The sequence below is a fragment of the Saccoglossus kowalevskii genome, chromosome 2, assembly GCF_978046115.1.
Source record: "Saccoglossus kowalevskii chromosome 2, keSacKowa6.1, whole genome shotgun sequence".
In the NCBI taxonomy this organism is placed as follows: Eukaryota; Metazoa; Hemichordata; class Enteropneusta; family Harrimaniidae; genus Saccoglossus; species Saccoglossus kowalevskii.
In genome coordinates, this window is record NC_140642.1 from 12,965,509 (window position 1) to 13,109,687 (window position 144,179).

The 144,179-nt window shown below is 34.8% G+C and overlaps 6 protein-coding genes and 3 long non-coding RNA genes across 9 annotated transcripts in view; 5 read left to right on the forward strand and 4 right to left on the reverse strand.

The window, feature by feature from the left end:
- Positions 1 to 872, forward strand: part of LOC102801078 (gamma-aminobutyric acid type B receptor subunit 2-like) — an 18,723-nt gene extending 17,851 nt beyond the window's left edge. Inside the window, exons 18-19 of the mRNA XM_085504777.1 lie at positions 48 to 179; positions 651 to 872. Coding sequence (XP_085360903.1) covers positions 48 to 179; positions 651 to 872 — 354 coding nt within the window. The remainder of the gene's footprint in view (positions 1 to 47; positions 180 to 650) is intronic.
- An 8,703-nt stretch (positions 873 to 9,575) lies between these two features.
- LOC102810399 (gamma-aminobutyric acid type B receptor subunit 2-like) lies at positions 9,576 to 40,681 on the forward strand. The gene is made up of 19 exons (XM_085504779.1): positions 9,576 to 9,785; positions 10,941 to 11,078; positions 29,532 to 29,702; positions 32,165 to 32,266; positions 32,387 to 32,452; positions 32,786 to 32,983; positions 33,244 to 33,507; positions 33,935 to 33,995; positions 34,107 to 34,293; positions 34,449 to 34,639; positions 34,933 to 35,010; positions 35,444 to 35,609; positions 35,741 to 35,873; positions 36,075 to 36,182; positions 36,269 to 36,391; positions 36,768 to 36,914; positions 38,711 to 38,899; positions 39,735 to 39,863; positions 40,460 to 40,681. Exons 1-19 carry the CDS (start codon positions 9,576 to 9,578, stop codon positions 40,679 to 40,681), a joined length of 2,883 nt encoding a protein of 960 aa, XP_085360905.1.
- LOC146748122 (uncharacterized) lies at positions 24,218 to 26,409 on the reverse strand. Its single transcript, XM_085506375.1, has 2 exons — positions 25,900 to 26,409; positions 24,218 to 24,442 (listed from the first exon to the last, which is right to left on the reverse strand). Exons 1-2 carry the CDS (start codon positions 26,407 to 26,409, stop codon positions 24,236 to 24,238), a joined length of 717 nt encoding a protein of 238 aa, XP_085362501.1. The 3' UTR covers positions 24,218 to 24,235.
- A 2,577-nt stretch (positions 40,682 to 43,258) lies between the features above and the next one.
- On the reverse strand, positions 43,259 to 46,690 carry LOC100374943 (signal recognition particle 14 kDa protein-like). The gene is made up of 5 exons (XM_002739175.3): positions 46,602 to 46,690; positions 46,416 to 46,488; positions 44,648 to 44,763; positions 44,123 to 44,155; positions 43,259 to 43,640 (listed from the first exon to the last, which is right to left on the reverse strand). The coding sequence occupies exons 1-5, from the start codon at positions 46,623 to 46,625 to the stop codon at positions 43,545 to 43,547; spliced, it is 342 nt and encodes a 113-aa protein (XP_002739221.1). The 5' UTR covers positions 46,626 to 46,690; the 3' UTR covers positions 43,259 to 43,544.
- Positions 46,691 to 46,791: 101 nt separating this feature from the next.
- Positions 46,792 to 79,100, forward strand: LOC100375688 (SUMO-activating enzyme subunit 1-like). The gene is made up of 7 exons (XM_085491596.1): positions 46,792 to 46,977; positions 60,895 to 61,066; positions 61,170 to 61,426; positions 74,862 to 75,052; positions 77,097 to 77,241; positions 78,627 to 78,696; positions 78,818 to 79,100. Exons 1-7 carry the CDS (start codon positions 46,886 to 46,888, stop codon positions 78,908 to 78,910), a joined length of 1,020 nt encoding a protein of 339 aa, XP_085347722.1. The 5' UTR covers positions 46,792 to 46,885; the 3' UTR covers positions 78,911 to 79,100.
- A 7,454-nt stretch (positions 79,101 to 86,554) lies between these two features.
- Positions 86,555 to 89,276, forward strand: LOC144360294 (uncharacterized). The gene is made up of 2 exons (XR_014931218.1): positions 86,555 to 86,622; positions 88,913 to 89,276. It is a non-coding gene; the product is annotated as an uncharacterized LOC144360294 (long non-coding RNA).
- Positions 89,277 to 108,156: 18,880 nt separating this feature from the next.
- On the forward strand, positions 108,157 to 110,916 carry LOC102808729 (uncharacterized). Its single transcript, XR_438500.3, has 2 exons — positions 108,157 to 108,377; positions 110,348 to 110,916. It is a non-coding gene; the product is annotated as an uncharacterized LOC102808729 (long non-coding RNA).
- A 20,449-nt stretch (positions 110,917 to 131,365) lies between these two features.
- Positions 131,366 to 139,711, reverse strand: LOC146748123 (uncharacterized). The gene is made up of 5 exons (XM_085491609.1): positions 138,107 to 139,711; positions 137,723 to 137,773; positions 137,204 to 137,352; positions 136,797 to 136,904; positions 131,366 to 134,317 (listed from the first exon to the last, which is right to left on the reverse strand). The coding sequence occupies exons 1-4, from the start codon at positions 138,315 to 138,317 to the stop codon at positions 136,824 to 136,826; spliced, it is 492 nt and encodes a 163-aa protein (XP_085347735.1). The 5' UTR covers positions 138,318 to 139,711; the 3' UTR covers positions 131,366 to 134,317; positions 136,797 to 136,823.
- A 1,810-nt stretch (positions 139,712 to 141,521) lies between these two features.
- Positions 141,522 to 144,179, reverse strand: part of LOC146748124 (uncharacterized) — a 5,576-nt gene continuing 2,918 nt past the window's right edge. Inside the window, exon 3 of the long non-coding RNA XR_014931219.1 lies at positions 141,522 to 141,762. This is a non-coding gene — a long non-coding RNA (uncharacterized LOC146748124). The remainder of the gene's footprint in view (positions 141,763 to 144,179) is intronic.

A 144,179-nucleotide genomic window follows, 5' to 3' on the forward strand; every position in this document is an offset into this window, starting at 1 on the left:
CCGGGTTCTGGAAAATATGCTATAGCTTTCAATTCACAAATATTTAGATAGTGTCCGTGACGAAATATCCAGAGGGGCAGCCAGTGATGACGATACAATTGCAGACTCAAGGAGGAACCTTACATAGCCAATCCATGCGTGACGACGAAAATGCAAAACTACAAAAGAAGCTAAAAGAGGTGGGAAAATAAATAATCTTCACTTATTAGTCGAGCCTCTAACAATAACGCATTTCTGTGTCGTATATTTGTCTACGACCAATTTACATCTCAGACCAACTCTTGAAAGATGGAAACGCATATTGAAAAAGTGAATCGATTTTGAGAAGGAACATGGAATACTCAATCTCTCTCGTTTTGCTGCAAACCACACATTATTCATTATTTGAACATAGTTACGTAATTACTAGATACAGATATTGCGTTTTTTCTGTAAAATAAATAACTATATTCATCATTTGAACATAATTACATTACTAGATACAAATAACTCTTGTTGTTCATTGCTGTATGAAAATACCAACTTAAGACAACCTTTCTTTAAAATTAAATATTACGTTTCAGTTTTGTATATGATGGAAAACCTAATCCCAATCTATGCTTGCTCACCACTCCGGCAACTTTGACAATATTCATTTACGTTTCCCTTAGGTCGAGGCCGAGTTAACGGAGATGAAAAAGATTCAAGGAGATGTAGCTGGCGGTGTGAAATTAAACGCTGCCAGTGGCTGTGGGTTTTGGTGTGGCGCACTGATGTGTGGATGCTGTTCACCAATCTTCAACAAAACGCTCGACGATATTTACACAAAAAGACATACGTACGTAAATAACGCAGTGACCGACGAGAAGAATGAACGTGTTGAATCACTCTGAATATGAAACGAGGATGCTGAAGCTAGCAAGTCAGATTGTTGATATGTTCCTAATTATTCACCATGCATGAGTCTTGATTTCATTATATAAGGTTATTACGATGATACCTCAATGTCACAGTCAGCTGGCGCACACGTGATAATAAAATAAATACGATATTTACTGGGGTATTTGAAACCGAAATTGCCATCTGACTGTAAGGCCGTCGCTGATTGGCTGTTGAGCTGGAATGACAATTTTTGGTTTCAAAAACCCCAGGAAATTGTTCTTCGTGTAATTAGGTGTTCGTATTTTAGGGATTTTTCCCGCACAATAACGACGAATTCGACCGAATTTTGTTATCGGTTGACTTAATATAACTCCAACGGATCGCATTTTTGTGAAAGATTGGTATTTTTATCCTGATTCGTAGGAATCTGAAAAACGCGTTTCACAACTTGTCTCTTATTTAGTTTCACGCTGCATTCAAGATGGCGGCCCCCATATAGTAAATATCGTATTTATTTTATTATCACGTGTGCGCCAACTGACTGTGGATGCGACAGCGTACTGTCTGAGTGCATATTTTGAGGAATATTCGTAATAACCTTATTATTATACATCTTTTCTTACCAAAGATAGATCATGGGGAATGCGGAAATCTAAAAAGTTTAGAACAGAATCAGCGAACTTCTTTGTATGAAGTCCGGTCAAACCCTCGTGGCAGCCATGTTTGTTTTTATTATTAGAGGACGCTTGCGCGCGTAATCACCCATATTTGGAATTCGCATTTCCTAATATGGTAGGATGAAAATACCCCGTAAAATACCGCAAAATTACGGCACGCTGTAACTTATGGCGTTACGGTAACAGATGTATAATAATATTTATTACTTTCTATGATTATTTTAAGTGTTTTTCTTATAAACAAACGATACGCACCGAAATGGATGGCTTTGTGGTTTTTGCAAATGGCTGTGGTTTCCAAATTTTGACAGAGGTCAATAAACGATTAGTTTGTAAAAAAGTACTTAATATAAAAATATTAATATCCACCAAACTTGCACATAATTTCGAAAAAATAAAAATTGATTAATATTATTTTTTGACGGAGCATATGCTCGCAGCCTGAAATTCTGGTATTTATCTAGATCATATCATTCGGAAAATAAATATGTACCCTATACATATATTATACCATCTTGATTGACGAGTTAATCCCAGTTTCTCATCAGTAGAAGTTTTAATCGACTGAGTATTATCGAATGCGCACCTTGTATATATATATAATACTCAATATATATATATATAGCTGTTTGTTCTTTGTTTAATTTTAATGATTTTAATAGGTAGTAAATCTCACGAAATTCAAAGATATATAAATCGGTAATGTGAACTAATTTAATAACATTCGGAATGGATGTCCAGAAATGATGCTGTCGTTCTGTTATATAAAGTATCATAAATGCTTCTTATCATGACAAATAAAGGTAACATTTGTACTTTAAAACCATTTATATTTTTATATATGTATTTTCAATTTTCAATTTATTTGTTTTGTTCGCAGTCTTCACCTTGTCCTGTTTAGCTTAATATGAACAGGACAATCACATGTCATTTGAGCAAATTAGTATAACTTATATATCAGAGGTAGGTCAAAGGTCGGTCAATGTTCATTTGTAGATTCTTACACCGTGACAGATGAGTAATGTCAGTAACTCATACTTTGTACTGAATTGTGTCGTAAAATAATTGCAAACAGCAACAGCATCTTGTAGTAAGGAGTTTTGGAACACTTTTAATATGATGTGCTCGTCACAGCAGTGAAACCATAGGACTTCGTCGAACACGTTCAACTGCAAGTTCTGCTTACAAGACATTGACATTCGCCGTATGATACTAGTCAGTAACACTACGTTAGGGTTACACATTTCATGCATATTTTGAGCTTATTATTGTGTATATTTTGGAGTGCACTTCATTTATTTAATTCATCAAATTATTATATAACTGCTGTAATTTTGTACTGCTTTGCCGTCATTCTACTGACGTGTTTTGCCCAATTAGGCTGGTCAGACGCTGGAAATTTGGCAATATTTAATGATTGGAACAGCGTCAGTTTAAACGATTCACTCGTACATTGTTTACACTTGGATGTAAGCTCCATGTTACTGTACGGACTCTAACTCGTTGAGAATTGATTAACACGCACAGGGTTCTAGTCCGACTTGTATTCCTGCTGGGATTTGAGCCTTAGTAAACCGTTAACTGCTAGTATATGATTGCGTCTGTTGTATGTTCACACTGACTATACCGGGGTCACCACTTATTGCTTGTTGGTTGTATACAAATATACAAGTCACAATTAATGCTAAAAAGTAGCAGTGGGGAAAAGAACCCACAACACTAGGGCAGTCTTGTTTGGTAGCCACACTTGATCCCGCCTGGTGGCATACATATCAGACTCCTAGATTCATCATGACGCGGGCACCAAATAAGCTGTCAACAAAAATAGTTGCATTTTCTGATTACATTTAAATTATAAATTGTCCGATGTCAATGAATGTGCTTCAATTTCTTTCTAGTTTTGTTTATTTTATGAATTGTGATGTAATCTGTGTCATGCTTTGTATATATAGTTTAAACAGTAACATTTGCTTATATGTTTTAGCACCCTGTGTGCTACTTCTATATGTTAAGAGGTTAAATAAAGTGATTCCTTGTGTTGACCCGCATTAATAAGTTCGTGATTGACAGGTACCCAGTGTACGGATACAAACAGGATAACATCACATATTTAAGGAACTGTTTTCAGTGTCGTCTCTAGATGGCGATAGTTCGATAATTCATTATCTGCTTCTCACAATGTCGCAACATCGACGTCACAGGCGATCATCAGTAGTAGAGCCTGTTGACAATTAAACAATCGTAATCGTAACTTGTCGAGCGGGCCACTTATGCAATTCAATGGCAAATCCATCATATTGGTATTTTGACAAGCCTGAATATTGAGATAAAAAACGAAATGTTAGCACATTCTGGTCATGTGTCTTCTCCATAGAAAAATGAATATTTTCAGGCATTAGTTAGCAGTTAACGTGATAGGTATTTGTGGTAAATGCCTATCACGTTGTGGTGAATGCATATCACGTTATAGAAATGTCTATCACGTTGTGGTGAATGCGCATCACGTTGTGGTGAATGCCTATCACGTTTTGGTGACTGCATATCACGTTATAGAAATGCCTTCCACGTTGTGGCGAATGCCTATCATATAATGGAAATGAGTAGGATAAGACAGTCATGGCTTACCGTAGTGGCGCATATGTTCCGCTGCTGCTGAAACTCGCGTCGTGGCACGATGTTGTGCTTAGTTGGTTTTATAGGTCATAACATCATCTGACAAAAGTGAGATTTATATATATTTTGAAATATAATCCCGGTTATATGAACAATTTATTAGAATCCACATGTATGTACGATACACAACGAGGAATGTGTAAATGTGTAATACCCTTTGATGCATTTAGTAATAATATATGTTTATCTGACCGACCGACCGACCGATGTAGTCTTTTTGTTCGAGCTCCCGCTTACAAGTATTTACATAGAACATAACTCGTCTCAGGTAATGCAAAATACTTTGTTGAGCAGAAAATGTTACATTTGTTAGACCTGTTCAACAAATTATAGGTAATTCTCCGGGAAAACTCCGACAAACCTCAACGTTGAATCGATTTTAAGCAACAATCATTCTGTAGAATAAATATTTAGCATCACACGAGGTGATACTTGTACAATTATTGCACAGATTTATTCAGGAGACTTCAACAGTTAATTGTACTGTATGTACATACTCTGCGTTGCGTGACGTTTGCATTATGCTGAAATAGACTTTGCCCACTTCCAACATAAATCACAGTATGTATATATAGATTTATACCACTTTAACAAATGAAGGGAACGTGTTTGCATAGATTACGATAAGACCATAATCTTGAACATTCTGAACAATAACAGATGAAGTACGTCGGATTTGAAATAAATAGATTACGGATATATATTTTACACGTCTACACCTGCGTCTCGTGAAATAAAAAACGCGATAACTTAAGTTCACTTTCACACTCTGAGTTCTGTAACGAATCGCAACATAAATTAAAACGCTTTCGACCAGATGATAATGCCATGCAATCATCGATGTCTAAAAAAACGTGATATTATACTAATAATAATTATTACACAACTACTTCCGGATTCAACACCATGGAAACCGCAATAAAAGCAGCCGTATCTGACAGACTGTGCAACTCGCCGATACACACTGATACAATTGCGCAGGGATAGACATATATAGTTTGATATTAATAATAAATATTCAAGGAAAACAAATATCTAGAGCATTTGGTTTATCGGTATAATAGTAGTCACACATTGGATTAATTGGCATATATACTAAAATATGAAATTTAAAAGACAACACATGCAGCAAGCGTGGATCCCATCTGGACTCTGAGGTAATCTGAACAATATGTAATCATCGACGCACATAATAATATAATAATAACAGGATAAATTATTTCACGCAATTAGTTGGTAATAGTTCATTGTATATGATTTATTCACAATAAGAAACACGTAAGCAATTAATTAGTTCTTGAGGGTTCAATTATCAGAAATAAAATATATTTCCATTATTGTAATTAGTTGCAAAGAAGTGCCTAATTGCAAACGCTGCTGTATGACCATGGCCAGTCCAAAGATCTAACAACAGAGTTATCAAAAACGTCAACAACTATTTTTAGTTATCAAAGAGGGGCTTCAGCAATAATACGGCTCCTTGAATTAGAAATCGTTATAAATACATGGGGCGTCTTACCAATTAGCTTAAATTGTGATTTCATTTTGTCAGGGTATCAGCATTACGACGGGAACAATATATTTATGTATTCGTATGAAGAAGAGTTTCGACAGAAAATAGGAAAACAAAATAAAAAAGTAACAGAAGCCAGATCTTTCAATTCCACATATTCCGATATATTCCATTAACAATCCTAAATTTAGATTATGTTCCAATGGTATATCCAGCTGAATTTAATTCTGAATTTTGAAGGTCTGCGTTCTACTGGACTGTGTGACAAAGAGGATGTACAGTAATATACCACTCTTTTCTTCTTATGTGGTATTATACATTTCCTGGTCTATTCGTCATGCTATACCATGCAGTACATTATGCAGAATTGTTTAAATTGACATTGTCATTTTTTCCTACAAGAGTTTTCTAGACAACGTACATTCAAAAGTTTTTTTTTGCAGATACGATGAGCTTGTGGTTAAATACGATTACACAGATGGACTCAGATACATCAATGTCATTTATATGATGCAGAACTTAGGTGTTATTACAGAGACCATTTGATTATGACTCCGAATATTAAATTGCGATTTTTGAATGTCTGATATAGACATATACCAATGTCAGTACGTATACATAAACTATACAACGAACAACTCACAAGTCGTGCTACACTTTGAGACAGCGCCTGTTTATAGGCCGTCGCATTTGCTTACGTGTTGCCTTCGTGTGCATGCGATGTGTTTAGTATAATTTCAAGAACCGGCCGTTCGCTCACCAAAATAAAATTACGACGCTGTTGGCTTCAGTGGTTGTTATCAGTCGTTCATATGCTGGTTGGTATAAATGTAAACATATGCCGTCACAGTGCGACTGCCGATATATCTTCCGAATATTGATTATTTGATTAAACAATTTATTTGACTGTTCTGCTTTGCACTCCATCCATTGTGTGCATGATATGTCACTAGCTCAAACTCAATGCCTGTTGTTAATGCGTGTTAATGGAAGTGCGCATATGTATACCATATACGTAAAATATTATGCTTCAAATAAATAGTCCCTAATCCTCTCGTGAATTAATGTTTGTTAGGGGGGGATTCAGCCCTCAGATCGGCGGATAAGTATGGATTTAGTGAAATACAAAGAAAGCCTATTCATATTCAAATTGAAATACAATCTTTTTTTAACATGACATGTTCTCACTTAAAAGTTTAAAAGTCGATCAATAATTCCATTGCGATAGAATTATTCATACATATGGTCCATATTGAATTATAGTTTTTTAAACATTCAAATTGATTGACATATCGGTTATACATTTGCTAGTGTATTATTCGCGTATGTATACATATAATTATAGTTAAAATAAACGACGACACTTCAGCTCTATTGAACAAGGAAAATTATACCTTGTGCGTGTGGTCGCTTGGACAGTATACGAACACTAAACATTAGTTAACGGTCAAATCTTTATCTGACCACCTCTCTTCCAACGTCCATGAAAATGACAATGTTCATATACCGACAGAGTACAACTAATATTTAGAAAACACACGTTATGGACGATCGATAATTGCAGGATAATTTGTTATTTTAGGAAATGCAATTATATTTCCGCATACAATAATAATTTATAAACAACCCCGCTTTCCCGCAAGTCTTTCAAATTGTCAGCATCTTCTGATATACTGAACAAAAACAGAGAAAGTCGACATTTCTTATTGATGTGTAAATTTATATTTTATTTCTGGAAATATTGTATACAAATTAAAGCACATGTGAGCAGCCGTATTGTCGTATCGTATAAGAACCTTGCGAAATTGACCTGTGAGTGTAACGCAAATTAGTTCTGACTTGCTGCAGAAATATCCTGTAATTCATTTAACTGTTATGGTGCTTCTGGCTGTACCTATATACTTTGCCAAGTTGAATCGAGTCGGGTTCCCAGGAACCAATGTGATTAATATGAATATTTGATAAAGTAAATGCTGAAATATTGTAATACCCGCTTTTACATATACATGCACATGCATCCAAACAGTCAACATATTGAAATTGTTACGACACTTAAAATCGATATATTAAACAGACAAACATATATCTGATACGTGCACAATACAATAGTGTAAATATGGCGTAAGGGTGCTCCAGTCGCGTTAATTGGCGATCATTATACACATGCGTAATAGGTAGTTATTACGAAAATGAGTCGCATACCCTCGGGATGTTTAATATCAAGTGACTTAGTAACTAAATCTACAATAAATGAAGACGCTGTAGACATTATCTTAATTAGACAAATAGTTGATTCATCGATGTGTCAACTAACAACTTTCTCTATTTTTTGTAATATTAATATTATGGCATGAACATGAAATTAAAAATCACACTAGCGAAACTGTAAACTTATGAAAATTATTTTGAATTCGTTTTGTGTTGTGTTCATATTTCTAATATCCACGTAATCTTTAAGAAAAGTGATTAAATGCACCCGCAATTGGCGTTTAGAGAATGATATGAAGTTTCGTTTGCCTTTAAATATTTATATTTAACATCGACCTTACATATTAGTAAATTCTAGAAGCGGCAATTTGGAGCGTTTTTTAATGATTTCTAAGTTATGTAAGCTGTTTCTTTAAAATCTGAAGGTGTGCAACTTAACTGACGACATATTTTTAATCATCATCTACAAAAAATACTTTTGAACATTTTCAGGCAATTATCATTATTTATGATTAATCATTTAAATTATTTTTATTGTTAAAAAATAACCCATTTTTATACAATATCATCTATAAAAAGTTAGCAGACATATTTAATGAAGAAACAAACAAACCGTGAACATCTTGCGCTCCTCCCAAAATCAGTTTGTAAATATAAAGATTATTCCTCCATAGTCTAATACATGGGTGACTTAATGGTAATTTAGCGCTTTCTATACGCTGTCTATATGGTATCCTCGTTCAAAGACATATATTAAATGTTTTAACCAGGGATGTTCAGATTACGTCCTAAAGTCTCACCCATATAATATATACCGTATGGTACGAAGAGAGAAATCTTATTATATTTAGCAACTAGCTGGAACGTGAATATTTGTTTAAAAAAAACAAAAAAACATTTGGAGGTGCTTGTAACATTCAAAAATGTTAACCCAGTATATATTCATTGGCTCAAAACTACACAGATATAGTAAATATAGTAAATAACGCAGTTCATAACACTTCACGTTGCTTTACTGAATTACCCGTTGTGGATAACTATGAAACACAATGGTATCTGTATTAGCGTCCACTTAATATATGGGACTGACGTAAAATACGGCTAATAGATTTGTTTGGAGGACACTGACTTCCGTTGATGGTTTGCATTATGACTCTGACGCTGCTGTCTTATTTTATAATTTGTTCACTCCGAAGTGTTTGAGATAGGAAATACTTGAATGGTAATTGAAATGAAACACGATCTGAGTGTTTTGATTATCACCATGCAAGTTAGGTCCGGATATACATAGAACTGCAGGAATCATCTTAGCACATCGTTGTTTATAGAACTACTCTTAAACAAAACCGGTTTCCTTGCCGACTATTGTTGACAACGACTTCAGCCTAGTAGCCATTGGATAATAGACGAAAGTACAGATTAGTTTATCACCATGGTAACCATATTCTGTTGAAGAACCATCTTAGTAATTGGTTATTTTGAAGATAATATCCAATGTATGATTAACATATTGTTCTTCTCCAAATACGTCATTAAATGAGCTTTATAAGAGGGGGAGAGAGTATTTTGTTCGCACCAGACAAACATCTAATGTCATGGATTGTATATTTTGCGCCGCGTATATATATCTGACGTTCACATACATGGCATATTGCCAAACTACAACCTATCAGCCTTTGCATCTCAGTCAACACAACAAAACCGAAATCCACATTAGCACATTTTTCTCATTGGGCGGTAATTGGGATGGAAGCGGTATTCTCCCTGCAGTAGAAATGGCATTCGAACACATCAACGCCAAGGAAGACGTCCTGGCCGACTATCATCTAGAAATGGTGTGGAACGATACAAGGGTATGTAGTTATACTTTCCGTGATTACATTTACATTTGTTTGAATTCTACGCACACACAGAAGTGGCATGAATTGCCATCTCGATGTCAACGACCACACTTAGCAGTAGACTTGATGAACGGTAGTAAGGTTTAAGTATCAATTATACACCAACATAACTAGGGGATTTCACGAGAACGATTGAACTATATACACGATATATACTTATGTAGGGAAGGCGAAATTCTTCAGTCACATTTAAGCATGTATATTTGTTCAGAAGAAGTATTGTTTAACGTAGTAAGAAGGGAGAAATATTTTTTTCACGCATGAAAACATTTATTTAAACTTAGATGAATCACTATACCCAATTAAAAAAATCGGATTTCCTTAGTTTACTACTAAAATATGGCTTACATGAAAAGTATAAATGATTGTTTATTGTTTCTGATCAGATGTACTTGAAATTATAGCTTGTTTGTGAAAAGTCAGAGAATACTGTTAAACAGGAATGTGTAACAATGGTTGATTGGATATAAAAGCATAACAAGTCATTCATATTTATTATAGCTGCTACATTTTTTTATGTATTTTCTTAATTTTGAAAAAAATCAGAGGAACCCCGACAAATCTGCTACGTTGGAGCCACATGTTTCAATTTTCACCGACGATGCACAAGGCAACGTGAAGGTGTCTGGATTTCAAAATACAATGTTTTGTCGCGGAATAATGGTTCGTCAAAGATGGAAAATAATGGTGAATTACTGGACTGGAAAACACACCTCGTTCAAAAAACACGTTCATAAAACAGTCGGTACACATACACATACACATTCACATTGAGATAGCAATACTGTTCAGTCGGAAATACTGCAGTGTTTTTTGGTAATCGTAAGTTTAGTCATTTTAAGGTCCGACAATTAGTCCGTCACGTAAACAAATGAATACCTAGTATTTTCAAATGTGCTCCTCCAGATTTTCATTATATAGTAAATGAAAGTTTTGAAATGTCACCCTTTACGCTACCTTAAATAGTCTTTTTTTAAATAACATCACTATCGACATTATTTCCCTACTGTTGTACACTATGCAAATCACGCGTTAGTGCGGTGCATAAAATCTCCTTAAAATTTTGCTCTATTGATAGTTGTAAAAATGTGTCTATGGTTGTTTTAGTGTGACGCAGGATTGGCGACAAGGGTATTTTTTGATCAGCTGTATCACACGCCGCAGAAACTCATGATATTAGGTCCGCCTTGTTCCACTGGATGCCAGGCTGTGGCCGAGACGGCGGTGCACTGGAACCTCGTAACGGTAAGCAATCTGCTGAGAGGATAATTGTTTATCGTCCGATGCAGCACTTAAAAACCCGTTCAATATGGAGAACAATTAGGGTTTATATTTATACATCGACGATATTTCATATGTAATAATAGAAATGAACACATTAGTGATTCATGATGGGATTTCACGAGAGAGCACCTGTACCACACATCATATGAGATGTTTCAATCGTCATGTTATTACACGGATCCATACATTGAGTAGAAATCTTTATAGAAACACAGTCATTACTCGTGTTATTATTAACCACAGTAATTGGAAGACACGCTTGACAAACTGGTACCATTCTATGGTGTGTCATTAGGGCCAAAATTGAAAAACGCCAATAAATAAAAGAATAAATCAAAGAATAGATAAATAAATAAAAGAATAAATAAAAGAATAGATAAATAAATAAAAGAATAAATCAAAGAATAAAACAATAAATAAAAAAATTAATTGAAAATTAGAACAAGAAATAAAAGATTAAATTGAAGAATAGAACGATAAATTAAAAAATAGAAGAATAAATAAAATAATAAAACAAAAAATAAAAGAATAGAAAAATAAATAAAACAATAAACGAAAGAATAGAAAATTAAATGAATAAATAAAAGAATAGAAAAATAGAATCAGCTTATTTAAATAAGTGTTTTAAAAAACCTGTTTAAAAGTAAACCGCCGTTGCGCCGCAACGGAGGGAAAAATTAAACCGCTGTTGCGCCGCAACGGAGCTAAAAATTTAACCGCCGTTGCGCCGCAACGGAGCTAAAAATTTAACCGCCGTTGCGCCGCAACGGAGCTAAAAATTTAACCGCCGTTGCGCCGCAACGGAGCTAAAACTTTGACCCAAACTTTAACCCCAAAGTCACAACGCGCTTGGAAAACAAGATGTCGAAGGAAAGTCATCACCAACAGGGAGGTGCTGATCATCGTCGATCTCGTTTGGTAACTGCGACTGAAACACTTCACCGAGCCGCTGCTGACGTGGCGAAATTATTGGCCGAAGACCAGACAAGTCGTCGCAATGAACCAAGTCATTCACAGTTACAAATATCCCCGCCAATATTGTCGGCGCCTTCGGGCTCCCGCGACGCGAGCAGTTCGTTGACAAAATCGACACACGACTTTTCTAGTAAAGAAGTCATTGGTGAATTATTCCCTAGTTTAAGGGATCAACGTTCTGGAAAAGGTCGCTCAAAACCTAAAAGCAAGTTTATTGCTCTCTTGACGCCCCCAAACACATGGACACATAAGTTTTGTGTTCTGGCATTGAAAGACGCCAAATTTGTTCCAAGCACTGCGGATAAGGAACAATTGAAACTTGCTGGTTTAGGCGAGAAGAAAATTGTTTTTCAAAACAAAAGCGGCGATCACGAGTATCTCATGAATACATTATATTCTGAATTTCCAAAGCTAAGACATGCTATGGGATTCACAATTTGGCGCACGTGTGGCCGAAATAGCAAAACGCTTGTTGAACTCAAGCCGCCTATATATGGATATTCGCTGAAGTTTCTCAGAAAGGACTCTATACTAGGATCTGCTGTTGCCTATGTGAAGCCATTACAAAAAAATCTGTTATTGGAACCAGAAATGACGACAAGATCATTAAGCTCAGACGTAAGTGTTCTTGTCTGCTTTGTATTTATTTATTTATTTATTTGTTTATAAATTTATTTATTTAGTACATCATGCAAAAATTTAAAGTTCATATTTTTGGCTATTCTAGATTAATTAAGGTAGAAATCTACTCATAACTGAAAATATGCAGAATTTATTCATTTTGCAAAATTGTACTCCTTGTCAATCGAAGTATAATGGCATAAAAAAGTTGGGTGTCACCAACTGTATTTTAATGAATGGCAGCCATTTTGTTAGTTTTGTAATGCTTCTACTATTGGTTCCTAGATATTATGACATATTATGAAATATCTCAAATTCTAAGCTGTATGGTGACAGAGTGAATATATATATATGTATATATATATATATTTGATGCCTGGTGGGATACATTTTGCTATCTTGAATTATGTTCTATGAAATTTCCCTAAAAATATTAGGTCAATTTTCTCAAAATACAGGTAGTGTAATATACACAAACATTTTACCATGTTAACTTTACCTTAGGTAAAGCACATTTCACATTAATTGGTACTCAGCAAATTTAAGACATACCACAGTACTGTATATATGTTATTTTGCTTGGTGACATTAACTCATATTATTATACATCTGTCACCCTAATGCCATAAGTTAGTGTGTCGTAATTTTGCAGTATTTTACAGTGTATTTTCATCCTACCAAATATGGAATGATTATGCCCGTAAACGTCCTCTAATAATAAAAACAAACATGGCTGCAATCATGGTTTGACCGGACTCCACACAAAGAAGTTCACTGATTCTGTACTAAACTTTTCGGCATTGTATCTTTGAGAGGAAAAGATGTATAATAAAAAGGTTATTACTAGGATACCGCAAAGTATGCACTCAGACTGTACACCCTAGCATTGACCTCCGGTACGCATCGGTCAATACTTTTTGGTATCCTCTTAATAACCTCATATTAATGACAACTGAAAGTTTATTTTGAAAACATCCGTAGGAATAGTCATATTTCTGCCTATTTTGAGAACCAACAGCGACTGTAATTTTTTGCAAATGCATGTCCACTAAATTTAAATTTGTCCACTAAAATTAATTAACATCATGCCCAATTAGCATAAATTTGTAATTGTAATTTGTAAGGAATGTTCCATGAAAGCATGATTTATTTGTTGTTTTGATGCTTGTAGATGGTCATGTGATAAAAAGGTTGTCACTTGATATCACTTATTCATAGAGCTGGTTAATAATAATGGCATCATGGGTTATTTATTCACCTCATCTTTGGTTCATGAATAATACTAGCTCATGGCATTACTCATATCAATCAGCTCTATATACAAGTGATATAAGGTAATAAATAACCTTGTATTGTTTTTTTATCATAGTTAATTTCAGGAAAACAGACCCCACAAGTTACATGCATTCACTGTAATGCATCTGTTGACATAGATTGCTTTAGTGATCATTACAAACATTGTAATAAAGAGACTGACTCCAGTGATAACACCAGTGATGAAGGGATAACTGATGAAGAATGTAGCAATGAATCAAAAAAATCCAAGGTGGAACATCTAGCTGTAGATTTTACAAGTAGCCGATTAGAGAATCAGGTAAGTTTGTGTGTGACACCCCCATGGTGTACTGTTAAAAATAAAGTATGCTATTGCAAAGTTTATTTATCTCTCTGTAGTGATATACAGTGATAGGAATATTTATAAAAATTTGTGATTACTGATTATCAGCGTTATTTCAAATTGAAATATTAAATATTGAATACTAGTAGCCCAAAATAAAGCACTTTTTGATTAAATTATGTTGAACTAACTTATTTGTTAGAACTTGTGGCAATGTTACAATATTATCCGATCAATTTAATTATTAGTCATTATGATTTATAAAAATTTGTGTATTTATAAAACATTTAATTTTATTTATAAAATGTTTAATTTTATTAATTTGTCATGAACCTCGTTCATGCCTTTATGGAATTTACTGTACAGTATTGCAAGAGATAAAAAAATATTGAATGCATTAAACAATGAAACTCTGGAATTAACAGGACATAGCAATAAGAAAGACACTAGATTTTAAATATATTTTGTTACATTAGATATGTAGTTGTCACATCATGATTGTAATTTGATTTTAAATTACATTTTAGTTCAATGCTAAAGTTGATGTGTTGATGAGTGTCTTCAATGGAACTAAAAATAAGGAAGAAATTCTAAGATGCATGTCTTTCTGCAATGGTAACTCAGAAAAAGCATATGATATTCTGTCTGAACATGAAAACGGTAAGAAATTGTGTCATATTTGTTTTGTTGTGTGTTCCAAAAATCAAAAAGCTGAATTTTTCTATTTCTAGAACTATTGTATGTAATTTGTATGAAGACATTTTAAACTTGTTTGCAGGAGAGGGATGTCTTTGTGTCCTTGAGTGCTTACGGTTTGGGTTCTGTCTGTTTGTCTGTCCGTTGCATTATCTTCAAAGTTCATGAACCGATTTTCCCTAAACTTGGTACATATGGTATATACATGATGGTGTACAAATGACCCAAATTTTTGCCTCTGTTCTGATACATTATGGCTGAACAATGGCCATTAATTGACCCCAAAATAGCCTAAAAACCTCATTTTATATGTGTAGAGTATTATTTCTACATTGTGCTGGCCAATTCTGTTCAAACTTAGAATATGGATAAACCTGTTTTTCAGATTTTTTAAAATTTGTTAGTGAAAAGAAAATTTATTTTGGTTCATTTTTGCAGCAACTTGGGAATACATTAGACATATCACACATATTGAATTGTCTGGCAGTCCAAGTCATTAGTTCAGTGTAGAACTGGTACATGTATGCACTTGATCAAAAATGAGCTGACATTTTATTTGTCATATATTTAATTACAAGAACAGAGGATTCTGTGACATTCTCAATAGCTTACCAAAAATTGCTATAAAAATTAAATTTTTATGGAAAATATTAATATATGCCATGTCTGTAATGAAATGAAAGAGAAGGTTCTAGAGTACACTTGTTTACATTTTGTGTCCATTTTCCACTATGGGTAATGTTGTCACAGCAGATCATGGGCAATTGCTGGTCAGTGAGCAAACTTATTGTATAATCTTGGTGCTGTTCAGTGTTGGCTAGGTTTAGTGCATATAATTTTGGAGATTTTGGTAAAAATGTTTCTACAAAATCTGCATTAACTTAATATGTCAGGAATGTCATTCAAAAATCTTATTACAACCTAGCAACCTATATCCACCTAAAATATAGCCATTGTTCATAAGGAACATGTTTCTTTTTTATTGCAACTCTCCCAAATCTGATACATGTACTTAGAGCATGGTTAGTAACCGTGCTTAGAGCGAGTGCATAAATCATTTTTGTACCCTTTCACAATATTTTTATCAGTATTGAATGTTGATCATATTCCCTTCCTCCTTCTGATATGTTAAATAGATGGACTTTGATATTAATTGTGCCTAGATTGTATCTATTTTTATTCTTTGTAGGATATTTTTCTTCTTTCAATCATAATCATGTTTAGGCTACAACTCTTCAGTATTTGCTCATTCAGATTAAAGTGAGGACTATGCTTCCATAACTTGTAATTTGACTTTTCTCTATGTGATTGTACAATCATAACAATGTGTTCCTAATCTGTGTTTATTGAGGTATTTTGAGGCTAGAAATGGTGACTTTGACAAAACCTCTTTTTACCCTGAAACTGTGTCATTCAATTAATATATGAATATTATATTGTGGCAATTAATGGTGCACTTTTTAAAGTTGTTTGTTCTAATTGTATTAACTCACTCACATTCACTCAACTAAAGGATGATGATGTTTTATGATGAATATGCACTCTATTTCAGGTGCATCACTATCAAATGTGTCAAGTCAGAATGTTTACACTTCTATAGTTGAACCAGCTGCCAGTGACAGTGATGTTGGTCATTGTAGCTTTCAAAGTGATCCGTTTGAACCTGTTGTATCTACTGAGACAGCAGCCAGTGACATGGCCAGTGACTTGTATAGTATTGTACTTCCAAATCAATTGCAAACTGCAGTAAATACATGTACTGAAACAGCAGCCAATATCAATAGCATGTATACTACTAGCTTTTCAAGTCAACAGCAAACTGCAGTATATACAAATACTGGAGCAGCAACCAGTGCCAGCAACATTTATGCAAGTTGTCCAAGTCAGCCACAATCTGCAGTTACTGCAACAGCAACCAGTACCAGCAACATTTATACAAGTTGTCCAAGTCAGCCACAATCTGCAGTTACTGCGGCAGCAACCAGTGCCAGCAACATTTATACAAGTTTTCCATGTCAGTCACAATCTGCAGTTATTGAGACAGCAGCTAGTGCCAGCAACATGTATACTACTACCTGCTTACCAAGTCAGTCACAATCTGCAGTTATTGAGACAGCAGCTAGTGCCAGCAACATGTATACTACTACCTGCTTACCATGTCAGTCACAATCTGCAGTTATTGAGACAGCAACCAGTGCCAGAAACATGTATACTACTACCTGCTTACCAAGTCAACAGCAAACTGCAGTACCTACAAATACTGGCACAGCCTCCGTTACCAGGATAACTGATTTGACTCAACTAATTGATGCAACTAAGGAAATGGAAATACAAGAAAAACTGCAAATATTTAGGGAACAGCTTCTATTTTATGATGCTAGACCACACCGACTGTATGTGGAGCGTACACATTTATTAGAAAATAACATATCATTCTTCAAGCGCATTGACTTCTCAATATTGCGGCCTATATGTGTGATATTCGAAGAAGAAGATGCTGTGGATGCTGGGGGTCCTCTGAGAGAAAATTTCTCTCTGTTTTTTGAAGAAATAGTTTCAGCAAAACTAGATATGTTCATCAGAACACCAACTGGTTATTTACTTCCAACGAACAACAAAAGGTGTATCTATGGTGGACTGTTTGAAATTGTTGGTATAGCAGTTGCAGCGGCAGCAATGAATGATGTGCCATCCATGCTTCCATTACATCCGGCTATAGTGAGTAAAATGTGTAATGAAGATCCAAGTAGTATGATGAAGTTTCTCTGCATTGAAGACGTGCCTGACACTTATGCTCAGCAATTTATTAAGAAGGTAAGATATGTATCTCACACAATCATAAAGTTCCCACATTAAAATCTGCCAACCTAAACACAGTGTCAAGTGTGGACCGTATATAAACACTAGTCACCAAGTATGTCATTGTGTATTTCACTACATGGTCTATGAATCAACTAGTGCTGCCTCATTGTTTCAATTGCTTCTTTTTCATTCAGCATCATTTATAGAGATCTTTTTATTAGATTAAATGCATGTACCAATTTGTGCAGCATGCACTACAGTCATATTGTCCCTGCAAAACAATGTTGTTCTTTTCCAATAAATTCTGGAGTTTCTAAAATTTTGCCAAAACTGGTTACCCACATTATCAAGTGAGTTTAACTTATATCATGACAATCTTGAAAAATGAACAAAATATTGTGACAAAGATTGCAATGAACATGAACTAGATGACTGGTGATACCTTCAGCCATTGAGGCAAATATACCTTGCACAGTTAAAGTGCTGGTTTGAACTTTCTATATCTAATTAACTAACATGGACGTTGAACTTGTTAGGCATACTTTGACCGATTTAAAAAAAAAATGTCTTTTCTCATTTGGTATAAACTGTTATCATGCTGAAATAATCCAAATATTTACAAATTACATTTTTATAGTTGACACAGTCACTAAAACTGACTGGGGACTATTTCATTGAAAATGACTTGTTAACTTGTTATACTAATATCCTAAATAATTTATTAGAGAGTGAATCAGTTGATTATGTAATGTAATTGTATGTAATGTAATTGTAAAATAAACTTGTTTGCAGATAATCTTGAATACATGCTACTACACTCTTCATAAAAGTACAGCTGCACATATAAATCACAAGCATTACAACATGTATATTGAACTTATTCCTTTCTGACAGTCCAAGAAAGGCAAACTATTTTTGGGCTTGTCCAACAAAACTTTGTTTATTCTGCTTATTTACAGATGTTGGAATATGTCTCGAATGATGATCTAACTGAATTGTTGAATGATGAAACCCAACCAACACATTACGTTGATATGTGTGGATGGGATAATACTTGTATAATCACAGTAAGTTGTATTTATTTATTTATTTATTTATTTATTTATTTATTTATTTATTTATTTATTTATTTATTTATTTATTTATTTATTTATTTATTTGTTTGTTTGTTTGTTTGTTTGTTTGTTTGTTTGTTAGTTTGTTAATAGCAGTAGCAAATCACCCACCCAATTGTTGCTGCCACATTGTTATGAAGTCCAACTCACAATTAAATGATTTTTTAGTCCCTGTTCGGACACAGACCGAAAACGGGGACTTATGGTCTATGTGTTCATGCGTGCGTCCTGACCTATATCTTAGAAATGCCTGGGCCGATTACATTCAAACTTCACACATACATCATACATAATATTATACTTATGCACATCAATTTGTTTCATGATCTGATTCAAGATGGCTGAATGGCAACCTTTTTTGTGCTGAAAAATCATCAGAATCTAGCATTTAGGGAAGGATTTTGTTCAAACTTGGTACATATGTTGGACATTATAAGACCTTGATGCATGTCATTTTATTTTTCAAATCGAATTCAAAATGAATGACTGGTGGCCATTTTGTTTTAATGAATGCTGTTCTAGAGCCGTATTTCTGACTTGCTTTGACTGATTATGTTCAAATTTTATATATTCATTATACATCATGTTATAAATATACAGATGTATTCAAAATGGCTAACAACTAGCCATTTTGTTTTAATTAATGCTGTTCCAAAACAATATCTCCCAATATGGACAAGTACTTGTTTAACGATCAGAAACAAGATGAATGAATGTCAATCATTTTAATGTTAAAAAATCATCATAATTAGCTTTTGGATCCATATCTCTGACATATTTATGTTCCAACTATATCACTATAAACAAAATTAAGTTTGATAACTAATGGGGACTGTGCCATGCATGGCTTGTGTTTCTCTAAAATACATCCCTCTACCTTCTAGAATCAAAAAGGGAGCTTATTTCATGGTAATGTCTGTCTGTGTGTGTGTGTGTGTGTGTATGTATGTATGTGTGTAGGTATGCATGCATGTCTGTCTGTGCATGAAATATGTTCAACTGATCTATCTTGAACTAAAATGACTTGGATGAATGAGTGGATGAGTCTCAACTTTCATTAGTGTCAGTTGCCACTTGCAGTGTAAAAGCATATGCTAGAAACTATATACCGGTAGTTTTGACAGTTTTAACCTATGGAAGGAGTTATGATTTAAAGCATTGAAAGTATCAGTAACTATCACCCTTTTTTTCAGCTTTCAAACCGTCATGAATTGGCCTCGTACATCATTGAGTATTCCATTATTGGGCAGAGAGAAGAGGCTATTAAGCATATTTCCAAAGGTCTCTCCAAAAATGGCTTTTTATGTTGTTGCAAAAGGTCATGTATTATGAGTGTAATAAGCGTAAGTAATGTTACCTCAAAGAAGCTGTATGATGCCACCAGAACTCAGATTAACAATATGAAGAGTGAACATTCATCAGATATAAACAGTGATGCCTATCGGACTGTTCTATATGTAGATAGGCTTCTGAGTGAAATAGGTGAGTGAATGCATGTAGGTATAGATAGGTAAAATGTTGCCAGCAAATTGCACTTAATTATATAAGCCATTGCTACCTATAAATTTATGAATTTACCAAGCTATATATGCTAGTCTGCTCACACAAATGCATTTCTGTTGGCAATACTACGGTACAAACAAACATAACTAGGATTTATGTAAATGCATTTGTTAAATGAAAATAATGTTGAAAACTAAATAAATACTGCACCCATGGGAGAGCAGTATTGATTGTAGTTGCATTCATGCACAGTTCCTTAGCATAGACTAATTCGTCAGAAGTCTTTGTTGAGACAACATGCATGAATGTTTAACCAGTGCTATAAACCAGTAAGTACAAGCTAAATCTGACCTGTTTTTAAGACCCGGTCTGCACTCATAGCATTGGCTAACAAAGTATTCACAATTTGTATTCAATGTCCAAAAGGTTTGCAATTCATTTTGGTATGCCATATCCGACATGACAATCAACATGAGCACATACATGGATATTGTTCAAAAAAAGGAAATAACTGACAATGAGACTTTACTACTTCATCCTATTTGATATTGTTTTATTACTGTATACCTTCTTGGTACTGTACTATATAATCATAGTTAAAGGGACTAAAAATTTGTATATTCTTAAGTTTTGGCGTACCTTTGGTTACTTTGAATCTGGAATCTATTCTAGCAATAATACATTTGACAAATTTCAGATGCCCCTACTGACAACCTGTAACATTCATATGTAATTAAAAGTTTAGTTTGAAATAATAATTCCACTTCCTAATCAATATATGTTATTATACTTCTCACTCACAGTATCAAATTTATTTGTTTACAGATGACCAAGATGCAATTGATTTGGTCTGGTTTGTAACAGGGACACCAACAATTATGCAAAGCAGACCATCTGTAATGGAAATAACTATTAATAATTCAAGAACAGAAACATCACCAATCGCAAATACTTGTAATGCCACCTTACTTATGCCATCAACATATTTGAGATATGAAGACTTTAAATATAACATACTTGAACGTGTTCAGCTAGGATTGGGACATTTTGGTATGGCTTAATACATTGCCTGCTGAAAGCCACCACAGATAGCTGTAGTAGCAGTATTTTTCATTAAACTTCAAATGTTGGAGTACAACTAAATATATCTGCTTAGAAGAACTTCAGCCTAACTGAAAATGTTTAACATTGATTCTCATACACAGTATCATGTATCAACATATTTTGTGGTCTGTGTGTGGTGCATGCAGTAAGTTTATTCTGTACTCAAACATTTGTAAGTTTATACATGGACACACGAATGAGCTTATAATATAGATACAGTATAGCAACATTCTGAGGAGAGTTTGGAGCTTTTTCAAATTTGTATCTGTTTGTTTAGTTCTGTTGTTGACTACATGAAGCTATATTCATATTGGTGATCTGTCACTCTGTCATCTGTCCAACGGTCTGTTTGATGTTTTTTATAAAAACTTATACTCTTATGAACCATAGCTTGTAATGGTCTCAAATTTGCTGTTGATTGAGTATGTGCACATTATTTCACGGTTCATATTAGAAACTCTTATATGCTATGTATTGTCAAATGTTATGAATTAATCATTCCGTTCTACTGCCATGGTTGATCACCTTGCTTCACTTCATTTATGAATTGCAACACATTTTGCATAAGAAATGTTTTCCACAATATGTGTATATTATTGATGCATTTTCTTCTAGGTTGAAAAGAAAACTTTTAATCCCCAACTGGGCATGATTATATGTTTGATTCCATTTGTCAGTCTTTTATTTCTTATGTTGTATTTCTTTAGAGTTTTATAGACCAATTATTCAAAACTTGGTAACAGCTGTCTGAGATGGCTGACAATTTTATCTTTTTTTGTGCATAATTCTGCTTATATCTCAAATTCACATAGTCCATTTAGAGCCAAATTTGGTACACAGACATTTGCGTTCTAGCACATCACCAAGAATTGACCCTGTTCAGTCAAACTTGACACACAGAATACATCCTGGAATAGACTTCATTTGTTGACTCGTTTCAAGATTGCTGAATAGTGGACATTTCACTTCCAACAAATTACAAAAACATTGAACATTTTTGTCATCCCAGAACTTTATAGTTGGGAAATTTTGTTTGTAATCTTCTGACGTGTCAAGTAGTATGTGTACTGTAACACGTGTTAAAGCTGAATGTACAGTATCTTCAAGATATCCACATCAGATGTCTTGCACAATAGTCAAACATTAAGCAGTTCCATGCACAGTATTAAGTTCAGATATGATTTTAGGTCTAGTTACTCAAAATTGAGAGAATTTTAACAAAGTTTTGCCAACATTACAACTTTGAATTGCTTTTCATTATAATTGATTCAGTTGACAGTGTAGAACTGGAATTCGCACTTGTTCAAAACATAGAAGAGAGCTGGTTTTGATTTGTTTATTGCAAATCACAAGTCTTTAATTGTTCCTAATTATCTTGTTCATAATTTAATTGTTACTAATTGTTCTTAATTTAATGTTTTCATGATTTGATGTTCATCAGGGATAAGTTGGTATAAATACCAGTTATTACACTGATTTTAGTCAAAATATTTACAGGTTATGCCCATTTGTGCAGTGTACAGTTGATTTTAAAAACAGTGAGCAGTATCAAACAAGTTGTCCAAGTAGTAGGGGTGAAGGGTACTCTCCTGAATTTGAGGTATGCTCCGCAACAAGTTGATTGGCCATTGGGGCATTTTGATTATAAAAATAGCTTTGTGCTTTGTTGCTGCAAAATCATTGAAAAATCTCAAATTTATCCGGATGCATCTACAGTCGTTTCAGTTGGAGTATACATGTACCTCCCTCCTTGTTGTTTATTTTCTCCATAAAATATTATATAAAGTAAAAATCTGACCAGTGTTGTTGTAAACAGTTTATTATACAGACGGCAGGCTAATGAAACAATGTGAAACAACAGTTGTGAACCTGTTTTCAAGATATGAATATCTTTGATTAGTCTGGCATGTTCACACTGTTTACAGCAATTGAATGTTGCAAAGGTTTACAGTAATATGAACATTTAAAGTCATTGGCGCATAGTTATTGCAGTTTTAGCTCATGTCACAGTACCATCAAGTGACCTACATATTTACTATATTTTTATACATGGCAAAGACACATTAAAGTTGTGATAATCACTGTACATAATGACCTAATTCAGGAACATATTCTCTGTTGTGTTTAAATTTACATGTTTATAATGTACAATTTGTAACTTTATTAGTTTTTTTATCATAAGTGTTGATAATAAACAAAGGAGTTGTTACACACATGTTCAGTTTAAATACAAATTTGTCAAATCATAGTCTGGCATTTAATATACCAATGAACAACAATACTGTTTTCAGAAAAGAGCTTCTCTGTTTTAGGGACATCAACTGGTGAAGCATTCATTCTGACTAAAATCTAAATCAGCAACTTAAATTTCATTGATTCTTCAAGAATGAGTTTGTATAAAGTTACTGCTCGAAAATACTTAGTGAAAATGAGTTAATAATTAGATAAATTAGGTTTTGTCACTGCATTGGTCTGTGATAAATTACCCCAAATTATATGTATAAAATATTGGAAAACATGTTCTACATGTGTCCGTGCACTGAACAGCACTGCTGATTATGTACTTGTCAAATTGAGACTTAATATAGTAACATCGTATAACCTAGAAAGTACTTAAATGGCTATACAAATTAATTACTTTATTTAGCACATTACAATTAAATCATGGAACACGCAGACACAGTCTAAAATTCATTAATTGTCTGCAATGCCATTTGATACAGATCTGTTCCAAAAACATTACTTTGCTGCAATGGGTCTATTCGTGCCTCCAACAGACGAATCTGTGCTGAGGTAATATCACATTCAATTGTTGGTACATCAACATTTGGAATATCATCATCAGCTGGAGTAGGACCTTCCCAGTCTATTCCATAAGATGATAACTCTGTCTGCAAAATGAAATTTAAACAACATAAATTGTGACTTTCACACAATTCAGAGACAAAGTTAATTATCAAGTTAATGCCCATAATATACACAAAAACTGCCCAAATTATCACAATAGCAGATCATCCGGGGGCACAATTTGCTCTTCTAACAGATATTATATTGAATCATATAAGTTGAGTGAGATGCATGTCCAAACAGAAAGTAGCTGGTGAACATATGCACTAATTAGGTCAATGATACTTCCACATTTTTTACTCCTGTGTGCGAAGCACACAATGGGAGTCTTTGCAGTTACCCTGTCTGTATGTGTGTGTGTGTCCTTCTGTTCCACTGATATCTCAAGAACCATACATTGTTTTTTTATGAAACTTGGTGCATAGATGCGCAGATTTGATTAGGTTTTAGTAGAAACCATGCATATTAATTACCTAATTTGCATGATAATTAGCTCATTTTTAGCTGTTCCATAACTGTTCCACTGGTATCAAAAGAACTACTCATTGGATTTTGATGAAACTTGGTTCATAGATGCTTTGAACTAATGCCAGGTTTTGATTAGTTTTGGGTGAAAATCTGTGCATATTAATTACTTAATGTGCATAATGATTAGTAAATTTTCGGCTTTTCCACTGATACCTCAACTACTAATCATCACATTTCAATGAAACTTGGTACCTAGATGTCTTAGGACACTGCACAGACCTAGTATGTTTTAGGGTAATATCAGTACATATTGATTACCTAATTTGCATAATAAATTAATTTTCAGCTTTTGATATTTCAAGTAGTAAGCAATACATTTCAATGGTACATAGATACTGAAGGACTATGCAGAGATCGATTGTTTTGGGATAATATTTGTGCATATGAATCACCTAATTTGCATAATTAGTTAATTTTCGAATTTGCACATACATCTCAAGTACTAATCACATTTCAATATAACTTGGTACATAGATCCTCTAGGACTATGCAGAGATCTGATTAGTTTTGGCGTAAATAATTGTGCATATTAATTAACTTATTTGCATAATTATTTAATTTTCAGTTTTTTCACTGATATCTCAAGTACTTATCATCACCTTTACATGAAACTTTGTACATAGATGCTCTAGGACAATGTACAAATATGATCAGTTTTGGGTTAAAATCTGTTCATATAAATTTTCTAATTAGCATAATAATTCATAATTGTTCTGATCACATTTCAATGAAACTTGGTACATAGATGGTCTGTTACATTGCACAGACCTTATTAGTTTTACACTCTGTTCATTTTAAATTTTCTGATTTGCATAATTAGTTTTCAGCTTTTCCATCAATATCTCAAGTACAAGTAATTTTGAATTAATATTTACTGTGTCTCTAATACACTCAGCACACGGGAGTTCTTTCTAAACTTTCTTTGATCAGTCATTAAACCCGCTAGATGATATTGTCTGTGTTTATTACTTACATTTGTGCTAGGTTCAAATGCTTCTGTAGCTTCAGTACTAGAAGAGGCTGCGATATTCAGCAGTCCGGACACCCAAAGTTGATTGGGAGACATGTTCCCTTCTGTTGTTCTAATTGGGTGTTGATTCCAACTTGCAGAAAACATGGACAAGTGTCTTCTTATACGTGGTAAATACACATAATGTAAACAGAATAAATGCATATCATTACATGAATCAAGCAGACCCTGGTCTTCGAGAGCATAAAATGTATTATAAAATACATATAAGCACCCACAAAATACATCACGCCATAAGCGCTCAATACGTTGATTGTGTATACTTTTTCCTGTGATATGACTACCTCTCCCAGGTCCTCTGTCTGGGTGCAAAAGCATATACTTTGCAATTTCAACGTTTTCTAATCCATGATCAGATCGCACTCTAGACGGTACACCATATTCACACACAGCTGACATAAAGTCCTCCAGTACTGTGAATGCTCTGTTGTTGTCATTGCACTGTAAATACATAATTCTACGTGAATATCCGTCTATGCCACCATGGATCACAAATCTCCAACTGCAATAAAATTAGAATGAAAGTATAATGTGTGGTATGTTTACACAGTACCAGGTACATCAGTATAATGTGTGGTGTATTTACACAGTACCAGGTACATCAGTATAATGTGTGGTGTATTTACACAGTACCAGGTACACCAGTATATTGTTTGGTGTATTTAGACAGTACCAGGTACACCAGTATAATGTATGGTGTATTTACACAGTACCAGGTACACCAGTATATTGTTTGGTGTGTTTATACAGTACCAGCTACACCAGTATATTGTTTGGTGTATTTAGACAGTACCAGGTACACCAGTATATTGTTTGGTGTGTTTATACAGTACCAGGTACACCAGTATATTGTTTGGTGTGTTTATACAGTACCAGCTACACCAGTATATTGTTTGGTGTATTTAGACAGTACCAGGTACACCAGTATATTGTTTGGTGTGTTTATACAGTACCAGGTACACCAGTATAATGTATGGTGTATTTACACAGTACCAGGTACACCAGTATATTGTTTGGTGTGTTTATACAGTACCAGGTACACCAGTATAATGTGTGGTGTATTTAGACAGTACCAGGTACACCAGTATATTGTGTGGTGTGTTTATACAGTACCAGGTACACCAGTATAATGTATGGTGTGTTTACACAGTACCAGGTACACCAGTATATTGTGTGGTGTATTTACACAGTACCAGGTACACCAGTATATTGTGTGGTGTATTTACACAGTACCAGGTACACCAGTATAATGTGTGGTGTATTTATACAGTCCAAATCCAAATTAAATTGCAATTTTACCGTAGTCGTATGTTCTACCTCTCTGTGGATGGTTTTATTTTCAGCTATATATTATGTCCACTCTCGGATATTGAATTGTCCATGTATACATAATTTATGTTCCTTACCGTATTAACTTGTGATGTCCATCTATGTGCCATAGAGACAGTGGTGCATACACCCTGTATGCACGCCTTGGCGTTGAAAATATTTCTAGTGATCGCAAAAGAACTCCAACAGGGTCGACCCTGTGTAAACTAAGTCTCATTCTCTGTTGCTGGACTCGTAACTCCATACTTCGGAGGAAGCCTGTCATACGGCGATAACCACAATTTGGAAAATCGAGGATGATTTCTCTTATAACGTCATCCAACTGAATGTCGGAAATATCAGAATATGTATCTCTTATTTTGATGTCAAACTTACTCATGCGTCTTTTCACCGTCCGCTCACTTACACACAGTAACCGGCTAATATACGGAATAGTAAATCCGGTATCGACTAGGTATATCAACTGATCCTTCGTAATACAATATGGAGGTCTTCCTCTTCCAGATAGTACTTCTGTGTCCACACAATATCCTTCGAATACATCATTGTTCAGGGCCGCAAATGTTTCATTGACCTCGCTTATATCGCTCAAAACAGAAGACATATCACAGTAGTAGGAGTTAACTTGCGAACAAATACGCTTCAAACTGTTGAGCTTGTATTGAATGCTATCATAATTCATACGATCTTCATCCTCAATACACTTCAAAACATCGCTAAGCAAAAGATGTACCCGCCTAAGAAGGAAGTGTTTACCATCCATGGCAGCCATGATGTTTACCATCAGTAAAGGTGGTTCAGTATAAAACAACGCCTTTTACTTTTTCTTGTCAACGTTTAAGAATTACGCTTTTAAATAAGCTGGTTTCTTTAATTGTCAGTCTATATGCTTGATGTTTTATCGATTCGCAGTTCTATTTATTTATTTATTTGTTGTTTTATAAATTTTTCTATTTGTTTATTTATTCTTTTATTTTTTGTTTTATTATTTTATTTATTCTTCTATTTTTAATTTATCGTTCTATTTTTCAATTTAATCTTTTATTTATTATTTTATTCTTTGATTTATTCTTTTATTTTATTATTTTATTTATTCTTCTATTTTTAATTTATCGTTCTATTTTTCAATTTAATCTTTTATTTATTATTTTATTCTTTGATTTATTTTTTGTTTTATTATTTTATTTATTATTTTATTTATTCTTCTATTTTTAATTTATCGTTCTATTCTTGAATTTAGTTTTTTATTTCTTGTTCTATTCTTCAATTTCTTCTTTTATTTATTGTTTTATTTTTTGATTTAGTCTTTTATTTATTTATCTATTCTTTTATTTATTCTTTTATTTATTTATCTATTCTTTGATTTATTCTTTTATTTATTGGCGTTTTTCAATTTTGGCCCTAATGACACACCATACCATTCTGTCGATGATAAAAAGATTCTATGAACACTGTGCTAAAAAGATTCACAAATCCAAGTTCGTTAGTTGCACTGGTTTGTTCTTAGTCTGCAGCAGACTCTATGAATAATTTCAAGCTTCTCAGATTATCCAGTATGTCGTGTTCATTAAGGTTGGGCAATGTTAATCCATTTCAGAAATCAATTATATATTTTGAAAGTATTCGCCATTCACTCGCTGTTTTAGAATAAAAAATACGTATTTTGTTGACCAACTTAACTATGGATACTGTCGCGAAAAAAATACCCCACCTTGTGGTTTTGAGATAAGATCCTTTGTGCGGGAACATTATTACGCTGATGCATTTATAAATAAATAATTATAAGCAAATACCCAGTTTGTGAACCGTTTGGAAAGAATTTGTGACCAAACATCACTTTGTGTTCGCTTTAAAGACTAGGCAATAATGTTCTTATGCTGTGAAAAATTTGAAAGATATATTTTTATATACGAAGCCTCATCAACTTAAACCCCGTATTCTGAATAAACAAGTCAAATCTTAAACATCATTCTTAAGATCACCTTCAGTTTCCCGCTTTTATAAGTTTTTATATACCTCAGAAAATATATCTTTTATTAGGCGTCCAGAATATTGCGATGTTCAGGGTAATCCCGGGGGGGTAATCTCACTTCAGCTTAATCCGCTCAATTAGAACACGACGAATGACATCACAAAAGATGTTCACAGGGATTATCACTTCCTGTAAAACTGTATTCACTTGACAGAGAACTCAATACAACTATATATCAATTTTAATCTTCAAGGTTTTCTACTTTTTTTTTCAGCTTTCTTATTCGGCAGCTTCCTCAGCACTTTCAAACAGAGAACAATACCCTACTTTTTTTCGAACTTATCTTCCGGATGCGGCGTATAATCCTGCAAGGATAAGACTAATGAGGGACTTCGGATGGACTAGAGTTGCTACTATTCACGAAAACCATGACCTTTTTTCATTGGTGAGTCAATAAAAAAACACACGTTTAGTGGGAAAACAACGTTGCCGACACCACTGGCTTCACATTTTAGGTTACAACTTTTAAGCATTTGGCAGAGGCTGAAAATCGGGATTATGTGTTCGATCATGTATGCATTTTTTCACTTACTGGGAATAATCTGAAAGCATTGTACATCATTTAATTGCGATTGCGAAAATGGGGTCATCCACTACATGAAGTGATAATATGATTGTTGAACTGCTGGTGTACTTATCATCATTCACACGCATAAATTCACGATTTATGATTTAATTAAAATAAACTAGCCAAAAGCCTGTCAACAGTGAAAGGCATTTCAGTGATATCGCGTACTTCCAGATATCGATTTGTTTTTTTTTTAGAAAACGTTAATTTATCTCAGATAAAACGTATCGAATTAGTACAACAAAGAGTAATTCAGTAACACTAAACTACTAAGTGAAGTGCATAGAATTCAAAATCAATGAGTATTAACAACACACGGATGAGGTGATATTGGAAATAACATATTGTGTTTTTCTCCTGATATTCGCGATTCTCTTACTTTAGGGATAGTTGCACCAACACATTTAACGGCGCGGACTGTTTTATCGATAAACTTATAGCAATGTGCTATATTTCTTCTTACTGATCCTCCAAACTCGAGTATATGCAATGTGTGATTCGAATATAAGAAATAATAAGGATTTGTACATCATGACTATTGATGTGTGTTATAACACTTTTTCCATAAGATCGAGGGTACACCTGTAAAGTTTTAATTGAGGGTACACGTGTAATGTAATTGTTCTAATTACCAAGGTAAATTTAAACGGAAAATAAACAAAGTAACTCACATAACTGTTGTTATTACGATGTATCGTAATAATAATAATCATAAACAATATATACATATGGTGACCTCAATCAGTGTGTACTATAGCGTGTAGCCGATCTTTATTATATAGTGTATATAATTGAAAATCACACTAATATGATATCCAAATATCGACTGGGAAAATATAGCAAAAACATGTTCAAGCTTATTCAGAAATTCAAGAATAGTACATTTCAAAATTTATTCAAAAAATAAATATTTGTTTCATGTGCAAATAATCACTAGGTAAGACTCTTCTCGTTGAACGTCTCCCCTTTGGTCCTAATGTACGTGCAATAAGGAGTGGCAGCCTGGCATAGGTCCAGGACTCACAATCATTAGTTTTTTTAGATCGTTATCGGATTTCGAATATTGCCGTGGAACTAAATATTCCAAGTGCTTTTTTATCTTTCTTCTTTATCGCATAGTTTTTCGATGATGATGCACTATGTTCTGTTCATTCCTGTTCTATGCTTTGTGGATGCCACTGAAGAAGAGGTCTAATTTTTTGTCTCTAAATATGCATCATCTTAACAACACATCGCTGTCACATAGTATGATATAACAAACTGGAACAGAATAAATGATTAAATTTCTCGGGGTATACCGTTATATAATATCACGATATTAGACAATTAATTAAAAGTAATTGTGCTAGGGGATATACGACATGAATGTTTTTTCTGTTTTTATTTGAAAAAGTATAAAATACCAAACATATAACGTCATTCGAAAATTACATGATGACATAAAATACAATGCTGGCTCTATTACTACCATAGAACTTGCCAGTATGGCGTCACAGCGACCTCATATAATCATATATATTCAACGACCTAATGTATATTTGAAGAGTAAAATTATATGAGCTAATACAATATTTCCTGTGACGTTTGATGTTGAAGCCAAGTGCCCGAATAAGCATTTCTTTTGGTAATTTCAACTCCGTTCAATAAATATTACTGAATTGTAAATTGACTTTGTGGCACATTTGAATGAGTTGTGAATCGTACTTGTATTCTACATGTTACTTTGGCACATACTGTAATGATTGAGTGGAAGAAGAATGATTACTTGTGGCGAAAAACCTTGGTAAATAGATGCAATTGCTTTTGTTTCGCAAGTCATAGTAAGGCGATTAGACTTACATATATTGTACATGTAAATAAGGCTAGAAGATATCGTTAACCGACTGCCGTAGTCATAGCAAAATGGGAGTTTAATGTTATATATCGACATAAATATATCATCCAATTTAACGTTCATTAAAATTGGATGTGAAACATTTATTGTCATTTAATATTTAATGCCCCCGGTTTACTTGTTGTTTCCAGAGGCATGCATCATTCGATATTACTGATACGTGCCTCTTTCTCATTTAGTTGGTGAAGCACAAACAAACTAATAATATTTCCTATTATGTTCTATTTCTTGTACTTTGGCTTTATTTGCACACGGTGTTTAACAATATTATGTTCTAATTGCATGTAACTCGTTCTTTTGTTGTATTTGTTTTTCAAATTTTAATTTGTAATATATTGACATTTTGTTTAACTTTGAAATTATTCATTCATTCATTTTTGTACAGGCAATAGACAACCTGTTGACTCTAATGAAGGAGAATAATATAACAGCTATCAAATCAGAGAGTTTCTCTGGGAATCCAAAGAATCAAATTGAAAACTTGAAGGTAGACCGTTCACTTCTACACTACCACACGATATGTACCATTTTATTCGAACAGGGTATAAATATACGCTATTGGTAATCACTGATTTAGTTGATATTATTATTTGTTTCATTTTTGCAGAAAGACGATGCCAAAATTATAGTCGGCAATATGTATGAAGACATGGCGAGACGAGTATTCTGTGAGGTGGGTCACTCTTTACTACTCAGTAGATAACTCTTTGCATTATGGTTCCCTCCATTGTATGTATTACTAATGTATGGACCATCGATAAATATAAATATAAAAATATTCTTATGGTTATGCTATGCATATATATGTATTTTACTACACCATTGTTGAACTTAGTAGTGTGTAGTGAACACTCGTCGAGGACTCGCTTTGTTGATACCGCTAACAGGTGGAGATACCAGATTCGACCCAAAGGAGTACACATTAGTTCATTAGCTGTTTTATAATAGTTGAATTGGATAAGTAGTTGTATTTAATACAAATTTAGTTATTATACGGCTTGTCCAGGCATATAAACAAGACATGACAGGGCCAGAATATGTGTGGTTTTTGATTGGCTGGTACGGTCCAAGATGGTGGGAAGTGAATGACCCGTATGTAGATTGCACACTCGAAGAACTGAAGGCCGCCGTGGAAGGATCACAGTATATAGCAACAGAGAGTTTGCAGTTAAGTACCTCCGAAGAACTGACAATAGCTGGAATCGTAAGTGATAGCTACTTTTACTTTGTCACAAAATTGCAATCTGAATCAATCTGCAAGTTAAATTCCTCGGTGGATGGATGTTATTTAAAAACTTTTAAATGTAAATGAACTTTACAGACGACATTATTTTCGAATAGAATAATGATTTTACTATTTTACTGTGAGATTGAGCTTACTCTTATATCACTAAACACTGTTACAGTAATACTAACGGTAATTTTAATAACGTTTAGAAAAAACATGTTTTGGACTTAATTTAGACTGCCGCTGAATACGAACAGGAACTGCGAGAAAGAATGGAATGGCCCGAGAATCAAAATTATGTATGGAACGGCTTAGCGCCATATGGCTATGATGCAGCATGGGCAATTGCTCTTATGTTAGACAAAGCAGCAGCTAACCTCAAAACTAAATCATTAGTTGATGGCACAATTCGACGCTTAGAAGATTTCACTTATGATGACAAAGACATGTCACAGTTGTTCTTCGACCTTCTCTCACAAACGGACTTTCGAGGTGTTTCGGTAAGATATTATCAGATGTTATTATGAGATGCTTCGGAGAGTTATTATGGGGTGTTTCGGTGAGTTATGAGAAAGTGTTTTGGTGAGTTATTGTGAGGTATTTCGGTGAGTTATTATTGAGGGTTTTGGAGAATTAAGAGATGTTTCGTAGATGAGTTATAATTATGAAATGTTTTAGTGAGTAATTAGAAGTTTTTTGGTGAGTGTGTTAAGAATTGTAACGGGCGTCTCAGTGAGATATTGTGAGATTTTCACATGAACGCTGTATACATTGTCTGAATTTCATTTACGTCTCATGTTTTATAGATCACAGAAAGATTGTCGACATTTCAAATGAAAAATGTTGTTGGTGGGAGAATCAAAATCTTTTTTGCATACTAATTAGTATGTGGTACTAGTTGTTTTAACTCGATTTTGTTTTCGGTAGGGACCTGTTAGCTTTAGAAATGGTGATCGTGTAGGTGTCACACAAATAGAACAGCTTCAAGGTACGTACATTAAATGGCATCGTAAAATGTAATAAAAGCGCACATTGAATATATTATTAAAATTTGACACATATCAAACTTTGGAATAACCATGTATGATTCCTTTCACAGCTAGTTGCAAGAACGATTATTTAAAATGGAATTTCCATTGCTATCTTCTACATACTTTCCGTATGGAATGGAGCCAGGCACGTGAATTATGTCAAAGCGATGGCGGCGATCTGATTGTTATAACATCTTCACAAGAACTTGAATTTGTTATTTCCAAACTTGGAGCCACGGAACGAAACAAACATTGGTAAATATAAATAAACCAACAAACCCAATCAAAACAAAAAACAATCGAATACGTATGCAAAATCAGTTTGATTCCAGCAATCCATTCTCTTCGTAATTCATACAAACGAGTAATATGATTCAAAATTCACAACTCGACGAATATTTTCATTACAGGTTTGTTGGTTTGACGTTTGACGGTGAAAATTATGTTTGGAACAATGGCGTATTATTAAATACGTCAATTATTAACCAATTACCAGACGTTGCTGATTCGAATCAAACATGCGTTTCAATCGACGACACAAACTCGTTACGACCTGTGAACTGTCTCCAAGAGAACAGCTTTGTATGTGAAGCAAATCAAGGTTAGTTCTAAATTTCTCAAAAGAATATGCCAGCTTTTATACAATTTGAAATTTCCATTATTTTTTTCATAAAATGTGCATAACTTGTTAAATAAAAAAAATATCTGTTCTTTATATCTATACAAGTTTTGCTACACATGGTTGAACTGCAATTTTATTTATATGCTTGTTATTTAATGTTTGTTTGGGACCTTTTTTTTGTGGCGTTTGGATTCAACTAGTCTCAACCAGTGTTGCTTATTAGTATATCTGCGATAGATTTCCATGAAGCACGACTTTCTTTTTCGTTGCAGAATATATTGAGCAACGAATCGCTCTGTACACTGAAAATGGCGATATATTGGAATACACGTCTGATTTTGATTGGCGAGGTGCGTTCAACGTTTGCATGTATTCTGGATAGTTAAGTTCACTTGTAGCAACATATCAATATGTTTACGTAAGATGAACCAGGAGGGCTACTCATAATTTCCAAGAATATTGGTATAATAGTACAGAGGTGAAACTGATCCACGAGTCAGTATCGACGATAACAATACGTTATTGTGAACCCCGCTCACGATATTGACATTTGTGTATCTGTTGTTAATTGGTAAGAGACGATGACGATCATCGAAACATTTGTTTGAGATTATGTAAATGAATGATCCATACGTATGAGTTTTTGAATAAACCTTATGAACAAATTGTAAACGTTTCTAAATATATGTAATTGGCTGGTTTACTAACCAACAATACCAAGAAATGCCAAATTTAAATGTTTGTTAGATACATGTTACGATGACTTACTTACCAAATTTTCAGGAGAAAAAATCCCCCTGGACCATACGCCACAGATTATTATAACAACAGTAGAACGTTATCTCTACATCTTACCAGAGGTATATTACGTCGTGTGTAGTTTGGCTGCTTTGGGAATCATAATGGCACTGTTCTTTTTAGGATTTAACGTGAAGTACAGAGAACAAAGGTATAATGAAAGCATCAACACTTATTCATAGTTACGTAAAACATCAGTCATACATAACCTATCTGATCGGGTTTCACAAAGTGTAACGACATTTCGATGGACTATTATTATACTGTATTGTTTTGTTTTAGATACGTCAAGATGTCTAGTCCGTATTTAAATAACATCATTTTAATGGGAAGTATTTTAGTTTACATCGCGATTTTCTCATTCGGCTTGGATAACAACTGGGTAGGCCCTGAATTCTTTCACATTCTATGCCAGGTAAGATCAGGAATTGTTTCTACATGTTCTGTTATTAGTGTTTAATAAATTGGTCATTTATATTTGGTATTGGGGGGTCAACGCAAAACATTACCTGATTTGCGTCTCCATAACACTTACATTGAGCCTGATTGATGATTCTTCCCACGAACTCAAGCGAGCTATCTCGCTGATCGGTGTTGTTCTTTATGTTTTTTCCAGGTCCGTACTTGGATTATTTCAGTCGGTTTTGTTACAGCCTACGGTGCAATGTTCAGTAAAACTTGGAGGGTTCACCGAGTGGCTGCTCTAAAGACAGTGAAACGCAGAGTGAGTAAAATTCGGAATGGCATTCGAGAATTGTGGCCTTTCAATTCAAACGTTCCGTTTCAATTTGTTTTCTTTTGCTCTTCTAGATTGTTACCGATAGACAACTATATGGCATGGTACTCGTATTGGTGATGATAGACGTGACGATATTGACTGTATGGCAAATCATGGACCCACTGTATCGTGAAACAGAGATGCTTCGTTTGGAGGTATCATGTGAATCATACTTACCCCTTTATAAACTTGATTAAACGAAAATCATTTAATTGAGAACTGTCAAATGCGTACCTTTTTTACTCTTCCTCACTACAATTTCCAATTTCTATGTGACGTATAGCACAGTCATCGTATAGCGCATGTCCACACATTTCGTGCAAATAAAATGTTAATGTTAACAATTTTTGTTACATGTTGTATACGTTCGTCGGATTGGACCCATATCCACCCGGCGCAATGCCCGTGATTCACAAAGTAGATTTTCTCTGGTTCGAACGACCCAGCCACATGTCAGGTTAGAGAATTATCTCTAGATTCAACCTTTTTGCTAACATGGTATGTATATCATATATTATTCAATGACCACAGGATGACCCAGACGTATCTAACCAACAGATACAGCCAATATTGGAATACTGTGCTTGTCAACATTTTACCTACTGGTTAGGTGCATTGTATGCATATAAAGGACTCCTACTCATATTTGGCACATTCCTGGCATGGGAAACTAGAACGGTATGAATACAGTTTTACAATCAATCAATGTATCTTGGTTTAAGGTAGCGGGACTATTATTTGCATACTTGTTTTCATCTTCTAATTGTGACTAAATGACTACAAATAGACCCGGGAAAGTATATATTTTTAGAATCGCCAGACTTCAAGCTTTTCACAAGTGTATTTTGCATGCCCGTATCTGCATTCTACGACGCGTTACTCAATCAAAGGTGAAAAATTACTTTTTCTGTAAAAAAAAAAAAATACGCATTTATGCTGGCGATAAGAAGTATTTTTTTCACTTTTCCTAGTTGTTCAATAGTCTGGTAAATTGAATGTGTCTGGTTAGTTTTATTCAAGCAACGCGTTTTAAAAAATAGTGTCCTGAATTTCAATTACTGTTTTAGTCGCATTGCCCCCAACTCAAACCACAACTCGTTGGTAAATAATCGATGAAATAGTTTGTCGGGACACATTCAAGTTCCTCTCATTGTCACCTTAAAGCTGTGAAAATTTGGTGTTAATCCGACGACAATAAGTATACGTTATTTTTTGTTAAAGACCTTGTATTTTGAAAAACATACACTCCTAGCAAACGTCTATGAAGTAACAGCAAAGATTTTCAAGCTTGTTTATCGGCACAATCAATTTGTTTTCCCATCAAGGTCTGTTTTACCATGTGTAGGGACATCCAAATGTGTAAGGCTATTGGAAACCAAAAAAATAAAGGAATGGGATAGCTATAATTGGATAAATTCGGCATATGAAAACACCAAAATCAATGATTTTTTTCAGTGGCTGCGTGACCTTGTGTCTGACACATTCATATGCAAATGACTAATCTGTGAAACAAACAGGGGCGGAGACAAACCACTCAAATGTTTGGAAACACTCATTGTGTGTCAGATAGCTACTGATAACACATCCTAACATTGCTTTGTCTTGAGTTTATCTTTGAAACTTATAGGCACACAGATTAAACCTGTGTTGTTGATTTTGGAAAACACTACTGAGGCTGCCTTGCTACCCTTCAGAAAATCTACATTTTAACCAACTTACATGACATTCTATGTTATATTGACTTTATCATATGAAAGTTTATGGTGCATTTCATCAATTAATAAATAAATTTGAAAATCGTAATTTTCAACACAAATAATAGTCTCGCTATCTTAACAGTGGGGAATTTACGCTGCAAGGATTTTAGTCGGTACATAGAGTTGTATTATGAACAAACACATATTGTAGTGATTAATACAAACACCTACCTGGCTCTGATCACTTCCATTTTAGTAATGAAGCGTAGAATTATCGAAAGCTTGCACAGTTACTGACGGGGGCAACGTACGAAAAATCAAACAATTCGAACACAACTTGTTTTAGTATTTAGTACCGTTATACATTGCACCAGAAGTGAGATTCATCGTGAGGCATTTTGGCATGAAATTATGTTTCATCGAATTAAACTTCAAGAATCAGTTGCTGTGATGTGCACTCATTTTTAAAGAAATGCATTCCGTTTTCCGGCCAACTACTTTTAGTCGTACACGATATGTGGGTTAATGTGACATACACGTATATAATTACTGATTAAATAGGTAAATGTATCACTGGGTTTTTATTTAAACAATATAGTATTGCACAGAATGGCAGAATAATTGGACTGGTGAGCGATCCCCGGATATTGTGTGGATTTATACATAACAAAACAATCATTAAGCTTACTACTCTTGTTCATGATTCATCATGATTGAAATTCTTACTTATAACATTGACGCGCTATGACAACAAAACTACATTTCTTCTCCACACAGGTATCTATTCCGGCGTTGAATGACAGCAAGTATATTGGTATGAGTGTCTACAATGTCATCATTTTATGCATCATTGGTGTATCTGTCAGTCCTATTATACACTACAACGTGAACGCGTCTTTTGCTTTCCAGTCTGCCATTGCATTGTTTTGTACTTCAATTACGCTCTTACTTGTATTTGTGCCAAAGGTAAGATTATAAACATCGTATTAAAACTCACGGTCAGCAATCAGCTGCCGCAGTATCATACATGTATTTAGCGTTTGCTCAAAAAATGGTATCAACATTTTTATAAGTTAGGGAAGCCAGAACGCAGAGAATGTAAAGCTGACGAAATGTTCATAAGAACCTCTGGTATGCCTCAAAATGTCAAAATTATTTTACAAAAAAATTCACAAATAACATATATAATCCCAGCTTGTTATACATAATGTACATTTCAACATGTTTATCAAAATGCAGCAAAGCGAATAAAGCAGCTACATATATATCGAGAAAACCAGATTTTCTTTCAGACTATTGCATTGCTACCTATATTGTCCATTGTTTGTTTAATACCATGACAATATCCCTCACGTGCAGATTAGGCTGTATATTGAAAAATGGCTTCCATGCAGGGCTTTAATTCATTATTATAATAACAGGGAAACATTTGAAAGAATACATTGGATATCTTTCGTAGAAGAATTAAACATCTGTTAAAAAGTGAAACCCCACTCTCAAAAACATATTAGAGACATTTTCCTCAGATGAGCCTAAACGTCAATTTCAACTTTATTCCACTTCCTTTAATTTGAATCCTGTTAAATGCATATCGTACACAATTACACAAAGTGTTCGTCTGACGTCACTTTCATCGTTTTTGGGTTGTTATCCTCATCACAGAGGAAATATAACCTGAGACAACTAATAAATGTATTAGTTGTCTGAGATATAACATACGTACGTTGTTTATTTTTGGATTATAAGATGTGCGCTTTCAGTGACACTACAGTATTATTGTTTCACCATGTATGTTTACTAGATTGTTTCAGTAACCAAACATCCAGAGGGAGAACCAGTGTCCACAATGAAGACCCATACACCGTCAACTCAAGACGCCACCGCCAAACATGTAGAAGAAATGGTTAAATTACAAAAGAAATTGGACGAGGTTAGACAATTCATATAACCAACTACATGTACACTTGTTTTCAATATTAAATAATATTATAGTTTTGTTTATAGAATAATTAACAGCTCATATTCAGAGTATATCACACGGTGTTCTCATATAATAACGCACATGTTAAACAAGAGTGAGTAATTTGCCAATGTTGTTGAACGCAAACACGAACGTCGGAATCAAAGACGGCATGGACAAAACTTTCTAAGAGGTGCTCGATCTCATGATATTTCGTCGAACACATTCTACATACAGTCCAATGAACAAACACAATTTGATTAATGCCACGTCGCATGAAAGCTAATAGGTCATGTCATCACGTATTGCGACCACCAGTTCATGAAAATAATATAGATGACAAAACAGCATGTGTGGCTGAAATAATAATTATCTCTTCTATTGGTAGTTAAGACAGAGTTGCGACGTCGCTCATTGGCTTTTTTTATGCATAATTGTTCATACATATTCATAAGTTGATCACGATGCAAACCTTGCATATAGTCAACCTGCCATAATTTCAGTATGCAAAAACATACATTTATCCATACAACTTGTACATAATCAATTTGATATCGTTTATACAGGTCGAAGCAAAGTTGAACAAATCACAAAGAGGTACCTCAAATAGACAACAAGCTGCAGGGGTGAACGTTGACAGTGGATGTGGGCTATGGTGCTTTGGACTGATTTGTGGTTGCTGTTCAGCAAACATCAACAAAAATAAAGATACAACAGAAGCAGACAAGCACGCCTACACTAATGATATGATGGACAGTGGTAGGGCAGATAGTATACTAGAACTTTAAATATGGAGCCTCAGATCATCTTCAAAGATTTTGACAGGATTGGCCTAACAATACAAGTACTTGGCTATTTTTACATTGCTATAATCAGTAGCAAAAGCAGCACATATTTCAAAAAAGATATTGTACATTGCACCTAGATGACCTATTCTTAGGACACGTTTATATCTTTTTATGAAAAGAAAATATTAAATACATTTGTATAAGTGATTTAATTTCTCCGTTTTTAGTCAGCATAATGCTTTGCCGTTATGCAGACATGCGAAATGGTTGTTTTCAACAAAGAGATGTACATTCATTAAAATCATGTGATCATAATTAAGCCCAGTAAGTTATTCCGTAAATGCAAGAATCGTCTTTAGTATTTTTGTCAATTTGTATGTAGCATGGCAATACCTGTTTGTATTTTGTATTATATATTCCGTGAATGTATTTGAATTTTTGCTCAGAATACCAAGCATGTACATGTATGTACGTTGTGTGATACTAATGTTACTGCTGTTGTAATTACAGCTAAACCGATCCTTACAAATTATATGCTCCTGCAATTGTTTATTTTAAAGAAATTGTTTGTATATTAATGAACAGAAAGTGTCTAAATGTGTCATGTTAGGTAGTTTATACGAGTTGGAAATTTACAGACATAAGCCAAATGTAATTTGTAATTTTGAATACTAACATTATAAATATAGTCTTAATATTCATGGGCCTGATTACAATTCGAAGAATGGTTTTGAAACATCTATAGAAAGTATTGTTTTGAGTAATATGTTTCCCACAAACAAAAACACTGTAAATTCATTATTGAAAGTCTTTTTTGAATAAAAAAAAAATAGACGTGATATTGAATTTTTATAAATGTTATGACCAATGGAGTGTGGATTGTCTGTGGATGGGATATGTTTAAAAGTTATGGGATTGAACTGGAGATCATTCCAGGTTGCAGCTATGATTGTTGTAAAGAAAAATCTGTGCTAAAACAATAAGTATTCGTGTGAAATAATTCTATATCTTACATTTATCTATATCTATTATTTATCTATACATTGTACAACCAAAAACTGGAACCTACTTTTGCTACAATGCTATACTATCTAACATACATCTGATGACGCAAGGTCATTTGGTTTTAAAACACTATATAAACATGAACATGTAAAATAACAATAGAACTCTGCCAAGTTAAAACCCAGCAAAAAGCATCAAAGTAATGAAATTAAATACCAGTGAAAATAAATGGTTTTACAGTATAGGTTGGTACAAGAAAGGCCAAAATGTCAATTGAGTTCACTAAACTACAAATCACCTGCTTAATATACATCTATCACAAGGGAACATAAAATTTCAGCTCTTTTCAAAGAATAATTATTAAAGCCCATGAAGAATCTAAGAAATTAAAGCTTAAAAGGAACATCAGTTTGCTGAAGATTATTGGGTATGAAGTATAGATCAATATTCCCCTTTTTAGCCATAACATGTCGCCCAATATAGGTCCACCTTTTGAGACGTACAAAGTAAAAATGTCATGACTCGCATTGACATTAAAAGAAATCTCTAGGAATATTAAAATAGAGGAAATCAGACTGTGGATTTTCCCAGAGCACAGATTTTAATTTAAACCTGTAAAGCAGTTATTTAGATATAAAAAAAAATGCTTAATTTAATCAAATTAAGTTATTAATATGCATGATTTCAACCCTAAACAGACCATGTCTGTCAAAAAAACCTTCAAAAGCACCCATGTAGCAAGGTTCATTGAAATGAGTGGTTCTAGAGATTATAGTGGAACAGTTAAAAATTACTGTGGACGTGTGAATGAAAGGGACCTTATTACCAACATCGCCAGCAAACTTGCTAACGAATCGCCTGTGTTGATGTCTGGAGATCGTTATCAATTTCAAACACCTCATTCTCAAAAGGAGGCAATGGTATTTACTGAGAGGGAGCACACATCTTTATGCAAAATGTTTGTATCTCTTGTTTTGTGCTATTTTAAATGTAATAAATTATAAAGTACAAAAACAACTACGATAAAAATTAAAATGGAAAATTCATATAACCGATCATGCCCCTCTCTAAAGGTATAAAGGTACCTCCTGTTGAAAATGGACTGGCGTAATCTGATAACGATCTCCAGACGCCAGTTCCAATCAGTACAGGCGATTTGTTAGCAAGTTTGCTGACGATGTTGGTAATTAGGTGTTTCTTTCATTCACGCATCCACAGTAATGTAAACTTATTTAGGCAATTATTACACTGATTTTAATGCTTGACAATCCATGTTGTGTGTATCCAGGCAAACCCATGTACCTATTTTCACTTAAATAGGTCAAGTAGTTCCTGAGATCTAATAATGAATGGCTGAGTATATGTAAATTAGGTAATGTCCAATATGCACAGACTTCCACCTTAAGCAGAGCACCTACATGTACATGCCAAGTTTCATTGAAACCCAATGAGTGAATCTTGAGATATCAATAGAACAGACACACAAACATACCAGTATAAACAGACATACAGTGTATAACTCATTGTGTGCTTCACACACAGGAGTAAACAAATCTGAACTCAGTTAACCAGTACCGATATGCTAGTTATTTATTATTCTGCAGATGTATTTACAAAACTGACATTTGCGGGTCTGGGCTAAAATGATTCTTGTATCAATCAAAATTTCATAACGATTTTCAATTTACTATTTGTAAATTTATTTAAACTTAAAAATAATCAAAATTAAAAACATAGCTTTTATGCAGTCTTCCGAATGAAATGAATGTAAACAAAGTTTGTGCATTGAACTGTTCTTTTGAAACACTATGTACCTAAATGTCTGTGTCTTTGGTGTAACGCATCAAGGTTTATCTTGTTACTGAGTTGCTTTTGACTTATTGCCTTTACCCTTTGAACTTTTATCACGTTTCTTCAAACTGTCCACATTGGCTTTTAAAACTGTTGCATAAGCCTGTAAGAAGAGATTAGACACAACTATTATAACTACCATGCCATGTGAAATGAGAAGTATGGCAGTTCACAAATTATGAAATATTGATTTTCAGGGGCAGTGTTCTCCCCAGGATCAGAGGCAAGCATGGCGGACTAATTTGCATACTAATTTGCATACTATACTAATTTGCATGAAGAGCACTACAAAACTAAATTAAAGACTGATGTACATATTCAAGATTTGTACCACTGTCTGAATTTTTTTGTTTATTATCTGTTAATTACTAGAGGACTCAATAACATTGTCATGACATCTTACAGGACTTTGTTGTAACACTTACAGCTGTCCATCAAAAACAAAGAAGGGTGTTAATAATAAATAGGAGGGCACTACCAAATGAAGATTAGAGAAGCAGAAATAAATTTTAACACAAAGTGTGCATGTACAGATCATGTACATACAAACAAACAAACATCACAGTAATTCAAACAAGAACTTACCATCTGAAATTTATTGACATCTTTTGAACTAATCTGTAAATGAAATAAAATATTAACAAATTTCTACCGTAAATCAAAATTCCCACATTATATTAGTTTGGCCAATAGTGCGCTGTTTTGAACTATGTCTGGTTTTAATGCGTGTACCACCCAGTAAATTAATGTACATGTAACATCTCGTCATCATTAATTGTTACACAATTGTAAAGCACTATGCAAGCTAATATGGTAAACCTTTTGGAATAAATGTTGCATGTATGCTCGGTCACATTAATTTTGGTTTTACATAGTACCCTGTACTATGCAAGCTCTAAACTTAACTATGTTGATGTATAGTGAGCTGTTTTGAAAAAAGATATACAAAAAAATGTACTGCCTCAATCCACACAATGAATGAATTATGTTTTGTCTTCCTATTAATTTCGACATTAATTGATAAAAAATTGTGTAGCATTATGCAAGCTATAAACAGAAACTTTTATATTTAGTGTAATTCCTTGCAAAGAAGACACTGGATATACTTACTACTGTAGTAATTTTTTTCTTTCCGTTTGTAGCTCTGACTAAACATTTATGTTCTTGGTGGTCATGTGATCCATCTGATTTACTGGCTTTAGGTTTTGGCTTCACTTGTCCATGGTCTAAATCAACATATCAATTTATTGAAACTTACAGTAAGCATGTGTTGCATAAATAATTGGTCATAATTAATTTCAAATACATTGTAGCATATAAATTACTCTGAAATACAAAAATACTGTGGAGTTGAAAGACATTCTTAGTATGCACCATGGGATGTTACAGTGTTCTCCGCATGATGCAAACAGCGCGGCGGTGGCGTAGCACTGTATTGATTGAGGTAACATGATAGTTTACGATATTCTCAACTCCAGTTTCCACTACTGCCAGGGATACTTCATACAGTACAGTTGTTATTGTTGTCAATTAACTGAGAAACCTACATTACATATTTTGCCACTGTTCAAATTTGAGAACAGTTTTGGCAGACTAGACACAAAACTTGCATGCAACTCATGGAAAATACACTGACAATACAATCACTCATTTTGTCAAAGCAAATGTTTTTGGAGCTCAGTGATGTCACATGCAAACATGCAATTATGACTTTACAACACACCAGCTGATAAAAATAACTTTTATTTATGAGCAGGAAGCCATAAAACTACCAGGTTCTAATCTATAATAACACTTCAGTTGTTAGCCTTGTGTACATTATTTAATGACAGAAATAACAGATATGTACACAGGGATACACAGTTGCGTGGTGTAGTACATGTATGCATTGAACTACAAAATGAAGTAGAATGAACTGACTTTAATCCAATTTCAGTTTTTTGTTTTGAGCTAATTATTCTTTTGTATACACTAGCCTTCTGCTGGTATTACAATTCATATTGAAATTCAAAGTTGAACTTTAGACAAAAACATGTGCTACGGACAATTATTTTCAGCTGAAATGAGAGCTTGCTTTAGAATACTCCATGTATTAGGATAAAAAATCAAACTGAAATATTATCGATAAACATGTACATGTATGTAACAATTTAAAGAGCAAGTCAGTTTAAATCATGATTGTAAACTGTGTCCACCAGTTTGACTTGTTGTTTTTGACTAGGTTGCAATGAAAGCAAAATTACTAATTTGATTATTCACAACTGGTAAACCCTTCATAAACCAGCTAAGTATTATCTTCGGGAGCAAATAGTCAGCAGAAGTCATGGAAACAATGGCATCAATGTGAGTTCACTCTCCTTTTTTTAGCTCCATGAGATACATGTATGTCAGTATAGCATGATTCTTTTTTCCCAGTAGTTGAACACGTGCATCAGTTATTGGGATCGTATTTTTTTGTAATAGTCATACGTAAGTTACTGAATTTTAGGTAAAGTTTTTAATTTTGTGGCCGCCTTGTATTTAGTCTTTGTGTTCAACCATTTTAACTCTCTCATTTAACTCTCTCATTCAATAACTTGATAACTGAAATCTCAAAAAAAATTCTATAAGTAGTAATTTAGTATTTATTATTAATTTTTTTCCGATTTGTCATGGCTACTCGTTTTATATTTTATTTAGGGGAGTATCAATGACAAATTCCCCCCCCCCCAAATAGTACAATGTACATGTCGATTTATTTAGATTGTTACGGCTCGAGTGACCGTGGGTAAATCATAGTGAATTCGACGACCAGAACCAGAAACGACACGACTGTGAGTATAATGATGCACGGTTTCTAGTAACCGTTGTGAATAGGTAAAAAATATACTATACTCACACTTTTTCATTGTTAGGTAGACAGAACCAGTCGTCCTGGACTTCTGAAACAGCTTCGTTAGCTCATTTAGAAACTGTCGCGAGAGAGGAGAACGCCTGAGCATTACTAAAAATAAAGGAACTTGCATAGCGGGAAAAAACACATCAACATTTTATATACAGTCTCACATAATTAAACAAAACTTACCGCATCATTTTCGAGTAACACCATATTGCACCAGATCTACGCTAAATCTCAGTTTACTTCCTGTATATTTACTGGGAAAGAATCACTATGAAAGGATATTCCTAATTGGACATCACTCCAAGCATTTATGATACAAGCCAATCAAATGTGCCGTTATACAATTTCCCACAATGCCATTTTTACCGGGTAGACTCACAGACAACTTCACGTGTGTTGGTTCGTAAAAAGTGTTATTGTTTACGGGTATCTGGAAGTATCTGTTTAGGGTCGAGTATAGATGCAAAATGGTTGAACGAGAAAATGACACCATAACCGAAGATGAAGCAGCTTTGTATGACAGACAGATTCGTCTTTGGGGCTTGGATGCTCAAAAAAGGTAAGAAATAAGTAACAACTTACAAGTAACTTACCTCTGGTAACAATGTTCATTATGTTGGACACAATGTTCCCTGTACCCTGCACTCACATAGCTCCAGTCAATTTCCTTATTTATTCAGTGATAATGACGAAATAAAGTATCAATGTTTTCATTCTCTGCTCGTCACTATCTGTTTATTTTCTTTATATTTTTGTGAGCTCAACGTTCGTTCTTTTTATGCAAGGACGCCCTCTATAGTTGAACATAGTTATATGTGGGAAAGCTAGTATATAATATTCATTGACATTGTAATTTTAAAGGTAGGGCACAGATCTAGAAGCAGTACCTACACACGAATTGGTGACGTCATAAAATACATGACCTTCAATCGGGGTCGTTTCCTCGGTATATACGAATTGGTATATACAAATTACAATAAAGATACTTAAGACATTACACATAAGGTAAAACAAATCACGTGACAATATAATGATAATAACGGTAATAAATCCTAGCTTAACAGTTGAAGAGAACGCTCATATAGTCAGTCGGGTGACGCCGAGGGTCACGAACTGTGTTGCAAAATGGCCGTGTGGTTGAAACTGGGTCATGGCGTGACGGGTGAGGAAGACATCATTAAACACTCAAAATCACAATAAAACGGGGAAGTGGTTGCATATTACGGCGTAGCTAACATGGGAAATAAAAAAAACGCCCAATACAAACGACATGGGTTCGAATCACACTAGATACACACTCACCAGAACCGAAGCAATCAGAAACCAGCAATTGTTTTGGCTTTTCCGTTCAACTCATCGGAACACTAGAGTAGTTAGAAAAATGAACACCACTTAACGACCAACGTCGTGGCGTGGTACACAAGCGTGCCATCAAAATAAAACAAAATTAGCTTGAAAAGAAAGTGGGTTCGAGTCCCGCTCAGAGCTACCGTAAAAACGTAAATCAAATAAACTGAAATCTCTCAAACCGTAAACAAGTAAACAAAGAACGTCGCAAAAAATAATAAACCTCACAAAACTGCACCATACAAAACTGAATGAATAAATAATAAAATAACTAACGTCTTAAACTGGACGACGCGCAATTTGTTCAACAGTTTCCAGATTGTGACAAGAGATAAACAAGACCCAAGTCAAGGTAAGTTTTGTTAAAGTGTCGATGGCGTTCCCTATATTACGAAAACAATTCAGGCAACAGACGAATATCTTCTGTGGTGTTGTTGAATTTATACCGTGTCTGCGGAATTGTTGATTGAGGGTTCGAAGCCAGCAGTTAACGTTTTGTTAGAAAGTTTCACAATTAAATCAAATATCCAATGATACCAGTATATTTATTTCATTATTTTAACAACTTGCAATGGTGGAAGTTGGTCAAACACGAGTTCTTACACCTAAATAAGTATCAAATATTTGTCGACACATTTATTCTCTCAACCTTGTAGAGGTAGAAATTAATTAAACAACAGGTATTTACTCACAAATATAATGGTCAATATTTGTCCATACATTCATTCTGTCAATTTAAGAACTTGTAATTGTTGGAATTAATCAAATGAGAGTTGTCTACACCAAAATAAGTTTCAAATACTTGTCCATACATTTATTCTCTCAATTTAACAACTTGTAATGGTGTAAAATAATTAAACGAGAGTTGTCTACACCAAAATAAGTCTAAAATATTTGTCCGCACATTTATTCTCTCAATTTAACAACTTGTAATGGTGTAAAATAATTAAACGAGAGCTGTCTACACCAAAATAAGTCTAAAATATTTGTCCGCACATTTATTCTCTCAATTTAACAACTTGTAATGGTGTAAAATAATTAAACGAGAGCTGTCTACACCAAAATAAGTCTAAAATATTTGTCCGCACATTTATTCTCTCAATTTAACAACTTGTAATTGTGGGAATTAATCAAACGAGAGCTGTCTACACCAAAATAAGTCTAAAATATTTGTCCGCACACTTATTCTCTCAATTTAACAACTTGTAATGGTGTAAAATAATTAAACGAGAGCTGTCTACACCAAAATAAGTCTAAAATATTTGTCCATACATTTATTCTCTCAATTTAACAACTTGGAATGGTGTAAAATAATTAAACGAGAGCTGTCTACACCAAAATAAGTCTAAAATATTTGTCCATACATTTATTCTCTCAATTTAACAACTTGTAATGGTGTAAAATAATTAAACGAGAGCTGTCTACACCAAAATAAGTCTAAAATATTTGTCCGCACATTTAGTCTCTCAATTTAACAACATGTAATTGTGGGAATTAATCAAACGAGAGATGTCTACACAAAAATAAGTCTAAAATATTTGTCCGCACATTTATTCTCTCAATTTAACAACTTGTAATTGTGGGAATTAATCAAACGAGAGCTGTCTACACCAAAATAAGTCTAAAATATTTGTCTGCACACTTATTCTCTCAATTTAACAACTTGTAATGGTGTAAAACAATTAAACGAGAGCTGTCTACACCAAAATAAGTCTAAAATATTTGTCCACACATTTATTCTCTCAATTTAACAACTTGTAATGGTGTAAAATAATTAAACGAGAGCTGTCTACACCAAAATAAGTCTAAAATATTTGTCCGCACATTTATTCTTTCAATTTAACAACCTGTAATTGTGGGAATTAATCAAACGTGAGTTGTTTACATCAAACTAAGTATTAAATATTTGTTGAGACATTTATTCTCTCAATTTAACAACTTGTAATGGTGTAAAATAATTAAACAAGAGTTGTCTACACCAAAATTAATCTCAAATATTTGTCCACACATTTATTGTCACAATTTAACCACTTGTTAATAGTGGAAATTACTTAAACGCGACTTGTTTAATCAGTTGACATCAATGCAACTTACCCGCAGACAGTGCACAACAGAGTATCATTGTTGAGCAATTATAAACAGGAACGTGTCTTGGCATTAGGGTAAGGGTCGGGTCAGGTATGGGCAATGGAATTATTAACAGGAACGTGTCTTGGCATTAGGGTTAGGGTCGGGTCAGGTATGGGCAACGCAAATGGCAAACACCCAATTGGCAAGATGTACACTAACGGGTTATGGCATGCATATAGTTTACACAAGTAAAAACACAAAATTGGCAATTTTTTGGACAATTGTAACTCAATAATAGAAATATGTTGTATTTCTATATATATACACACTATATAGTCTTATCAAATGCAAACACATCCAGTCAATCCATTGTGGTCTTGTGGGTCAGTTCTTTACATAGTGACCAGGAGGACCTGGGTTCAATTCCCTTGCCTGCCCATCTTTTTTTCGCAAACACCATTTGGCAATAAAGCTAAATATGACAACAAATTATTTAATTTGCATGACTACCCACATAGCTCAGTTGATTTGTACTATGTCAGCAATGTGAGCGATCGCTGGTTCGAATCCAGTATGTTTAGTTAGATTTTTGAATGCTAGTGAAGACAGTGTCCTATGAATAGGACTTAAATCCTAACTCCTGTGTGAAGACACTCGTGGTACAGTGGACAAGACAGTGCGCTGGGAACTCAAAGATCGCAAGTTCGAATCACGGATTGGACACTCCTACAAAAGACATGAAAGACGTTAAAATCATAAACAGCGGATTCAAAAACTCAAGTCAGGAAAACAGAACACAAGAATACTACCTCACATGGAAGCCAGTCGAAGTCGTCAAAGAACGAACACAGTCGAAGAACGAACACAGTTGACAGCTGTAGGTCACGTGCAACAACAGACACGAGGAGCATGGCTGCTCTCCAAATGGGTCCCTTCTTTTGTATTGACCCCCTAAGGATTGCTAATCCCCCTTTCTAACTCTTCCCCCAAAAATAATATATCGCCCCTTTTAAAATGTAATGACCCACAAATTAATGAATATTCATGAGCACAGAAACTGCTACGTCATGAATAAATTAGCATAATTTTTAAAAAAAATTTGCATAAAGTGTAGGTACTCCTTCTGGAGCTCTGCCAAAGGTAGTACCGTATGTGCTTTAATAATTTTTAGCACACAAATAATATTAAAATAATACGTAACAGGCAAGTAAGCGCACAGCTGAGCAGTTTAGTGATTTACTAAAAATATAACTGACGTAAACATAGAATGTCAAAGCGTATGAACTGCGGAAAGCGAGTTATGAGTTCACACAGGAGTTGAGCGAGATTCAAGATGGTGCCATGCAAGATTTTTGTGTTACAGCTAATCAAAATGATTCGAAAACACTATTCAAAATTAAACTACTAGTATATTCAGTCTATTGCCAGAAAACGGAAAACGACAGCTGTATTATTGAAACACAGGCTGAAGATGTTTTATCATGTATGAGCTGTTTCGCTCAAAAACAAGAAACTAACTACCAGTGCCTATTGACCGGAAGTGCACTGTTTTCAAAGTCTTAGGGGTATATAGTTTTTTTCCATATTCTTATATATATTCACATGTTATCTATAGAGCTCGCTTTGCACTGCTCTCGCTATAATATATTTGTAACAGTTACTTTAAAACGAGTTTCAACAATCTTTGTTCAGGTAGGTAACAAAGAAATGGAGTATTCACACTAACCAATATAATTGTATTAATACGTCATTAAAAATGTAGAAATTGCGAATGGGTAACAGGAAATTAATTGCGTGCTATGAATTCAATCATACACTCTAATCAGAACTTTTGATTAAATTGAGTTAGATTGAGTTCACTGATATTCACTCACAGAGTTAGAATGCTTTGTTTGTAGTGTCGTTACAGTGTCGGTTACATTGTAGGTTTCAATAATTTCTAAGGGATATGAACCTCCAGTACTTAAAATGAAATGCAAGGAAAGTTCTTGGCGGGTTATCTACTTATAATATTTCAAATTTTGTTATTATTTCACAATTTTTACACTTTATGTTTTTAACTTGTGGATGTAACTTTAATACTTAGTGATATTTCAGGTGTTAGGTCAGTTTTTCCGTTTATTAAATGCTTACTAGTAATGAAGTGTAATTTAGTAAACTTGCAGTGTTTTTTCTATGAAAAGTGACTAACCAGTAGAGGTGCATGTTTAGGATGAACTGTCAACATACATGTAAAAAAAGGAAAGTTTTTCAAACTGACACTATGGGGGCGCTTTATAGGACAGCATTATGGTGCTGTGCTTTTGTTTTACAGTTTCTATAATTTAACTTTTTTCTGTACTAAAATCTTGTGAAGCTTTAAATAGAATATAATTATTGGAAAGAGTTCTTTTAAGGGAGGCCAAGGGGAACTGGAGGAGCAGGGTTAGTATTATAGCTATGGGTGAGAGGGCCCCAAGGAAATCTGATGATACTGCGAGTCGAGAGTTTAATCCTCTTACACCAGACCTAATATTTATTATTAGTAACTTATTAAGCTTCAAAGAACCCCATCACCCATAACCTATCACCTATGAATAATTGCAACAGTTTGCGGTGCTGTTCAACCACAGTTTTCTGTAAAATTGGTTTTCTTGGAGAGTTTAATGTATTTCAGTGATGAGATTTTTCAGTGTATTTATTTTTGAATCCTAAATAACAGAAAGTAATTGAAGGATTGTAGAGTTGATAGAGAGGGACCTGATAGATTGGGAGTTTATTTGCAATATAATTTGAGGCATTCACATAGTTTGCAGAATGTTTGTTTATTAATATGAGGTTATTACGAGGATACCTCAAAGTCAAAGCGATGGTGTACTGTCTGAGTGCACACTTTGAGGTATCCTCGTAATACCCCTATTATTGTACATCTTTTCCTTCCAAGGATACATCATGGGAATGCCGTAATCAAAAATGTTCAGAACAGAATCATCGAACTTTTTTGTTCGGAGTGGTCAAACCCAGGTGGCAGCCATGTTTGTTTTCATTATTAGAAGACGTTGCGCGTGTAATCATTCCATATTTGGAATTCACATTTCCTTATATGGTAGGACGAAAATACCACAAGATTACGGCAAGCTGTAACTTATGGCATTACCGTGACAGATGTATAATAATTATTATTATTACATACTAGATTTAATTGGTTTTATTTTTATTAAGTGTACTAATTTAAAAATCCAGTAAATATGAAAAGGTTACCATACAATGTCTTTTTGAAGGGGTTGTTCGCCCTCCATCCTGTTATAGGATCTGCTCAATACGCCATTAAACCCTAGGAAAGCGTCTGTGAATATATACAATTAACCTTCAACAATGGAAAATTATCAAAATATTATTTCACAGCATAGTACAATGGTATCGGCATAACAAATGGTCAGTTGTGCATTTGACATTATACATGTACATTTCCATTATTGGTTTGTGGGGGTTTCTTATAGATTTGCCTTCTGTGTCACTATATTGTAAATCAACTTTGGTGACCTATTATTTTTTATGTGTGAAATATCACAGCAAAATGAATGTTCAACATTTCACATTTATTAAATAATGGTTATGAATAAATAGATTACAGAATGATGTGGATCAACAAATCATTCTCTGTAAACAAAAAACTGTTTTTGCCACATTTTACCAGTAAGCAAAAAATTGCCAGAACACTTATGCTTTACATGTATTTCTTATGGCATGACCTCCAGGGTGCTCCTCAAAGCGTTTTAGGATAGCAGGGCCACTACTTAATTTTTATTTTCAACATGTTTTAGACATTTACTATTTCAAGTGTAAATACAGAACTGACACTTGCCAGCTAACTGAAAAGAAGTAAGAAGCTTGGTTTATGTTGTGTGTTCAAAAGTTGAAAGCAATTAAACTTGACAACACACTAGGCTAGAATTATTGGCAATATGCTAATGTCAAGTTTGGCCAACTGAGACTACTTGAAGACAGCGATGAAATTGAAAAGCAATTCAGTATCCATCGTTAACCGTGGGGGACTAGACACAATGAAGGAAGTTCATCAGTAAATCAAGTCTTTGTCACTAGCCACACATTTTTATAATCCTTCGATTATTTACTTAGTATTAACAGTAATACAGTTGAAATGTTTAGTAAGCCCAATTAACCTGTGTAAAACATGGAAAATGATTCACAACCAAACTCTGATTGAAATGGGTAGTTCTGTTGTGTGCAACTTACCAGCACATGCACAAAGATATTAAGGGAACAGTAAAACCCAAAATTGGAGAATGGGGTCACATTTACATAATGTAAACATCAATTATTATTAATGATGAATTCATATATTAATGATTTTTTCAGATTAATGATATTAATGAGTCCAATGATATAGCAAGGAAAGATTGTGCAAACCATTAATTTTGAGTCTGTCTAAAAGGTGATTAAACCACTGTACTGGTACATATTTTTTTTAAAGCTAAGTGGTAATTATGTACAATTGTAACCAATTATTAATATTAAATTATATACTTTTATATCGCATTTTAATTAACTAATGGATGTCACTGTATACAGTAATTAAACCAAATCTCTCGCAGTCACAGCTTTATTCCGATGCCTGGCGCCTGAGAGATTTTTCATTCTGATGTTAAACCCCTACAGCATACAAAATGTTTTGGGTACTGGACGCCACTTGAAAATCATCAACCTAAACCTGATGAATACAATAAAAGCTTTCACCAAGGAGTCAGGTCGCTGACAATATAAGCCACAATACAATATTACCAGACTAGAACGTGAAGCCATCAAATCATTAAAAGAAAATACTAATATCATCATTAAACCTGCTGACAAATGAGCTGCAATAGTGTAACTATGTCAAAGAAGCATTGAGGCAACTTATGTTACACTGCAGAAAACCTGCCAATATGTTACTCTCTATACCACTGACCATCAAGGAAATCACACACAAAATACCACATCCTGACACCTTTGATCTACTCCCCAAAAATACATAAACCCAACAACCCTGGAAAACCAATAATATATGGCATAGGAACCATCACTATTTGCTTCATCATATGTCAAGGACACCACTGATTTCCTCAAAAAAATCAACATCATAGTCTCCTACCAGACAAATCATTTTTGGCTACACTAGATGTAGCTAACATCTCTCATTCTGATGGATTACAGGCCATTCGTAACTAATAACCAATCATGAAAATACAAGAACATGTAAGCTGGCTACGTTTGTTCTTTTGCATAACTTCTTTGAATTATATACCGGTACCTCTATGTATCAGTGACACCACCATGGGCACAATATGCAAGTATATTCATGTCAGATCTTGAGAGATTGTTTCTCAACAACCAACCACCCACATTTATGTTCTTTTTATAAAAGACATTTTTTTAATCTAGACACATGGTGAAGATTCATTGGAGAAGTTTCATCAGGATTTTTACGCCTTACAATAGATGGTTGAGTTCACCATGGAATATTCAACAAGGGAAATTAACTTTCTTGACATCAGAGTGAAAATCATTGATGGTCAGTTGCATACCAAAAAAAAACTAAAAATAAAACAACAAACAACTGATCATTACACGTTCTTTCATGCGCAAGTTTTTAGCCAGACCACATCCTGAGATCCATCGTTAATAGCCAAACACTGAGATGCTATCATATGCTCCATCACTGTCGAACGTGACAAAAAGCACTACGGTATATAGTTTATACCACACTTTCACTAATCTAGGGTACATGTCGAGAATAGTGAATGAATAAATTAACCATACCAAAAACATTCCCTGTGATCAACTCCTTCAATACATAAAAAAACAGACTCTAACACAACTCCGACTCCTCCCTTCTGGAAGATGCCACACTAGGAAAAAAAACCCACTCCTATTATACAGACAATCACCAGGGTTCTACTAGGGCATTATAGAGTACAGCTTCCCAACTGTAAATTTATGATAAATAATAAAACCAATTTAGCACAACAATGAAAACAATACAAGATTAACATATTCTATTGTTATGCAAATTGACTGGTACTGTGAAGAATTTTCATGGGAGAACACCTAATCTAAGAAATCTGCTTGTCAAAAGTTAGTTGAGTATTACCAAGGTAACATAACTATGCCATCCCAACCAAACTCAATAATGCAACTGTACAAATCAAAGGGACATTTGTTAGTCCCCGTTCAGGCGCAGCCTGAAAAGAGGACTACTAATTCAGGTTATGTCCATAATTCCGTCTCCAACATTTTCTCAGAAATTCTACAGCAGATATCAGTGAAACTTGGCAGGTTGATGAACATGTCCCCTCCGAGTATGCACGTAATTTTTTTTCCAGATCTGAAAATCCCAAGTGGGTCTTTTTCACGATTTTATCAAAAATTGCCTCTCCCGGCAACATTGACAAAACGTCTGCGCATGCTCAGAATAAATTAATTACTGTAAAATACTTTATTTTTGCTTGCAACATTTTTTTGCTATTTTCGCTGAAGGAATGTTTCAGTTAAAATAAAATCCAGCGAATATACCCTTTTCTTATATTTTACAGTCAACTTGTCAAAAATCAATGAAAATAAATTCAATACAAAACACCCAGAAAAAGTCTTTTCAGCGAATGATAATTCCAGCTGAGTAAGGCTGCTGTTATTACGGCACGTGATTTCTCCATTGCGTGCAATTTATTATAGTACTGTTTATACATGTATTCTGTTTGGCTCAGTGGTCTCATTCACTCGTTACTAGAAGAACTAGTAACTTTATTTGATTTCAAGAACTTCAAGAAGTCGGCATAAGAGACGTGTTTGCAAAGGTAAGTTTTCCAGTTTATTGGGGTACGATTGGTGTACATTTCGTGACGTACGGACGTGAATATTATGATGATTGCCAGCTTTATATTCTTGTGAAAAACCAAAAAAAGCAAACAATTGTCTCTAATCTACGAAACTAGTTTGTGAATTGTATACCCTGTCAAATTATTGTACACGAACGATTAATTCGCGAGGACATAGTTTTCAAGTACCGGTAAATCGTTTTCCGGTCTTTTGCTTGTGTAGCGATTTCCGAAATATTCACAACTCAGGGGGGGGGGGGAATTTCCCTGTGTCGATCAATTTATTCATTATATAATAGCAGGTTGCCTATCATTATATTCGTATTTTTTATGTTGTGAGCATTGAACTGTTAGTTGCAATGAAGATTTTGGCGATCTTGTGCGATTCAACATGGCGGATGTACAGTGACAACACGTGTATGGACGGTCGGTCGAGCAGTCTGCAACGGACCACAGTCTGTGAACAGACCGTGAAATCGCCCGTTTTTTCGGCAGTTTTTTTTTTAATGTTTTGGATATTTCATTCACTCCTGATGCCTAAAAGAGTCTAATTTATATTTTACCGTAGTCATTGACACCTATTCAAGAGTATCATGTTTATTGTGAATAGCGTGAATGGGTAAGCTTCGTTTCGACAATGGGCTGTTATTTCTGTGAACAATGTTAAATTATTCTTTGAATGCTCAGTTTATTTTTTTGAAAACAACTAATTTTTCGATTTAAAAAAAATCATGCCGTTTTCCCCGTCAAAATCAAAGCATAAAGATCTTGCTAAACATCGGTGAATCCCCTGTTGCGTTCACCACGAGGTCACTGAGCCGTCATTAACATATTTAAATGACCACGTGTACTGAAATAACATGGCGGATATCGCATCGCATCACATTTACATTCGACCGAAATCATTCGTTTACGATGAAACTAAGTTGAATATTACTTCCAATTCATAAAAATTCAACGAATTATTTTTTTGTGCGTATTATAATCATTACTGAATAATAATAAACAATTGCAATACTTCGAAAACAAGTAAGTTATTCACTTGCGAAACACAGAATGACCAGATTGTGCTACCGTGATCATTTGCTACCGGTACTAACAACTAAGCAATGTATTCGTGTTTGTATTTATTCGAAACTTCTTTTAGAAAATACTTTACTTTTCGTAAACTTTACTGAATTTTTGGGGGGATTCAATTCCAACATTTCGCGATGCCAAACCAAAGGCCTTTCACTCTTTGAGTGTGACACCTAAACCAGAAGTTTTATGGTGTATAAACTGGCACTAAATGAAAAAGCCGTTGAACCTTATTCAAATTTATAAGTACATGTTATTATGTATTTAATTATGAAAACTGACTAAATTAAATGTGATCTTATTTTTAATTTGAACAGAATTATGATTTATATCGGTAATGACGTTTTCATCCAATATTAATAGTGCAATTGTTAAAATGCCTACCTACACATTTATTGTTTTTGTTTCTGTTGCCCTGAAATAGACATTTGTAAAAAAAAAAAATTTAAAAATCATGCTTGATTCAAATTCAAAAAAAAAAGATGTAGCCATGTAGCCCCTTCCTGTTATCTGTTTCCAACTTCTTCCAGAGTAAAACTGGTGAAGCCATGTAATTGCCATACAATCATAAACTGTGTGAAAACTTTTATGTTATTGAAAATCTTTATTTTGTTGTCTGTGAATTAATATAATATTTGAAATGGTGTAATGGTGCAAAATATTCTCAAGCAATTGGTTTTCTGGTGGCACTACACTGTGCATTTATGCATGATCTCAGCTTACTAAGTGATGATGGTGGTTGAAATGGAAAACTGAATACAAAAATCCAGTAACATCTCAAACGAATTTCCGTCTGCTGTGAATGCATGTTTCGTTACATCAAATAAATAACCCAATTTTATTGAATGTATCCAAAAACATGGTACCAATGATCTGAAATTTCAGGAGTGCTCGCTGAAGGTTTATCAATCTTGCTTATTGTCTTGTTCTTTACCAATCCTGCATTTCAGTTACTAGAATTTATACTAAAAAAAAATAGTTTCTGTTTTTCTTCTAATAATTCGGCCACTCTCAAAAACAAATATTTTTCCATGGTCGAAATGCAAGAAGAATACAAAACTACTGTGATTGCATAGCGATACCTGTAGGGCCATTGTCAATTAGTTCACCCTGATCAACACAGCGTTATACATAGGGCTGATATTGAATCACGGAGAGTAAAATCTTGTGATACTAATCTCTAGAACCGCTCAGATTGGTACATACCGGTATGTCTTATGAACCCACATGTGTATATCTTTAACAATACTCATTTTAAACTTTTTTTTTTTTACAGTGGTGCTGTGAACTGCTTCAATTTTGCAAGGCAATTTTTTCTGGGTTCCTACAACATGGAGTGTCAGGGACTTTATTGAAATTTTATAGAATCCTGAATATATCTAGAAGTGAAAATTAAATGGTTTACAGTATTTTATACCCATTAATAATGATGAAATGCAATAATATCACTGCACTAAAAAGACTTCAAACAATTATTGTTACTTCTCCATTGAAGGTTATGAGCAGACCAACCTTTACTGGCTTCCTTAATTATTACATGTACTTGCTCTGAAAACATAGCTTTTACAATTGTTTAAATTAACAGATGTTGTTCTATGTACAATGAATACATTTTAAATAATAAACCTTACTGTATTAATAAAAAATTGTATTTGACAACATGAGAATGATTCTGATGCCCAGTGGTGATGTTGAAACAAACCCAGGTCCTGGTAATATACTAAGACCTGATTAACAAAGAAGTCATGTACATCAAGGTTCACTCAGATTTATGAATGCAGTTTCTTGAGCAAGTATACATGTATGACAAATAGTTTTGTTGCACTTGTGTACTCTGAGATTCTGAACATGGGTCAGTGGAAGTTTTTAGTTGTCAGTACAAAACTAGATTATGGGAAATCACTTTATGATGAGTTGTACCCACATAGAGTACATATTCATTCACCTGTTTGCAGATGTTCCTTGTACTACTTTATAATCAAATAACGGGGACTGTGACATTTCATGTCTTGTTTGTCTACTGATGTGATGTATGCCATCACATGCCTACAATGCCCATCATCTATTTACATACATGAATAACCATAAATTAGTTACTGTTAAATAAGGACTCGATATACACTACATGTATGGATAATATTATCACTATGTAGACTAGGCTATTTTGTAACTTATCACTTATTTACATAAATTGTCCTACTCTACATAACTTTTGTACTCCCATTTTTGTGTTTATGTTAATTGTCTATGTTAATTAGTCAGTCAGCCATTCAACCTCATGCATCTGATAAAAAGTGGCTTGTTGCTACAAAAGCTATTACATGTATATCACTGTATTAATTGTATAGAATTGTAACCAAATAATATTAATTTATATATTTTAAATATATTCAAATCATATATACACATGTATCCCATTTAACTAATCGGTGTCACTTTATAAAGTAAATTTCTATAAAAGGGATATAACTGCACATTATGTTACTGGTAATTAGTATGCAAATTATATGCATAATAGTATGCAATTTAATTGCATCCCTGAAATAATTTTTTGAGAGAACACTTAGTCTTCATTGTTTTAGAACAATTTTAGTCAGAATTGTTTCTACCTCAATTTTAGCCAGTATTTTCCATGTATGTTTTTTCAGTATATTATCGTGTTGTTTTTGAATATTTAATTCTCACTTTTACCATACAAAAAGAAGATTTCATTAGATGGCATGTAATTTGAATTCATCCTGAATGCCTATTCGTTATTTGATTTAATACATTTTTTAATACCGGTAGGCAAGTTTTAATAGTTGTGCTATGTTTTAGTATGGATTGTTGATCTCAAGATGTAACACTATTTTCACGGCCTTGGTTTAAAAAATAAAGCTGTTAGAAAAATGAGGCTCTCTACTTCACACAGCAGCACAATATGCTATGGAGCCATAAGCTGCTCATAATACACATAGTTAAATTTGTGTGGCATGCAAATTGGTTTAAATGCATTTAAGGTTTTGCTACTCGTTATACATGTATAGTGGACAACACTGACATTCTATTACCCATTCTTATGACGTCACGTAACATCATGAAGTATGAAAAGCATGATAATTATCTTTAAAATTTATTCTTGTTTCCAGACTCAGAGCTGCTAATATGCTATTAGTTGGACTGAAAGGCGTTGGTGCAGAGGTCTGTAAAAATGTTGTATTGTGTGGATTGAAATCTTTGACGCTATTGGATCATTCAGTTGTCAGTGATGAGGATGCTTTTTCACAATTTCTTGTATGTAGGACTTCTGTTGGTAAAAACGTAAGTTTAAAAGTTATATGACTTCTTGAATCAGCATCATGTATATTTTATTTAAAAAAGAAATATTCTACTGTAATGTTATTTTTTCTTTGTTTTAAAACAGAGAGCTGAAGCTTCCGTACAGAGATCTGCAGAGCTAAATCCCAATGTGAAAATTATAGCTGATACTGACAATGTTGAGAACAAACCGGACGAGTTCTTCACCACTTTTGACCTAGTGTGTGTGACTTGTTGTAATCTGCAGACCATGTTGAGGATTAATGATATCTGTCGTCAAAATAAAATCAAGTTTCTTGCTACCGACGTCTTTGGTTATTATGGGTATATGTTTTCAGATCTTGTGGACCATAAATTCGTTGAGTAAGTATATTACAGTATATGTAACATGTCAAAAGTTACAGTAAATATCTGTTAGATCAGGAGAAGTCACAATGTATATAATTGTCTTGATCATCATAAGTTTTATGACCCACTAGGTAGTCACAGTGACATCACCGAACGAGATTATGTCAAAAAGCTAATGGGCAGTTGACTTGTAAAAAGATAGATGTAGTAGTTCACTGCAAGTTAATAAGTGTTTTGTTATCTTGAATTCAAAAGTTTAATTGTCAAATTTGTGCCGTGATTTGAATGTCCACGATCTCAACAGCAAGCACTGCCGTGCAACAGCCTGACAGTCCTAGGACAGCAGTTTTATTCATTATATTTATTCATTTTCAATTTGCCTATTCACAAAAATATCTGCTGATCTAGTTGCGCGTTTGTTTTCATATTTCAAATTGTGCGCTTGTTGGTGTTGTGTTAGCAGTGATTAGAGTAGACAAAATCTTGTCAGCTGCTTATGCTGCACAAGTGAGTATAATCGTCGTTTTCAACATTTGTATCTGCATTTATTGTTCTGATTGTTGCAGTAATCAAGTTTGCCGAAACTGTTCATACTTAGATTTTCAACATTTTGCATTTGATGTCCAAATTCGCTTCAAATTTGGCAGCCAAGCGCGGTTGGTTTACATGGTTCAATGTTCAGACGCCATTAGAGTGGAATGTTGGTATGATTTGCATAAACCTAGAGGTCTATTATAATTAATTCCATATGATAATCTCTCTTCTAATCAGTTCTGCACATTAGAATGCGAGTTGACAATTATTTCTGGGAAAGGATTGATCAGCTTTGTTATTAGTCCAAGAAAAGTGTTCCGCTTGTAATGTGTCTGAACTCCTCATTTAATATGCAAGAATGTAGGAATGTACCAAGAAAATTTGTTCTGTGGAGTAAATTGTAGTGTATTTTATTTATGAATGGTCAAAAAATGCATGGAGATTTTATGAAAATGTGTGGATGTTAACAGAATGATGTCATTTGGTCACAGTTGCGCAATAAATAATGGACTGTTTTGGGCGTAGCTATAAAATGTGTCACCGAAGTACTCACACGTGTGCACGATTCCAAGATTGTTTGTGCTGTGAAGAGATGCCATTGAAAAATAAGTATTGTGTAATTTGTAGTGAGAATGTATTCAATTTATGTTTATGAATCTTGTTTCTTTTCAAAGTTGTATTTATATAATAAAAATTGTTCATGAAAATGTTTTTTTATACCTTTTCGATGATTTGAATTTACAAATGATGAGGTATTTGGTTATACCATCACTCGAATTATGTGTTACAAATTTCTGATAGTTTAGGCTTTGTGTTCTATGGGCTGTTGTGAAATCATGGTACTGTTTTGGCATTGTACGACTTGCAGTTCCCTTTTGATGTATTTTGTGTGACTGGCCGTGGTGTTTGTAAACTTATAGAACTGTAGTATTATGTAAATCTGCCATTTTCACGCTGCGTCATAACTTGGAGTCATCATCTAAGTATGCACAATTGTTGTCTCGTGTTCCCTAACGCATTTAAAAATCCTTTTGAATTTGGATGACTTTGTGTGACTGACCGTGGTGTTTGTAAACTTTAGTCGAGCTGTAGTAGTGTGTAAATCTGTCACAATGTGGAGTTGCTATCGTCTCTTGTTTACCAACTTTTAAATACGTTTGTGCCTCAACGAGGACTGATTTCCATTTACTTCGTCTGTTATAAATCCAACTGTATTAGCTTCCTTCGAACTAACTTCCTATTGCCATCGGAAGCATGTCTTCCACACTCGGCAGTGTAGTGCATATCGATCTTCTTGTATATATATTTATATTGTATGAAATGCACCCGAACCTGGAAATCGGGTTGGTCTCGTCACGTAATTTCTTACCTTGTTCTTGACCGCAGTACGCTTGGCTATGAACTTCCACATATCCACGCTTATGGGAATAGTGCATCATGGGTAATACTGTATTGATCTCAGTGGAACAAACGTGGCTGCTGTAATGCCTGTTGTTCGACTTCAGCGCTCGTGTTCTCTTCCTGTCTTAGAATTCTCTGTTTTCTTTGATTTTTGTTATTTCAATTAAACCAATTTGGCGATTTGGCTGTGGCCATGCATTTAGTCATTGTCGGCTGTTTTTCTCGAATTGGTTGATTGTCATAGTAACATACGCTAAGTACAATTAAACGTCCCGAGTTGAACAGTAGTCATTTCTAAGGTTCAAAATAAACAAACGTGAATATTTAATTTAGTTTAATTCCTTCAGTTAAAAATTGAGTTTACAAAATAAATAAATAAATAAATAATAACATATACTTCAAGTTTTCATTAAAACAAGCTCTTATTTTCCCAGGATCGAGGTGGCTCTGCCAACTCTTGTTAAAATCTGAATTATTTTCACCATTGACACGCCTCTATTCACGTAAGTGCCTTTACGACTAATACGTAAGTACGGTAATGTGCATGTATGTGTATTGTCTTGATCATCATAAATTGTGGTCTTCCTTGAAAGGTTTTATGACCCACCAGGTAGTCATGGTGACGTCACCTCAAAAGATTGGGTCACTAAGCTGATGAGCAGTTGACTTGTAAAAAGATAGATGTTGTAGTTCACTGTAAGAATCACACAGCTATGATTGAAATAGATTTCTAATTGTGATTTGTCAACCCACACCACCCACCCACAACCCCCCCCCCCCTCCCCATTGGGTAGGCCCAATCCATTGTTGTAGATTCATTCACTAATGGATGTGACTTTGGTGGTACATTTGGTTCAGGGCCCGAGGTGCTCATGTTCAACCACACCTGGTGGGTGTCGGGATAAATTCATTGAATTACCATGATGTATTTATGATTGGAAGCTGTTCAAACTTAATGGTTTCTATAGCAACATTCATGTATGTACCTGCAGCACTTGCAGTCAAGAGGCAAAAATGACTTTCAATTATGGGAAAAATGAAAAAATTCCAAATTACAAGCACAACTTCCACTTACTTGAATCACAGAAGTCTTTCTACGAGGAAAATAAATAATATTTTAGGAATTCAGTAATTTGGAGTTTATACATGTACGGTCTTGTAACAGAGCCAATATCGTATTCTAAAATAAGAAAGCTCTGGTTTTGACCAATCTCATAGCATTGAATTGTTAATACATTGTAATGTTTTAAATCGTGACTTTAAGTAGGTTGTACTTTAGTTTAGATATTAGTAATTACTGTACTTATTGATTGATGTTCTTCCTGTACTTGTAACTCGTTAACAGTTGTTTCAGTTATAAATTTCAATTCCAAAGCATTTCCATATTACTAGAGGAAGGAACTTTTAGCATACATGTATCGCAAATACAAAAGAAATAAAAAATACTTCACCTTTTTTTCCCTAGAACTACCAGTATGTACTAGTGATGATCCTGCCATGAACAGGAAATCACCAAATAACGATTCAAAATAAGTCATTTCCATCAATCCATCACTCCATACTTCCCAAACTCCTCAAATTACTGCTAATGCTGTTGAACTTCTCTCTTAATTGGAATTATCTTTGTCAGAGAGAAATGCCCGGCAGTTACAAAACGAGTTGCTGAGACTAAGAGGGGCATTTTAAATATGATCATGCTTTACATGTACATGTACGTTTTTCCTGATTGACAGTTCTGCGTACTTAGTTGCCATAGATTCAGCTTGTAGTACTAGTTTCCTTTTTGAGCAGTTTTATCATGTTAGGAATTTCTTTCTTTGAAAGTTATTTCGGTTAAAAAAAATTCATCCAGCTTTTTCTGTAATATGCACCATTTGTTACTGGAGTGTTAGTTTAGCTAATTTAGACAGCTTTCTTGTTCCTCGACTGATTTGTAAGAGGAGATCTCTCACAACACTACTATCGTACGTGCTGTGTTAGATGCGCTGAAATTACTATCCAGAGAAGAAAAAAAACGCAATTTAATTCTTGACTTTTTGTGTTTGATTTTAATCCAATTGTGTTGAATTGCTCGCATACTGAAATGTATCAATGTTAGAAACACGCATCATAGCATATATTTTTTATAATCTGGTTTAAATGTGGTGTACAAACAATACACCGTGGTATTATACGTTGTTCTCTGACATTACTTGGGCTTCAATAAGCTTCATGAAATTTCACCCTTGAACGCTAATTTGTGGAGAATGCAGATTATCCATTGCTTCTGGAGGGCATGGCGAATCAAGTCTTTCATATGGTCATTGCCGATCAACATTCCTTGGATTGAAAGTCATTATTACAGTAATGACTGAAATGTGAAGAAATCAGAAGGTTCCTTTCTTGGCTACTTCTCTGCAAATAATTGGTTACCATGGCAACTGATGTTAGTCACTGCTTTTGATTAACCTAGTCTTCACAATTGTTATCATGTTTCCTTTATTGTGCTAGAACACAGAAGAAATTGCAAGTATGAAGTTACTTTAAAAATATTTAATTTTCGTTTGTAATTTATTCTTGCTATTTTCGCTGAAGTAGTGATTCAGTGAAAATAAAATCCTGCGAATATACCTTTTTTCCTATATGTTACATTCAACTCATTAAAAATCAGTGAAATTAAATTCCATACAAAACACCCAAAAAGTCTTTTCAGCAAATTAAAATTAATTCCAGCTAAAATAAATTATTTCACAGTATCTGTGTGCATATAATCCTCCTATCTATATTTTAACTTTTAAGTTTGTTTATTGAATGTCAAGATGTAGTGTTTAGATGTTATGCCTCTCCTATGAGGCAGAACACAGTGGTAGTTTTACACAAGACTACATTGTCCAAATACAGATGTACATGTATATATCAAAATATTGCTTGACTTTTGCTGTATTAACTGACAATTGTCATTATATACTTTAACATGTATGTGACCAACCGGACCTTGAATAGTACTGTATATGTTGTCCTCAATCGACCTCACTTGAAGGACCGTGTAGAGTTATTGGATGCATGCATATGGATGTAAATGTTGAGAGAGGTTCCTCTGTTACTGCTTGAGCTATCAGCATTCTTGTTGTGAAACGTTGAGTTTACCCTGTAACGCAATTAAAAGTGCGACATTTCAAAGTGTGTCAACTGTTTCTATGACGTACATTTTCTCAAACATAGCATTTACATAACATGTTGTACCGGATACACATTTTATATCGAGGTTGATTAAAATGTACCATAATATCTGTATTTGAAGCCACATCTCTAATAGAAGTCGCACCGATTAAGATATATTAAGAACCAATTGAATTAAGAACCAAAAATTCACCATTTCTCATATGTGTAGATGCTCTAATATAAGCAGCATCCCCTCTGTTGCATTGTACCATTTTAATAGAAGCAGTTCTCTCTCATTTCTGACAAACTTTGACTGATTTTGTGCCAAGACAAAACAGTATATACATAGTTTTGATTTCAACTACTAGTAACACAATTCAAGGTTACTTGTATTCCAAACATGTATATATTAAATTTTAATTTAAAAAGCTACAAATAATCATAGTAAACCATTTCAAAACTCTGAAATTATGGATCTGATTCAAAATGGCCAACATGTACATGTATGTAGCTGAGAGTGAAAGGCCTTGATTTGATTCTAAAATAACGAACAGTTGAAAAGTTTACAGTCCAAAAAACAAAAAAAATCCAAAACGTGAATTGTCTACATTTTTAGTATAGTCAGGGTCCTAGCTATATGAAAATGGATTATCACTTGGCCATAATTATAATAACATACAGCAAATCAATTTGTTATGAAATGCAAGTAGAATTCAACTTGGTTTCATTAAAAGTGAATGTTTTCTGCTGCACTCTCACCTGAATGCCAAATGATACTTGTCATGTTTTTTCCATGCACAAGTTGACCTGAAACCATGTCTTTCGACCTGACAGGTCAAGTCGGTTATTAACCAATCAGAAACTTGTATTGTGCCAGCTTAACCCATACATGTTTGGGCATACATGTACATGTATGTATGTCATGGATATCTCAAAAAACTGGTGGTTAGATTTCAATGAAACTCAGTACATTGGTGCTCTGGGACATTGTCCAGACCTTATTAATTTATGTTAAAATATGCACATATTAATGACATGATTTGCATAATCAGTTTACAATACAGTGTTTTTCAACATCGTTATTACAGTAAATGTATATATGTATAATTTTCTCTTGTGTTAATGACGTGCCAGACATTTAGTTTGCGTCAAGAACATTCTCAGTGTGTCTATGACACGTCAAATCAGCTTAGAGGGCACACTTTTGCCAGCTTAGTATTCACAATGTAGCTGGCAATGTGTCTATGTTTTTATTGCAAATATCTATCCTGACTTAATTGAACTTAACAGAGGTATTGGAGGAAATTGCCTTGATGCCCAATTGCTTGTCACCTCATTGCAACAGACAAGTTTTACAGCTTGAAATTGTTTATCCTATTTTGATTACTGTCATATAAAAGAGAACCTTCATCTCTCTATTCTGGGACTGGTGTCATATGTGAAAGATCCCACCTTCCATTTTGATGCAAATACATTTCACTTTCACATATCACTTTCATCCTGTTCTCAATTTTGTGTGTTTCATTATCTCGTAGTCCCACCCCCCCACAAATTGTTCTGAAGTTAGAGCAATTCATTATAGACAAGGTTGTAAATGTGGTCGTATATATCATGCTGATAGATGGTTGAGGGCAACATTACTACTAAGAAGACCATTATATGGTAACAAATTCCCTCTAGCAACTGTGAATCTACGGGAGTTTACAATGTCAGCAACCAATCCCTGGGGTATCCTCGAATCATCACGCAAAATGTCTCTCCCCATCATGAGCAAATATGCAGTGGCGGTTCCCAATCAAAGGGAATTTAAGCAGGATATAATGCGTCATGTTGCTATGGAATAAGATTAACGTTGTCGGGGTATTGGCCAGGTCTGGCTACCTCGCCACATGCTTGTAGTTGCTTTGCTTGTGTTTTCTGTTGTATAATTGATAAAAATAAATTGACGCATCTTAACATTCATGTGAATTGTAAAAGATAATTGTTGCCTGATATCAGATTTCACCCACGCTGCACTACTGACATCGGGGAAAGCTTAAACTGTTGGAAAATCGTTATTGTACGTGTGTGTGTGTGTGTGTGTGTGTGTGTGTGTATGCATACATGAACCTAATAATATACCATTGTAGCCGTTATTAAGAATGGCTTGTCAAGAATCGCTAGGACTCGCAGTCAAGATATCTCCTATTGTTACGATGATTTATTTCACTGCTTCCTGTCGATATGTCATCATCTTACATCTTGACTTGAATTGCTTCAGTGCTAACGACCCGCAGTGTACATTTAAAATGTCGGAACAAATGCACCACATGAATGCACGTTGATGATATTTGATGGTTATTGATGAGAGACAATTGATAAGATTTTGACGCATCTTTGAAAAATAGCTCTTCAATGAATTGAAAATTTATTTTAGTTCTGCACAAGAAATCTAATTTACAAATTGTTAAATATCGTGAAAATTGGAAGGTGAAACAAAATACACTCCAGTGTTTTGTCCTGCTTTGAATCGGTTCATACAATATACATGTAATTCATTTATTAAAAACACACAGTGACACAATTATGTGGAAATAGGGTATATGTATTCACCTTTTTTCATTGTCACTAGAACATATGTAAATAAATTGAGTTGAACTTGAATGTGAGAGGAAATACCCAACCACTCTTCTATTGCTAACAAAATCCTTTAATTTCACATGGTCACTTATATTGTCTCATTTCACGCTAAAGGGATTCAAATTGTAGGTGTACAGAAAAAAACCACACATTTTCAATATTCAAGAAATGTTTTGTTTGTGTATTGTATTGAGTTAACCGAGTTAAATTGGAACATCACTGTTAATTAAAATATAAAAAAGTATGTTTTTGGGAAGAATGGAAAATATGTATGAAATCATTAGGGATGGACTGTTTGAAAAGTGAGGGAGGGGAGCACGGGGGAACATTTATTTAATCCCTATGAAGTGATGACATTTGTGTATGCGAGTCAATTGATGCACATCAATTAGAGATTTTATTGTTGTCTAGTCCACCTCTTGAAGTGTCAATCTTTGATATGGGTCTCGGTTACCCAGAACTCAAATGCTCACTAAACAAATATCTGATGCTAAAACTTAAAAAAATGTATTTAAAAATCTAGTGATGTAATCTGTGTGGTACATTATTAGCTTGGATTGATTTTCATGAAAATTACATCAATATTTTAAATCCAAAAAAACCCCACTTTGATGCTTTAACAAAAATGTGTTACAATTCTGAACATGCTTTTACAAAGGAGGAAGTTTTAATTCATCGCTGAGGTCATGTTTTGTGTAGACTACTTCCTGCTATCAGTCTATGCATTATATACCACCATGCTCTGTTCATAACCTCTAATTATAATATAAAGATCACTGACTGATGTAACTACATGAACATGTACCAATATAGGCCATGACATTGGCTAGAAGCATGTAATTGGATAACACAACTAACATATGCCCAGGGAATATATGGATGTTAACTTGTGTGTTTCTCACTTTGACATGTAAAGGAGGATGCCCGTAATTCAATTTTTAACTTTCCCAGAATAATAATAATAAAATAATAAAAATTTGTCATTTATACTGCTGTATTGTCTTAGTCATTAACTTTCGTTCAAGATACAAAAACAGAATTACTGATTATTTTTCAAACTTTTTTTTTAACAATGAATTCCAATTAAATTGGGTTTTTGTGGTTACCTCATCTCAGGATATATGCAAGGTATCAGATATTTTGGAAACTCTTTAAACCATCAATTATCCATATAATTAGTGTACATACTATAGGTACAGTACAAGGTTGTAAAATTTACTGTGATTACTGTGTTTCAGATTAGCCCAATAAATCAAACTCTGTGCTTTTGTAAATTGTTTTAAAATATACTTGATAGGTTGGCAGAGATTTTCACATTCTCCTTAATAGTTGCTTTCTTAGGTCTGTGAGAAGATCATCATGGTTAACTTTGATGTTAGTTTTCAGAATGTATTTCCTGAATATACCTAAGTGCTTGTCATTTGCTACAAAGACGGAAGTGCATGAAATCCAAAAATAAAACATTGTGGAAATGAACATATATAATTGGTATATATCATTTAGAGTTCATATCCATGAAATAAAATTCTTGATTTTTCCTCAAAAATGGGGAAGTAGGATTACCAAAACACATAATGTAGAATTTGTTTTTATTTGATTTTCAGGAAACTAATTAATTTTACGAGTAAATATAAATCTCTGGCATGTGTAAGTGCTACAAACTATATATTTTCTGAAAGCGTGATTATAGAGAACTGACAGTAATGCCGTATGGCAACGAAACTTACTTGATACACTAGAAAAAAATATTTGCATGAGAATTGTGAATTAATAATGACTTTAGAAATATTTATCTTTTCCACTATACATTTATCATTATGCGAAGTGATATTTACGAGCTCTTATATTTTTATTGTTCAATAAATTACATGTAATTTATGCATTAACTCCCTGTTGTTAGTTGCTTCATTAATTTATGATGATTGTTGGCTCTACATTGATCATTGACTTTGTAAAATGGTTTGCACATGTAAACGTATTTTTGAATAGGTCATCCAAAATGACTCGTAGATAAAAATAAAATATATTTTTTGTGCCAGGTGACAGTTCTGTACATTGAATGTCACTGTTATCTCTCATGAGTTTTTTTTTAAGTGCTGACATACTATCATTACGCCACAGAAACCTTATTCATGTCTGGGACTATATGACAGGGCGATGCGGCCATCTCTTTATCAAATGGTATTTTGATTCGTTATCCTGGTATCAGCCAGGCTCAGTTAAACACAAGCACATGCATACTATAACCAAGGTTCCCCAAAGTCCCATTCATAAGTGAATGAATTGCGGCCAGTTGACCCAGGGTAGGGGTCAACATTTTTATGTGTTCAACACCGGGTGGGATTTGAACTTGGGTCTACTGATCATGAGTCTGATATCTCAAGAGTCAATTACATGTATGAGTCAATATGGATTGAAATGAACTTGTATATATTGTACACTGCTACTACATGTAGCAGTGTATCATGAACACCAAACCAGTTTAGATTCAGGTACAAATTCGTGCATGTTAACTAGCTAATATGCATAATTATTACATTGTAGTTGTAACTTTTACAGCTTGTTTGTTTCTGTTTCATATCAGCATGTTCAGTTGCATGCCCTTGTCCCTCATCCGCCTTTGATTATAATTTTAGTATCAGTAACCATGGTGTTAATTGATTTGTATACTGTATAATGTTACATTATAGATTTACATTATGCATATGTACATGGAGCCACCAGCTAAAAGCTCTTAGTGCGATCTGATCAACTGATTTAAAAAAAACTGCATATGCCTTCTGGTGAAGCATCATATTGATGCATTTGAAATTATAGCTTGTACATTTATGCTATAATATGATTGTGTATTACTCTGCCGTTTTTCATATTTGCAAGAAACTTGGGCATTCGTATTTCAATGTTTAACTTATTGAATACCATATATTTATTCAACTTTTCTAGAATTACCCAGCAAAATGTTTTACCATATTTAAAAATTGTATTACCGGTAGGTCCGTAGCTAATTTAACAATATGTATATCCATTTAATTTTAATAACTAAGAAATTATAGATACAATATGTTAAAATTTCTAAAACTGCATCCAAATTTTGGTGGGAAATCTTTCAAAGAAGTTTAACATGTTAACACTTCAGAATTCTGTTTATTTGTTGTTGATATATCCACAAATAGCTTAATGTGTCACGAACAGCACACATTGGTCACAAATACATGCATTAATAGCACATTTGTATAATTATAATTTGATTTTGAGGAGATTCTACCATGCTCTATCATGTATTGTATTGTGTACTTTCCTGCTGACCGCATACTATTATTTAGCTATTTCTTATCCACTTCTACATTGTAAGTGAGTGCATTATAGTTTCATTGGACCTGTTATCTGAGAATGACTGATGCATCATTAGCTAAATGCACTTAAAGATCTGTAAAGTTTAGATCGATTTGAATAGCTGAACTTGGCAACTGTGTATGTCATTTTCTCATTATCACTAACCAATTACCTGCTTTATCTGCCCAGCATCTTTTTAGCTCCGCTGTCGACAAAGTCGACACAGCGGAGCTGTTCATATTACTGATTGTCCGTCGCTGTTTGTCTTCGGTGGCGTCAACTTTATAATTTCAACTTCTTCTTCAAATTTGATATGCAAGTACCTTGGATGGTTCTTTCTCAGATTTGTTCATTTCATGTCAAAATCTCAAATTCTCTATTTTTAGTGAATATTTTTGTAATTTTTGGTAAAATGTGATTTTTTTCGACTTCTTGTAAAAATCCGCACGTCCGATTACTTTGATATTACATATATAGGTACTACATGTGGACCTCTCTCAGATTTGTTCATTTCGTGATATCTTTAATTCTCTAATTTTGATGAATATTTTTGTCATTTTTGGTAAAAAGTGACATTTTCAACTTCTTGTTAAAAACAGCAAGTCCGATTGCTTTGATACAATGTACTATATATATTGTTCATTTTTAGTCCCCGTTCGGACGAAGTCCAAAAACGGGGACTTATAATTCGGTCTCCGTCCGTCCGTGCGTCCGTGTGTCCGTCCGGAGTCATATCTCAGAGTCCCTTGGACCGATTCCGTTCATTCTTTGCATGTGCCTAGTACTTTATGTGGGACATATGCACATGCAGTGGTTTAGTGATTCGATTCAAAATGGCCGACTGGCAGCCATCTTGTTTTTTGAAAATGTTGTATTTTGGACATGCTTTGTCATTCAAACTTGGTACATAGATTATACATGTTAGGATACATGTCCATGATGATTTATTTCACAATTGGATCAAAGATGGCCGAGTTGGCAGCCATCTTGTTTTTTGAAAATGTCGTATTTTGGACATGCTTTGTCAGTTTTCATTCAAATTTAGTACATAGATCATACATGTTAGGATACATGTCCCCGACCGTCCGTGAGTTCCTGAGTCTGACCGTCCGTGTGTCCGTCTGTCCGTGCGTCAGTCTATCCAACGTCATATTTCAGAATCCTGTGGACCGATTCCGTTCATTCTTTGCATGTGCCTAGTACCTTATGTGGGACATATGCACATGCAGTGGTTTAGCGATTCGATTCAAAATGGCCGACTGACAGCCATCTTGTTTTTTGAAAATGTTGTATTTTGGACATGCTTTGTCAGTTTTCATTCAAACTTGGTACATAGATTATACATGTTAGGATACATGTCCATGATGATTTATTTCACAATTGGATCAAAGATGGCTGACTGGCAGCCATCTTTTTTTTTGAAAATGTCGTATTTTGGACATGCTTTGTCAGTTTTCATTCAAATTTACTACATAGATCATACATGTTAGGATACATGTCCCCGACCGTCCATGAGTTTCTGAGTCTGTCCGTCCGACCGTCCGTCCGTCCGACCGTCCGTCCGTGTGTCTGTCTGTCCCTGCGTCAGTGTATCCAACGTCATATTTCAGAATCCTGTGGACCGATTCCGTTCATTCTTTGCATGTGCCTAGTACCTTATGTGGGACATATGCACATGCAGTGGTTTTGCGATTCAATTCAAAATGGCCGACTGGCAGCCATCTTGTTTTTTGAAAATGTTGTATTTTGGACATGCTTTGTCTGTTGTCATTCAAACTTGGTACATAGATTATACATGTTAGGATACATGTCCATGATGGATCAAAGATGGTCGACTGGCAGGCATCTTGTTTTTGTTTTTTTATGCGGTATCTTGGACGTGCTCTGTCAGTTTTCATTCAAATTTGGCACATACATGTACTTTATACATGTTAGGATGCATATCCATGACAATTTGTTTCAAAATCTGGTCAAGGATGGCCGATTGACAGCCATCTGACTTTTTGGCCTTACTACTATATTTCCACAATTTATGTACCATATTCATTCGTATTTGGCACATACATCATACATATCAGTGTGTTTCATAATCAGATCAAAGATGGCTGAATAACGGCTGTTTTTATTTTGGCCATATTACTATGACACGAAACACGTGTTTTGATGTAAATAAACAATCTGTTGTATATGCCACTTGGAACTCAAGTTTCAAGGACACGCTCGCGACAACCCCTCCGCTTTAATATGACGAGCACAAAGAGAACTTAACGGGGACTGTGTCATTTTCAATGACTTGTCTAATGATATCTCTAGTTCTCAATTGAAATGTGCATTGCTAACAGCGGAGCTATCTCAGCCGACAGACTGTTTGTTTTCTCTTCAAAATTCATTATATTTTTCTATCTTCCACTGGCATTTACAGGGAGAAAGCAATGGTGATGAAAAAGGATGATGAAGAAACAAAGAAAACTAAAGTTGAAAAAACTGAAACTGTCACCGTGAAAGGGTCAACGAAATTCTGCAGTTTGAAGGATGCACTGAATGTTGATTGGAAATCTGAAAAGCTCCACAAATCTTTAAAAAAGCTATCTAGCGTTTATTTCATCATGCAAGGTCAAAGTTCATTTATAATTTATATACATGTACCGTTGTCAAATTTTGAGTGAACATTGATTCTCATGGATCATATTTAGAAGCAAGAGCTAACATAATATATTGTGTAGATTTACAGCAGATTTACTGTCCAAATTTCACTATGCGCATCCCACAAATGTCTTAGAAACCATCGTCCTTGTATTCTATCAACAAGAAAAATTATGGCTACCTGCTTTCAACTCGTGTTGTTACTCTATATGTTGTTGACCCTGATTCATTGCAATAGGATACAACACTGATTTTGATTTACATGCACCACTTAGCACTAGTTCTACGCAGTCTGTTAAAGTAGTGATTAAATGTATAGTGTACTTTTAAACCCTTTTAAACCATACCTTGCAGACACAATAAATATACCGACCAAAATAATTATACAAACTAGTACAAATGAAGATTATGCAATTTATCCACATAATGTATTGTTCTCGTCTTAAATTCCAATATATGTAAGAATCTGTTTGTTTATTTTGGACCCCCAATTGAGACAGTTGACCAATGACTAATCAGACAGCTCATTGGGAATTTACAGTTCCGCTACTTTGTAAACCATGTTTTTTTCTTCCCTACTAGACACGTGAAGCCCTATTTCTCTGGGGATATCAAATTAAGGAACAGAAGTGGGATGATATCAATCTGTTAAACTTGCTGTGGCCAGCACTTAACTAAACTGTGGCTGAATTCTGTGACGCATACAGATTTCGTTGTTCACGTCATGCTTATCTCTTCAAATCGTCAAAAGTGCAATTGAAGTACTATTGAAAAGATTGATTTCAGCCTCCTGTGTTTGCTGCGCGATTACATGACTTTGAACACACTGCTTTCAGCCTCTAGAGCTTCTGCTGTGTTGAAGTTACATCAATTGGAGGAGCATGTGAAATGTTAAACTAAGTTTTGCATCCACTTCATGGCTGAAGAGATTGGATATGCTTTGAGCCGAAAAAGAACTTACATGCACATTCTCTCCCTTGAGTTCCCAAATACTAAAAGTCATTTACCTTAAACCCAAATAATTTATAGAATACATGTACGTGTGTAGTATGCACATGTAGAGGGGGCCCAACCTATTAAATTGTCTTTTGAAAGTGCTCAACTATATGTCATAATAAATTATGTTATAGTACATGTATAGTGAGTGGAATTCTTAAAGATTTTTTGAGGGGTAGATGCTAATCAATTCATGCTGTTGTATTCACGTATACGCTGTGAGTGAGAGAGAGAGAGTGAGTTGATTCCTCCCTGGAGATTTCTAAATTCAATTTCATTATTAATTTGGACTTGCACATTTCATAAACTATGTTTGGCAAAGCACTGAAATAATGAATAACTGCTGTTTTTTGTCCATTTAATATCCAGCTAATCCATTGGAAAGTGTAACTTGATATTGTCTTGAGGCAGTATAAGATCTAATCAGCTTTCAAAGTGTTTTGGAATTAATACATGTATACTCGTAATGTCTAATTCTTGTTATTTAATGAAAAGAGAATTTAGTCAAATTGAAATTGGATAGCTAGCGTCTTCACTGTTCTTTACAAACGATTTTCAGCACAACAAAATGTAAGTAATTAAAGCATATCATATTAGCATTGAGCCTCAGCGTATATGTCTAATCTCTCATCCTATCCTACATCCTATTAGATGGGAGGGACAGATTAATAACATGAACAACATTTATACAAGATGGTGTTCCATGATAAGTTTCTCTTAATCGCATCAAGAATGATTTAACCTAATTGTCTGTTGCTACTTCATATATGATATATATGTATATAGTGTGTACGCTGTTTTTTTTTAAGAATAATAATAATAATGTTTATCCAAGCCAATATACAGGTGATGATGATTTTATTGAAGTGTTTACCCCCATAATTTGTGGGCATTTAATGTCTTCTGTCATGACAGAGGCCAGTGAAATCTTCTCTGCTGCAACATTTCATTATTTTTCCTTGACTAACACTGCTCATAATAACCTGCATACACACTGTTTTACTTATCTTTACTACAGTTCTCCTGAGATTTAGAGGCGAAATTGGTAGAGATCCCGACAGAGAGCATTTAGAAGATGACTGCAGTAAACTTCTGAAAATCAGAGACCAAATTATGGAAAAAATAGGGGTTCCCAAGGACAAAGTCGGTGACGATTTTGCCAGGTATTTCATGTTATTATTATGCCTATCCGAGATCATAGTTCGAAATGCTTGTCTTGCTGCGAGTCAAACATTGCCTTCTAACAGTTCAGTTTCTTCTGCTCTGTATATGCAATAACCCTCCCAGGTGGCCCGATCCAAACAGAATCTCTCTGATATTTCCACTCTTGTTCCTCTTGTCTGAGGAATAAAGATTTATGATGTCTGTCACAGTCATATCTTGGCAATTGCTCTCGTAATGTGTGAAAAATGAATTTCAAATGTGTAATGTTATGGAAATTAAATACATTATTTATAATCTGTTAAATGATGACCTGATGTGGCATCTTGGTTGTAGCATCAGAGAAATTACAAATTGTGGTGGTTAGCTGCCCACTCAGCAGTAGCAAAAAAAATAAAAAAAATAATACATTCTGCTTGCCCACTTGGGAGGCTTGCGGTATTCCTAATAGAGATAATAACATCCAGCCAGGGGAGATGTAAAGCAGTCATGTGTGCTGCATTTGATCAAATCACACAGTATCCTTGTCAGTCTGAATGATCGGTGGAACTTACCATTCTTCTAGAACCTGATTTGTATAGGTTTGGGGGGTTTACCTAGCAATACAATAGCATTGTTGAATCTGACTTTATCACTTTGCTAAAATCTTTAGATTCAGCTGCTCTAGAATGCAATATAATCAAAGTGTTTTGATTTAAAGTTATTGAGATTTGTTGTCAGCGCCCAGTGATTTCCATTGGGATTTGAAATCTGTATTAACACTTTGGCCAATAAAATGCGAGTTTGCACTCAAGGTTGAGGCAACGAGAGTAATTGCTGTATCTCCAGCTATTCAAAGTTAATGTGTTTCAAGGTATTGAGCGTAATTTGTAAGATTGATACATCATGCAATATTGAAATATTGAAGGGTATATCTGAGGTGTTTATGACATACTGAAATTTAGTATTAGCTGGAAACCATTTTAAGCAAATTATCTTTTGAATCTCTGTTTGAAAAGGTTGTATGTCCAAAGTATGCTACGATCTTATAAAGTGAATTTTGTTTCAAATCGCGAGTTTTATTGCCACCTTTAATAAGCATACAAGATCAATATATTACCTTTTTCCTAACAGTTGTGATTATCATACATACATTACTATCTTCACTGAAAACGTAACATTCGACCCAAATAAAATATTTGTTATTGCTCAACATCATTAAAGGCAATAAATTCCACTGTGGGTTATAGGCTATGTATTATAATATATTAATCAGCGTTATGTACCACCTTAAGTATGAAGTTGTACATGGAATAAAAAAATATACACAAGACTTTGACAATACAACTTGCTGTGTTCATAATGCCTCTGTGGTTTATCAGTGACTTTAATGTTGCTCGTTTTTCAGTGTCTGTGCTGGTGAACTCGGTCCAGTGTGCGCCGTTGTTGGTGGCATAGTTGGTCAAGAAGTTATAAAGGTATGTTACCATTATGAATTTGGTAAATCGAATGTTTGTAAAATCCATTGTGTAACACATCATATCAATATATAGTGCTAAATCAAGCATATTTTAATATAATTGTTTTATTGTTTGGCAGGCAGTCTCTGGGAAAGATGCACCTCACAACAATTTCTTCTTCTTCAATGGCACAGAAAGTAGTGGTATTGTCGACCAAATCGGAACTTGTTAGCACTTTCTTATAAAATGTATTTTTCTATAAACAAACATTTCTGTGTCGGTTCATAATACCTTTTTTTATATATATTTTGTAAACGAATATATCGCTGGTAATTCTTTTTCGATTTAGACTTAGTTCATAGAATAGTTTACAACTGAAAGTATAGCTATTTAGAGAATAATAAAGCTGTAAGAAATCACAATTGAGTGTGTGTGTGTGTGTGAATATATAAATCATTTGTAACGAATGCTATCAATGTTTGACAATTCGATATGTATGATATGTCGAATTTGGTAATCATTCTATCTTTTGAGAATGCTTTTTTGTATTCGGGACGGACAATGACCTCTTCGTTAGTATAAAGAGAACACGTGTAAGGACTTTAAATAAAAACATGCATTTACGCTTTAGGTGGCAGTTTAATTATTCACTTTGACTCTTTTGAGAATCCTAAATCCGCGTAGATTTGCATGACTCCTTTGCGCAAAGCACTAACTGGAAGCTTGTGCCACTAGCATTGTCTGTGTATTCTTTTCATAAAAAACAACTGACGAATAAGCTGCCCATATCCGTTATCTGATGGGATAATCCCGTGTTTCAGGTGCGTTTGATATGTTGCAGCCTCGTTCACAGTTCCTTTATGTCGCGCACCAACGACGTGTACATATCCACATGTGCTCGAAGTGACTGCATTTTCATGAATTCGTTGTACTAATTTGAACGTGTACTTGCAAAAGCTTAGTGTTATATCCATGGATAGTTATTTGTGATGTAACAACCAGCTTCGAACAAGGACGACAACATGGTGGATAATTATATGACGTACTGGGATGAAAATCCCGCGTGACATAGAAACCTGCAAATTGTGTATTGCGAGACCTGGTAGGGTTTTGTTTCTCTGAATGATTTTTTGAGCTCATTTTTGACAATTATTGTTGATAATTAATATTTTCTGAAATAAGATTTGTGAATTCATTTAAGCAAAATCTACCAGTTCAAAATCGTAATTATAGTAATTTTTAATTAATTTACTTTATTATGTTATTATACTATTCCGGTTTTAGTGATAACTCGAGAACGAGTATGCAAAATTGGGGTACACATTTTCAAACTTAATTAACCGTTCTATCTGTTCAAACACGTTGTACCTTTATCTTATTCTGCGATTCGAATGTATTAGAAAATATATTTGTTGTCAATCAGTCAAACTTATGCTGACTATTAACTAAATTTACACTTTATATGGACTATGGTCGTACTGATATATCGCAAACCAGAATAACAAGATTCGATTGTTTTTGTTTATTGAAGAGCGGTGGTCGTAGACTAAAAGATCGCCAACTCTGTTTCTTTTGCGATCGTCTCTATTAAAGCACCAACCATGGAATATGCCCGGAAAATTCAAAACTCTTGTATTGTTTCAATTGAATTGAATTATAATAATAATATTCCATTTTTAGTGGCTCAGATCAATGTATATTGGCAGTGTAATCGTTGATGTTATAGGAAGGAAATGGTATTGTTCTCGCCTAGATAAGTGCTCTTGATGTTGGCAGTCATAGGGGTGTGTTTCAGTGAGGCAATGGTCATTCTAGTGTGCTTCCGTTCCATTTTCAATGTATTTTTCGGATGTTCAAATCAAACCGAAATCTTTCTGAAGACCGACTACTATTTTTCTTCACGTTATTTTATTGTTTTTCCCTCCTACATTTTCCCAACATATGTATACTAGTATTCATTAACTTATTGCAGGTGATGTTTCCTTCTTTGATCATGTTTACGAGAAGTGCATCTTCCAGCGCTACAATGATAACCATTATGCTTACATACACAGCTTCAAATGACTGCATGCACTATCCATTTTTGATGTTTTTTTTATGTTAAGGTAGAGATGCAGGTTTGTGGGCACTTGGGAGTGATTTTTTTATTTTTTGGTTTTTATTATCCAATTAGTCTTTGCTATAGACTGTTTTTGTAGAATTGTGAATAGTGGAACATACTCAAAAAACTATTTTAAAATATAGATAACAGGTGCAAACATTATCTCTTTTGAATGCTTAACAAAATTTAGCAAGGCTGTACATAAATAATAAAAAAGAAACATGGTGAAAAAAAGAAATGATGGGATCTCCATATTATGCACTATATTTAACTTTTAACAAAACGATAATACATTTAAATTTGGAGCTGTTACAGCCATTTTAATTATGGCATGAGCAAACGTCTTACTCAACTGAGTGAATTGTTATGCAAATTAGCAATTATCTCAGCTTCTTTTTAGTGCACATCCCAGAACTTTAAAAAAATAGCTCCTAGACGCTTTGACCTTTTGTGTTGAATTTTTCACAAATGATTGACAATGCGTTTATCTTCAAAACGCCGTCGGGGCATTGTTTTTGATTGAACAGTGTTACAACAATCGTGCAGACAACTAGCCTGGGTGTTTATGCATAAACTTGAAGTAGTGAAATTTGAGCTGCTGCCCTGCAAAATTTACAACTGGTAGACAGTTTTCAAGAAGGCACTTTCTTCATAGTAAACAGATGTACCCATAAACCGCATCTCTACCTTAATGGTGTCGTACATACCAAACTTGTATTTGTGTATAAAATATTAGGAAAATATGATATAAATCTCAGAAATAACTGGCCTGTTGACATTTGACAAATGAAGGTATTAATTGGAAACTGCATTTTTTCAAAATAAGTACTTGTTTCTCCGACATTAATGTGAATATATTTAATATATTTGAATATGACGCTCCAATGCACTAGATATTTAATGTATTCTGTGAAAACTATACGGATCGTTAGGTAAACGAACATTTTTAACTAACTGTTCGCTTTTCTCAAAAAATTACTGAAAGCAATTTTTATCTATGTGCCTCGAGGTCCGTTAAATATTTATTCCTGTTATATTTATTTAATATATCGTATATTGATGATAATTATCTTGATGTCTGTAATTTTAAGTCATTAGTGATTGTAATTGATTTGCTCCCTGTGCGCCGACGCGTTTTTTTGTGCGTGTGCAGTTAACAACATTTTAGTTTTCAAAACGCCATGGGTTATCTTGATTTTTTTCCTTTTGCATGATGCAGAATTATAGTATAAAAAGCCAAATCGTTTACGTTCAGATATATCGAATGTTTTCCACTAAATACTCAGTTTTGTTTCTGTGTCCTACCCGTCGTATCTTTTTCTTGAATTTCTGATAATCCTTTTAATTTCAATTTTACTAAATAGACACTTTTTAGAGCATTACTTCACTTCACTTTAGAGCTCCATTTATCTGTTTTTTCTCAAAATACTACAAAAACAAATTTGTTATGCGACAAAAAATATTTTCTTATATACAGGTTGTTGATCGTGCTGTTTGGTCATGACTGACATTAATGTATTATGGGTGCCATACATCAGAAGTACAAATGTACGTAGATAATGCCGCTCACAATACTTTGACACTCGTCAATAATGAAAAAAAAGACACCCCTGTTCCATGTTCTGCGGGTCAAGCACTACCTACGCTGCCCGCTAACGAGGGAATAATTGTATCTGCAACATACATAATCTGTCGCATGTGTGGGATTTACGGTTCATTATTCGCGCAATGCATTAAATATGCTTGCCCTTTAAATTATGATATTTGCCCAGCAACCACTGACTGAATCTTGTTTGATATTATTTGGAAAACATTACATAATGTAACTGTATCGTCATTATCGTACATTGCCGGCATCAGTAAAAAAAGAAGGTAGGTTTAACTATTAGTGTATTCATCCAATTTCAGCGTTTTCCGTCCCTCGTCGAGTTTTTTGTTACTGTGTTAGTTTTACATCTTTTGTTGATTGATCGTAATTTGTTTGAGTCGTATGCACGTGTTGTGTGCATTCATATTGATGGATAGATTACGTCGCATTGTGTGGAACCATTGTTTGTTTATGGACAATACTGTATATTAGAGTTAAAATTATGTTTGACTTGTTTCTATATGATGTTCCCATTTTTACACTAATGAATATCAATAGTTACTACATTAAACACTTTTTCGATATCTACAGAACACAGGAAGTAGGACAGACATACATCATGAAACCATACAATGTGAGACTGATTAATGCTAAATTTGACTATCCTCTTTGTGTAATTATTAGTTCTATTAGCATATTAGGAACTAACGTACATAGATAAGCAATATTAGTGAATCATTGTCTATTCATGGGTTCGAAAGTGTTATTAATTATGTACATATAAAGTAGTTACTTTGTAAATTTATTAGACAATGTGAGAATACGTGACGCCTGCTTCAGAGGTTAATAAGCTCCCGTGCATATGAGATGTGTATTCTAATTAAATGAAGTGCTTTTTATATATTTCAAAAATTATACAGTAATTATAACCCGCTCAGAGAAAAATTTGAATATGCAATCAAATACACCATTATAAAGAGTACCAACATACTTTCATTTTCGACGTGGATAATGTTACCAAAACACAGTGAATCGCATAGATTATACAGCTAGCGTTGCTAACAAAGTAGAATATATATAATATTAACGTTTATTTTTCTCGGCGGGTCTGAAAACAATTACAGCACTCCGACGCCAATATGACAGTAAATCATTTCATTCGTGACGTTTAAACCTTAAATAATTGAATTTGTGATTTTTTATTGTAAACAAAGATTGATAATACAACAAATAAATATCTCTCCCAAATGAATCACACTTTGAACGCTAATATTACAATTTATTTTTATCGCCTGTCGTAATTCCGAATAGGAAAGGAAGTTAGCTTAATCGGTGAACAGTAATTTGTCGTAACTACAGCACAGACCTGAAATTTATCCAAAGATTTCAATGTGCATTACATTTTCGCTGTATGATTTTTTTCATTAATGAAATGACAATGAGACAAATGGAAAGCTAATAACGTATACACAGTTTTTTATAACAACTAACAGTGATGAGATTTGTTTTAGTATGCTCGATTTTCTTAAATGATGACTGAAGTTTCACTCATCATCCTTGTTTTCTCCATTTTTCGTAATATATCGCATACAGCTTTCAAAAATCACTCGATTATCTATTATATACTATGATCACTGAACGTGGTCTTCTATGATGTTAGCATATATGTTCTTGAAGCGCGCCAATACAAAACAAGTTTTCGGCAATAACCGCCGACAAATCTTGTACATTATGGGCATACTGCTATGAATCTCCCCGAAGATGCTCCTTCGCAGGACGAAATGTGAAGTAACCTCAACTCCTTGAACCAGGTTGTTAGCCCCTCTCTTCTTAGGAAGTGTTAATCTTCGTGCATGCGTGCGTCCCCGTCTGTAAAATGCCATGTGCTACTGCATTCAAACTTCACACATGACTCATGCATCTTGGGATACAGCTGCTAGTTTATTCGTTTCGCGAATCTGATTCAAGATGGCCGAATGGCGGCCATTTTTACTGATATTCTCCCGGAACCTGATCTCAGACGTGTGTGTATACATGTATAATTCAAACCTTGATGCACGTCATTTCGGTTTTTCAGATCGGATACAAAATGATTGGCGACAATTTTATATCGACCACGTTCAAACCCTATATACACGTCACACATTATGTACATTCTAGATGATTGAATGGCGGATATTTTACAGTTAAACAAATCATTAGATTGTTTTGCAATTCCGGGACCAGATCTCAGTATTTAATCGAGCATTTTGTTATTACATACATCATACATAATGTTGCATACATTTATTCGTCTATTGTTCTGATTCAAGATGGCTGAATAGCTGCCATTTTAATGTTAAAATGATCAAAATTTAGTATTTCTACAATTCCGAAACAGACCCCTGTTTGTATATTCACAGATTTAATTCAAACTTGGTACACACATTAGACAGTTCAGGACCTTGATGCACGTAATTGTATTTTTTTTGATCGGATTAAAAATGTCCAACTAGCTGCCATTTTGTTTTAAATTACTGTCGGCCATTTTCACTAGACATTTCGAACTGCGTTTTTGGAGCAGTAAGTGTTGCATGGAATGTGTAGCATGCCTTCCTGCAGTAGCGAGGCGATTGCTGTGGTTATGGTTCTAAATCCTGTGTTTCTGTTGTAATATTTAAGTTAGTTTGTATATATAATTTATTTATTGATTTTTGTTCCGGGATTTTTTTCTGACGTGCCTCGACCAATCATATCAAACCCTATATGAACATCATACACACATGCGCAATTCTATTCGTTTTATGATTCAGGTCAAGATGGCTGAATGACAAAAATTGTCAAAACCAACATAAAAGTGGATTTGGAACACGCAATTTATCAAGTACAGACAGTGGATCCGCAATGAGCGTTACGTACACAGGATTAATAACACGCTTAGAAAATTAAAATTTAAATTTATTACCATGCAATCAATTCGATATATCAATTATTAATCTGTTGTGCTGATACGTCACATGCAACTAACGCCCGTTCATGTCACATAAACGTTGTTTCATGCCCAGTGTTTCAACAACACTCCACAAATAATACTGTTAATGATGTGCATTCGTTTTTGTACTTTAATGTTATTATACGAAGTTCTTCCATCAGTCAATTGACAAACTTTGAGCCAGAAATCATTACATGAAATTTATACAGAACACTTAAAAGATATGTTGTCGGGCTCTAGGAAATAGTTTCCTCGAGCTTGCTACTGTAATGATAAAATCGTGACAATGTGATTTTGAGGTACAAAGCACTTAAAATGGTTGATTTATTTATGTTTTTCTCCGATAACGATATCCATTAAAAATATATTATGACATTTTGAAAACAGAATCGCTGATTCCAAAGTCACTGATTTGCAATAGTTCTCATCAAGTATTCCAAAATCTCTCGGCGATTATATAAATGTTCTAATTACCGTATAAGTTAGTGAAGGATAGATCCTTTCCTAGTCAGAGAGTTGTCCAGTACGCGTACGCACACTTTTTTGCTGCGCATGTACGGTAAGTGATGTGGGGGTAGTTTGCTAAATAACTGTGTCTTGTATATAGGTTAATTATGTCACGCACTTATAGGTATATATTTTATTCCAGAAAACAATTCGGGTTATTAAAAGGTGCAAACTAATAACTTCAACACGTTAGTTTTGCAATTGATAACGGGTTTTTAGCGTCAAAGCGTGTATGTACCCAAAATAGAATTCTTGTATTGAACTATTGCATTAATAATGTACGAAACATTTAGAACGAGCATGAAAGTACGAAATTTTTAGTTTATGACAGTTTTGTAGAACACACATTGTTACACTATACAACTAGAACTAGTTTAGCTATCGACATTGACTTCACAGATTATGATGTATACGTTCGTTAAAATGTAGGTTTCGGTTATCACGTTACATATTAAACATTTGATACTAAAAGTTATCAGTCGAGTTTACCACTGATTAAAATTAACGTTTCAATTTTCTATGTTTGCAAGGAATTATTCGTCTCTCGGGAGTACGCATTGACCTCATGGGAGGCTAGTTTATTGTGCCATGGAAGAAGATGCAGAACTTTCATTAATTTTTGACACAGCTAAGTGGCATTTGTAAGAGATGTGCCCGTATACATACTATAAAAGCGCTGACACTTTTGTTATTTCTCATTCTCCGTACAGCCTTTCAACACACACGCATTTGTCAAGAAGGTTGATTCAATCTTAGGCGCAGGAACATACGTGCAAGGTAAGTTGACTGTAACATTTGTTAACAATTACATATAGTTTTTGAAGATATATGTGGTTGGTTGTCTAATTCAAATCATATGTCGTATATGCTACGACATGTTGTTGTGCAAGCTAGATACTATAATTAGTTTTAATTGGTTTAAAGCATGCTTTTATCGATATATTGTGTTATCGTGATATTAATGTGATATTCACTAGAGGCTTGTGACTGAAACACTGATATTTGTTTACATGTAGGAGATACAGCATTTCCATATTTAGAATGTTCTCAACTTTTTAGTTCACAAATGCAATAACCCTATTACTGTGAGATGTTACCACTACGCTACATATATACAATAAACTGTAAATTCACCGAAATTGCAACTAAACGGAATTATAATACGTTAATTAACGTAAGTGTTTTTAAAGAGAAGGGTTTGTAATTCAGATTTCTATAGATGGCGATATGTGATCAATGTTCCTTTCCTCATGTACTCCTCAATATCAATTAATTCAGACCAATAACATCTCGGGACACGATGTAATGTACACCTTGAAACGTTTTTAGTCCCCGTTCGGACGTAGTCCGAAAACGGGGACTTATGTTTTGCCCTGTGTGCGTGCGTGCGTGCGTGCGTGCGTGCGTGCGTGCGTGCGTTCGTGCGTGCGTGCGTGCGTGCGTCCGTGATCACCTGTATCTCGAACATGCATGGACCGATTAAGTTCAAACTTCACTCACACATCACACATTATATGGGACATATGCACATGCATTTTTTTCATGATCCGATTAACGATAGCCGAATAGCGGCCATTTTAAGGCCGAAAATGCATCAAAATCACACATTTTCATCATTCCGGACCCGGTTCTCAGTTATGCATGGACGGATTTCGTTCAAATTTGGTACATACATTAAACATAATAGGACCTTGATGCAGGTTATTTTTTTTTCGGATCAAGTTCGAAATGGCCGACTGGCGGCCATTTTGTTTTAAAGAATTCAGTTCTGGTTCCGTATCCGAGACATGTCTGGATTGATCAAGTTCAAACTTCACACACACAAGGTACATCATGTCACAAATATGTATGTGCATTTGTTTCATGATTTCATTAACGATAGGTACATACATTAAACATAATATGAACTTAATGCACGTCATTTTGTTTTCGGATCAAGTTCGAAATGGCCGACTGGCGGCCATTTTGTTTTAATAAATTCAGTTCTGGATCCGTATCCGAGACATGTCTGGATTGATCAAGTTCAAACTTTACACACACAAGGTACATCATGTCACAAATATGTATGTGCATTTGTTTCATGATTTCATTAACGATAGGTACATACATTAAACATAATATGAACTTGATGCACGTCATTTTGTTTTCGGATCAAGTTCGAAATGGCCGACTGGCGGCCATTTTGTTTTAATAAATTCAGTTCTGGATCCGTATCCGAGACATGTCTGGATTGATCAAGTTCAAACTTCACACACACAAGGTACATCATGTCGCAAATATGTATGTGCATTTGTTTCATGATTTCATTAACGATAGGTACATACATTAAACATAATATGAACTTGATGCACGTCATTTTTTTTCGGATCAAGTTCGAAATGGCCGACTGGCGGCCATTTTGTTTTAATAAATTCAGTTCTGGATCCGTATCCAAGACATGTCTGGATTGATCAAGTTCAAACTTCACACACACATGGTACATCATGTCACAAATAGATATGTGCTTTTGTTTCATGATCCGCTTAACAATAGCTGAATGATGGCCATTTTAAGGCCGAAAATGCATCAAAATCACGTATTTTCACAATTCCGGAACCAGATCTCAGTCATGCATGGATGGATTTAGTTCAGATTTAGTACAATGTGTTGTACATATGCAGGTGCATTTCGGTCATGATCTGCTTTGAATGTATATATGTCACTCAAATATGAACGGAACGGGGACGTGTCATTGGAAATGACTTGTTTTATTTGTATTACAGAAAGGAAAAATTGTCCCTTTATTCAAATTAAACAGCACAGGAACATTAGAATAAACAGCCTGGAACTCAGCCTATTGAAAAATTTGTATTATTATAAATGTTATTTGTCTTACGATATTGTGACTACAAATGTGATTGTCATCCCATGATGCACTAATTGTACATCCTTATCTTATAAATCAGTAACACACCATATATTGTGATTTTATTAAAACACCGAATTAGTTAATTTGCATGAGCGTGATCTTGCACTGCATTGACCGTCTGTATATATTATTTTATGGAATGTTTTTCTCACAATCTAGATGCTTCGTTGGATGGGCTTTCTAATCGTTGTGAGTATTTTGGAGTTTCACCACCCCGTCTTCACATATTCACAACGGTTAACCGATGATCGTGAGAAAATTGCCGAATTTTTTGGAGTGGACGAAAATCCCGACGACATGTACGACAAGTGGTATGGTAAAGATCAAGACAATTTCGACATGGACGACTACCATTGTGGACAGGAGTGTACAGAGTGTATGACGACTTGCGCGGAATGTCATTATAAGTATAGTTGGCTAAGGATAAAAGAATTCCCGTACAATCTTAGACGATGTCTAATGGACTGTGCTATCACTAACGGACGATCAGTGGACAGAGGATGTAATAAATATTTTATGTAAATTATTTTTGTCATATTATATCAAGACCCGTGAGGATGAAAAACTCTCTGGACACTTCTAGACGGAATCGTGACTGTTACACATTTTATAGCTGCTTGGACCGATATATATTATACATGTATATAGCAGACAGTATTTGGTAAAGGTTGTCATAAAAATATACTAAAAAATAGATAGACGTTTAAGAAAATGGCCATTCTTTTGTAGCATATGAAAAAGCATAAACTGAAAACAAAAACCGTCAAACAACGCATAACAACAGCAAAATAAAATCGCTAAAAAATTCCACAATATAATATATATGTGACGAGCAAAGGAAATTTATTACAGCAATTACAGGCACTGATTTGACGCCAAAGTAGTGCTAGCTGTTGATAACTTACTACAATAGGTTACACATTTTGTTTTCAAATTTACAGAAGTTGTTACAAATAATTTGAAGCGCACTGGAAGGAAGCTCCGCCCATAAAAGTGGCGGTACATTAGTTTTGAATTTCTCCTCCAATAAACGACCGAGGCTCTCAACTTAGTTTCCTACTTCAATTTGCGTCACATGTTATTTCTGTGTAGCATAAAGTGGTGTAAACACGCAATCAACATAATGACTGACCAAAAATGACTGAAAGACAGACGCGCCTCAAAGTCTAGGGGTACCTGACTTTGTAGCAAAAATAGAAAACATTGTGGGCAATATCTGTCAATCATTCATGTCTATATTTCTAGTTACAACTTGTGTAAATGTGAAAACAAAGTGTGTAACCTATTGTAGAATGTTATCTACATCTAGCACTACTTCAGCGTCAAATCAGTGTCTGGAATTGCTGTAATATCCTGTTTTCTTTAGTTTCACGGCAGAAGAGTTGTTTCTCGTACATGTCAATATACATTAATTAACCGAGATTTTTATTTCCCAATGATCACTGTATATGCCTATCCCACATGAAATATTGGCATTACATAATTTCTTAATAAAAGGTAAAGGGGTCGTTTTGGATCCACCGTCTTTTGTTTTGTTGCTTTCTAGCATTGGCCTTTAAAGCTAATTGTGCTTTTTACACAAATGAGGAGTTATGTATGTTTATCCATGTTTTATCAGGAGGTACAAATGTGTTCGTCCTTTCAGGGTACACACGAAACCAGAAAATTATATATATATATATTCATAGTGTATTATTGCAGTTTATTATGTATATGAATAAATTTAATCCGGCAACAATACACACTTAGGTATCAAAAATAACAGTACTTTGTATTGATATTTTAATGGGGTCGACGGTGTCAGCCCCCATTTACTCTAAATCCACAGATACTATCTAAATACAAGGATACTATATCATTTTCACAATTACTCACTGAATGTTTAGCGACTATACGGACATTCTGAACCAAGCTGTTAATTTCGGAAAGCATTGGCAACATTTATGTCAATTTTGGGTCAGGATTAGTTCTATAATACTAGCACTTATATGTATTGAATGTTAGGATTAAAAATATAATGTACAAACATTTTACAGAACAGCTAGGAGGCTTATGATTTCGTCCAGTGTAATCGACCCATGTGTAATACTTGCGCTTTTATTGCTGATTCTAATCGTATATTTGGTCCCACGAGAGCTGTTTTCAAAACTAAAATCTGTTACATTACCAGGAATGAGAAACTACAGTTCGTCGACTAGGAAATCATTTTACTGAACATAGATTTAATTTGGTTTCACATCTAGGGGCATAACATTATGGACATGTTTAATTTTGGTGCATTTGTTGTCAATGGCAACGTGAGGCGTGTCTAAGAGAAACTATATTCTACCTTGGATCTAAAAAAACACAGGAAATTAACAAACTAATTTCAACTTATCTTTAGCGATTTCATTTTGTAGTTGTTTTGTGTGCGTGTTCTTACGTTCTTCCTATATTTTGTAGACATTTGTATATGCTACCGAGGATTACAACGATTACAAAACATTGTTTATTATATTCTGAAAATATGCTGGCTGGCTGGCATTTATTATTTGTTTTTTCTAGTCATTCGAGCAATTGTAACATGATCTCTCATATATAACAACACGTTCAGCTATGTGGGCATAATACACATATGACACAATCGAGGCGGGTTATTTGATTATCAGTCAATCGAGCACAGGCGACCACGTGTGAACGATGCTGGTCAACTCCCATGGAACTGAGTAAGTAACACGGAAGTATGTAACCATGTTACGTCTGCTGTGAATGCGTAAGCATGTTAAGCATAATTTAATAAAAGATGTAAAGATTGAAATTTCAGTGGAAAGCAGAAGACACAGTGTTGATAGTGTAACCTGTGTTTACAATAGTGCTGTTCTATTCCATTTTCCTTTACGAATAAACCTTTTTCTTTCCATTAAGTGAACGTTTTTTTATTTAACAATAGAAGAAGATTCCCAAGTGAAAAGTATAATGCTAGAACACATAATATTCTAATCGAAAGACACGACGTTTGCGAGTTCTATATCGACGCTCGTTTATGCGACCCATTTACAAATTTGTTTACTTTGTTTTTTTTTAAATTTAAATCTTCTACGTGTAAATTAGTAATGTGTTCCAGTGGGTAAACAATTACAACAGATGATTTATAAGCTTTGTATATATAGTTATTGTAATAATAAATGTGGAGGAGCACTATCAGGCAACAACTACAGCTAAAAGAACCTGGATATTAGTAAAAGCAAAACAGCAATCATACCAATGTTAAAAAACAAGACTTATTGTGGTATTTAAGTTATTATAATTTGGCTGGTTTGGAAATATATCCTGAAATTTAGCTAGCCGTGGCGACTAACGAACAAATCAAAGATAATTATCATAATTTATACAGACCATACAAAGTGAGAATGCAACTTTAAGTTATTCTTACAAGCAATGACAATGGCCCAAAAAGTTAACCACTTCAATCAATCAATCAATCAATCAATCAATCAATCAATCAATCAATCAATCAATCAATCAATCAATCAAATTAGTTAAAGATCAGATTTCAAGCAGGGCCTTGGTCATTATGATACGTATTCATGTATGAAAGCTTAATTCAATTCACTCGTCTCTATAACAATATTTACACATCAATGTTCTTAGACTGTAAAAAACGCAACTCTATTTACTGTGAAACACGCTCTAGAACGGATCAATTGGATAGAGAAATTTTACTTTTTTAAATGCCCATTTCTTTTCAGAACGATGTCTGCATTTTTGTGACTTTTTAAACAGTGTAATTTATGCAGAATATCCAATTTTGATTGATTTATGTATCAACACGACAACCATTATAAACTTTTTATCTTCGTGAAAGGATGTTTTAAATTTAAATTATTCAAGCTATTATTTTTTATGATATTTCGAGCAAAATCTGATGTAGGTCTCTTTCACATTTTTGATTGGCTGACATATTCAACATTTAAAAAAATATATAATACGATAACTTTTAAATATTATATTTGTCCAAAATTGTTTAACTGTCAAATATCAGTTACACCTGTATCTTAACGAAAAAAAACCCACACGTTTCTTGTGTTTCGGAATTAACGGATATGCCCAACTGTGTTGGTGTAACTGAATAACTGTATGTTGTTATTAACGTAGTTACCAAATAGCTCTCAATGTAAATTAAAGCGAACCTAAATGCGGCCTTAATTTATAGTTGTGTATATTCTAAACTGTATTCGAAATAATATTGCAGTGGTTTAATTTTGTTTTAATTATAACTGTAGCTTGGATAGGCATTTGAAGTGCTTGCCATGGAGGCCATTCATGGAGGGGAATAATTAACGAACGAACATATTTAACATCCGGGTACTTTTCAAAGCTATGACGTTTTAGTATCTGATCGCATTCGTATACGCCCATTGTACATAGCCGTTCATGCTGCTAAGCATTGTGTACTATTAGTATAAACCCAACTTTTATATGCACAATGTGCTTTTTAAAACTTGGGTTAGAGCCTTATGCGTTTGAAACACAGTATTCTGAGAGTGAAAGCCCAATTGCGTTAAAGTACCGTACTTCCCCGATCGTAAGCCCCTCCCGAGTATGAAGCCTATCCCTATGTTTTTACTTGGTATTTTTTTATTGGTTTTTACTGGGCGTCGACGATATTATTTAAAATATGCGTGTAAAAGGTGTGTTTCATTTCATAATAATCGTGATTGGCATGTTAGTTTGGTTCATGCTTTTAGTTTTATGAGAAAACTCGCATTAATTTCAAGTTCAGAGTACATGACGAACGTACACAACGTGATTCGCATCGTTTCTATTCTGTCATTTACTCAGGATAAACATCGATGTTGTAATTCTGGAGTAATCCATATTTCTTTGAGTAGTAGCCTTCGAAAAGCCAAAAATGTGATCGTCAAGGCGTGTACCTGGTTATTGGGCATGGTTTACTTTGAGACTATCATGAAAGGCCTAGGGTGAACGATGAGACATGTTGGCGACCGAGAAAGGTGTTTAAATTCTTCCTCCACACTCAGTTTACCCACGGTTACTATTAACCGTCGTTTATATCTCGGAAATTGCGAATCGCCAGTTTTTAGGGGAAAAAATCATCTTTTTTTCGTTGCAATCAGTGCTACAGATCGCATTTTAACATTGCGGTAATTCACTTCCGCATTGCGCTAAAAAATCATCGTCAATAATCGGAAAATTTCATCATTACGACACATCATTTTGATTGGTTAATGAAAGACATGACCTGTTATGTCAAAGGAAGTTGTTCCAGGTCAAATCGTGCTGAAAAACCTCATGGTGGAAAATTGTTTTGCGTCGAGAGTTTGCGTACGATCGAAAACACTGTTTCCTCACAGACCCTACCCATTATTTCACCGTAAATTCAGACGGTATGTAAATCGTATTGTAATAAAATGTGTGTGTTTTTTATGAACATGTTTGTTTCTTCATTGTAAGTATCGTTCAAATCAATGACGCATTTTTTTTCAAAAATAAGTATTATTTTCCCGAGCCCGGCGTGGTGAACGAATATTTTTTTTTGGATGATTTTTTCGTTGTTTGCAAGATGGTTACAGTGTTTAACCCCAAAGCAAAATAATTTTTTCTGAGTTGGTCCTCGAGTACAAGCTCATCCCTTACTTTTCCTTTACGTGTTCATGCCCCCGGGCTTATGATCAGGGAAGTACGGTATACTGTGAAGATTCAGATCAGTCCAGTGTGAGTGATGAGAGTATATCGTTGACGATGCCCCTTGTTCGAATGAAAGTTTTATTTCAAATTACACGGAAGTCTGTGAACAATCTGCTTGGTGTTCCTGTGACGCTTGTCCCATGATTTGCCAGTGCAGCCCCGTGAATACATGGACGAAAATATTTCCACCACCACCCTACGAACTCAAGATTGCATACTCCAGCATCCATACTTTGAATAATTTGCACGCCGCACAGTGCAGTACTGGAAACAGCATTTATTAGACAGTTAGACAAAAAACAAAACAAAATGTCTGTCTCGATCAATCGCACATCCATAATGTTTGTATGTTGATATGCTTGTAAATAACATTAACGTAAAAGTCGAAACAACCTAGACTAGAAGTCAATTCACCAGTCCAGCCAGCTATGGCTCCCTAAGTTGCTTATATTTAATCAGATACTATTTCGTCATCATGCTTTGTTACCTTACCTGTTTATACCACATGAGGGCGTTTTTTTATGGCAAGATGGCGCAAACGGAAGTCCTTCGCAGGTTTATGGTTTCTCATATTTAAATCATCATAACTCTGAAGATAATCATTTTTTAATTTTTTTTTCAAATTTATAATCAATATACATAACTTGATAAATACAAACACCAAAATAGGCTCTGTTTAGTTCCCCTTTAACCATATGAAACAGCAATGTTCTCGCTGTTGTAAAAAATATATGATATCTCATGATAATTGGACAGAATATAAATCGACCACCATTACATACACTTGATATAATATACGTAAAACTCTAAACATTTGACTTGTTGCATATGACCAATTAGATTTGTTAACATTTCGACCTAAGGTCATGTAAAATGCCCAGCTGAGAAATTGTATAGCCTGGGAATCAAAGCCCTCAGTTGGATTTGAACACAAACCTCAAAGCATCAGATCATATGGAGCATAGATCGACCTTTGATCTGCTTGGAGTTATGTGCTTTCCGATTGTCTGCCATCTCGTCATTTTTGTCTTGAAGTCAGATTTGCACATGCAAGAAGAACCCTCGTACCAGTATGTGTAGTTTGTATGAAATTTACATATCGCTTATCGCCCAATCAGCATGTTTTATTGCAGCAAACGTCTTCAAGATATCGACCGATAAACCAATGTTTTTGTCATTTCGGGTCGGAAATGTTGTAATAGACGTACTCAGAAAATGTGTGATTTAAAGACAAAATTCACGATTCATTTGTATCAATATTAAAAAATCACAGTTATCATATTTATAATTTTAGCGGTTTATTCCCTCATGGATATGTGATCGATAACAGAGTGCATAAATCACATGAAATAATTGGCAAAATATTTGATTAAATTGTGCTAAACGCCTCTCTAAAGGAATACTTTAAGAAGGTGGTCTCCATAGAAATAAAACAAGAAAAGATAACAGTATATTGCAATGATATCTTAATCCGCAATGCATAAAATAAAATATTGAGAGATTACATGTCGAGTGGATACTGACCCCTTGCAAAAAACTCAATTGAATTATTTAGTTTTTTCATTAGTGACACATCCCATAACCGTCTAGCACAGGCGTATACACTTACTCAGTAGTGACTTATACAGGTACTCAGAAATGTTGCCATGGTGATTGAAAACATGTACAAGTACATGTAAGTGTTTTTTGAATATAGTACTTGAATCTGTGTTAAAATTACAAGCTAACGATATGTCAGGCTACAGTTTTACCTAAAGATCGGGTCAATGTACGGTAATGTTTAAAATACTACACGACCTTTCTATCTCATCCCATAACGTTTGATAGTAAATAGTAGCCGATGCCACCCCTTCACAACACTCCGCCAGCGTATCTGTTGTTAATATCATACTGTCATCATTAATTCATTATCTGTCTATATATATCATGTAAGTCACTAACACATTAATGATCGTGTATTGAATGCGACGAGTATCAACAAATTGGTCGTTTAGTCAGCTCCAACTTAACAAGTATAACATCCAAGTACCGGAAATTATACAGCTTGCCACATTAAACGTTTTCCATTATACCTGGACCCATTTAAATGAAATTGTGTATTGAGGAAATTGTCTTCATTATAACAATGATTGCACAATACAGGCCAAATTTGTCACAATACACTTTTTAAAAAAATTAAACAACAAAGGTGTTTACCGACTATGAGCAAATATATAATATCCGCATTTAAATATTATATGTTGTCAAGCCTGTTTAACATCAATCAAGATACATGAGTAGACTCCTTCCGGCAGTGAAACAGTAATTTGTTTGACATACCACAGACCTAATCATTGGACATCACATTAATTCATGTTCGTGCTTAAACATTGTCATTTGTTTACATCGAACGTAACAACAACGTAACAACGACGCAGACTGTGGAGTAAATTTCATCCGAGCTATTAGTATAAACACTGACATTCATATGTAATGTTATATTATATTCATGTATTAGTTACATATATTTAATATTGTATTGAAAATATAATATATTAGTATTTATTTCTTACAGGCAGTTTCGCGTGTTAAAGTCGGTAATGGATTTTTGGTATCTGTATATTATAGATATTAAGCATTCCAATAATTCGATCGGTACATGCAATCGGTTTGAATGCGTGACGTCACTGACAGACAATGTCAAATTACAATAAATTCTCCCAACCTAAGTAAGGCAAAGTACATACCCTGATGGCAATTTCCCGTGGAATATGTAAAAGACGTAGATTTGATTTCAACGAAAATTGGTCAACTTGTCAATACGAAATTCTACGAAATATTTATAAAATATACTGAAGGACACAAAAATAAAATACACTCAATAATCGCTAAAGGCTAACTCCAGTGGTAAACCGTTGGTAAACAATATTAGAAGGAAGGTATGCAAATTAGCTGGAAAGTTATACGAAGTCGCGGTGAATATAGATAGACCAATCATAAATGCTTCGTGTTGAGATAACTCAAAACCTGTGACACGGGTAAATGCGATGGAAAAGCATATTAAATTCGTGACCCAAAATATGTTGTTTTCACATATTATTAAGTGTACTGCATCGTATTACTCCTGTGTATATATCTATGTTCTTTGTATTGTTATGTTCATTCCAGCCTTTGTAATTTATTGCCTAGTTGCTGTAATTTGTTTGTTTTTTTCTCTCGTGACTGGAAACAATTTTGGTAAATGCAATTGTTATTCTTGGAGTGCGTATACAAATACAACACTCGTGCATTCAATCGAACTGTTTAAAATAACGATATAAAAGTCTGTAAAACTGAAAGAACGACGGTCATTCACATATTTGTTTTTGTAACTTAGTACCTGGAAGTCAGTGGTAGTTGACAAAATCCGAATCTTTTATGTATATAAAATAAATAACTGTGAATAATTAAACAGTAATCCAAAAATGTAATAACCGTGTTTGAGAAAATGTAGAAAGCAAATATTTTACATTTATCATTAGACCTATACAGGAAGTTTTTTTGACACTTTGTGAATAATCAATCACAGCAAAGCTATCTTAAATATGGTACTCATTAGGAATTCAACGTATAACATTTCTGATTTCGATTTTAATGACTAAAAAAGCGTCAAGTACCGAATTCATGTTTTTGCTTGAAGGATTACCACGAGTTGTTATTACTCCCAGCATTGAAAACAATCAACTACATAGACTATTATTAGGTCGGTCGATATACACGTAATTGCTCATTCTGGAGATCGTTAATTACATTCTTTTTCTACCGATTGGGTCCTTCCTGAATAGTTGGGCCCACGTAAAACCAGTGATTGTCACCAAGGGAGGTTAGAATTAATTGCACGAACGCTATTAAGCGTTTCAGATGTGTTCATGCAACTGAAATACCGACTAATTACCTACAAAAATAACGGGGCAGTAAACAAGGTTGTTGCCTTCGGGGTCACAAATCAAAGCTTGGGACTTCGTTGTTTTTGAACGTGCATAGTCATTGTGATCTGCAACTTCTCTCTTGGGTTATAATTATAGCGGAAAAAATATAAATTGATATACATTGTTAGTTGGGTACCTACAGCTACGCTCTGTTTAAAAAAAACTTTCACGATTATATACATGTTATAATTGTGTCCATGTTCACGGTCAAGGTCACTCTCATTTATACCTTCATTCTAGAACTATAGCCGGTGAGGAAAGTGGTGAATGATCAAGCCAATATCTTTATAGTAGTTATAAATCTCTTTTGATTGGAAACGTCATCTGTTGGTCTGGCAAAGATGCTTGCTATTTTTTTATTTTGTTTAAACGAGCTTTTTTTTAAAAACAATGTCGGACACTGTACTGTTCGCAGACATATGGATGGGACGGCCTTTAGCTATTATTTAAATATATTTAGAAATGACGGCAGTGATCCGCTAAAAAACAACGTATTTTGCGCACGTGACAAATAATCTTTGAAGATTTATAACACATTTTTTACAGAATTGAACACATGGATTCTGACGTTATGAAACAGACAGGAATCTACGTAAAATAGTGATCATGCTTGAACTTTAACCCCTTGATGTTCCACTAACCGAAAGTGGAGATTTTGAGTGGCCCTATTTACTGTGCACTAAATCAAGACTACCTACCGGGAATTATTGATGACAGGACCATTATATTAGGTATATTGGTCCGATATCATTTCTCGGATGCGTATGTAGGCAATGCCGACACCTTCGTCACGAATACGCCAAAACGTGTCCTTCCCGGAAGCGTTTAAACATGGCTCGGCCTACATAATCACATCAATAGATTATCTAAACGGCAGCAGACGCAGCTAGTTCATTTCGATTCACAGACCAATTATATACACATTGTTTCGCAAAATGCACATTCCAAGAAGGGAGGGATGGATATAAAAAAAAACCGCATTTCTCTGCTATGCACAGAACAAGCATACAAGTTGCCAAACATTCTCTAGTTGAACTTTAGAAGCAATAAAATTGTCGATAGGATGTCTAAACATTCGACACGGTTGGAGAGCTAAAACCTTGGGAATCGACATTAATCATGTTTTATTTAAATTACTTCGGACTAGCTTTTCCTCTGATGTAGTACTGTGATGATATTTTGTACCTTAGTTACAGGCTACTACCATTTGTAACAGTTTTAACCTGTAAATCCTTATTTAGGCTGGTATTATCTTTACTACCTCAGTGTGATTAGGTGTTTTTAGAATATCGTATCTCACCTGAAATTTGGGACGAAATTTGTTGTTGATATTTTGATTATTTCATTACTGAATACGCATCAATGTTTTGCCTCGACTAGGTGTTGTTTCTTCATGCGTGGACCATTCCTACGCTTCATATGAATAAGTGGTTGTTGGACAATTATCTAACGTTTCGTAATATTACGCAAGGATTATTTACGTAAACAGTGTCAGTGTTAGTACACGGCATATTATATAAAACATATGTAATAATGGCGAGAATTTGTTTAACTATAGAATAGTTATTACTTACTGATACATCGTCAAGTATTAATTCACCTTTTGGTGTTTCCGTAAAACAAAAGAACTCTCAAGTTTGTGTCAGGCTTGTTCGTTGTATTGTATGTATGTGTGCTCTCATCATGCTTCCAACCCAGAATGCCACAACATTCGTGATAATATAAAGTTGTGTACGGCTTGCAACACACAAGACACCATCATGACCCACCTATTTATTTAAAAAAAAATCACAGCCGAACACCTTGTACTAAAGTACACTGCATTAGTGCGAAGACGTCGTTCACGATAATAACACTCTGTGCTCATTTCTAACAACTCGGAACCTTTGATTGTTTACGTAAAATTTCGAAACTCTAGGATCTCAGTATTTGTTTACAAATATTCACATCGTAAATTGAGAACGGATTGTTTGTCAGTTTGTTTCTGCGGTTTGTACTGGGTTTTGTAGGCACGATTTAATATTCTAATGTAATATAATTCATTTTAATTTATTATTATATATGTTATGACTTACTCAATGTTACCGGAACTATATCGTTTGATTTTGAATAGGTTGCCAATCCGACTATATATTATTATTATACATCTGTCACCGTAACGCCATAACTTACAGCGTGCCGTAATTTTCGGTATTTTACGGGGTATTTTCGTCATACCATATAAGACAATACGAATTCCAAATATGGAATTATTACGCTGATTCTGTTCTAAACTAAACCTTTCTTTTCTTTGTGTGGAGTCCGGTCAAACCCTGGTGACAGCCATGTTTGTATTTATTTATTTGTATATGGTAAGATGAAAATACCCCGTAAAATATCGCAAAATTACGGCACGCTGTAACTTATGGCGTTACAGTGACAGATGTATAATATAATATTATTCATACTCACATCTATGAAATACAGCTTTCATTTTCACACAACAAATGTACTAGCTATATTGCCTTACCAAGCATACACGTAAAACTACATTGCTATTCATAGAGAAGTTTCCTGGGCTTCATAAAATATGTATCAATTCCATTACGGTACGTACCCATGCTACAAATACAAATATACTATGCTTCCCATTAATAAATCCCAAATCGGTTTTGCTATTTCAAATTGCAACTATTTTACATATCTTAATTTTACACAATTACGTTTTTTATGACACAAAGCGCCTTCATACAAAAATGTGTGCAAATAAAATGAGATAACTACGCATAAATTTAACGGAGTACAATATTATGGAAGCCACTGCTTCATCATTGTGATAACATAGGGCGGGTGGAAAATGCGATGGCATTTAATGAATTCCACCTGAAAAAGGGCATACCCGACATTAGCTATGACCTGAACTCTCCAAAAGTCGGATCCAAATGTTTTACTATTATATACCTTAAATATAAACTGAACTCAAATTCAACACTGACTCTGCTGTATGTAATTTGGATTCAGGAAACACTCTGTGAAAAAGAGAGCGTTTAGCTCATACATTGTTTTGTAAAAAAAACAAAAAAACATATCGTTTAGATGATTCAAACTGTGGGCGGTTTCTCACCATGTAGTTATATGGCAAGATGACGTATACTCCCACGCACGTACGTTGAGGTATCCCCCTTGCATTGCCTGTTCATATCAAGTCATTCTTGCGGTACAAACACGGACAGAATGCTGTCAACAGCTGCAACTGGAGGCAGTAATCAGTGGGATTTGTAATCATTGAAACCCGTCTATCATGTACTTATTACCCTGTCAACCTAAACGTATGATACTACAGGCAAATACACTATAAACACACACTATGTAACTATGGTGGCATACTTTATAAGGTGTGCACCGTTACTTTCTACTGATTTTATTAAGTAGTTGAAGAAATGTCACGATGTAAATTCATAACATATACATATAATCGCACCATGGTGATATCTACCTACATATTTACATGATACGCGAAATCGTTTCGTTGATATTACGTTATGTGAGACACGCTTCCGGCAATCGCTATCTCTTAATCAATTCGCAACATCTGGAGTGTCATATTGATGCGTGGAGATCGAATGTGTATTCTGAATTTTATGTAGCAAGAACGTGTATGCTTCAATACTTGGTGTACAATGAAGTATTCTCAGTGGTATTAATTATGTACTGGTTAAACAAGTAACGTATGATGTTACGCATATTAGTTTGTTTAAAGGGTAGGCAGTTTTCTTTAAAGATAGAAACGTTCAGAGTCTCAGCCTTTATACATGGTAAATCATAGAGAGAACTTACGTAAATATACGTATTATCTTTATTATTGATACCTCGTAAGACATTGCAGATCATTGTCGAAAGTGGTGACACTTCTCTTTTGTCTCGGGCGGCATATGGTACATTGGTCCTGATAATTCAATGGGGGAGGGGTAATAATTTGACAGATCGCCTACGAGTAATCATCGATAAAACCGTCTGTTTTATTCACTAAGCATGTAATTGTTGCCTCCGTGATAACCTTGAATCTGCCCTCCAACTCGATACTTCAAGAATTACTGAGTCTACTTGCATTTACATACTTCCCACTGTGGCAAGGCGCCATTAACAAGACGCCACGCATTCAAACATATAATGACAAATTCTACCTTATTCCTAACACCCATTTAAAAAAAGAAAGAAACAACGTCTACTTATATTCAATTCTCCGTAGTTATTATTATTATGAGTGTGTGAAGTGCCAGCTTATGATATAAAGAAGATTGGCAATACACACGCTAATGTATCGTTACATAGATATGCAACTAGAAGAATAGAGTATTTTGTCGACAAAACACGCAAGGCAAAACACGCAATGACGCATGCGCATCGTCATGGTATTCAGTCGCGCATGGAATAATGTGTACGCCCTGCGGATCAGCCTTCCGTGTGTAATGGGACTTCCTTTGACATGGTGGAAATGCTGACATCTAACAAATGTACTTCGCCCAGGGTTAACTTGTGTCATGCCAAACATGTATATATGTACAAGAGGAATCAGCAATCATATGAAATAGCTACAATCCTTCGTGAACTGTTGACGCCGTCAAGTGCACGGAGACGCATGCGCGCGTTCCGTACTATACAAAACATTTCAATTTCCGCGTTACACATTTCTTTGGCCTTAGTGCAATTTAGGTTCAGATGGATGTTTTTTTTAATGAGAGTCTTGTGTTTTATCGCATGCCTGCGATACCCATTGCGATACGCTTTAGGCGTCTCGGTACACTAGCGCACTTTGCTCCCTGAGCCCACGGCCACTTTATTGTAGTTCATCCGCTTCAATTACGCTTCGCAAAATAACCAGCGTCTCTATAGAGGGGAACATTCAAAACCTGTGAGAATAAACCAACTGCATCTTGGATCGTTAGTAACTCAATTAAGCATTTACCACTTATTATCTCAAATATCTAAGTATTATAAGTTAATATGTTCATATTCTATTCAATTTTCTATCCCACATGATTTAGTCTCAACATTTTTTTATTGGTAATAATAATTCATAATTATGGTGTTATATATTTTGTTTATTTCACAAGATAAAATAATCATTATTCTCGTTATTTATTCTGCAGTATCTCCCATTCCATCAGGGCACACAGGGTAAGATAACGCAAGCAGTGCTACGAACCATCGAACCGAGCCTAAAATGATCTTTGCGTGCATTTATTTCACCGTGGTTGCAGGAGCTAGACTTCTGATGATTGGGCAAATACAAACATGCATATTAATTATAGTTTAGCAGACACGAAAGTGGATTAATAACATCAAGTTTCTCCGTGGCTCATCGTTTATGTCTTCCTCGTTATCCAAAGTACATGCCGCACTCGTTTAATTTACTATAGTTATACAAAACTTGTGAAATATAATGACTAGGATACATTCACACGGTGAATTGAACAGACTTACACATTTTGAGCTGATGAGTACTCGCATTGTTATACTACACTTGGCATGATGGTCGAAGTCATACAACTGTCTGTGTATTATAAGTACTTTATATAGCGGTCTCGTGGCACGAACCACAGTATTTATAGAACAATCATCATTCCACGAACACCCTTATCGGTACATTTTTTCTATTCAAGAGTTATTCAAGACGGAATGTATTGCCGTTGTCTTGCATCTGTTGATTACATTTCTGCAGTTGATATACAGTATCCGGTGTGTATGAGTATACGCACGTGCGCCGATTGTGTCAACTTTCAATTTTAATAAACCTTTGTTTGGATTAATTCCATATTTTTAAAATCTGACCAGATGGGAAATTATGTTCATTTCAAAATTAATCATAAATTAAATATTCAGTGAAATGAGAAAAATATAATTTGTGCCAAAAAGTGGGCAAAAGGTTTAAAAATTACAACAGGGATACAATGGCAGTAAACTAAAACACAAAAACAAATTTGAAAAATTAAAATTATACAATGTTCAAATTGAAATTTGTAAAACTATATGACTCAAATTTCGTGATATCATTGGTCGTATGCAGTTCATAAAAATAGGGAGTGAACGTGGAATATAATAATATTGTATGTGACCTAAACTGAAAATATCATAAACTTTAGTGAAACGTGATGGAATGTTCAAACCAGATTTCGATAGTATGAACCGCTATAAATTCAATGTAATGGCTTGTGTAATCTAAATGAATGAATAAATCAAGTACATGTGAAGTACGGGCTTCTAACGGTTTTGAAATTAAAGTGGATACAATTAAATAAATAGTCCTTAAAGAATCTAAAATATTGACGTGCCTACATGCACCACTAAAACAAATCTTTTAAAGAAAAAAACACACGCCTGTACCGAGATCGTACTTGAGAACATTATTGAAGTGTACGCATATTTAATCAGGCAATGTAATAACTCTTTAGTAGTACCGGCAGAAAACAAACATTTTTTTCACATACGCGTTGTCATAGTAACCAGAATCCCATTTTTTGCAATAGCACCAACATTACTACACTGAATACATGGAAAATATTTTGGAAAGTTTCAACGTGTTAGTTTTGCTAAACTGAAATTCGAAGTTGTTGCGAACTTCCTTAGGCAGAAATATAATACAAAACTACTTGGCCACTGTTTCATTGCAAGCACCAACTACTAAAGAACCCCATCCCACAAGGGTGTACCTGCCTACGAATTTGAATATGAATGAAATCTTACAAGCTTTTGTGAAGCGGAAGATCATTTCTCCTAAATTTCACGGTTCATGCCTTGAACGTCGTCATCAATCAGCGCGATTATCGGTGATACCCCACAATAACCAATCAGTCCCCGGAGACACTAGGAAGAGCCTGTTTTATTGCGAATCTCTAAATCTTCAATTCTCCAACATTGGTAATTAGAATAAAACTTTCATCTTATGACGTCACGTATCCAGTCCCGTTAGTTTGACATGCAACTGTGGCGCCTTGACGTAAATCTCAACCTTGCCCGGCACGCAGTTCTAGTCGTGGTGATACATACACAATAAACTACAGTGCTGACGTGTTTTTGGGGTTATCTGAGTGTTTCAATACACGCACTTCACAGATCAACATTACCCATACATGACACGACGACTTGTAATTTAGATGGAAATGAACACATGTTTCCCTCATCAGCAATTTTAGTATCGTTTCCAAATTAATCGATATTTTTCAATTCTCAAGTATCTGAATAAAGATGTTCTATTGCTTCACAAAAAGTACACTTGCAATTCTGATTTACACCGTTCCAATCGCAGATATACATTTTAAGCATAAGTCTGCCACCATTCTCAGTTTTGAATACAGATTCATTTTCTAGTTATTAGTTTCTATGATACCAAATAAACTAATACTACTAATACCAAATACTAATGTGAAGTTGACGAGATAATTTTAATTAATGAATTGGCGTGTTGCCATGCATGCGAATGCATTGGTTTGGTTAATACTAGATTAGCGGTTGTCCATCGCTAGAACCTATTTCCGACCGAATTCCTGTCTACCATTCTCATCTATCCGACACGTGACTCAATAATCACTGACTCAATACTAATCAATTGAAATGCAGTAATACAGATCAGTGACACGTATACATCTCAGGAGTAAAGTAAGTAAAGTTACTGATGAGAACCCACTCAAGCTCTTACAAATGAAGGATATAACATAACCAATTGAACGAACAAAACCTTCCGGTAAATTTATTTATTTCTCAGACTTGTTTTAACCGATTGTTACCGATGGCATGGCCCCGAGTAGTAGATGACAAAGACGGCAAATTGAAGATATTACAACAATTAGATATCATGGACGCTTAGCGCATCGCAGTTCTCACTGTCCGGCGTTAACACGAGAAGAATAATTGAATCACCAGAAAATGAGATGATAAACTGTGTTTTAAAAGGGCACTTGTGATCGTACAACTAGATGAAATACATTGTCCAATAAAAGATTGACATAACACCAATAATAATAATAGAAAGCTAATCCCAAGGATCATACTCGTCATGTACAATATACATATAACAAAATCAAGCGACTTAACATTGATAACGCTGCTACACTACAAAATAAATAAGAGCAAATTACAGGTTAGCATAGAGATCCTAAGTGAATATAACGATTATAAATTTATTCATTCATTGTAGATTTCCAAACCTATAATCAGTCGAGGTCGATCAGATCACATGTAATTCTTTTATGAAATTATCCTGTTATTTTACTTTACTATTTTACCTGTTATGATATAACAAACGATAATTACCATACTTAGAATTGAATATTTTGGTTTAAACACAAAACAAAACAGTCGTAATTGTTGTGTTCTTAAAATATGTATTAATTGTATCAGTTGGAACTTGCCTTTTACAGTTCGTGCTGGTTTAAATAATAATGGAATTGGACTATTATAAAATCATGCAAATAATGGGTAAATGACCCACGATCACTAGATACCTTTTTAAACTTTTCCTTCAGTGTTATATCCAGCATACAGCCAGAGGTGCTCTGATTCGAATACAATTGACCCCAACTGTAACAAATGAGGCATATATTAAGTAATAACGTTTCATAAAACAATCAACAATGTATATGTAACAAACATCTATCGATATAGACGTTTGAAATTTTATCAAAGCTGGGTTTTCCAAGCAAAAAAACAAGCAATACAAATTTACCTGATTGTTAATTGTCATTCAAGTTTTATAGATATTTCAATAATTACTCAATCTGCTGACTATTTAGATACATTTTGTCGAACTCATTATTAAGATTAGTAGACGAGTTTTTTGTTTAAGGCGGCAGCGTTAAGATTCAGACACGTAATGGTCCACATGCATCATAGGAATGCTTACACATGCCTGGAGGAGCAACGAGTAGAGTAGTCGATTTCAGACGTTCTTAAAATCCGACATGACCAATCATAGCCCACAGTGATATTGGGAAATGTGCAACCAACATCGAGCAGATGCGTACTGTTATTTTAATTTTATCGTAACTACCACAGTGGAAATAAGTAAGTGGTTGGAGATTCCGAAGAACGTTGGAAACATTTTAACAAGTAATTCATAGTGCAAAAATGATGACCGATATTCCTGACGCCATTATACGTAATCGATAAATCGATACTTTAATCTATTATAACAAATATATATAAAAAAGCTGCCGAGCCCTATTTTTAGAGAAGAGTAGAAATATTGTATACAACAAAAACAGATAGACTGACGACCAGTCAAGAATTTGACTAAAGAATCAATTTGGAATAATAACGTTCATGGAAGAAGTGACGTAGCTGGAATTGCAGGGAGCAACTACTTAACACTGTTGTGCAGTAAGAAGTTAAAATAATTTAAATAAAACCGATAAGATTAGTCACAAGAACCACAAACGCTTGTTTGTGCACGTACGGTTCTCGAGATGAAGTCAGAATTCTCACCACTTTGGCAGAAATTGGCGTCAAAGATACGTCTTGATTGGCTCACGATTGAACGGGTAGATGATTGAAATGCAAATTTAGTGTCGGCAGGGGGGAGGCTCCAGATAGGCAAATCCCACCGTTAGTCGTTGAAAGCCAAAAGAACAAAGGTCTCCATTAATTCAAACGGGGGGAAGTTTTATTAATGACGGAAATAGAATATAGTTGCGTCCATTTCACTGGCATATAATTGGAGTTGTATTACGTATAGCGTTGCCGACACTGATTTATAATCGATGTTCACGCGACCAACCACTGATTCCATTTCCCCGAAGATAACCTGTGTTTGTCGCCACGTTGCCACCTAGTGTTCAGCACTTCTATATAAGTACGTCGTGCTAGTGGTATTCACTCAGTATTCACATCGTAGCTCGAGCACCACGCACCTCATCATCAGCTCCGTATCCAACTATTGCTATACTCCTCCTAGCTGACATACAGCTACAAGAGCCCTGAAGATTCAAAACTATTTTTCTACATACACAAAAAAGGTAAGCCGTATTTTGTTGTTTTCTTTGAACATTTATATTCTCATCTGCTTGTCCCTTTTTCATGAAGGTCGACCATTTCAAAGATGTTTTGAAATGTGCGTTCGTATCATTCAACGATCGATTTCATTCTACTCTGCGGATGTAGAAAAGTCGTAGCGTTGAATTACACATGTACAGTTGAGCTTTCCAACGCCTTGTTGGTTTTTCACATACAACAGTTATTTCATCGAAATTCGTTTTTTGGAGCTCGATAAGCATGGATAGTACATAAAACAAATATCCCATAAAAATCCCGATTGTTCAAAATTATTTATTACGAATTTACAATCTTCGGCAATTGCGACGCTTACCCATGGCATCCTTTCATAACTATCTCGTAAAGCAAACTTTCAGATATAGTCTCATGCACGAAGAAAAAAAATAGCAAATATTATTTATTCAAAGCCTTTTTTTTAGCAAGATCACTGTAATCTTATCAGCTAAAGTTGCATTGGGGCTTGTGCTGCATTATTCATACCTAAATTTAAAATGACTTCGACAGCCTCTTGGCGTTTTTTTTGTGAACCTCAAGTTTTTACAACAATAATCATCTATCACTATAACAAATAATAGTAGCAATGTATATTTAAAATAGAAAATATGACGTATGTTTTGAAATGCTATATGTTCTCAATATGATAACATGAAATTTGATACGTATAGTCATGGTATAATCTATCGATTGATACATGTACTTACAGGGATTCTTTTCAGAATCTTATCAGCAGCGACGGACGTATTGAACTCGTTGTCGTTCTTTTAAATTGGCATCAAACTTCGCCCATGCAATCATGCATTGTTATTGTGTATATCGTATGTACATAAACACAAATACTCGCATGAGTTAATCAACAGGAATAATCGAGACATTAATTAGTTATTAACTAAGCAATTGAGAATCACGACAGCTTCAGTGCAAGCAATTGTGAAAGCAATAGCATATAACGGTTTGTTTTTAACTTCGGATACAACTATGCAAATAAAATCATATATAGTCTGATTGGACAGGTCGACTCCATTATCGTCATCTTCCTTAGTAGAAGTAGTAGTAGATGGTGGTTTGTTCAGGTCTTCTATCGATGTACGTATTATGAAATAAAAACTACTAGCAAATATTAATATAATAAAACATAACAGTTTTCAAGTTTACTTGTTGTCTAGGAAGGTAGTGTTACTTTACGTAACTTATACAATAACCGACTATACGATTATTGTCTTCCTCGTTCGCACGTACTTGGCTTTCCATTAGTATATTTAATCACCGAATAAAAACGTTCTTTACACACAGTGTGTAGCTCTAGTTAAAAGATCTCAGCAACACATACAATTATTAACAACGAGGTAAATCCATGTCGTCGCTAAACCGCACTAATTCCAACTTTAAATGCCAATTTGGGCTGGTTAGCATTGTAGTATCGATCTACTGGTCGTTAATAATCAGATTTTTCCAGTCTTTTCATCGCACCTACAACTGTGAATGTACTGGTAACATGTAAGAACGGTTATCAATACACGAGGATCGATTAGGATTCCCCGCTGATTGATTGATCCTAAGCACCACCACTACTATGTAGAAATGTCAGTGATTGAAGACATATAAAAGCTTTTAACCGCATCTCACGGAGAGTGCTTTTTTACTCGAGACATCGTTTCGACCACCCTCGGGGAGGTTTGTTTATTGCTCGTGTTACAAAGTGAACACAGTCTTGTATATCTCTCTGTACTGCCTACATGCGAAATTTTGTGGGTGATCCAGATTTCTGATCGTTGAATTAACATTATACATGACGCCCGCAAGCATGTACACCTTTGCCATCCATTACTTTGTTAAATTACTTCACAGAGTGAAGTATACAATGTTGTTTTTTGTATCTGGGAATTTGACACGAATACTAATTCAAGGATAATTTTGTTTTCTCCTTGACTTTCAGATGAAGGTTACTTTTGCATTTGTTGCTGTCATGCTGTGTCTATGGATGAGCACCGACGCGATGCCTTTTGACACCGTAGATGATAAGGCGGACGAACCACTTTTGCGTTTCTCTCGTGGCGTAGCGTGCGCACAACAGTGCCATACCTGTGCGTTCGAATGGGGGAAATCATTCGGTCTACGCAAATGCTACCAAGATTGCAGTAAAGGAGAGTCACCAGACACGAAATGCTTGAACTACGGTCACTTCTAGGCGCTTCACACGTATTATGTTTGTCATGACTTTAGATGTATATGTTTGCACAGCCGTACAACCTAACATCCGGGAACTGTTGCAGGGGCTTTAGCAGTCAAACAACGCGATCGTTGTCCGGATGTTAAACGTGACTTACTCTGTACCTTACAAGAAATAACAAATAGAAGAATCCTTTCATTTTACTTTAATTTACATGTGTATATCAAAAGTGCTACTCACAACATTATGTTATGCATACACCAACAGTATGTGTATTATTTATAATCTACAATCCAAAAATGTAAAGAAATAAATTATTGATGTTTGACAGAAAAGTTGGTCTCATCGTTTGATTTTATCCCCAGTGGCACAGAGATAACGTAGATAGTTGTCTATCTGGGCACGTCTTCCGTAGTTCCTGTTTGTAAAAGGTCGAGCCGGGGGATTATTGGTTTGAATGATGTCTTTCCGTGAGTAGGCGTGCATCCTTTCAATCCACTTTTTTTCGTATTTACATTTGCCTGTATCGATTCAGCCACTGGCAACGAGGCAAGGCGGCATTTTTTCTTTATTTTCATTGTCATATTGGTTAATTCTGTGAACTGAATTTGTTTTTTTGTAGTTTCAATTTCTATCATATTGATTTTTTAGTACTTTCTAGACTCAATTAACATCAATATACCACGTCATTTGTAGATGATTTTACTTTATTTTAACTTTACTTCGTATATTCTACTAATCACATTGCAAAAATCCTCCTGGTTATGTAACAATATTTTCTACAGTCCACAGGGTAAAACGTTTTCGCACAGACGGTTAATACCGATAAGACGCAATTTAAAATTTATTACGTTTATTGAACCATTTTTCGACTACTATATACAACATTTGATGTATGAAAGTTGCGTTCGCTCCGGACTCTCGTCACGTTTGAGTGAATATTACATATACAGTAACTATAACAATGATACCTCGTCGAACACAGCTGTTTTCACAATCATACCAATTGTGTAGAAACACAATACTGCAAACTGAGACAAGGAGCAAATCAGAGATAATATATATTTCGCTATTTGCGCATGTTCATACCACCAAGTTTTTTGCACAGCTCGTTGAGCACTGTTTGTAATCAAACAAAAGAACAAAATATCTGAACATATAATAATAAGACAGTGATGGTTAACAATATCTGTCTAGATGTATCGTATGGTGAATTAATATTTAGTAAAAAAATTATTTTGTTATCTTTAGAAATGTCCAATATTATATTGTGCCATGGGGAGTTAAATAAGTGAGTAGTTGATTGAAAACAGATCATAATCTTATTTCACACCACCATTATTGCAACCTACCGGATTTTCTCTCAGGATTCTGGAATTGCTTGTCTGTAATTGGTGTAATGTTCCCAGAACTCGACACAGAGGGAATTCTATATTTTGTTGTTAAATACCAATTTGCGAGAATCACCACAACACATCGATCTGATCTGACCCAGTTCCTACTGGATAATAACGCCAAAGAATACTATAACGTGATAACCCTAGTCTGTCGATTAACCATTTTGAAAACAAAAAAACAAAAACATGTTAAATATTATTTATTGATGGTTTGGAATAATCTTATTCAATTTCAAATATCAGACAGAATTATCCGGATACTCGAATGAATACAAATGAATTCGAAATGGACAATGAATGGGCAACGTATTTAACCAGTGGAAGGAAGTTAACTATGGCAAGGAAAGGAGAATGACTGTGACATTTAGAAAACAACAACTCGATCGGTTAAGTATGTACATGGTATCAAAAACATGTGGGTGGAGTCATACCTATAACACGACTTGTTTAATACGCGCGGGAATTATACTTAACTATACATATTAAGTGATTCGGTATCAACAATATGACATTTCACCGTACGTTTGTTCCATATTGTTATACCCCGAACGTTTTTATTCACATAATATACAATAACCCAAAATACTTTGTTATTACCATAAAAAAAGTAGTAAAGTATCATGATGCTCATTTGATTAACCGTGGGAATAGGAAGTTTGAGAAAACAAAATAATAGACAATACAATACATGATTTTACAATACAAATTGTACACTAAAGTCACTATACCAAAAGCATGGCGAATGGTTTAACCCACATCCGACGAGTTGCAAACAAGTAGTGTAAGACACACTTTTTGGAAAATTGGGTGTTCAAAACTGGCGCACAAACCTTTTTATGGGAATGTGCATGAAAAAAGTAATTAGCTGTTTTGACAACCATGTACCTATCATATCTGACAAACAATATTTACCACCTCAGGCTAATGTGATTTGAATAATTTAAATAATCGAATAACAAATAAATACTTGAACAAATAAACTTAATTCTATTAGCTAATGTAACAAAGAGTTCTTCTCGAGGCTGAAATCACTCACACAAAGGCAGATGATCTGTAGCAATACATTTCTCACGATGCTGTAACAGTGTGTGATACACCTAAACTGAAAATGTGATGTTTTGTGTACGAATGGAAACAGTTGTCAGACGATTACAATGTTGAATTGACAAAAAATGATGATCAGAAATAGGAAATCGAAAACAGTATATTTTTAGAAATATTAAGGTAGTATCAACCCTAAGTTGTGTGTTGTTTCATTCGCCTCAGTGGAATATCAAACTAGCCTTTGGCGATACCAATGTTGCAGTCAAATTGAAAGAAGAACTTTTATGTTATTATGCTATTAAGTTTAGTATTCAAGATAGTTTAGTTTTCTTATATTTAGATAGGGTTAAGTGCCTGTATTTCATAATTATATAAATCTAAGTCTAAGAAGTAGGATAATACGAGAACGGCAGAAGGGTATAATTCTTATTCTTATTGGCATGATTAATTTATAATACCCAGCTTAGTAATGCCACCATAATTAAATTACCACTCAATCCATATATGACACTGCGCACATAAATACACCCACACAGACGCCAGTGACCTTTCACGAACACATGGATAATTTTCACTTTTTATAAATATTATTGCAGAAGTATGTTTATTTAAAGTAAACCAAAAAAATACAATTACAAATTCATAGTAACAGCAAACATGTAATTTCACCCAATAGAGCAACAGTTTATTTTAATACAATGATTATTATTATATTTGTGTAACAATATCCTCCTATGACAGCAACACAAGGAAATGTAAGATTGGGAGAGAGAAACATATTTATGAAAAAAGTGTTGCAAGATTAAAGAAACGAAGTAATAGTCGAGCATCTCTGATAAAAGCTCACACATTACATTTAATGTATAATACATCATTTAAATATGACTTAGGTCGTTGAACATGGACAGTCATTTGCATTAAGCACGTGTAAATATTCAAATGGGCAAACTCAGAAAAAACACAAATTTAGATATGGTAAGCATGTATATAATCCAATGTATAGTTTTGAATACTAATTAATTCGAAATCCAAATAACATGCACCTCTTTTTCTGCATTGCTGCTACTTATATAGTTCCATGTTCTTAGTGCTTCAATACATAGCTTTCTTTCAATCTGTAAAAAAGTAATTGTAATAATAATAACACCATGACAGCACTTATTCACAACTTACATACTCACACATTCATGGACAAGTTATAATTCTCATTTACAATGCTGTCAAGCCTAATATACTTTAGTGAAATGTACATTAGTGAAAGCAGCTGTGAGTGGTAGTTCTGATAGATACATTCATTCATTCATATTTACCCCCCCCCCCAACAAAGAATCAGTTTTGTGTCCAACTATATTATACCAATGTTAACATTCAGGAAACTTGCTTGAATCAGTACAGAAGCTAACATTATTTTATTTTGGTACCCACCAAAATATGGGATAGATTAGCATACCGGAAACACACGATCTATTTAGCTATAATTTTTTGTTTACTTCGTTATCTACATTTATATCACCTCATTATACTTACATGACGTGAATGTTTTTAATATATCAAACTTCATCAAATTAGAGACCTACACGAATACCCAAATACTTCTAATTTAAATTGTGCATTGTGTGTTGTAACCTAGATGTTATTTTAAAACTGATATTAACTATTCAATTGGCGGCATTAACTACGTACACCACCGCCATAATATCAGCGATTGCCATATTTTCTCTAGTAGAGATTACACTTGCGGAAATGAAAACAGTGTATCTATAGTAGCGAACACAAAATAACAAAGTAGTTTTATTTGATGAAAGTGTAAGCATCTTATGTCCATCTTAGTTCCGTGTTAATTAATAGACAGTTACCTAGCTGTCTGATTTTATTCTGTTATCTGTTGATGAACAAATCATGAACAATAATATTAAAATAAATACTGTGCATATCACTATAAATCGCACATTAATGTACTCTCGCGACGAATTCTAACTCGACTCCAACCGTCTATTGCCTTTCAAATTCATTGCACATGCCCTTCCTGAGGACATAGTTATCGAAAGGGACATATGCAGCTAAATCGGGGGGGGGGGCTAGAGAGTTAGAGTAGAGTTAGGTTTAGGGGTAGGGTACACTGGGAATTCTTTCCCACATTAGTACACGTTGAGGCTACTTTTACGATATCGTATTATTGTTTGTGAGAATAGTAGATTACAGTGTCAACTCTCAGATCTCACAATACATTGAAAGATTGTACAGAGAGTTATCACAAACAGTTTCATATTTTCAATCTAGAAAGATTTTTGACACTTGATTGTGCCATATATGCATATTACTTTGTTATTGCCTCTGGAATATAATCAGAATTACAAAGCTGTTTGGCACTCTCTTAAAATACACAAAACCGGTTAAGCCTGCAGGAAAAACCAAATAATGATATTCAAGTACAACATTTTCTTTTTGAGGAAACCTAGTTAACTGTTATGTCAACTATATCAGTGTGGTATTGCGTTCAGATGGTCATGGCAAACTTGAAGAAAAATAAAAAATCGCATTATTTCTTCTAAAAAAGAAAATATAAAGAAAATATAGAAATTACAACTTGACTTTTTCTGTATGACAAACTCATTCGCTCAATTTTAACGTATGGTTATATAACATATGACGTCATGAGAGTGAGTACAAAACAGCTCCAGAATAGCTGCACTTCAACTTTTACCGGTTTCTTCCGGGAGTTCATACTGTAACTAAGTAACTAATCCTGTACCATGTAATTCTTAGGGGCTCTGTGTCAGCTGCTTGTGGGACGCCATTCCAAGAGCTGGTGAAAACAGCTCAACAACTAAGACTCAACTATGGCACAATACTGGACAACGACATTCATATATGCTGTAGAGGTAATCTTATACTTATTCAGGAGAGTAAAAACAAAAGCGCAAAATACAGTTTTGTCGGGTGTGTGTGAATTTGACCTTATTTTTATCCCTGGAATTGTAATGGAATATACCTGGGTATGTGACTTCGTCACAGCACCCGTCTTCGTGGGGTCCGCTTTTTGCACTCATTGTAGGCGTGTTGAACCAATGATAATACTTTCTACACTTCTGACTAATTAGCATAAAACGCACCGTTTCCCTTTCCCACGCTTACATTGTATCTATCGGCGTCTTTGTGGTCTGAACGAACTTTTCATGACAGACCTAATGAGACATTGAAAATGTTGGTGTTTTAGAGATCATGTACAACCGTTTTCAACATTCGAAATTTGACAGTTTGCTCTAATAAGTTCGTTAACGCATCATACAATAGAATAAACGAATGAACACCATACTTATGAAGGTGCACAGATAAGACAAAAACAAAACAGTCCAGAGAAACAGTTTACTATATACTGGTAAATAGAAATTAAAATAAAAATATAAATATAAAATATTCATTTAGTCTTAAATTAAAGACTTAAATTAAACTGAAAATTTTTTTTTTACAAAACTAGAAAATATTGTATTACATGAACAATTAAACAGAATCTGATTAGACAAACTTTGCTTGAAAACTAAAACAAGAAGACACACAAAAACCTAAAACTTAATATAAATAATTACAAACTAAAAACAGAATTATGAATTTTATCTCATCTTTTCTTATCGCATTCATAAACAGCAAAGAAGGATATAATTAGAAACTTTAAAATCCACCCATAGTTTTATGAATGAAGACGAGAAAACTGAATTTATTCTGATAATTACGGATTTAAAATTTAATAATTGCAACGTTTCTACAAGATAGTAGCATCGAATCATTATAGAGAGAGCGAGTAACATTTGCATCAATACATGCTAAAAACAACCATCAATACAGCCTGACTTTATTAATAATATTTATCTGTAAGTACAGGCGTAAGTACAGAAAATGTACGTCCTTTTCATGTATAACTTTGTATGTGTATTAACCTAATGTATAATACATGACTGTATCCGTGAATATTTTAGCAATTTTACGCATTGCAATAATACCGTGCATTTAGAATACATATATGTAACTACTAATTTACACAATATTATAGTATTTCTTCAAATGTTTTTATTCATAAATTAACCTATAAATGAATCAATGTTACGTGCCTGCAGAATACATTGAAGAATATTATAGATAGCCTTCAAACGATAGCATGCTTCCTCATAAAGTCGTTGCCATGGGGATTTCAAACATAGCCTCTGAGCCATGGTAATTTGTGCTTTCCACTCTCACATCCTGCGTTATACTCTGTTTTAACTACAACTTAGTTACCATCTGTTACATAACTCGTCCGGGTGGGATTTTGTTGAATAATTTAATAAAAAAAACTGCATTATTTCCCACTTTGGGTAATCCGTGGAAAACCTTTCACTGACCCCTTTAATCATTATAATGGCTTTGGATTTTCTATGGCTTATTCCTATCCCACATAATCCCGATTAAACACCACGACGTTCTGTGCAAGCTACCCACAATGCTCCACTCTTTCAGGATTTGTTGCCAAACCAACTGATTTTATTATTTTTTTTATGGAAACCACAATAATTAATGGGAGGTGATTTCAACTTTAATTACTTTGTCACTCATTAAAAACTCTTCCTGGTCACGTAGAGCCTCATTGTGTATGCTGATCACTCCACTGCACATGGTTGAACACGCAAGATACAACCACATTTTTAGTGTGTTGCTACTAGTAATCATATATATATAATTGATGATATAGAACGGTAAACATCACGACATTCTATTTAATTTGAACGCCATCGTCCGATGCGTGATCTAACAGCACGATGTCAAAATGCAATCTATGTGCGACCATAGTTACAATCGTCATGCTATTCATACTTACTCACTCATCTTAACTATCGACGCCCGCAGTTGAAAATAATTTGGCGATTTATAATTTATAATAGTTTGTGTTGTTGTTCCGAAAAGTCATAGTTGGTCATGTTATAATAAGGTGATTGATATCTAAACTGTTAGTTTGTTGATACGACTACCACATAAATGCATACTATTTTGTTATATATTAATTTTTATTTTTTATTTTTTTCTATTTGATCCTGCCTGCGCGTTGTTTATTGTTGCTGGTATACTACCCGCAACGGTACTTATTATTATTATTATTATTATTATTATTATTATTATTATTATTATTATTATTATTATTATTATTATTATTATTATTATTATTATTATTATATACAGGGACACAAACCTTCAGGTGCCGAGGCTGAGTCACAATTAGCGGCAGGAGACTAGAATTGGGTCTAATTAGTCAGATATTTTGATGAAACAATTATATGTCAGCAATGATACTGATCAATCTATGTTCAGACATTATAATCTAGCAATTCTCAAAAGGAATAACATATCTGTCTGAGACTGGGAAAGTGCGCAAGTTTGATTTTGCGCCCATGTCCATTCACCAATCATGGAATGTAAATATCACACTTTTATGGTTAATCTTATAACTAGTCTGTTTATCCTTCTCATAAAATCATTGACAAGTTGTTTGACCAACTGTACAAACCTTGCAGCGCACTAGTCAAGTGGCTCTGAAACAGAACTGATTTATGTACAGCAAAAAAAAAAAACCCTGCTTCACCAGATCTTGTGTTTAGTAGTCAAATGTTGTCGGGAGAATTCTTAAATACTGCTTCCATAGCACGTTGAAGTGTCTGTATATATAACATCACTTCCCTCTTTGTTCACCTTCTCATTACAAGTGTCATATCACGTGGGTATTATCTATATCCTGCATGAACATTATGTTTAGTGAGATGTTAGCAATAATTCTGATCTATATTCGACAATTTTTAGGTCAAGTATGTACACGCCGGTTAGCCGAGTCGTGTTCATATGAAGTTGAAGACACGCTATGGAGACGCTCGCACGTTAAATAACACGCATAAAATGAAGAAAATAAATAATTCATGTACCCATTGAGTATGTAGGGTAATATAAAATCTTGAATAGTCAAAGATTAATTATATCAGCTCATGGATTAATTATTTATGTTAAGTTCTAGCTTCTATGCGATACTGTCATACAATTCTGGGAGGCTGTGTAGCTAACAATAAAATTACAGATTATTCACATTTATTATTTATTATTTAGTTTTTTGTTTGCACCTGATCTATTTCCGACTGTTTACCTGACTTTAGCCTTTCAGTACGGTATACCTAGTTTGTATGTCATTTCGATTCAACAATTCATTGTCAGCGTTACAATGCACTAAATAAAGCCAAATGTACATATTATTCAATATTCAATATCTAGTGTTATCGTGACGCAAAGCTGAATTGGCTAGGCGCGCTCCTGTAAATTCATTACATATACTGCGGGCGCAAACGGATGCGTACAGGGTACGTATAGTCATTATCAATGTTCCAATAACCCTATCAACTTTCCCCGGAGGGTTGAAGCGACCGCAGATAAGATTCGTACAGATAATTTACAACCTCCTTTGTATAGCCACAACAATATTGCAATATGAAAACAGACAAGAAGTTAGTCATAGTACGTATAATACGTACTTGGTTTTGAACTAAACAAAAATTATTTAGTCCAAAATCAAGCGGCGCCAGGGGAGGTGAGATTGCCACAAAATATAGCAAATCGTTTTCATTAGATCATTTGATAGCGCCAATAAGAAAGTCCCTCACTGTATTACAATGTTCATATGGACTTTCCTTGGGAATTTGCTAACTCCCTGCATAAATCTTGTTTGCCACTGTGCCACTCTTTGCGTTTTACCCGTGGTATTTTTAGGTAAACAATTCATTGTACAAATGATATATACAAAAAAACAAAAACAAAAACGTATCAGATGGGTTTGAGAAAATAAAATTACATGACAAATGGAGCCTTTTTCATTACAAATCGAATAGTGGATAATTCAAGCTCAATCAAAGACACTCTAAGAAAAAATAATGAGTAAATACAGTGGCATATTGTACACGCAAGAAGGATTCAATGATAAGCACGAATGCACGTATATGCAACAAAGGTGAGACAAAGATGGAAATAACCTGTTTTTTTAAAGGTGAATACAGCGCAAGGTAATTAACAAAATTGAGCAACAAAGCTGCTATTAACTATAACGATATTTAATATGAAGTTATTGATGTTATGTTATTAATTAGCTGCGTAATTTTATTTAATTTCCATATTGTTTTAGTTTGGTTTTTTTTTATTGTGATCGGGCACAACACAGTTCATAAGCAGGGACAATCGGCAAAGATAATGGAAAATATTACAGGAGAACTAACACAAATTGGGATTCCAATTTGCAGATCGACGAGCTAATCACTGAAGTATATTGACCTTTCTTTACACTATATCAGCTCAGAATGATCAGAAATGAACACATCCCCCACATTGACCCATAGACGTTAATCTCGCATTAACGTGCTATATCTGAAAATCGGATTAATTCGAATATAATCTCCAAAAATCCATCTTCAAAAACTATGCATAGGCAGAAAAGATAAGCATGATATTGAACAAAAAAACAGTATTCTATACTATATTGTTGCACGATTTACAGTTTTCTGTATCAGCTCACAATCTAATTCTGTCACGTTTGTGCATACTAATATAATGTAATATGATTAGAAAAAAAAAGTGTGACAACTTTCGTCAATGTGATCGCTTAACGGATGTGATAAACAGAATGAAATTACTCTGAATGGTATAGTTATTATTAAACACAATTTATCATTCGTGTAATATTATTATTCCATTACCAGTCTGTACCTATTTGGAATATTTCATTTCGAAAAAAAAACTGTCGAAAGACAAGCTGCTCTCTGATTGGTCCGATTGTTAGGTGTTGGAGTTAGGTAGCTAATCAGACGCAATCTCGTATAAAGTAGCTTGGCACTGACTCTATTCAGTTATAATTTGTCACACATATAAAGGCGTTATGGGTTAGTAGTGGCAGGTCACTGAACAGTCATGATAGGTGCATGGGTGATACTCATTGAAAAGACGATATGTATATTGTCTTCGACGTCTATGTCGAAAATGGTGTTTTTGGTAAGCGCGGGGTTCCGTTTCATTTCAAAATGTGTGATATACGTGTATATATGCATATACATACCAGCATTGAATATCGTTGGGCTTATATAAAAAAAAATGGCTGAAAACCATGAAAACGGCGATGGCTGGGTCTTTTATCTTTGGTTCCTTGGTTCCTATCGGGAAAATATATTTTCATTTCGTTTGGTTACAAACCAAATGCTGTTATAAGATAGGTAATTCTGATTGTCACGTTTATTATATATGGATTTATGTGTGATATACGTGTATATATGCATATACATACCAGCATTGAATATCATTGGGCTTATGTAAAAAAAATGGCTGAAAACCATGAAAACGGCGATGGCTGGGTCTTTAACTTTGGTTCCTATCGGGAAAATATATTTTCATTTCGTTTGGTTACAAACCAAATGCTGTTATAAGATAGGTAATTCTGATTGTCGCGTTTATTATATATGGATTTATGTGTGATATACGTGTATATATGCATATACATACCAGCATTGAATATCATTGGGCTTATGTAAAAAAAATGGCTGAAAACCATGAAAACGGCGATGGCTGGGTCTTTAACTTTGGTTCCTATCGGGAAAATATATTTTCATTTCGTTTGGTTACAAACCAAATGCTGTTATAAGATAGGTAATTCTGATTGTCACGTTTATTATATATGGATTTATGTGTGATATACGTGTATATATGCATATACATACCAGCATTGAATATCATTGGGCTTATGTAAAAAAAATGGCTGAAAACCATGAAAACGGCGATGGCTGGGTCTTTAACTTTGGTTCCTATCGGGAAAATATATTTTCATTTCGTTTGGTTACAAACCAAATGCTGTTATAAGATAGGTAATTCTGATTGTCACGTTTATTATATATGGATTTATGTGTGATATACGTGTATATATGCATATACATACCAGCATTGAATATCATTGGGCTTATGTAAAAAAAATGGCTGAAAACCATGAAAACGGCGATGGCTGGGTCTTTAACTTTGGTTCCTATCGGGAAAATATATTTTCATTTCGTTTGGTTACAAAATAAATGCTGTTATAAGATGGGTAATTCTGATTGTCACGTTTATTATATATGGATTTCTGTGTAAATTGTTTAAAAAAGCTCTTTTTTGTCACACAGTTTTCTCTAAAACCGTGCTTTTTATATGACAGATGTCCAGATCTATGATCAAATAGCCTTTCCAAAACATAATTTTGCGATACATTTTTCACCGTGTTTAACAGGTCGAAATACCCGCGAACAACTTTTAAAGAACTTAATGACAGGAACCGGAAATAGTGAAATATTCACTCCCACAAAAAAAATGATATCTGCAATTGTGGTTTATTATCAGTCTCACAACCTCAATGACAATATTATCTACTTCACGCTGAAACGACAACACTCCAAGGTAGTTTATACCTGTTACTATTTGACGCTAGATTGTGCCCACGGCTCGGTGTAATTGTCGGAAAGGTTATTTGTACAGAGTTCTTTTATTACTATTTAAATCACATCATACGATATATAGGTTAATTAGATCGTGGATTGACATATACTGGATATCCGATGCAATCTGTATGTGTTTTCACGTTAGAGTTAACAAAGTCAATAGCACAGTCAATGTGAATACAACATGTACATTTCCACAGCAAAGGCGCTAATATATTTTATTTTATTTTATTTTATTTTATTTTTAAATATTTGATTATACAATAGCTGTTTGACACACTGAGAAAGTGGAATATAACATTCCTGAAACCAAAATCATGGTATATCATCCGACACATTTATTACGTATACTTTAGTTACTATTATTTTTATCTACTCTAAATAATACGAACAAGCGGACAATTTAACTGTCATTTCAAAGATCAAAAGTCAAACACTAGCAGTGCGTAACAAAACCTTGACATCATATCAAATACTTAATAAAACACATATCATTCAATATTTATGCGTTACGACTGGCAATGAAACATAGAAATATTAACTTGGCATTTTTCTATTGTTCTTCTATTGACTTAATTACGTCCGCATTTTTTTTATTAACTCCGTAATATTGACAAACCCGAGGTCCATGCAAGAACTCGGCATTTAACGACGTAGTTAAGTTCATGGTTTCGATATACTTATACTATATGATAATATTGCACACAAGTACAATGTCGGGATTAAACCAAGAGCGAGGTTAATAGTGTCGAACAAATGATGAATGTACTATATATCTAAATATTGCGATTATCACTTCAATGGAGGTGCGGGTTGATCTCCAAATATCCGCTTCCTCCCTATTCACTGTACAGCCGGTTCCCGTCGATGACGTGCAAGAAGGTTCCTCGGGGAAGACATTTTATTACAACAAGAAATTATTATTCTTGTCACGCGGCTTGAGATCTCTTTAATAGATTTGACGCTGTGTAAGTATCATTGAAAGCGATTTGGAGCTAAACGTTTAAATCGACATAGTTTTCTCGGCCGAGCGAGTGTTTTATCTGGCGGTCGCTCCGTTTTTGTTATGTTATGTGAGCACACGAACGATATAATCGCATAGCGCTCACCATGGCGCATACACAGTTTGTGCGATAGAATCAACGCGGGTGGCGCTGTTCAAGTACCTGTGAGCCGCACACGACTATACATATAGAGTACATACATACGCGGCGATGACGTGAAGCGGAAACTACACTCACCGATAAACATCGCTGGTATGCATATACATGGATATGCATATGTCACACAGTGAGCATGTTATCCCCGGCCATGCCCATGTTTATTTGTACCGCGTCATTGCGCTGAATTCGACCTGTAGTGACTAAGTAAAGAGTTTGACGACGTTCTATCGCAGAGGTTCAAATGTAAGCCACTCTCTGCAATTAGGCTCTATAATATAAAATATTGGACATACTGAGTAATGTATTTATATATTCAAAGGCGTCCACAAATAACAAATGTCTTGAATTCATCTTTCTCGTCAAAAGTACACGCAATTTGCCTCAGGAAATAGCATACTTTTACAATTTCTTCAATTGACTATGACATGATCCAACTTATTTGTACTGCACTTAAAGACTGATTTACGTATAAAGAAGTGAATACAGGAAATGTCAACAACTAATTGACTTCCCCTAGGTGACTGAGTTCACGTATGGATGAATTTAACGAACCCAAGGTATTCAGTGAACCAAATGATCGGCAGTTACATGCAACAACGTTCCCAAGTGATTCTCCACAATTAAACTCTACTCATGGCTCAATTACTGAAAACGCACACATTCATATCTAGCAATACGACCACGTATATATACCAAAAAGGAAGAATTATAATTGACGCTAAAACTATTTTAAAATTGGCCTGACTCGTGCATAATTGAATAAATTCGACAAGGAGACGGTCAGTTTTATTTGCAGTAACATTACACTATGTTTTCTATGATAGTTTAAACCAAGAATATATTACTATTTGAAAATTGGCACACAACCCATGATTGATTTTACTGCATGGATATGTCAAGTTCAGATCGGGTCACAAAACATTAACGTCCAAACCATTTATTCGCCATAAGCCTAAAACAATAATATAAATTCATTTGATCTATATTCGATTCAAACAGAATAGTAAATAATACTATTATTTTACTTTTGGTAAATTTTATTTTCATTTTCTCTTACAATTAACACAATAATGTGAGATACTCTTGGTACGCAAAGTGTTTACAACAAACTGTGATTACAATCTACTTAGTGTGCCACTGTGCATTTTCTACGAGATGTAAAATGAGTTTAAACAGTGACGTTGAAAATTGAACTTCACGAAAACAACAGCGTGTACGAATCATAGGAGAATGTGCATTTCAGTTTAAAGTAGGGTCTAACTGACCCAGCGACATCGTAACTCCTAGTTGATATCTCAAGGTACACGTGTTGTGGAGTATGCAAGTGTGTTGGTGCTCCGGCTTCACCTGAGTCATCGACACTATTTACGAGATCAGGGAAACACATCTATGAATGCCGCCAGTCAGAAAGTTGACGTTTACGGTACACCCACGCTTATCTCGTTGATCCTACCAACGAGCATGTCATATTTCAAATTACGAAATGATCCACCCCCCAGAGACTAACTTTGCATTAATATTACGTGTGGTACTTAATTTGAAATACTTACACCCTGGATTCAAGTTGACACACACACACATACTCAATTGTTTAGTTTAATATATAATACCACATACTATTTACTACCCCCATTATAATATTTTTTAAGCTGAACCGTATATTGGGAAATGATGCCTGAATGTTAAACTTGAGTGGCGAACAGCGCCGCCGGACAAAGTAATAGACAAATTAGGACTTTCGTTTGATCAAATAATGAGGGCGATGTATACATTACGTTTTATCAGTCACCGATCAACGCTTGGAGCAGTACTTTTCTGTGACATACATTATGGACCGACGTTTGGTAAAATTATTCCATATCATACCTCACCAAGCTGAGTATGGTATCCGGTGCAGGCAGATTTTATGTTTTTATTAAATAAATTGTACCTAAAAATTATCTATTAGAATGAATAACTGCTATTGCAATGCATACCGATTCGTAGACAGGGTTTAGGGAATTCTTGGTGAATTGCTATTTTCAAAGAAAAAAAAAATGCTAGTGTGGATTTTGCTTTCCCTTTAGAAATTTCTACTTTAGAAATACCCAGCATATATTATAGTAGCGGCATTTTGGTCGTTTTTTTATGATATTTTAGCAATATTTTGACACTGATAGATATCTAAGCTCTGTAAGCATGTACTTTATGTTTTCTTTTTCTACTAGATTTTTTCAGCCTGGCATATCAGTAAAACATATATCGCCAGGTCATGTGACTTTATCCAACGCTGCCGGCAGACCGTTCTACGCATGCGTAGACCTGTCAATTCGACCTCAGCGCCATAGAACTACCTACACCAGTATGGCATGAAAGTAAAGGTACACAAGTAGGAACGTAACATAATCATAACAAAACTAGTCATTTGCACCAAAACGACACTAGCGGGCGCTATGTGGCTGCGAGAGACCTAACGAGGTTCAATCCAAATACATTTATTATGCCAATTGTTTTTACAAATACGCATTGGTCTTAGAAACATAAAATGACTGACCATTGCGGTTTGCAATCATTGAATTAAACATGCTTGAACTTATATAATATAGCATAATACATGTTTGCAAAGTGGCTATTAAGGTATCTACTCGACGGATTGGGTATATGCACTTTGATCGGAACCCATTTAAATGATCTCACTTTTGTATATCTTATTAAAAGAGATTGAACATGCTCGCTTATTGTTAATTACTTCCTCCCGGGAAACATAGTCGGCATTTTCAGAAACAAAAGTGGAAATTTGAATTCTGAAATGTCACAAGATGTTTATTTCAATGAGAATATTCCAACCGCAACTGTCACTGGTAATAATAGAAGATTCAGATCTCACCACGTTGACTGTACTGTATGCATATTTTGCATATACTTTGCACGCTTAATTCATTTGACATTGACATTTTTTTTTAACGCCGTCAATTTAAAATATTTTAGCGTTTTTGTTTCCCTCCACCGTGAAATGTGTTTCGCTTTATTTGCCTCGTGATTATCTATGGCGACATTCGTGAATGTACACTATGATGAGGATAATCGTATTTACCATAAAATCCCAATAATAAATGTAATAGTGTATTTGGAAATTAAATAGAGGCTTTTCCAAGTATGGAAATTAAACATTTCAATACTGCGTTGTGAATTTAATTCCCATTTGAACACAAATTACGAAGCTTTGACACCGGAGCTTAGTGTTAGATGCATTTACTGCATATTATCTTCACCCCAATACATATATATTTATATGCATTTGTACCACAATGCATTGCACGTCTGTATCGTATTACCAACTCTAGAGTCCAAATCGAGTTTAGCTTTTTATATTCACAGACGTACGTGAACGATATTTGTAACAACGAATTTAGATCAATTAGAATTAGAATTAGAATACGACCGATCACAATTTTTAAATGATGTAAAATGAAATTCGCAACATTATGTGATCCACGTGCACTGGCACATTATGTACACTTGCACTTTTGTTGTAATTTGTGTAAAATTGAACAACACAATATATGTTACTGGATGTACCATATATGGTGGAAATAAAGATCGATCTTCAAGCTGGGGAACCCTAATTCACAAATATTGTGAGACAAATTGCCTTGCTTCCCCAATCATGAGTGATATATTTATGTCCGATTCATATATTATATTATTATACATCTGTCACCGTAACGCCATAAGTTACAGCGTGCCGTAATTTTGCGGTATTTTACGGGGTATTTTCATCCTACCATATTAGAAAATGCGAATTCCAAATATGGAATGATTACGCGCGTAAGCGTCCTCTAATAATAAAAACAAACATGGCAGCCACCAAGTTCGCTGATTCTGTTCTAAACGTTTTGGATTTCGGCATGATGTATCATTGGAAGAAAAAGATGTACTCCCGCTGTGCTGTCTTGGTGCATACTGAGAGTTGTCCTCGCAATAACCTCATATTAGTACACAGTTGTGATTCTAATATTCACAGATTCATGGAAGCCTTGGAATGTCATTCGATGACGCACAAGTCTTGATTGATCTTTTAACAAAGCACCTATGTCAGTGAACCAAGAGCTATCCCTTGCACTCCATTTTACTGCTTCTAAAAACACTACGTATTGATTATCGTAATTTTCACAGCGGTTAATTTCAGCAGTTCCAGGCTTCCATTTTGTGTTCTAAGATAATCTGGAATACATATTACTCATATACTAATATCTATACGTATAACTGTACCAACTTAGAATTATGACTCCTATTAAATAGGATATGTTGGAGGAAACAGACACAGACAGACACAGACACAGACACAGACACAGACACAGACACAGACACAGACACAGACACAGACACACACACACACACACACACACACACACACACACACACACACACACACACACACACACACACACACACACACACACACACACACACACACACACACACACACACACACACACACACACACACACACACACACACACACACACACACACACACACACACACACACACACACACACACACACACACACACACACACACACACACACACACACACACACACACACACACACACACACACACACACACACACACACACACACACACACACACACACACACACACACACACACACACACACACACACACACACACACACACACACACACACACACACACACACACACACACACACACACACACACACACACACACACACACACACACACACACACACACACACACACACACACACACACACACACACACACACACACACACACACACACACACACACACACACACACACACACACACACACACACACACACACACACACACACACACACACACACACACACACACACACACACACACACACACACACACACACACACACACACACACACACACACACACACACACACACACACACACACACACACACACACACACACACACACACACACACACACACACACACACACACACACACACACACACACACACACACACACACACACACACACACACACACACACACACACACACACACACACACACACACACACACACACACACACACACACACACACACACACACACACACACACACACACACACACACACACACACACACACACACACACACACACACACACACACACACACACACACACACACACACACACACACACACACACACACACACACACACACACACACACACACACACACACACACACACACACACACACACACACACACACACACACACACACACACACACACACACACACACACACACACACACACACACACACACACACACACACACACACACACACACACACACACACACACACACACACACACACACACACACACACACACACACACACACACACACACACACACACACACACACACACACACACACACACACACACACACACACACACACACACACACACACACACACACACACACACACACACACACACACACACACACACACACACACACACACACACACACACACACACACACACACACACACACACACACACACACACACACACACACACACACACACACACACACACACACACACACACACACACACACACACACACACACACACACACACACACACACACACACACACACACACACACACACACACACACACACACACACACACACACACACACACACACACACACACACACACACACACACACACACACACACACACACACACACACACACACACACACACACACACACACACACACACACACACACACACACACACACACACACACACACACACACACACACACACACACACACACACACACACACACACACACACACACACACACACACACACACACACACACACACACACACACACACACACACACACACACACACACACACACACACACACACACACACACACACACACACACACACACACACACACACACACACACACACACACACACACACACACACACACACACACACACACACACACACACACACATACTCGCATTACTATATGCTCAGAGGACTCGGTTTCTAGACCAGTCTCCGAGGACGTCACTTTCTAGTGGGTTTACAGGCTTGATATTTAATTACATAATTTAATATTATTGTAGGTATACATGGGTTAGTAGAGTTTAGCAATCAGACCATTTCTTCAAGGACCTGCCTTTGACTATCATACTGAGGACCACCTTTCTGAGGACGCGATTTTTTTTCAGAGGACGTGGAAAATCTCGGGGGTGTCACTCCCTCATGTGCAAAGTGTCACTTCACATGTCCTCGAACTGATATGAACAATAGCATAGCATTCACACATATAAGTGCAATTCACAAATGGCAGTAAGATTGTCAAATATTTGTTATAGAGAATTGAAACTCATACACTCAGTTACCAGCAAATGCTAGGTATGTCTTCTCTGTAACAAAAATCAGATCGAAAAAATGAAAAACAATTTGTGATGCCTTGCCCTGTCTATGCCCAGCACAAAAACATTCCATTTATGTATACAAAATATTCACAAATTTGCTTGAGCATTAAATCTCTGTGAATACCTTTAGTTTAATATTTGTAAATCTGATTTGAATTTAGACAGCAACACTTCCTAAATTTTTAATTGTTTTTTCTTTGTCATGTCACTTTTCATTTATCCATTATCATCCATTCCAATGGATGTTAAGTGATTGAATGTATAAATAAAAATAGGTGTGGATATTTTTGTATATACAACATCGTTCAATAACTTAGTGGTGCTGAAAATTGGGTAGGGAAGGTAGCTGCTCCCCTCTCGTTCTGCACAATTTTATTAGGGAAGCAAGCATTTCTTTTTAACTTTTTTTGTACAAAATGGCAATGTACATCTCCAGTAGGGGACAACACTGATAGTTGCATAAACTGCAACTGTAATTCTCAGAGCAATGAACTCGTATCAGTATTTATCTAGCATTGTTTCCAAATTTTGAATTCGATAAAATAGAATGGGGTTGGAATCTGGTTGATACAACTTTCACACAGAATATCATCACGCTATTTTCTACTAACCAACTTTATTTGCAATAGTTTGAAGGAATACATATTCCTTTCTTACATTATAATGAGAAATGAGCAGAGATCAAAGTGTACTTGTTAATAGTATAGGCAGGGAGTTTTCCATAGTTGTGTTTTTTCTCAGCCACATGTGGCATTATGTATAGAAAATTTGTAAATATTTTTAGTATATTTTTGTTTCTGTTGGAATGCAATATCAAACAAAATGTTTATTCTTATTTTCAAACTTCCAGCATGAAAAGGTGGTAATTTTCCATCCCAAATTTAGGTGAGATAGAGCATACGGTACTCCAACATTTAAACAAGACCATGTTGTGGATGACCACAGATAACTATGGTAGTGGAAGGAATAAACCTGTTTGGAACTCAAGTACACCTAAGATCAAATGCACAAAATGATCATTGTAAATGATCTAAATGCTTATGCCCATAAACTTAAAGGGTGGTGGTCGGCGCAGCGGGTGTTTGAATTACACGTAAACAATGTATTTCACACGCATTGTGTGCATTGGTACAAGTCCATTATCAACCAGGCCATGGTGCAACAACCACCTTGCTTTAGGATTTATTTGATGAAAAACAAAATATATGGAGGTAGAAATACATGAAAATATTAATTAATCATAACAAAGAACACAGGAACTCCATTAATGAAGCCATGAATTCAGCCACTTATTTCAGATTGAGCTCAATTCAATAACATTTACATTTCTAGAATCCAATTATGTTTTTATAATTCATCCTAAGTAACAAATGATGTACACAGAATATCTCAAACTTGCTATTGGCTTTTGGAGCAAAGCATGATTTTGATTGACATGATTACCATAAGACCAATCAGTGTAACATGTTTTTTTAGAATGTAGGACAAGTGCACATGTAGTATTACTGAGTAGCAGAGATAGGTTTGTTTCACCTGATCACACATTCAGTTCAGTATAAAGACATAATTTTTTTGTGACCACTGTAGTTAAAACGACAATAGATGCAACTATCGATATTTTCATTTTAATAAAACATTTCCTGCAGACACTGAAAGCATAGCATAAACGGACATTGTACATTAAATCATTGTCAGTGAAATAAGGGGGGGGCACGGTTGCGTCATGGTCTCCATCTATTGAATTCCAGTTTTGATGAAAAATTACAGTACATGATAACTTACTGAGGGCCCTGGGTCAAATACGTTCCCAGCTTGAAAGGCTGACCAATCTCCACGCAATTATGTCTAAAACAGTATTTTGGTAATCTTTATGTAGGTATATTTAAACAAAAATTTTCAAAATCTATTGTCGCTTTAAGAACCTGTCACTGTTTCTATAGTACCAGTTATCAGAAATTAATGAAGGTATGACCCAACTGCAAAGGTTACAACAACCTGCATAGATTTGACCACAATATCTGACAGTGTGAGATTCATTGCAATAACAATGAAGTGGCCTTAAGGTATAGATGCATGTTCGTGGGCACTTTGAGTGAATTATTTTTTTTTTGCTTTTTCTTACCCAGACAGTCTTGGCTAGATAATGTTAAAATTTTGGAGCATTGTCAATGCTGAAACACTCAAAAAAACGATTTTAAAATAGAGGGAACCGAGGCACACGTATGTGATTAAAAGTCCCGAAGTTTGTTTACGTTGCTTACAGTTGTAAATGATAAGTAAACAGTTTCACCCTTATCTCGCAACATGTCAACAACTTCTAGCCTGGCATATTGTTATATTACTAAATATTTTTGTTTTCACACATTTTTTTTCTCCCAAGGTATTTTAAAACTGAAGTATACAAAGTAAACATTTTTCGTTTTGCTGTAGAGATCACCCTGCTGATAGCATTGCAATGCAATGGATAAACACCATTGCTGAGCTGTATCGATAACTTGTCAATGGCATGCTCGTAAAATGCTTGGTTAATTAAAAATAAAAAAATACCCTGGAAATTACAGAAAAATTGCCAACAAGATTCTGTTTTTAAGCACCACGGAAAAATGAAGCACTCTGTGATGCCATCTTGGTTACCTCAATCGGAAACCCCTTGTCAGCTAGCATGCACCTGTAGCGATGTTGAAAAGTACATTGTATGTATGCTCTGCAACCTCTGGTACTAAGGCACTCTATAAATCGGGTACTTCCAGAGGTCAGGGTTCGTTTAATTTTTATCGACCCATCTCATCTTTAGTTGAATGAAACCTGTCTCGATTTACAATATTTTCCCTCCCATTTAGATTTTTTCTCACAGGCAGTTGACTGATTGAGTAGTAAAAACTGCAAATAGCCGTTGTGTAGCAAAATATTACGGCCCATTTCAAACTGGTCGTCTAACTTCGCATGGTCCATTTCACTGGAGATCACGAAAAACTGAGTCATACAATGTATTTTTTTAAGGTTTGAGGGAAAGTAAATTTAGACTCAATCCGCAATGTTTATATAACTGTATGAATATCTCATCAGCTTTACGTGATCCATTGTGCCCCTCACTCAGTGGAAATGATAACACGACACCGTGACAGTTTTCGCGCAAGGTGTTGACTCTGCAGACAATTTTACGTCCGTTTCCCTTGAATTGTAAATATTTTTATTTTATTTTTTATCTGACAATTGAACATCAGCAAGCATCGATGTATGATGGATTTTGGCATGTCGTTGTGATGCAATAGCCATTTTTGTAGACGATTAACGTCGTCACTTTCATAAAACAGGCATTATCTCTGTTCGTGTTTTCTGGTTAGTCACAGAGATTGGAAATTAATTAGCTCCCACAGTTTATGTTAGTTTGTCTTGAAATTCTCACACTATTTTGACAACAACCTATTATTGTTTTGAAAAAAGTTAAATACAGTGCATAATATGGAGATCCCGTCATTACTTTTTTCACCATGTTTCTTTTTGATTATTTATGTACAGCCTTGCTAAATCTTGCTAAACATTCAAAAAAGAAAATGTTTGTACCTGTTTTCTATAATTTAAAATCGTCTTTTGAGTATGTTCCACTATTCACAATACTGCGAAATTTTAACAATCTATAGCCAAGACTTTGGATAAAAAAAGCAAAAAAAAAAAAAAATTCACTCCCAAGTGCCCAAGAACCTGTATCTATACCTTAAATCATAATCCTGCTGGAACGATTCCCTTTCTATAAAAAGAGTTTAATACTACCATAGCCGAGCACCTGATGAGGTGAGATGTAGAATCAGGTGTGGTAGCAAATATGAACTGGCGGCTCTTTAGCAGTTCTTTTACAGTTTGATGTATACCACATTATTATATAACATCTGGCAGCAATAATAACAGAATTCATTTATCCTTCCGCCTCTTATGTACCGTAATCAAATTACGAACACAATCTTTTACATTTTTCCAGGACCTATGGCACAAAACTGGATTCTGTTGTAAACAACTACTGCAAGCAGCCTTTCCAGACATGTGTAGAAGTCTAATATCTTGCGAAAAATAATTTTTAACAGCCATCTGTTCTTCAACACTCCATATCTTATATTCTGCACCTAACACAAAAAGAAAATATCAAGTAAATCTACTGTTACAAAGTAACAAGGTAAATAGACAGCCGCAAATCAAAATCTGTTGCTGCAAAATTGTTTAGATTTTCAAAAAGAAGTTGTTTGAAATAATAGTTGAAAAATTGCCATCACTCAAAATCAAAACAAGGTGTATAAGTAATATCCTATGAGTAATTTCAAATTAAATGACATTTTCATATGTTGATTTTTTATGGTTTTGTAAATGACCACCAGTCAGTCAAACATAACAAAAACAAATCAACATGGATATGTAATAAATGATGTAATGCAATTTTAAAGTAAACCTTATATTTAATTATATTATAGCATTATCAATATCAGTGGATTTTATGATGTCAATGCAGCAGATTATTTGCAATAATGTATCCCATTATTGATCCCTGTACCATGGATTTGATTACAATGTAGTTTTCGAAAACGAATAAAGGAGAAACTATTTAAGAAGAGAAATTGCAAGCATCCTCGTTAGCTCTCTACGTTAAAGCACGCTCGGCTGAAGCATTTCATCTAGTAGGCATGCTTCTAGATTCTACGACTGATGCCGCTGTCATGTCCCTAATCGTGTCAATGAACTAAGGTTAACCCGGGGTGATTCAACCAAGCAGATGCTGCTATGTTTACAGAGTGTGAGTACAGAAAAATGAATAGTAGTACTACACTTATTTGTGAAACAAGATTGTTGTCAGGTGTCTTTTTTTTAGTCCCCGTTCGAACGAAGTCCGAAAACGGGGACTATCATTTTGGGTTAGTTCCATCCGTCCGTCCGTCCGTCCGTCCATTCCTATGTATGTACGTACGGAGCTATATCTCAAACACCAATTGACTGATTTCATTCAAACTTTACATGAAGACATAATATCTTACATATACGCGTCAAGTTACTTTATTATCGGAGCAAAAATGGGCGACTTGTGGCCATTTTGGATGTAAAATTTGCTATTTCTGATACCTAAACGTGTCTGCAGCAGTTTCTCAGAGATGACTGGGCCGATTTGGATCAAAGTTGGTATGATGATCATACATATTGGTTTGTAGTTGCACGTCATTTTTTTATCGTGATTCGAACAAATATGGCGGCCATCTTGTTTTTCATGGTACTCATGCTACTTTATCTTGAATGCAATGAATGTCTCTGTTTAAAGTTTGTACAGAGATAGTATACCAAGAGATACATCTGCACCAGCATGGTTTTTGTGATTCAATTCAATATGGCTGGCCGATGCCCAATTTTAATGTAAAAGCGCTAAATCGTCATTTTCACATGTCCGAGGCTGTTTCTCAAAGATGACTGGGTCGATTTGGATTAAACTTGGAATGATGATCATACACATTTGGTTATAGGTGCACGTCATACTTTTTTCGTGATTCAAACAAATATGGCGGCCATTTTGTTTTTCATGGTACCCATGCCTACTTTCTTATGAATGCAATGAATATTTCTGTTTAAATTTTGTACAAAAACAGTATACCAATAGATACATCAACACGAACATTATTTTTGTAATTTGATTCAATATGATTGTCCAAGTCTCATGTAAAAGCAATAAATCATATTTTTTTTACAAATCCATCTCCTATTAATGGTTTCAATCTAATCTCAATGACTTCATCAGCATCAAATTGATATGTCAAATCACAAAATTTTGGACGGGGACTGTGTCGTTAACAATGACTTGTTATTTATACAGCAAGATTAAAATCACTGTTTGTAGGATGGCTAACACCCACTAGCTTTCCAGCCATGTTCACTCACTCGCTACGCATTCGTTTGGCTTGAAGTATTCATCAAATCATGGGCCTCTCGTAGCATTTGAAAATAGCTATTACAGGACTGTCGCCAATAAAATCCACCTCAATGGTTTGAAAACACTTGCTGGATTGGGTAACAATACGACAACGTACATGTACCCATGGTACACACTCCTACGCACAGTCAATTCCGTCAGTCCATAGGCGGCGGTCTAGCATAGCATAGTGCAAGGTCGTGACGGACACCAAAAGTACTAGTCACTGTGTGCCGTTCACTCGGGCGACCACTACAATGCTACTCCACACCACACTGTGAATTATTTAATTACAAGAATATTTGATGGATAAAAACTAGTTTCTTTCTTAGTTTGCCATATGAGATTGTGAATACAATTTTCAGAAAGACATTTTAAATTATTCAGATTTACAGGCCAGTGACTGCGAAACAGTTCTGTTCACTGTGGATTTTTCTCGAAATTTTCCATTTTTTAGTGGCAGCAAATCCACTGATATTGAAAATGCTTCAAAAAATAACAATAATAAATTCTTTGTCAACTCATAATGGAGTGAGCTTTCGTCCATTATAGGTTGGCGGGTCGTTCATTATTGTTTAAATAGACATCATAAAGTCATAGTCTATGAGGTGCAATACACATTGAAATTTTGGCAGCTACATACTGAAACAGTTCCATACCTTGAGGCATCTGTCTGCTTTTTTTCTTTACACTAGATGAAGTCTGAGTGAAAAAAGCATCACTTTTGCCAGATGCCCTTCTTTTAGGATAAGCAAGCTCATGCTGAACTAAAAGGAAGAATCAAGTAAAATGTAAATGAAAAAGAAAGAAGAAAAATGAATCCTGCAATTCATAAAAAACTATATAGTATAATGTCCCCTATTGTATTAACAATTTAAACAAGATTTAATTTAGCTTTTATAATATTATCATTTCTATTTTTTAATTATATTATCTAGCACATGATAACTGTACAGCATGCTATAGTGTACACAAATTATTTCTTATCTAATTACAATGATGTACATGTGACACAGACTCAGTGAAGTAATTAATATAACTTTAAATTAATATAACTTTAAGTTACCTCTCTTTTTTGAGTGGCAGGATAGACAGCAGAATTGACAATATCATCAGAAAGTTCATTCCCATTCTTGAGATTCCTAAAACTGGATTCTAGTATCAAATACGGTTCTATCTTACATACAGCTGAATCTGCTGTTTTCTCAGTAGGTGCTGAAAAAATACCAGGTATAATGAAAGTAATAAAGATTCGGAAATGTACTGATCTGTGACAGTGTGTGCAAACACAGACGCTGTTCATGAAGAATAACGTAATGTAATAGTTTCATGGTTGGATTTTATTTCCCCTTTATAAAAAACAAGCCATGCATGGCACAGTCCCAGTTAGTTATCAAACTTAAGATGTATAGTTTTGTTTATAGTAATATAGTTGGAACATAAACATGTCAGAGATATGGATCCAGAAGCTGATGCTTAATTATGATTTTTTTAACACTGAAATGATTGACATTCAGCCACCTTGTTTCTAATCGTCAATCCATCCATAAATTCTTGATTTTCCAGTATTATAACTCTCACATACCTTCAGGAGTCTTGATATCAATCAGCACTGATTCTTCATCATCTGAAACCTCTGAAATAAACACACATATTGATGAAGCATACAATAGTAATGAGAAATTAATTTTTTTTTTGATGTAAGAACATCCATTTTTGTTTAGGCATAAATGTGATTTACGATAAAGTTAACAATTTTAGAATAACATTTAAAAATTTCAAAACTGCAGTTGAAAACCATTTTGCCAACCACAGGAACTGTGGCTTTGGCATAAATACAATTTCGAAATGACTTCATCCAATCAGAAATTACTTTCACGAATATAGGGCGGTAAAAAAGAACATACCATCACCACATTCATTGAAAATATTCTGGCATACATGTACGTTAAAGTAAATCCATACTTACCATTCAAGTCAATCTCTATGTCATCAAGTGATTTGTTCTTGTACTTTTCCACAGATCCTCTTTCACAAGCAAGTATAATTCTGCTGACTTTAGCGATCTGCAGGGTGTCTTGTGGGAGCCTATAAAACTTCCTATGAACTCTGATGTAATGACCCAAAAAACCAGCCAAAATTTCCTGTCCATTGTCTTTCAAGTTGAAAAGTTGAGACATAGTTGCAATTTGCTTTCTTAAGATTGGTTGAGTTGAAACATTCAGGGCAAGTCAAACCACATTTCTGTGCATATTTGTTCAAGCACATGGTAGCACGTATTGGATTCTCAAGCATAGTGAAGAACCAGATGTAGCTCATGTGTTGAGTTTTAAATCCAGAAATGCTGAAAGAAAATTGCTGTGGCAAAAGCTAACAAAGGAAATCATGCAAATAATGTTGAAGTACTCAAGGCAGGAAAGGGTTTTCTAATTCCCTTTAAAAGACCATCATATCAGATAGGTGCAACTAAATATGTTCCCTGTCCAGCCTGTTTGGGATATTTCATCCGAACTGAATTATGGAAATATCACAAATCATGTACAGTCTGGATGTTTCAAAAAGCACCACAGCAGGCATTTCATAATCGTATACAGCAAGTTGCCGGAATGTTGTCACCTCATAGTAAAAATGCTGGTATGGCTGAAATTTTTTTATCCCAAATGATTCAGGATGATGTGTCAATTACAGCAGGAAATGATGATCTGATTGTAGAATATGGCTACAGAGAATACATCAAAGTTGGTACTGCCTCTACCTGACATCAGTATGTCAAACAAAAGATGAGGGAACTAGCAAGACTACTTTTAGAGTTGAGGAAGCAGAGTAAAGAAGACTCTTGTTTAAGGGATTTTATTCATCCTACAAAATTTGATGCTGTAATCGAAGCTGCACAAATGAAGCTGGAAAACTATCTCTAGCGTTGATGTTGGGACATGCCTTGAAAAAGCGTGCTGCAATCTGTATAACTGATGCCATAAAGAGTGAAAATTCTAATATGGAAATAGCATATACAAGGTTCCTCAAGTTGTGTGAGATGCAGTGGGCTCAAAAAATTAGTTCTCATGCACTAAGCTCAAAGCTAGAACAAAAGAGAAACAAACGAAACGATCTACCATTAGTGGAAGATGTTGTAAGGATGAACAAATATCTGAAAAAAGCAGCACAATTATGAAAATCTTAAAGAAAACACCTGTAAAACGTCATGGAAGAAGCTAAGTGAAGTCACCCTCATACAGTTAATTATCTTCAATCGTCAAAGAAGTGGCGAGATGGAACGTATAACAATTACAGATTTCAGGGAATCTCGTGGAGCAAACATGGAAGAAGCATGTCATTTGTCGGATTGGGAGAAAGCCCTATGTCAGTTGTTTGAACGAGTTGAAATAAGAGGAAAAAGAGGTAGAAATGTTCCGGTCATTCTGACACACCATGTGAAAAATCAAGTCACATTGCTTATGGATAAGAGAGAGTCGGTTGGTGTTCTGAAAACCAATCTGTATGTGTTTGCCTGTCTCCAGGATTTAGAGAATCCAATACGTGCTACCATGTGCTTGAACAAATATGCACAGAAATGTGGGCGTGACATATTACCAGACGACACATCACCGGATGGAATCAGTCGCCAGTTAGCCAAGTCTCAAGTACCACGGTGTGACATATTACCAGACTGCACATCACAAAGAAAGCTATTTAATGAAATGTCTAGAAATAAAAGTTATGGTGAGGATTATGATGATCATGGAGCCTCTACATCTGAATCGTCGGATTGTGAGTCAGAGGTGTTTAACATTACACCCCAATTTCAGTCATTAAGCATTGGAAAAGATGTTGAAGAAAACAAATGTTCAAGTAATGTATGTGCTGTTTTGAAACCTGATACTTCATCATCCTCTCAAAAATAAGGCAACTGTATCTGAAACTTCATCTGTGTTGGTTCTTACAGCAAATAACACAAAGAAAAAAGGAAATGGGACAAATACCAGTATTGTGTGTACTGTATGAAGCCAGTTGCAAAGTTACCTAGGCATTTTGAAAGCAAGCATAGTGAAGAACCAGATGTAGCTCATGTGTTGAGTTTCAAATACAGAAGCGCTAAAAGAAAATTGCTGTGGCAAAAGCTAACAAACAAAGGAAATCATGCACATAATGTGGAAGTACTCAAGGCTAGAAAGGGTTTTTTAATTCCCTTTAAAAGACCATCATATCATATAGCTGCAACTGAATATGTTCCCTGTCCAGCCTGTTTAGGATATTTCATCCGAACTGAATTATGGAAACATCACAAATCATGTACAGCCATATTCTGAGTCAGTATTGTTCGTAAAAAACATTTGTTAATGGAGCAGCGTTCAAGTGACGATCAGTAACAATCTCAGCTAACGGGCTACTAATTTCATCGGATAATGTGTGGTCTGACGATATGTCACACTGTGGTACTTGACACTGGATTGACTGAGTGGTGATTCCATCAGGTGTTGTGTGGTTGGTATTACATCACATCCTGGTACTTGAGACTTGGCTAACTGACAACTGATTCCATCCGGTGAAATGCAGTCTGGTAATATGTCAGAACCAGGTACCTGAGACTTGGCTAACTGACAACTGATTCCATCCGGTGATGTGCGGTCTGGTATTGTGTCAGACCCAAATACCCGAGACTTGGCTACCTGACAACTGATTCCATCCGGTGATGTGTCGTCTGGTAATATGTCACACCCTGGTACTAGAGGCTTGCTTAACTGACAACTGATTCCATCCGGTGATGTGCGATCTGGTAATATGTCACACCCTAGTACTTGAGACTTGGCTAACTGACAACTGATTCCATCCGGTGATGTGTGGTCTGATAATATCTCACACCCTGGTACATGAGACTTGGCTAACTGACAACTGATTCCATCTGGTGATGTGTGGTCTGGTAATATGTCACACCCTGATACTTGAGAATTGGCTAACTGACAACTGATTCCGTCCTGTGACGTGCAGTCTGGTAATATGTCACACCTTGGTACTTGAGGCTTGGTTAACTGACAACTGATTCCATCAGGTGATGTGTGGTCTGGTAATATGTCACACCCTGGTACTTGAGACTTGGCTAACTGACAACTGATTCCGTCCTGTGATGTGCAGTCTGGTAATATGTCACACCTTGGTATTTGAGGCTTGGCTACCTGACAACTGATTTCATCCGTTAATGTGCGGTCTGGTAATATGTCACACCCTGGTACATGAGACTTGGCTAACTGACAACTGATTCCATCCGGTGATGTGCGGTCTGGTATTGTGTCAGACCCAAGTACCTGAGACTTGGCTACCTGACAACTGATTCCATCCGGTGATGTGTGGTCTGGTAATATGTCACACCCTGGTACTTGAGACTTGCTTAACTGACAACTGATTCCGTCCTGTGATGTGCAGTCTGGTAATACGTCACACTCTGGAACTTGAGACTTGGCTAACTGACAACTGATTCCATCTGGTGACGTGTGGTCTGGTAATATGTCGCACCCTGGTACTTGAGACTTGGCTAACAGACAACTGATTTCATCAGATGATGTGCGTTCTGGTAATACGTGACACCCTGGTACATGCTGGTATGCCATGTGTTTGTTGCAAGTTTAATATCTACAAAAGCAATACAAATAGAAGAAGACAAAGATTTTAGAGCAATAAATATTTATATTTAATCTCACTCAACAGCATACAAGAAAATCAAGTCATTGGAAATAGCACAGCTATTTCACGTTACTTTTTCAACATAATGTTTTAAATACCATTATATGTGAAAAATGCATATACCATGTAGTAAACAAAATCTGTTCATGTATGAGCGAGATTCAGTTCCATATATATGGAAATGTACAACATTAAGTTTGATGCTTATGTGATGTTTGAAGCATATTCAAGCATGTCAGCGATCTGGTAAAGAATTCATAAAAAATGGCTACCAGTAAACAATTTTTTACCAAAACAAGTCATTTCATGATATGACAAGAGTCATCCTTATTTTAACAGTAAACATAACTGAAATTAGTCAGCCACTTTGAATCAGAGCATGAAAGAAATGACATAGGAATAGTAGTTTGATTGCCATCAATCAATATATGTCAGAGGCATACTTTATAACAGCATTCCACCATTCTGAATCAGATCCATCCTGGTCAATTAATGTCAGATACAGCTCTGAAACCACATTCATTACAACAAAATTCCCCCAACCCCCACCCCACATTCAAAACTAACAACAAAATGACCACCAGTCAGCCATTTTGAATCCAGTCTGAGAAACAAAATTACTTGCAAACGTTCAATGTACATGTATGTATTAAGTTCACACAAGATCTATCCATACATGACCAAGGTCTGGAACCGGAATGGCATTGTTCTCCCCAAAAAAGGTGACAGGCATAATGCAAAAATTTTTCTTGTTTTGAATACTTAACCAGCTGCGAAAATTTACTAATGGACACGTGGGATAAAATTAGGTCAGCTTTTCTATAACATATTTCAAAAGCCCTACAAGCCCTACTACCGGTACATTGTTTACAAGTCATTGAAAATGACACAGTCCCCATTAAATTTTTGAAAGTTCTTTTTGTGCTCATCATATTAAAGCAGAGGGGTTGTCGCGAGCGTGTCCTTGAAACTTGAGTTCCAAGTGGCGTATACAACAGATTGTCTATTTACCGTACTCGACCGCATTAGCGCCTATGCCCGAGCAAGCGCCCACCCCCCACTTTTGCGCAATTTTTATATTTGGGGTCACATTCGGCAAAGCGCCCACCTCTTCAAAATGCAACTAATTTAAAACTTGGTCTTGCGTAACGAATCTTGGTAATCGTTTTTATATGATACAGCGTGGACATCGACCGCTGTGAACATGTTGTGGATGCGTAGAACACGGTAACCGTGCGTAAACTACGCTTCGACAATGACCTGTTAATACAAGTAAAATGCGATACATATTTCATGCCATATTCAGTCTAATTCTCAAAAATGGCTAGTTACTAGTTTTTTGGAAAAACCATGTCGTTTATTCGCTGAAATCAATTCCAACAGATCGTACTTCGACATCGATTATTCACTTCCGCATTGCGTTACCGGAAAGTCTTCGGGAATTTGCGTCAGTACAACACAGCATTCTGATTAGTTAATAACCAACTTTGACCCATTAGGTCAAACGACGCTGCTGTAGGTCAAATCTGCAATTGCATCATGGCGGAAAGTGATTTTCATCGAGAGTTTGCGTACGATCCAACAACTTCGTCAGTGGAAATAATATGACAATTTTGACTTCGACTGTGTTCCAAAAGACTCAAATGTTTTTAATTCCGTAAATTATGGTGGTACGTAATTAATATTGTAATAAAATGTGCATATTTTTTGTGATCATTTCTGTTTCTTCATTGTGAAAATCAATGACGACGCAAATTAATTTAGTAATTTGATTTTCCCTCAAAGACGTAATCTGTCACTTGATGAATCAAAATTTTCATTTGCACTCTTTCGAGGGGGGTGCTCGGGTAAGCGCCCACCCCTACAAAATCGTGATTTTCTGAGTTGAGGCCTCTGGGCGCTAACCCGGTCGAGTACGGTACATCAAAACACGTGTTCTGTGTAGTAGTAATATGGCCAAAAATAAAAACAGCCATTATTCGGCCATCTTTGATCTGATTATGAAACACACTGATATGTATGATGTATGTGCCAAATATGAATGAAAATAGTACATAAATTGTGGAAATATCAATAGTAGTAAGGCCAAAAAGTCAGATGGCTGTCAATCAGATTTTGAAACAAATTGTCATGGACATGCATCCTAACATGTATAAAGTACATGTATGTGCCAAATTTGAATGAAAACTGACAGAGCACGTCCAAGATACCGCATAAAAAAAAAAAAAAGATACCGACCATCTTAGATCCAATTACGAAAAAAATCGGCATGGACATGTAACCTAACATGTATAATCTATGTACCAAGTTTGAATGGCAACTGACAAAGCATATCAAAAATACAACATTTTCAAAAAACAAGATGG

Excerpts from the sequence above, each read along its gene's own strand:
- LOC146748123 (XM_085491609.1), bottom strand. The coding sequence starts at position 138,317 with ATGTCTCAACTTTTCAACTTGAAAGACAATGGACAGGAAATTTTGGCT. Across the intron at positions 137,774-138,106 it reads CATAGAGATTGACTTGAATG|AGGTTTCAGATGATGAAGAA; the intron begins GTAAGTATGGAT and ends TGTTTATTTCAG. Across the intron at positions 136,905-137,203 it reads CTGCCACTCAAAAAAGAGAG|TTCAGCATGAGCTTGCTTAT; the intron begins GTAACTTAAAGT and ends TCTTCCTTTTAG.
- LOC146748122 (XM_085506375.1), bottom strand. The coding sequence starts at position 26,409 with ATGTATTTACAGTGCAATGACAACAACAGAGCATTCACAGTACTGGAG. Across the intron at positions 24,443-25,899 it reads CATTTGAACCTAGCACAAAT|ACAGAGTTATCATCTTATGG; the intron begins GTAAGTAATAAA and ends TTCATTTTGCAG.
- LOC102810399 (XM_085504779.1), top strand. The coding sequence starts at position 9,576 with ATGGCATATTGCCAAACTACAACCTATCAGCCTTTGCATCTCAGTCAA. Across the intron at positions 29,703-32,164 it reads ACCATGACCTTTTTTCATTG|GCAATAGACAACCTGTTGAC; the intron begins GTGAGTCAATAA and ends ATTTTTGTACAG. Across the intron at positions 32,267-32,386 it reads ATCAAATTGAAAACTTGAAG|AAAGACGATGCCAAAATTAT; the intron begins GTAGACCGTTCA and ends TCATTTTTGCAG.
- LOC100374943 (XM_002739175.3), bottom strand. The coding sequence starts at position 46,625 with ATGGTGTTACTCGAAAATGATGCG. Across the intron at positions 46,489-46,601 it reads TGTTACTCGAAAATGATGCG|TTTCTAAATGAGCTAACGAA; the intron begins GTAAGTTTTGTT and ends CTCTCGCGACAG. Across the intron at positions 43,641-44,122 it reads ATGTCAATAAATTTCAGATG|GCTTATGCAACAGTTTTAAA; the intron begins GTAAGTTCTTGT and ends CTCTTCTTACAG.
- LOC100375688 (XM_085491596.1), top strand. The coding sequence starts at position 46,886 with ATGGTTGAACGAGAAAATGACACCATAACCGAAGATGAAGCAGCTTTG. Across the intron at positions 61,067-61,169 it reads GGACTTCTGTTGGTAAAAAC|AGAGCTGAAGCTTCCGTACA; the intron begins GTAAGTTTAAAA and ends GTTTTAAAACAG. Across the intron at positions 75,053-77,096 it reads CGTTTATTTCATCATGCAAG|TTCTCCTGAGATTTAGAGGC; the intron begins GTCAAAGTTCAT and ends TCTTTACTACAG.